General features: G+C 42.0%; 2 protein-coding genes across 4 annotated transcripts; one reads left to right on the top strand and one right to left on the bottom strand.

The window, feature by feature from the left end:
* Positions 1-11468: 11468 nt before the first annotated feature.
* On the bottom strand, positions 11469-14185 carry mibp2 (muscle-specific beta 1 integrin binding protein 2). Of its 2 annotated transcripts, XM_052063680.1 has the most exons (8): positions 13904-14185; positions 13305-13395; positions 13073-13118; positions 12729-12912; positions 12571-12642; positions 12006-12112; positions 11811-11910; positions 11469-11733 (listed from the first exon to the last, which is right to left on the bottom strand). In XM_052063680.1, the coding sequence occupies exons 1-7, from the start codon at positions 13927-13929 to the stop codon at positions 11825-11827; spliced, it is 612 nt and encodes a 203-aa protein (XP_051919640.1). In that variant the 5' UTR covers positions 13930-14185; the 3' UTR covers positions 11469-11733; positions 11811-11824. The 2 variants fall into 2 exon arrangements, with proteins under 2 accessions (XP_051919640.1, XP_051919641.1); XM_052063681.1 differs by lacking the exons at positions 13073-13118; positions 13904-14185.
* Positions 14186-23417: 9232 nt separating this feature from the next.
* On the top strand, positions 23418-112461 carry plekha7b (pleckstrin homology domain containing, family A member 7b). 2 transcript variants are annotated; one of them, XM_052063587.1, is made up of 31 exons: positions 23418-23908; positions 24014-24090; positions 24184-24241; positions 59227-59310; positions 65386-65482; positions 66684-66788; positions 67889-67961; positions 68718-68818; positions 74837-75015; positions 77090-77494; positions 81618-82149; positions 85713-85796; positions 86201-86356; positions 87573-87626; positions 88767-88847; positions 90315-90383; positions 91353-91433; positions 92948-93097; positions 93356-93457; positions 93972-94083; positions 94331-94533; positions 95903-96088; positions 96213-96239; positions 96840-96957; positions 97037-97128; positions 97247-97465; positions 106851-107075; positions 107523-107656; positions 108007-108158; positions 110418-110584; positions 111868-112461. In XM_052063587.1, the coding sequence occupies exons 1-30, from the start codon at positions 23826-23828 to the stop codon at positions 110564-110566; spliced, it is 4188 nt and encodes a 1395-aa protein (XP_051919547.1). In that variant the 5' UTR covers positions 23418-23825; the 3' UTR covers positions 110567-110584; positions 111868-112461. The 2 variants fall into 2 exon arrangements, with proteins under 2 accessions (XP_051919547.1, XP_051919548.1); XM_052063588.1 differs by lacking the exon at positions 110418-110584.
* Positions 112462-114641: the final 2180 nt, after the last annotated feature.

Below are 114641 nucleotides of genomic sequence, written 5' to 3'. Positions count from 1 at the left end.
AATCGTCTCAATAACTCATGTGGCCTTGAGCATCAATTACAGCTTGACAACAACGTCTCATGCTGTTCACAAGTCAACCTATTGTCTGCTGAGGCATACCATCCCATCTTCTTGAAGGGCGGGCCTCAGGTCAGTGAGGTTCTGGGGTGCAGAGTTTCGAGCCTCTACAAGGCGACTCAGCTGATCCCAAAGGTTTTCATTTGGGTCATGCGGTTTCTCAGAGCATTGTTGACAATGTAGCGTTCAGCAGCATGGGATGTGACCAACGGACGTCCACTTCTATATCTTTCTGTGACTCTACCAGTCTCTATCTCTGTTGCAACCTGCTGATTGATGACAGTCTGTGACACTCTGAGCTCTGTGGCCACTTCCATCAGAGAAGGTACTGTTGATCCATTATTAGGTGTCATCTTGGTCTCACGGTGTCAAAATGTGAATAGCATGATGAGATTGACTGTTTAAACACCAGCTCTAATTGAACCAGGACATTTATTGGTCAGTTCCAGGATTGCCATTAACCTCCGCTTGAAAGAACAGCAACTTGTGCAAAAAGTACTGAAGCATTTCTCTTCAGTGCAGTGCAGTTCTACACTGCAGTCATCGAATCAATCCTGTGTTCTTCCATCACGGTTTGGTTTGGGGCCGCCACAAAAAAGGACAAAATCCGACTTCAACGGACAGTTAGGACGGCAGAAAAAATCGTTGGCACCGCCCTACCCACTCTTGAGGACTTGCACACTGCAAGAATCAAGACACGGGCACGGAAAATCCTCCTGGATCCCCCGCACCCTGCCCACCACCTTTTTCAGCCACTCCCCTCAGGCAGACGCTACAGATCCATGCGCACCAAATCCAGTAGACACTTGAACAGCTTCTTCCCTCTAGCCATTAACTCCTTAAACAGTCACTGACAGTCACTCTTCTTGCACCACAAAATGGTACAGTACTTCAAAACTAGTGGTTACTCTAAAATGGTTCAATGATTTTGTTGTTTACGATGATACTAGTGCAGCGTGTTACACCGGAGACAAATTCCTTGTGTGTTCTACATACTTGGCCAATAAAGATGATTCTGATTCTGATTCTGATTTAACAGTTGAACATATGCATTCAAAAGCTTCGAGAAGGTCACATGAAGTTCACCTGAAAAGGTTTGAAAGCGTTTTATTCTCGTCCTGAAATTTCACCTGAAAGCCAAATATCACTAACTTTTTGTGAGTAGCGTTTACATTCCCTTATTTCTTGTTTCATTCAGGCAGATAATGTGAGGCAAGCAGCATTTGACAGTTGAGGCGTTGCAAGTTTTGTTTACAGGTTGATCCATTGGTTAATTCTCCCATCTAGTTGAACATTTTATTGTTCGGCAGAAAAAAATTAAAGATTGTGTACAGTACATTTGTAGTAAATAGTATTTTTCGGCCAATAGGGGTGAAAAAAATACGCTGCAATTTCCCGTGAGACACCTGATGATCTTTGACGGCACGGTGTTTCGTAATCACAGTTGTAAAATAATAGAACACACGGGCCTTACCTAACGTAACCTTTTGCAAATTTCCCATCCGTAGCCCAGATGTCCGCTAAATCCAATTCCAATCTAATGCGAACATGGGAGTGTGTTTTGAAGGAAGAGTGGTTTTCAATATACTGTAAATCTCGGTAGCCGTTAACGTTACTCAAAAATACCAAACATTGAATTAAAATCCAAACTTGCTCTAACAAAGTTGACGGAGGTGGTAGCCAATCTCTGACCAACACGATACATCAATCATCTACAGATTTCAATCAATTTTCTACGTACGTGAGTGTGTGTATAGTGTATGACATTCATTTGGTCGTTTAATCCAATCGCAAAAGTCTGTTCTTTATGGATGTACACGAGTGCTGTTGGATGCAACGACAATGTCAGGACAGAAGATGTCAGCATGGGCATTTAAGAGTTCCTCAACGGCAGCTCAGGTCTGAGCGCTGATGTACGGTAATTTCTTCTACCGCGTTGGTTATTTTTTTTTTCGGGTAGAACGCTTGCTCATTAAAGGCCTGATTTCACACAACTTCACTGATACAGTCAGCTCAAGTGCTGATAAGTATGTGCTCCTTTTAGCCTTATAGCCTTGCCCTTTTCACCTGATCAGTGGCATGCTTGGTATTGTTTTCTGTTGCAGTGGTGGGAAGTAACGGATTTTATTTTTTATTTTGTTTTTAGAAACGTACATATTTAGATTTTCAGGTATCTGAACTTAAAGTATTTCGTTTTCTGACAACTTTTGTACTCATTATTTTGGAAAACACATCCATCCGTATGACCTAGTTCTTACTTTGTCAAACTAGGCACCTTACTTTTGTCAACATCCTGAACATGACATAATAATACATAGCGAGGTCCATATGACCTTGTTAACAAAAGAGAAAAACTATGCCTAGCAGTGTAATTTTCACAAAACCAATATTATGATTGAGGGTAAAAAATTAAATTCAGTCTATAATTTTTCCTTTTCTGTCAGTACAAGAATTGAATTTGCTTTGACCTTTCATTGCAGAAAGTGTCTGTATTTCTACTACTTAAGTACGGAGCTTAAGTAGCCCCCCCATATCAAAGACAGCGGTTTTCAAAATGGTCAACTAATTTCTGCCACCATTGCTTTGTACTGGCTCAAAAAATGTTTTTCTTCTGTTGACAAAAAAGTACCGTAGGTTACATTCCTATGCATCCCAACATAACCACGTGTCTACTGGAGCTCTGCCAATTCACATAAAGCTCAAATTTTCTACCCCACTGCTATTGCGAGAAACCAATACTGCATGGTTCAACCCCGCCCCACCTTGCATAGAGCTAAAAGTTCCCCACAGAGTGGTCATAGAGGGGGTTCAGACTAGGGATGTATCAGCCTTAACTCTGTGCCAGTGAATGCAAGATGCTGAAGTGAAAACTGTCCTTTCAATGTGGCCACTTATCAAAACACGTCTTTGTTTGTGTGTTTTTAAATGCACTTTCTTGGCATATGGATACCAGAAAGCTGACCAGCTGGACAGGAGCTATTGCATTTGTGAAACTGTGTCAGGAGAATATGAAGATTCATTTTAAATGTAGGACAGACATTCCGTTTCACATCCAGATCACACACAAGCAACATTGTCATGCAATTCCAGAAATGGAATCACCTTTTTAGAAGCTTTAACATAAATTTAAAAAAGCAATTGGGTTGCAGGGTAGCTACTGAAAAAGTAGCGCGTTACCTCAACACAAAAAAAAATTAATCGATACAACGCATTTTCACTGCTGATGCAGTTTGGCAAATAGTGTTCACATCTCAACAAAAAGAGCTAACACTCCTTGCTTCAAGTGGTTTATTTGCCACTCCAGTAAAATAGCATTTTGTGCATGTTATTTTTATATTAATCAGTTTTAAAAAGGTCCATGTGCTTCCTTTTCATATGCTTCCTTTTCATTTTTGTGCATCTGCTCCTCAAGGGTCTGCGCTCACTCTTGGCATCGGTGCCATAACCCTTTAAGCTATTTGAACATAAACAGGGAGCAACAAAAGTCGATGGAAAATATAACAATACTCACAAGCCTATTCTTTATCCTCTATGAAGAATGACTACTATCATTATGGCTTATTGATCAATTGGTACTGTCTCCTTTATGTATGTCTGCATTATCTATTGCTGCCTCTATGTGGCTACGGTAATAATTTGGCCAAAAACTTGAATTCTTTACATTCCATTTAATTATGTCATTACTGTTTGTTTTCAAAAATAGGTTCAATATATAAGGGTGTGTTTTTTTTTTTTCAAATACAAAAACCACATTACAAATATGTTTTTGGCGGGGAGTGAAGGCTGGAACAGATTAATGACATTTCCTTTCGTGTCATTGTGGAAACATGATTTGAGAGTCTTTTGAGTTATTAGCATGGTCACGGAACATAATTTACAGTAAAAGACGGACAATCGGTGTCATGGTATGTGTACTATTCCGAAAGGTTGTTTTTTTTCTCCCACATATAAAAACACCACTGTCTAGAATTAGTCAATTAGACGCTCTGAACCCGTCTATGCTTTTAGAAAGTTGGCTGTCAGAAAAAAAAAATCACAAGCCCCCTCGTTTCACGAAGCCACAGACATGGAGCAGGAGGAGATGATGAAGTTGTAAGCGGCAAGGGCTTCCTGTCTCTGTAAACAGTGATTCAGACAAACGGCTGAGGAGTGGGAGGCTGTGGTCTGCTTCAGACTGGCAGCACCAAGCCTCTCCCAGAGCCACCATAACAGGATATGCTCCTCGGGCCCACACTGATGACGGCTGAGTGGTGTAATTATTTCCCTCAGGTTTTTACCATTCGGTCGGTGCGGCGGAATTTGCGCACGCTGTTGTTTGGCCTTGTGTAGAGTTTAACCGATGTCTCTGGAAAACATATCGCTTTATGGTGTTTTTGACCGACATGACAGCGAATTAGGTTACTTACCCTCTCTCTTCCTCACCGCACCTTATATAACTTCATACGCACGTCTGGCTTAGAGGACAGGGAGAACATTAGTAATTCAGTGTCCGTGACTCAACAGATGCTTCAAAAATAGCTTTTTCATCAAAACAGTTTGCTAAGTAACCAATGGGATTTTTCAAAACAGTATAAATAATCCATAATCAAAAACACTGCACCTGTAGTGCAGTAAAAATAATAATTATTTTTTTGGGTGGACCGCAATTAGCATTTATATCTAAATTACACGTTTAATACCCTATTTAATTATACCCTTGTTAGGTTTTCATAGCGCATAAAGCACTTTTTTTACTGTCTTCAAATGCATTTTTAAAGTACAGTAACACAAAGACATTTAACAACATCATATATTGAGAAACAGCAAAAGCAATGGATAAGACAAAGCTTTACAGTGTACCGGTCCCTCTATGTTTACAGTGAATATTCTGTTTTCACAAACAAAGAACTTTACCATCTCACAATATACATGAATAAGTAGGCCCAAAGATGTAAGTTACATAACACACCTACAACCATCTCTTTGCTCAGGTGTAAAACAGGACCACAGATAATTTAACAATGAATAATCTTCCCTAAAAATTATGTTAATCTTGAAAAAAGCTGTTTTTACTCTTCTTTCAAATGGTAATGTATAAATCAACAGTGGAATCACATCCCAAATAAACTGCAGGCAGAACAAAACATTGTTATAAAACTGGACACAAAAAAAAAAAAATCTGCGAAATTACAAGATGTGATCCTGGAAACCACGATGGAGGGGGGCTTACGGTAATCAAATATCATAAAATACAGTTTTTCTGACTGCGTCAATTGAAAGCCGACTGCTACTGGTGCACACTTTTGCTTCCTTTTAATTAATTAAAAAATATATACACTCTGTATGTGTGTGTGTGTGTGTGTGTGTGTATATATATATATATGTGTGTGTTTGTATATGTGTGTGTATATGTATGTAAAATAAAAGGTCTAACCTTGATACATTGATGTCGATGGTTAAGATGGACAAATCAAATGACTTGAAAACATAAAATATGATCAAGTAAATGTCCCCATTTCAAATACTTTGGTGCCCAAATTGTTCTGCAATCCAGGAATGACCCATAAACATTGCATAGAATAATAATGGCGAAATCAATCGGATTTAGTCTGGTGTTATTTCACATAGTTTAAAGGGCTGAAGAATGTATCTAGAAAGCGTGTTTGGATGTCTGAACCACTGCCTTGTGTCGGTATAGTTGCCTATTTTCTCCCAAAGGCAGACAAATTCAGTGTAAACACAGACATTTGTGGTCAACCACGGGAGGTGAAGAGTTGTTTTTCCCCACCAATCCCACAGGTGCAGCACTCAGTGCCTCAAAAGCACGGCGGCCTTACCACGGTCCATGTTTTCAAAACAAGCCTGTGCAACAACTCCGGTCGTGGCTCAAGTTTTTACTGCGCAAATCAGTGGTTTTGTCAGCTTCTCATGGACTCTAGTAAAAGACAAATATAGAAGCTAAGCAACTAAGTAAGCTGTGTGGATTAATCAAACACATATGTCTTGTACACTTTGAGGTTACGGCGGTCATCTTGCTTGAAGTCTGGTGCTATTTCTGAATTGCAGCCTCTCTTTCAACAGTCACGTTATTATACAGACAACAGAAAAGATTTTGTTACACAACTGAAATCAGAGAACAGCACACAGGTTTATTTCGATACAGTAAAAGCATGACTTACGAATTGAATTATTTCTGTGACCGAGCTCATAAAACTAGCGATATTCATCAATGAACTCAACGGAAATGACATTAATCCATTCCAGCCCTCCCCACCACAAAGTTTTTGATCTGTATTTTTCAACAATAGCGTTCTGTTATATTTAAAAAAAAAAGGCATCATGATGAGACTCAAGAGAAATAAGATAAGATAAGATATCCTTTATTCGTCCCACACTGGGGAAATTTACAATAAAATAAATATAAAATAAAAATAAAGTGGTTTCATAAACTTTTGGGAAAGTTATTGGAAGTGAATATAGAAATATATAATACAAAATCATGACATCACAGCTATGGTGCTGTATGGGTGCCTTTAAGGGGCATGGCCTAGTACATGAAAGAAACAAGGCCGTTTCAAGAGTTTTGGCCTACTGTAACTGCAAGAAAGTGTTTAGAGTTTGTATTTGTGTGTTTGACTGTTGAAGAAGGCTAACTGAGCGGTTGTGTATGTCGTGTGTGACTTGAGATGTCAGCAAACCTTACTAGATAAAGCTCAGTTCAGCCAGCATTGTATGATTTGCTTTTTCTTTAGCTTGTAGAAGGATCAACATGATACAATTATGCTTCACTCATTAGACACATTGACTGTACACTCTCACCCCCCTCCCCCCCGCCCCTGAGAATCTTATTCCAAAACACGCACAAATTGGAGGGTGACCGTATTCCTGGAGTAAGTTGTGGCCTTTGAGGTTCCACTGTTAACATAGACCTTTTCACCATGTACCTCTGGGTGAAAAAAAGTTCAAGCGTTTGCCGAATAAACAATCCCTTATGTCATTTCACCAAGGCAGAGCAATTAAGAAAGTGGAAAATGGCTTGAACGATCATTTTAGCATTTCTTCATATCATAGAAAGGCAATATGTTATGAGAAGCAAAATAAACAAAGAGAATTCCTGATGTAATTTGCATTTCAACTGGTGAAGTCGTTCAAAAATAGACCTCGTGACAATTCAGACCGTTAATATTTGTAATCGAGGGGCTGACTGATTCATTCACTGCTATGCAATATACATACAGTACATACAAGATAAGCGAAGTAGATGTATGAAGTAGATGGATGTATCCATCGCTGCTTGAGTAATGAGGAAAGAGGACAAAAAAAAAGATGCAACTTCCTGATGTGCCAAGACAAGTCAGTGTTTGCAAAGTCTGACTTGAGGTGAAGATATGAGGTCCGAAGGGAGGATTTATGTTGTTGTTTATATGCTCTATTTGAGTGAGTCCACCACAGCAGACTGTTGCTTTCTCTGCTCCTTGGATCCACTGTGCCGAGCGAGGTATGTAAGACCGAGTGGATAGAACAAGTAGTGCACCCGGAGAAAAACAAAATATCCCTCAAATATCCAAACAAGATCTAGTAAGATCCAGTACTGGAGGTCTTCTAACCTCAGAGTGGCAGTTGCAGTGGTTTGAGGAACTGCAGGCTTTGTTATTGTCCACAGACATCAGCGGTGTCAAAAGACCACAGGTGTCTCAAATGCTCACACTCTACCAAAGTAGATGTTCGGATACTTCTGTAAAACAATACAGAGGTGCCTTGAGATACCCCAAAAACAAGACAAAAATCAGATCCACGCTGGCCACCCCTGTACGTAAAAGTAGTGATTGAACACCTTTACTTAATTAAGTAAAATAAAAAAGACAAAAAATGAGTGTCAGTTATATACAAGACCGTTTTTTGTAACTTGTCGCAACCAATTTTTGGTTTTCTTCTCTCTTTTTTAATTCATGTTTTTCATGAGCAAGCTGGATCAGAATTTTTCGACACCAGGGGCATGTGGCTTCCAGGTTGGCAGAAAACAAAAAAACACCAACACTCATTCGTGGAGCAAACAACAGCAAACAATATTCTTAAATAAGTCAGTGGCTGGGGTTCTTGATTCTTCAAATAGTTTGCATTTTTGCGGTTAAGTCTCCCATAAAAAAGTTGTCAACAAACTAAATGCGTAAGTACAGATACCTGAAAAATGAAGAGTAGTACCAAAGTATTGTACTTTGTTACTTCCCACCACGGCAAAAGACAAAGCCTTCTGTCACCACCGATACGCAAGCATTCACACAATATCCAAGGACAATAAGTTTACAACCGCCCACACTTTTAGTGAACTAGCACAATTCTAAAAATGTGGACTCAAATGACTTCTGTTTGTGGAACTTTTGCTGACTATTGTAACATGTTGTGTCAACTCCCACACAAACACACAAGGAGGTCAGTTATTTAGGATTGGATGGCTACACTGTAGTGCAAATGTGGGACAGTCTGAAGCCTTTTTTTTCTTCTCACAGGGGGCAGCCAACAGCAGCAATGGAGTTATGCAACCACTTATCTCACACACTCAAGTTTACTCTGACCAGCTGGCAAGCTATGTGCACTGTGCACTTACACTAATGTTAAAATAAACTGGCTGGCCTTTGCAAAAAGCTGCAAAATGTTTGTCACAGATGCAAAGCAATAACGGAAGGAAAGTTGTGACATTCAGGGGCAGAGTCAAAAGTAGAATATTCTATTTTGCCAATATAACGGGCTGAACCCTCACACACAGTTTGGGTCCATTTGACCTGTTTAGACAGCAACAAATACACCCTAAATGATTTTATTTCAGCCAGGAATTGGATGACTTTAAAGTCACCCAAAATACACAAGCATGACATTTAGGCTGTTCCATGTCTTCTACAATTAGGTAATGTTTAGAGTTACCACTGTGTGCTAAATGAAAGAAAATGGTGAGATTATTGAAACTGTGAAATTTGTACATGCCATAAATGTTTTTAATGCTACAGGTCACAAGCATGAAGCAGTACCGGGAACTATCTGTGTCTCCATTACATTTACACAGATACATGCACCTGCTGGTTTTTGAAGAGTCACGGGAGAATATTGAAACAGTCAAAGAGACCCGCAAACTGTACATGTAACCACCACATTTTCACAGAAACACGTTCAATTGATTGGGTGTTCATACATAAACAGCACATGTTAGTATTTGATCATTTAAAAAAAAAAATCGAAATCATGAACAATTAATCATCTCTTTGTCAATGTCAGACCACGGCGATAGTTAATGAAAAAGAAAAAAATAAACTAAAATTGAGAAAAAAAATCATTTACATTTTTAGACTGTATGACCTTTTTTTTAAATCTTACATTCTACCACATAAAAACCTACAACTAAAACAAACTAAAATCAACCATTTTCAAAATAAAAACTAACAAATCTACTGTAAATCTAATTCAAATGAACTGAATTTGAAAAAAACATGGCAAAACTAAATAAAAAAAATAAAAAATCCAAAACCATTGAAACACTTTCATTTTCATTTAGTTTTTTACACACTAGTGACCATTTTTTATCTTGCATTCTACCAACACTCCACATAAAAAAATACTAAAACACATTTAAAAACAAACTAAGATCAACCATTTTCAAAATAACGAACAAACCTACTGTAAATCTAATTCAAATGAACTGAATTTGAAAAAAAAGTCAAAACTAAATAAAAATTTAACTACCAATAAATAAATAAATACAATAATCAAAAACCATTGTAACTCTGTGTCAGACACATGATAATCACATTTCGACCTGATCTGTCTTTCATAATTTAGGCAGTTATAAGGATATTCTTGGACCAGGTCAATTGATATACCATGTTCGCATGGAAAATGAACAGTATATAAGCATTAAACTTGGAGAGTACAATAAATGGATGAGAGCAAACATTTGAATGTTTGGTCTGGAGGAAACCAAAGTAGGGTGCAGGACATTCCCCCGATGAATGGCGTTGTAATGTGATCTCTGACTCACTCTCTGCTCCCCCACTCCCAAGTCCAGCTCACGCCAACCTCCATAGAATAACTACAAACCCAGTAAACCCGCCTGTCTATTTTTTTAGCGAACTGAAATGTAAAAATTGTGGACGGCTTTAAAGTTTCCACATGGCCGAGTGCTCCGACAGCAGATAGGCTGTCATGTGCAGTACTACAGAGGAACACAACTGGCAGATTTTTAGGCCCAGTCACGTGACCACATTTGAAGTAAAAGTCAACCTACCAAGAGTTATATAATGCTGCTCAGGATCGAATTTCATTGGCCATAGTGGGAAATTATAGCTTTTCGTGCCATATGTGGGCTTTCTAACACACATTTGTAAAGTATTGACCGACTTTGGTGTCATCCCAAGACCAAAAAGGACGCTTGCACTTCTACATCTAATGTAAACTAATTCTGGAACTGTCTGAAGCATTATTGTTAAATTCACATATTTTTAGTTTTCTATCTAAGCATATCCTTTTCAATAGTTTTTTTTATTTTGCCCAGGAGTGTTGAATGGGGTATGTTATTCAACATAAGGGTAAGAAAAATGAAACACTGTAAGTCACTCCCTCCAAGGCACCTCGGAGGGTTATAACTTTGCATTGCAAGTCCCTGCAGTCATGTTTACAATTTATCAAGTCAAAATGTCTGCTATAACAGATAAGCCTCCACACAGACTCTAATCAATCAATGATGTTGCAATCTACGAGGTACTCCCTGCCCCCACACTCCCCCCAAAAAATTGATATATATTTGTATGACATCAAAGTGATGGTCTGTCGTTGAGACGATGCTTCTTCACTATAAGAATTTGCACAGCTTCATCACCCCATTTCCACCCATTGTAATTTCCCTGCCAAAGCTGTGTATATTGTAACTGGGATTTATCATTCATAAACAACCTGCTCTGGATACAAATGAAGACAGACCGGACCATTTTTTTTGACACTTTTAGTTTCTGCATATAAAAGACAAGATTGAACAGTAATGTTTTTCCATTAGTTGCCAAACCGTTTAGCAATGTCAGGTGCATTTTATTGTCACTAATGTGACAGGTTAACCCCTAAGGGGGAAGCACCATGTCTACTTTCTCCAACTTGCCATTTCAGACGTCATCCTTGTGCAACTGGCATCATCGTGGCGTATTTGGTACTTATTCTGAGAAACCTGGGGACACTGTCTAAATACAGATAAGACACTCACTTCTAATTGGAAGTGAAGAGGGAGGGGCTCAAACTCGTGACGCCACTTATCACTTGCACCAAGAGCAGCGTGGCCACCGATAGTGGGCATCACATGCTCAAGAGTGGTACATAATGGGTAGAATTTTGAGAATGTCTTATGAGATAGTGTCATTTGCATTGACAAGTAACTTTCCACTCATCACAACACAAAGTTGGCTTGAGGATTTTATTGACGTATGCATCCATCCTCTGAATATATTCATCCACTCTCTGGAGTGTAGGCCGTACAAAGCAATAAATACGCATGATATAAAATCATGCCAGCATTTGATGCCGCCAGTTACATATTTGTACAATTTTTTGAAGTTTAGAAATAACAGCAGTCAGCTACATAAGCTGCCAGGTAGAAACTTAGGGCGAGCTGGACTTCAAGCAGGCTGGGTTGAATTCGTGCTCCATTTTAGCTGATCAAGTGACCTGAAGTGCAGAAAAAGAATGCAAATATTGACTTCCAGAAAAACATTGACATAAAGATAGGCAGTCGTTGACGATACCTTTGTTATTATTTTTAAAGAGAATGTTGGATATTATTCAGGATGGTCCCGTAGACAAAGTTGAACAGTTGTTCCTTTGACTTGGTTCCATCTAGCTGCACTGCAGTGACAAACAAAAAATATGCGCCATTTTATTATTTTTTTTCTTTTAACAAATAAATTCAGTTTAAGAGTGACATGAGTGTGAACACTTACAAACATCAACGCCTGTCCTCTCCATGATGTTCTTGTGTTTCAAGTACATGGGCCAGACATGGCCGTCAAAGAGGCCGGGGGGGTCTGGCACCGTGTAGTTCCTTGAGCTGCAGTAAAACAAAACAAACAAAGTATATGTAGGGAAACAAGAAAATGCAATTTCTGTGGAGACATGTTGATGCTGAAAGCGTAACTGAAATGATGTAAAATTGCTTCACTTGTTGAAATTGAGGCTCGGAGACTTTAATTTTGAGTGGTTTGAAATCATTGAAGAAATAAGGAAGGAATTTGGGAGTGGCAATAGTGGTGTCCTGTCTGAGATGAACATTTTGAAGTAAAGTTTGAATCTCTACAAATGTGGAAGGGAGATATAAAGATGTAACTATAGTATGTAAAACATATTTCCATTTCAACTTCTTCCAACATATCCAATTTAGCTGAACATTCTGAAATGGTTTGAATTGGCAGGAAGAGGTCAATATATCTTCATTGTGGAGCCTTACATTTGAAAATTAGGGAATAGGGCCTAACTGACTGACTGGCTTGGATGCGTTCGGACACTTACCACCTCCTCTTTTTGCATTCTTCATAGGGGATGGAAATAAAGAACCGCTGGTTCAGCACGTCGATCAAAGGTCTGCAAAAGAACAAGTCAAATGATTGTCTCTTTCCCCCCAGCAGACGTAACAGGTAAGGAAATGTCATGGAGGAATGCGTCCTTACTGGTAAGTGTAAAGCAGGAAGCCCTCCACAATGAGGATGTGAGTCTCCTCTTTCTGGTCGGACTTGGGAAGAATCTCCGTATCCAGGGTGTTATTGACGCCGTGAGACTTCTCAAACTTCACCGGGTTCTCCAGCCATGCGTAGATGGTACTCATCATGGCGTCCATGTCCAGAGCAGTAATGACTGCAGACAAGATAGGAAAGTCGGAAGGCGAGAGAGAAAGAGGAAGGGGTGGGGGGGGGGGGCAATGCAGCTATGAGAACCTGACATTTATACAAGCAACAAAGCATGCATGTTACAAATGAGAAGACACACAGATCCTTCCATATAAACACAGGCTTACCATCATACTGCTTAAAGCCATCTTCAACTGCAATCTGATCTTGGGGCTGAAACATATCAATAAGATGTACCAAGGTACATACACTAATGCTCCATGCTAGATGGAAGGCTCTAGAATTGGGATTCATTGGCATTACTAGTAATGATATGGTAATAGCCAACCAACCCACCCTAGTAATCCTGATCTTAAGGCCTAACATTTGAAGAAGAAGAAAAACAATTTGGATGCTCACTTTGAAGAAGTCATCCTGGTGTACGACACAGCAGTTGGGAAGGTTCTTGATCAGCCGGTTGGTGAGGGTGGTTTTCCCCCCATTTGTTACGCTGAAATGAGTACAAATAAATGAACAAAGAATCAATAAATACAATATTTTTTGAGGAATTATTAACATGAAAACTATTACACTCTGACAGTAATGCCCTCTATTATACAAATATGAACTATGTTCATCATTACGCTCATTCTCGTTTAAAAAATAGACACAGGATGAGCAACATTTCGCACTCACTATAGTCAATTTAAACAGCATGAATCCTTATTTTCAGTTTCATCTGACTTTGCTGAGCACTATTAGCATTAGCTCGACGTCAGAACGTATAACCAAGGCTCGTTGGCACGCGGGGCCATCACTTCAAACCCGGAAAAGCCCTGTCAAGATAAATGTAATCAAACATGTACACTGAATGAGCAGCGCTTGATCCAGAAGACACGCGAAAAGCGCACATGTCACGACCGCTCCTCCACGTGTCACGGCCTCTTTAATGCCTAGCAGCTCGGCCTACGGCAGCTAGCTTAGCAAACCGCCCCGCTTCATTCATTTGTGTTACTCACCCTCCAATGCCGATGATGTACTTCATGATTTCCGCTGGTGGTTTGCAGGTGGTAAAAAAAGCGTCGCGAAGTCAAAAACGCCAAAAGACAGGTGATATATGATCGGACGGAAGAAAGCTTAAAAAGAGAAGGTTACAGGAAACGTCAACTACTCGACTCATCCATGGTACGTGATTTTTGAGTGTGTAAGGTCAGCGAGATGTCGCGCGTACGCGGTCTTCCACCGAGAGAGGATAGTGAGCTCTTGACACTTCCACACATACGCCACAGAGCCACGCGATTGGCTATTTAAACACTTGCTCCGGCGTGACCGAATGGAGCGCGGCCAATCAGAGGCTACCACCAACCGCAGACCCCCTCCTTCTCTAACCCCGCCTTCATTCACTCGTGTGTTGGTGAAAACCTCGAGTACCAGAAAAAGACTCCGACATTGAAAGCACTAAATGTCATTATTTGAACTCCTCACGGTTAACAACTACATGATAACCAATGCGTTTATTACATTTCGCCCCTTTGTTTGTGTCTTTCCTGGTTAATTTCTCCTGGTACACATTTACTATCCAGCTTGACTTCCTTGTCCTAGTAAGCTAGTTGACCTTATTCATAAGACATTTCAGCACACTCGTAGAACGACTGTGTCTGACTAGAAACGTGTTTCCCCACCATTTTATGGCATTTAAGACAACTATGGTATACAGGCAAAATTGCGCACTTAGATTGTTCTGTGCAGAGCGAGTGGTTGGACATCACAGATATTCAATAAATGCTCTAACAACTTTCCATAAGCTATTAGTTGACTTGTGAATGATGCAAAGCCGCTTGAGCATTTACTGGATACCCTTTTGGCCATTTATTCAAAGTCTTTGGTAACCAGCTTTAATTCAATGTACTGGTACACTCTTTGTCATGCACTTGTAAGACACCGTTGTCTGTGTCTTAGTAGGTCCATGAACTAGTACACTTGACAATCAGTTATGTTGATTTTTTTTTATGATGTGATGAATTGTAAAACAAATATTTGTAAAATGTCCATTCCTTTATTCAGATACAGGTCATTTTATCAAATTAACAATGCAGAAATTGCACCAACATAACATGACTTGATTACTGGTTTGGTCTGTAGCATGTTCATATATTAGCAGACGTTTGCAATTTTCTAATTTGATTTAGCACAAAGATAATAATTCTGCTTTTATGGACAGCTAATGAAATCAGAGAATATTTGCTCTCGAGAGGTGGAAATTCTTTGGTTAAACAATGGCTTGAAATAATTTATCAATGACAAAAATAGATCTAGGTGGCCTGGTGGTCCAGTGGTTAGCGCGTCAACCTCACAGTGTAGAGGTCGTGGGTTAGATCCCAGCTCCGGCTTTCCTGCGTGGAGTTTACATGTTCTCTCCGTGCCTGCACGTGGGTACTCCGGTTTCCTACCACATTCCAAAAACATGCATGGTAGGCTGATTTTACACTCAAAATTGCCCCTAGGTGTGAGCGTGCATGGTTGTTTGTCTCTGTGTGCTCTGCAATTGGCTGGAAACCGGTTCAGGGTGTCCCCTGCCTACTGCCCAAAGACAGCTGGGATAGGCTCCACCACCCCCCACTACCCTTGTGAGGATCAAGCGGTTCAGAAAATGAATGGATGGATGGATTTAAGTTGATAATTGATTCGTTGTCGATTAATCGGTTATTTGTTGCACCTCTACTGGTAACAGTTTTTCCAATAAAACCTATATGGCATTTTATCACACTAGCAGGGACATATTTGATATACTTCTTGGACAACTACATTTTACTAGTGAGGGGGAAAAAAGGGGGCATTTTGGTGCAACGTGTAGGTTCCAAGAGCAAGAGACACCTGCCTGCCTATACTGTACCAGTTGGGCCTATGCGTGCTACAAATCTACAAATGCAGCACAGTAGCTTACTTGCGTCTCAGCAGTGAGGACAGACTGTACTTGGACATGGACCTCAAGCTGTCAAGGATATCGAATTAATCCTCAAACGGCTTTGCATACCGGCCTCTCTCACCTACCATTACAACATTACTCCCAACCATTAAGACTGTCCCTTGAGAAGAAATCACGCCAGTGTGAAAATATGCGTGATGATCTGACACAGCTCATACAATTATTTGGGTGAACTCTCATGCACACAGTAGCCGCCAAAGATTTTTTTGTCACGCTACTGAAAGAGAACATTGCTTATTTTGTTAAATGAAATGGAGAACCACACTCAATATTGTCTTCTTTGTTGTTTTCCTGGAAATATCAGGTCAGTTTACTCATTTCACAACGCTTTGGATGTTTATGTTTGAAGGTTTCATTGCATTGTGCAGTAGTTTAGGTAGAATACGCTAAATGGATTGTGACTTTTTTTTTGGTTTGTTTTTGTTCATAATGAGTGCTCTCCCTTTTGTCGCTCAGGATGGCATTTTTTGTACACTTGATCACTCACCTCAAATGATTTCAGCATTGCACGCACACGATTTTGTTGAAACTTGTGAATTTCAGATACAGCACTGGTGTGTCTACAAAATTCATTCAATATCTTTCAGAATATTTATCTCAACCCCAGTTGTACCAGCAAAAGCAGAAATGGAAACACAAGACTTTTTGGGAAACAAAAATAGGAGTCAGTCAAGGCTGTATTCTGTCTCGCCTTCTGTTCTCAGTGGCAAAAGATTTGGTCATGATGACCGCAATTTACAATAAAAAATTTGGAATCACCTGGACTAAGGAAATCGAATAAACACGTCTTGACTTTGCGGATGACATGACATCACCATTATTCAGTTATATTCTACAATCTGAATAAGGAACAAATTAGTTTCATGTTCACAGTGTTTTATTATCCAGGAAAATATTCCTGACAATATGCAGATGCATTCATAGTATTCGGTAAAGATAAAAAAAGATGGGGGGGAAAAAACTTCCCCATTGCCACCAGCCCACAGCTAACCTCTCGTTGGAAAAGTATGTGTCAAATTCATGACACCATACTTAGAGGTTGAGCTCTCGCCCTCCAGAGCTACGAGCAAAGTCGCCAAGTGCAGCATGCGAGACTTGTACTGGTAGCATGAGTCATTTGCCCATCTGGAGTACAAGAATATGTTGTGGATTTTTGCAGAAAAAAGTGCCTCCAGTTTAAAAGGTTAGATTCGACAAGTGACTTTTTTGACTTTCAGATTTTTTTTCTCATAAAAAATGTCATATAACTGACGGTGATGTGTGAAAGTGACTGAAAGTACAACACTCATCCAATTTGATTTGGATTAAAAAATGTGACCAGACATGTATGTGCTCTTCAAGTCATTTTTTTAATCCCCCCAAAGTACCTTAGCAGTGGTCAATTGAAAAAAATCATCCTTCCATTTTCGATACTGCTTGTCCTCATATTAAGGATCATTTTTAGGGCTGCGATATTCAGAGGCGGCATAGTTAATGTTGACGATTAGAATGAATTTCAGCAGCAGCCGACCATTGTTATCTTGTACATAAACAGTCACACAGTAGTCAAACGTTCCCACTTTCCTCCTTTGCCACATTTTGCCCCTTTTGACACATTGTGACTGTTGACTTCTATTTGCTTTTCATTTACTCATTATAAAAGTGGGCTCCCGCACCCTCCACACATGTAACTCTTACACATTTGAACTTTTCACATTACATGTCATCTATCGCATTGTCCTTTTTTACTTGGGAATTGGGGGGAAGGGAGGGGGACTATCAAGATCTGTGCCTTGTAATGATTTCAAGTGTTGCATCTTACATCACATGTCCCACGTACTTGAGAGATACTACAGGCACTATTAACCCACTTGACAGACTGTACATTGAGTTCACTTATCATTCTGTGCTACTTGGCAGTGGCATTTCGCCCCAGACTACAAGTTTTTCACATCACATAGTCAACCTTCAGCCTTGTTATTTAAATACTCAGTTTGAATGTGTGGTGCAGGTTTGAAGTCTCATGTGCTCTCCAAGCACAGCATTTGACAGATCCATTCATGGTGGTTCTTTGCACATTGACATGTACACGCTGAGAAGTTTGTAAAAATAGCACGGTATCGTGAGGGGCTGTGTGATGTGAGTTGGCCACATCCCATCCAACGCAAACTAGCAAATGGATTGAAGAAACCAATTTAATCAGACACATAGAGTCGATATGTTGACGATTGAACCATCTCTTGTATGGAGGCACACGACTTTACGTTGACAATTCCCAGACCTACCGTGTGCCTTGTTTTATAGAAGTGGCCATTTGATCATCTCAGGTGGATTGAAAAGATATACATTTTACTAAACTGCTCAGTAACATTATGACACCCATACAATGAAGTACAGTACGAAGGACGATTCCACTCATTATTTCTCTGAATGGTTTTCACTGCCACCTAGCGGACATCCAGTAACATAATTTTTTAGGTTGTGTATGCTCCAGTTTCCCACAGCAAAGTACATTGTCTCGCTTGTCAGTACTGTTCTCACGAAGAAACTAAAACTTTCACTTTAATTGCGTGTTTTTTAAACATTCTTGACAGACACAGATTGTCTGAAAAACACCCGCCCCCACACCAAAACATAAGCTATTATTTTAGATGATCTGCCTTTCTGTCACTATCAGATGAAAATATGTACGGTCAAAGGGAATTATCGGAAACAGATTTTTCAATCACCCACCTGTCAAGTATGGAATTAAATGACCAGGTTAAGTGTGGCTCAGTTAAATTGCAAGCCGTGCATCCACACAGACTAAACAGCACATACATTGCTGTTCAACTGGGCAGAGATCCAGAGCCACACTCAAGACATCACCTGTCTCAAACACTTTTAAGTCAAAGCTAAAAGATTAGAAGATCTGCATTTAGTAGGCTGAACAGATTAGTTGTCTAACACAATTAAGCTTCTAATAAACTGCAATATTAGACCGCTCAGTGAAGCTTTTGACATAGTGGGGCTTAGGGAGGATATCTGTGTTTGGCAATATGTCCACTGCATGTGACCCATACACAGTTCTGCACAGTACTTAACAATTGTAGTTCAGGGTTTGGCGATGAAGTGCTGGAAAAGCCAAGCTTTCTTTGAGGGGTCTCGCTTCAGGTTGCTCTTCCTTTTATTTTACCTTCACTTCAGGCTCATTTCGGATGGATCAAAAATAGGTTTAAAATGTTCTGTAAATTTTCAGGTGCAGCACGGTGGTTGATTGGTTAGCAAATCTGTCTCACAGTGCAGAATTCCCTTGTTTGATTCCGGCTCCGGCCTTCCTGTGTGGAATATACATGGTCTCCCTGTGCCTGCATGGGTTTTCTTCAGGCACTCCGTCATCCTCCCACGTTTCAGAAACATGCATGACAGGTTAGCGGAGCACTCTAAATTGTCCCGAGGTGTGAGTGTGAGCGCAGCGCAGATGGTTGATAGTCTCTGTATCTCCTGCAATTGGCTGGCAACCGGTTCAGGGTGCCCCCCAACCCGCCTGCTGTCCAAAGACAGCTGGGATAGGCTCCAGCATACCCCGCGGCCCTCGTGAGGATACGAAGATTAGACAATGGATGGAATGGATATAAATTTTAACCCTTGGGATTTTTTTCAGATATATTACAACACCTGGCAACTGTGTTAAATGGCAAAAAAAAAGGATGCCTCTTGATATTCTTAAGGCTTCGAATGCGAGTTTGCTTCGGCTATTCAGTCTAATTTGTGTTGTATATTCATATCCTCAAGTCCGTTCTTTTAAACGCATCAAACAGTCTATAGATTAATTAAATTAATAGCTTCGCCTTCATGAAAATGTTAGTCGAATTCAATATTTTATTATTTCAAATCAGGACCACTGTTATTTTGTTCCATTGGCCAACTTGGCTATTATTATGCGTGGAAATCAATTTCTCCAGCAGGGGGCCCCCTTGTTTTCTTCTTGAGAAGCTCAGTCTGGCAAGCACGTTAGTTCCAAGAACTAGAAGTTGAATCTCGACTCTGGCCATGTTGTCCCAGTTGAGTACAGGTACGTTTTTTTTTTTTTTTTTTTGCAGACATTACAATTTCATTTCACATTCCAAAAACAAGCATGATTGTTTCATACAACACAACATTTTGATTTTGCGCGACCTGCGTTTGGCCCTAATGAGAACAAGCACTATAAAAAATGGTGCAATGATTTTACTGACAGCATGTATGAAGAGCAGAGTAATTTAAAAAGAATCAGAAAAATTCATTTGTTGTTGTTATCCCATTACACGAATGAATATTGTCCATTTAAAGATAAGGCTTTATCTAAATGTTCCCTTTTATGCATTTTAGAACACGCTGCATGAGGAAGCTTTCGGAGGAAAAGACAGTATCATTGTGTCACCTTGCTGAACCTCTGGCCATCCAGAGGCAGTAATCCAGCAGAGATTATATACTACAGAGCTGCACTTGACTGCACATACATACAGGGGGTGTATTCAGTTATATGGTTAAGTGAGTGTGTGCATGAGTGCTGCTGTTGATGACAAACCATGTCAAGGTCAAAAAATGAAATTGATGAAGATCAGATGGTTTTCCTGTAGCGCGTACAATGTCACAATATTGAGTCTGTTTAAAGGCGGGTTAAAAGAGGGCATAACTGATGAAGACAAACATGAATGAACATCATCTTTATTAATGTTGTATAATTATGCTTGATCTTACACACAACACTGTCTGACTGTTAGGTTAGGTTGCAGAAATATCAGCACATGAGATTGGATGAGTAGCCTGTGAATATCGTGACAACTTTCAGGATTCGACGAGAGAAGCTATCTTGCTTTTCCCTGCACTGAGATGCTCTTATGCACTATTTACTATTTCTCTATACAAAAGATACACCGTAAACGGCGCTCTGTCAGGATATATTGGAGATGCTGTGCTTAACACTTACAAAGCCTAAAGTAAAATGAAGGGACAGCTCTGGTAAATTACACTGTTTGATGCAGTGTAAGCACAAGTCAGGAAAGGCTCTCTCCTCCAAACACTACTACAGAGAAGATGAGGCAGCCAAACGCTTCAGTCACTGTCAGGTACCCACTCATTCTTTTCTTGTTTATGCATATGTTCATTTTTTTAAGTCACTCCGTCGAAAAGGGCGGCCCGGTAGTCCGGTGGTTAGCGCATCGACCTCACAGTTCCGAGGTCGTGGGTTCGATGGCCTTTCTGTGTGGAGTTTTGCATGTTCTCCCCGGGCCTGTGTGGGTTTTCTCCGAGTACTCCGGTTTCCTACCACATTCCAAAAAAATGATTGGCAGGCTGATTGAACACTCTAAACTGTCCCGAGGTGCGGGTGTGAGCATGGTCTATGTGCCCTGTGATTGGCTGGCAACCGGTTCAGGGTTTCCCCCACCTACTGCCCGAAGGCGGCTGGGATGGATTCCAGCACCCCTGCAACCCTTGTGATGATGCAGAGAATCGGAAAATGGATGGATGGACTACGTCGAAAATAAATAAAGTAGAACCTCTAAGGTAGAACATTTCTGTTCTTTTGATTCCAACACACGTTTGGCAAATCAAAGTATTGTGTTTTGGGACAAAACTGCCCTGATCGAAAGATAAAATCTTTCCATCAGAGATTTTATGTCATTCTTAACTGTCCTGTTATACCACCACACGGTCTGCGCTACCGGGCTGCAGTTCCGTTTAAGTGTCCTGGCAATCTTTATAGCAGAGCCCATCTTTCTGTAGAGCAATTATTTTCATTTTTTCAGATCACCCACTCCCAAAAGAGTTCTTCTGGTGACCAGTATGCGTCAGCAAAAATACCAAATTTAACACACTTGCTCAGCTGTTTCCCAAAGGCACCTGCGGCCTAATACAAGTTATGGGTCGCATGACAGGGGGGGGGGGGGTATGACTGATTAGGCCTAAGGTATTTTTACATTTTCACCTGGTATTGGGTTTTCCTCACCACGCGTAGGGTTTCTCCCAAAATCTGTGTGTGTGTCTGTGTGTATATTCTACTTTACAGGCACATTTTATTTTACGATTGGCCACATGCTGGTGTTAAGTGCCAACACAGCATCACATAAATCCACTGCACCCATTCAGAGTTCTATGCTACATCTTTCCTGTGCAGTACTGTACTTCATTGACAATTCAATTGTTAACTGCAGGGCAAAACTTCAGCTGGACGTTACATATCAGCCCCCAGAGGCACATGCTTGAAGGGGTAGCATGTCTTAGTAGTAGGGTTGTCAACCCAGAGGTTGGGGGTTCAATCCCCAGCCATTGCAACCTTGACGAAGTGTCCTTGAGCAAGATACGGAAGCTCCGGTTGCTTCTGATGCTGCGTCGTTAGTAGGTAAATGGGGAAACAATATAAAGTGCTTTGAGTACCAAAGGTAAAATAAACGCTATGTAAGTGACAGCCCATTGTACCATTGAGGGTTCTTTGCAGTAGCTCAGCTGTTCCCAGAATTGTGCTCTTTTCGGCAGAGATTTCATATGTTGCTCCTGGTATCTGCTGGAGCCATCCATCCTGCTCGGGGGTTACTGCCCACAGTGCCTTGATCACGACTGCCATCACAATTGCCTTCACCTGTTACATTTTTCCTGTTTTCACCATGCTCCATGAATGTCTTGCACTTTTTCCAGAATGTCCTGGTTCACAATCACCTGACACCTTGTTGAAGCAGGTGAAGTCTGATCTGGTGTGACTCTCACTTGATTTTATGATCCAATATCTCACGAATGTATTAAGGAGAAAAAAAGCACATCCAAATTGCCTTTAATTATTTGTTTATTTATTTTTAAAGAAAGAAAATCTCATCATGACACCTTTTTATGGAGAGTAAAGCAGTGGTGTAAACCAAGTGAAACGCTTTTTTTATTTTTTGGTGGGGCACATCAGTTTTTCAGATGATATACTGGTGTTAAATAGCTCTATACTTTCTACCATGCAAAGCACTCAATTTGCACACATTGCAAGTCATCGTTGGACTGTTTACACTTTTACATGAAATATTTTCATACTGTAGACATTATCATTGTTACGTGACGCTAGCTTCACCTTAGCTTCCCAGAAAATCAACCAGAACGTTCCTCCCGGCTGTGTTGACTTCCGCTGTTTCCAGCTGTGGTACGGTGGTTAGCATATCCTCACATTACAGAGGTCCAGGATTCGATTCCAGCCTCTGGCCTTCCTGTGTTCAGTTTGCACAATCCTTTTGTGCTTGCGTGGTTTTTTGTTTTCCAGGAATTCCAGTATCCTGTCACATTTCAAAAGCATACATGGTAGGTTAATGAATATACCTGAAACAATATACCTCACAAATGAAATAAATGGATAAATTAAAAAAACAACAATCTTTTCGGTTTCGATTATCTGAAATTACGGATTTGAGATTATTTTTAATCGGGACATCCCTGATTGAAATCCTTTAATTTATTTAGAATCCCCCCCCCCCCCCAAAAAAAAAATACAAAGAAATTGAAGTTCCGCCTAGATTCAACAGCTGTTCGAGATATTCTAGATTTTATCCATGGTTTCAGGGTACTTTTGGTATCGCAAAAATCATGACAAGTACTATTACTCTAAAAGTAGCACTAGTCGTGGAAAAAACGTTACTTTAAGGCACAGTCCGTCTACTAGAGTAAATAATTGTTTTGCCAGAATGGTCAAAGAGCGGACTAAAGCACATGATGGAAGTCAAGGATAAAGAATAATGCTCTTAGGGCTTTCCATAACACACAACAAACGCTGCAGTGGCAGAGCGAGGTCGATGGCGCCTTCGCCTTTCGGCCCCTTTAAAAGTGTGGAGCTTTAGCGGTGGGATTATTGGAGCTTCGTAGTCAAATCGGCGGAGCGAGAAGGGACGAGCAGCTCGAGAGAAAGAGAGAGGGACGGCGAGGGGGAAGGGGTGGGGGGAAGAAGGGGTGGGGGGAAGAAGTCGAACCGGACGACTGGAGGAATCATGGCGGCACCGCTCGGACGGGACACCCTACCTGATCAATGGTCCTACGGAGTTTGTAGGGATGGCCGGGTGTTTTTTATCAAGTGAGCCACTTTTCATGCAGTCACCCGTCGGTACTGGTTGGAATACTCAACGCGAGTTTTTTTTCAAACACCGTCCACAAAGTAACAGGTGTCTTTTTTTTCCAGTGACAAAACTCGCAGTACCACTTGGCTTCACCCGCGAACAGGCGAACCTGTTAATTCTGGACACATGATACGTTCAGGTACGGCGCAGATTGTCCGAATCGCAGAGTGCTCGCTCGGATGTGGCGCATGGCTCGGCGTAGTTTTGATTTGGTGTCCTGCTTCTCTTCCAGATTTGCCGAGAGGATGGGAAGAGGGATTCACGGACGAAGGAGCCAGCTACTTCATCAAGTGAGTGGCTCATCGCTGCATTGTTTGCTGTTTGAAATGCGATACCAGTTGTATTTTAAATGTTTGCCGTGTGTAGTTCAGGCACGTCTGGAATGCCAGACTTGTCTTCAATCGCTGATGCCGCAAACATGTCCAGTTTCAGTTTGAGCTGAGAAACAAATAACACAATAAGGAGTGCCAATGGGTTGGTGACAAAAATAATTGTGCTTGCGGTGTGTGTAAAAGTGGCAGCCTAAGCAAAGCAGAAAGGAGGAAATTAAAATTCTCCTCACATCATGCTCCATGCAGGACCTCTACTCTCCCCATTAGGTAGGCGTGTGTGTGAGTGTGAGTGTGAGTGTGAAAGAGAAAGAGAGAGAGGGAGAGAGGGCTGTGACCTTGTGGTGACAGAGATGTATACCAAGATTGCATTATTGAAACGGGGAGGACATATTTTCCCAAAGTCACAAACTACAGTGTGATTTGTTTCTGTGTTTTTTCAGTCGGTGTTGATAGCTGACAAAATCATCAATAGTGCAATGACATGTACCCTTTTCAGATTTTGGAAGTCAATGATCCTGCTGTACATCTGGTTTTATAACACAACCCCGTTGAGGCCTTCAACTTGAGCAAACTGTGCATTGCTTTACATTAGAACGGTGTTTCCCATTTTATTCAGCCAAAGCATATATTTTATAAGAGAAAACATGTCACAAAAAGGGGATACACAGGTTAAAGTATGTACATCTTACCATCTTATGGAATGGCATTACATTGTTCTGCCCATCACTCTACATTGCTGACATACCTTTTGATACTGTAGTTGAACACATATGCATTCAAAAAAAAAAATCTCGGACGATTAGTTACATGAGTGAAGTTTGATAATTACCCACCGCACACCTGATGATCTTTTAAGGTTAATGTGGCGCATCACAATGGTTGGGAGTTGCTGGATTACAATAATGGACCTTCGCTAAAATTTAACAAAATACTACTCTTAGCGATTCTTTGTCACGCATCAAGCAGTTGAGCATTGCACATATACTGGGCACATTGCAATGGAAGAACCGCGACCCTGTACCTGTATTAGGTTTTGATGCTCTACATGCAACATACTCAACTATATTATATTTTGAATGAATTGCAAAAACATGCTGTGATTGTCAACAAATAATCTGATCGCCATGAGTCAGAGTGGCGCAGAGTAAGTGTGGATATTTTTAGAGGCTATTAGCAATGATTGATCACCTCACTCAATAAGTGATGGTTGCCACTTATGACCGTCACACTGCATGACAGTTCTGTCCGTTTTGGCCGCGTGACCTCAGAGTGGACCTATCATTGTAAATATTGCAAGCCTTTGGTCTTTTTGCCTTTTGTCACCATCATCAATCACTTTTATATCAGTAATTTGCAGTTTACTGTGTCCACTTGCGAGTAAGTCACCATTTTGTTGAGTTTAACCATGACGGCAAAAGATCAGTGTGTCCACCATTATGAATGATTAATATGTTCACCGTGACGTAGGTTCAATCTGTGCATATGTACTGTATTTTTACGTTATGCTCATTCAACATCATGTGATACTGTGGTATCCAGTTAAAAACACTTAATCCATTTCAGCTCTCCAAACACCCACCCCAACAGAAATTAACACTTAACAAAATTTTGTTAAGTGTTTAAAAAAAGCACCCTATTGAACAAAAACCTATAGAAATGGTTTGGCAAAATGTCATTACTGTATGCTGGGTCAAGGCGAGTCTCAACAACAACTGACGTCTTGTATTTGTGCCTTTAAGGAGTGTGGTCGAGAGCAGTGTTTCCCAACCTTTATTGACCCATGGCACATATTTGACATTGGAGAAAAATACAATGGACACTACTTTGCCAAACAATTGACAAAAATTGGGTAATGAGGTGTCAGAGATTTTCTCAGACAAAGTTAAAGAAATGACTCGGCACACAGGAAAATTGTCTTCAATATCGGCGCGAGCGGATCTCTGAGAGCGAACGACGGTGTAGTTGCTCCGCGATCACACTCAGCTCCCTCTCCGCCGGTTCGAACTTTTATTGCAAAATACAAGAAAGACACTGCCCCAGAGATTTGCATACCGCGCCCCCCGGTCCGGCCCCTCGGCAGTGGTCTGATCTAGCCGAATACACAAGTCACAAATTTTGCTGATGACAAATGTCCACCTGGGCGCGACAGCTGTTCCCAAATTGTCTTTTGGTATTCAACAACTCTTTGTTCCCAATTTGTTTATTCCCACTTTGTGATTGAATCTAGCCTTCGCCCCCCTTGCTTTGACGTGATTATCGTACTCAAGAAAAGGCCCTCCGCCCAAACGGCCGACGCCTCTGCGCTGAGTATGTCCAGAAATGCCCATATTAACCGAAACTTTAAACATGATACGATTTTCTTCATAGATTTCTCCATCAAGAGGTTAAAAATGTACATTCTGTCATCTAGTGAGAGAACTTTTGATTGTGGCTGCTTGCAAATGATCTGTCATTTTGTATTTGTGTTTTTGGCTCTTTGCCCCATTCAAGAAGCCCATCACAACTTGCCAGCATTGTGAAACTTATATTCCCCAGCCTCCATAGAGAGACCTAACAGCAAACCTCCTTCCAAGCACTGTCTTGCTTCTTGGTACAAAATCAAACCCGATTTCAGAAAACAAACACAAACAAAAACAAAAAACAAAACGAAACACCTTACTCATGACCCAGCCCAGAACGGAACACATTTTCTGCAGTGCTATCCTCATGAACATCTACCGTACCAGATCATTATGATAAAAGAGTATTGTGAGCTCTGCAGCACATCTTAAACACAATAACCTTATAACCTTTAGGTCCCTAAGCCCCATCCTGACTGACTGTGTTCTACCCCCCCCCCCCCCCCCCCCCATTAATAATTATCACTGCAGACATCACAAAGAAAGATCAGAGTGTCCAGCCCTATACCCTCTCCCATGCGCTGCATCTCGATGAAATTATTTTTATTCTCGAAAAATTACCACTGTGTCTGCAGTGGCAGCAGAGAGCTCACTGCTTTGGGGACCAACGTAGATTCTCTCCTGCTCGGTATGCTGCAGACAGACATGACTGCAGTGAAATCACATGTAGTCAGAGGAAGTCAAAGTACTGAGACCTCGATACTTGTATAAAAAGACTGAAGTAGAGACGTAAGTGCAAACGTAGAAATGAAATTTGACTGTCACTTATAATACAATACCTATGGAAGCCCATTTCAATTAAAAAAGTGTTTATTACTTTCTGCCAGTCTTTTATTTATTTTTTTTTACTCGTGGATGTGGAACTGCATGCTTAGCAAAACCTTAAGAAATTAAAAGGTCTACCCATGTGTAGAGCCAAATCTAGAGTGGTTAGAAGGGGTGAGGGAAAGCTTTGCTGATCTTATTGTCCATTTTGTTATGTTCAAGTACATAATCTTAATACTTTTCATGAAGCCGACTTCCTTTCGAGTGTAGCATCTACATATCACCTATATAACGCCAATAAGTTAATGTTTCAAACGTCGCTTACACTTGAACGTGTTCTGTCGGAAATGCGCCTGTAAAATTTCATTTTTATTTTTGTTGTGGGAAACAGGCTTCACAACCCTTTATTTCTTTTTACTGGAGGAAACGGGCTTCCTGTCCTGTAGAGGTTTTTTCCCCCCGTTAGCTAGCGTCATTGGCGTGAATGCTTCCTGGTTGACATTCCTCCTTTTGACTGCTGTCCCAGATTTTCGACATTGTAACAAAATATCCCAATCGCTTAATCACTTAATCAATCAAGATCAAAAAGCAGTTGATGTTCTCAACTAAACTCAACTGTATTTATAGAGCACTTTCAAACAGCCATCGCTGCATACAAAGTGCTGTACGTGGAGCAACTAAGATATACAACAATAATAATTCTATTGTTCTATTTAAGTTTTTTTTTTGGAAGTCATGTTGTCATTCACAGAGGTAGAAAAAAGTAACAAGCCTATTTTAACGAATGAGTAGAAACTGCAGATATATTTGTTCAAATGTGGGGAGTAAGTGTAAAAATGCACGAACACAGACCCCTGAAAAACCCCCACTAAAGTATAAGAACAGTATTTTTGTATTTTTTACCTCAATACTTCCCATCACTGCTTCTCTGTTATATCTGGGACATTAAATGGTTTTGTGTTTATTGCTAGATTCTCTGGTGACAAACTGATGAAAAAGTAAGTCCGGGCTGTCAGCCGTAGACAATGCTCTGTCACTGCCATCTACGAAATAATGGGATATGCAATCCAGGTACAGTGTACCTTCTAGTCGGACATGCTTTTGAAGGCCGTGTATTTTAAAATTACTTGTTCAAGGTTAGCTTGTTGCATCACCCTTAATCTTGTCATGACCCAGTTTTATATAAACTCAGATGCGTCTGTCTGGTTGTCCGTGGGTGATAAGAGGTTTGGAGTCTGCTGATACGTACTTCACCATACACACCACAAGATACTGTAAGGATGGAATTGCTTGATAACAATTGTATTAGTTGTTGTGAAGACATTCATTGTGTGCAGAATACAGATGCCTTCTGCGCTGCAAAAAGACTGCTGGATTAATAAATGGTAGCTTGAATGTCAAGCCTATCAATTGTGTAGTACACAGATGGATTTGTTTAAGTTTGTTTCTCAGGCTAGATTTACATTGCAGGTGCAAGTGCTAATTCAATGTATTTACTGTATATATATTAAGCGACCATACGTGAGGGTCTACAGTGTTTATTTTTTTTGGTCAGGTCGATGCAGATGTGAATACTGTACATCACAGAGCAACATATTCCAATGATGTTAACCAGACTCAAATTAATCATGGATATCCAATCTGTTATGGATGCTGCAACCACATTGGCAGATATCTTCTACACTTTTATCCGTATCAGGAAAGAGGTCTGATTCTCATATAACAAACATCTTTCATGTTTTTTTCTTCTTTACACTGTTACAAGTGAATACAGTCACACGTCACTACATATTCAATCTGTGCCACTTGGGAACAGAGTAATTAATCACTGACTGGTACAGTACTAGGCTGTCACACATCGAAACGCAAGAGACAATTGGGGTGGGAGGAGCGTACAGCGTCGTGTGAGGGATGGTGCAAACGGCGGCCGTCATGCGTCGAAACGAAATAGATGATGGGGGCGGGGGATGTTGGGGTTCGTACGGTGGACATTCACTATGAAAGTTGATTGGCGACGAGTGGGGGGTAGTGAAGCCATCACGCGCAAATTCCAAATTCCAGTTGACCAGCATGCCCGCATATCTGACCAATGAAATTACCAAACATATAACGGTGAAACAATGAAATGGTCCGAGTCTGCCCTCTTAATGAATATCCATTAGCTATATGAGAGACTGAGAGGTTCTGAAAGATTACTGTGTAACTAGCTGAGTTCTGCATTGTTTAGGAAAAAAAGTCAAACCAATGTTTAAGGTGAATACAAGTTTTTAAAAATTAATCAGTGTTGCTTCCTTCTTTGCAAATATCCCATGTTCTAACACAGTGACCTGCCACTGTTAATACAAAGTAGCCAATATATATAAATTTGTTTTTAATGGTTACAGTTAGATGTTTTCGCGGCTTTTAATCAGATGCCTTTTGTAGTCCGGAAATTACAACAACATAACTGCAGGGTCGCACACCATATTTTTGTTCATCTTTCTGTGATGCCTGGTTTCAAATTTTGCTGACATGTCGCTCTTTCCAATGTGTGCATGTTCGTATCGTAATTAAGGTTGGAGGGAGCTTTCCTTTGTTGTCTATTTACTTACTGGTGAACGACATTGCAAACATGATTAATGAGTTTCTTTTTTGATGAGACATTGGCCAGACCCCAGTGGCGATGTAGCTGCAGTCATAGTGAGCTGAAGCCATGGCAAAGACTTCAGTCGGGTTGTGTTGGACTTCATGACTGCATCACTAAAACAAAAAAGACACGTAAGCTACCTTTAACACTATTGTTTTTTATCAAACAGTTTTCCACCTTCCATATGGGTCGCGAAAAACATCACTATACCGGTACTTTTTTTTTTTTCAATTTATTTTCAAGAGTGTGATAGTTATGGTAACAGGCAAAAGATAAATCAGCTGGGCCAAAGCGGTCAAATAAAAATGTATATGCTTTTGAAAAAAATGTCTTTGTGCTGTGGTTAAAATCAGGGGAGAAACTTTGCTATGTTTAAAGCATTTTAACAGCTACATTCCAAAACATGCACAAAGGAAGAATTTCAGTGTTGTAATTTTGTCTCAGTAATTCAAGGTGTTGGTTACCCGTAAGTGTATTTACCCACTGGCAGGTCTACAGTTTGCACAGTGAATGCATCCAAAGCTTCTGCAATATGAGTCACACACAAGCCCCAGTGTGCATTTAAGCTTTGTAGATTTATTTGCACATTTCACACATGACAGTAAGAGTAAATTACATTTCATTGAGCATGATGAGCAAAAGCGGGAGCCCATACAAAGAGAATTCCAGGAGCCCATGACAACTTCAACACACCACTGACCAGCACTCTCATTCTTTTAGCCACTATTCAAAAGTTGTGACTAGGTGATATGGCTGGAACTTGAATCAACTGCAAATTCAAAAGCTCAGCTTAGGAAATTGAAATGATTTTATCTGCCAACCAACATAAAACCGTGATAGCAACAATTTAAGATGACATTAAAACATTTGATGTTGATTGACCGAGTAGATGTGGAAAACCAGATTTAGTTGTCTTTATTTCATAGGACACTTGAGAAATGTTGATGTGTGTAAGCTGAGTTTGACCTTTAACACTCAACTATTTTTGGGAAGCATTTTCTGTTGATGTGACAACTTATTATTCGCGAGTGGCAAGAGAGTACAGTGCTTCTGGAGTTTAGCTCCTTGATTAACTGTAGATGTGAATGATGCCAGGTTTCTCCATTCGTCCCATGTGTATTTTGGCTAATTAGACATCTGTGTCACTTGATTAAGAGTGCTGTATGTTTTGAACTGCTGCACTTAGCCAATTAAAGTTTACAAGGGAATAATGGTACATTTTTATTACTTTGCTCTTAAAATGTGTGCTTGATTGGACAGCTTAATGATTAAGATCAGTAAACCTTCAAGGTATATTTCATAACATTTGTATCACATGGACACACGATTGGGGGTAGAAGGCCGTCGAAGTGCCGATCCACAGCGGCCAACTTTACATCTGCAAGTTGAGAACTTCTTGCAGTTACTTACAAATGTACTTTGCACGCGGCAATCTCCTGCATCTAGATGCTATGGAAACCGTGTGTCTCTCTTTGCGCTGAATTTAAAATGAATGAGGGGAGCCGCTTCGATTGGCTGTGAGTCGTCTGCGTTCTCCCTCGCAATGACGCACAACAGTGCAAACACCCACTACAACCACATCTTCAATTAATTTTAAAACTGTTTTCATATATAAGGCGCGCACCGCATTATAAGGCGCATAGAGTATAAGCTACAATAGCGGCTGCGGTTGTGTTATACATCCACGAGATGGAGCTACGCTAAAGGAATACAAAACAATACATCTTTATTTATATAGAGATTTCACAACCGCTGCAGCTGTAACTGTCACGTAGCAAGGTGGTGGTGGACCCCAAAAAGCAGGCAGGAGGGAGGAGCGGGGTGTATTTGAAGAATTGTATTTAAGTCAAGTCAAGTCAACAGTATTTATAGAGCACTTTCAAACAGCCATCGCTGCATACAAAGTGCTGTACATGGAGCGATTTAACATACACAATAAACAGTAAGACGAAATGGTAATAAAGGCGGTAGAAAGCACCAAGCAGTAAAATCATGCTGAGTCGAACGCCAAAGAATACAAGTGGATTTTGAGGAGGGCTTTAAAGATGGGCAACGAGGAGGCTTGCCGAATGTTCTGTAGGAGGTCATTCCAGAGAGAGGGACCAGCAACAGAAAAGGCTCGATCCCCTCTGAGCCTCAGTTTAGTTCTTGGTACTTCTAACAAAGACTGTTCCACAGACCTGAGGCGCCGGGCAGGTGTGTAGGGGCGGATGAGCTCAGAGAGGTAAGGTGGCGCGATTATTTATATTATATATTATTATTTAGAGATTTGAAAAGAAAGAGGAGGATCTTGAAAATAACTCTAAAATGAATGGGGAGCCAATGAAGGGATGCCAGAGTAGGAGTTATATGCTCCCTCTTACGAGTACCAGTCAAGAGGCGAGCAGCGGCATTCTGGACCAGCTGAAGGCGCTTTAAAACAGAGAAAACTAAATCCAAAACACACAAAGTCCAAAGTATCAAACAAAAACCATGACTAAATCTAAAACATAACAATGAATTTAACATGACAGAAAACAAGAGCAAACAGCAACACACATGACAGTAGCGAGAAGCAACAATGACCCGACACAGAGTGTTTGGGCTTGAGTCCTTTTATACAACTAATTACCAAATGACCAACAGGTGTGCAGCTGCCGGAGGAGCCCTACAGTGCCACCTGTTTGTCCCTAAACCGAATCATGACAGTAACAAACTGCTCTATAGAACATTTATCATACTATGTCCAAGAAATCAGAATATTGATCCATATATAAGGCGCATCGGATTATAAGGTGCACTGCAGGCTTTTGAGAAAATTGAATGCTTTTAGGTGCGCGTTATAGTGCAGAAAATTTACAGACTCGGGTCTTTTTGAATATAATGCTACAAGTATGGCACACCTGCAGTATGTTTGGCCAGTTTTGCTCATTGCTATTTGCAGCGCCGCTCAGGCAATGTGATATAAATACATTTATATCACAGTGCTCTTTTGTCATCAGCTGCACTATTCGATTGCCTTTCCCATGTAAACATTCATCCATCCATCCATTTTCGAATCCGCTTATCCTCACGAGGGTTGAGGGCATGCAGGAGCCTATCCCCGGCAGTAGGCAGGGGACACCCTGAACTGGTTGCCTGCTGGAGAGCACAGATTGACAAACAACAACTCACACTCACAACCACATCTTGGGACAATTAGTGTTCCATTATATGGTAATGGGTTGTCTAACAAGAATTACCAGGGTGTTTTTCTCTGCAGCCCCAAGGAAGTATCCTTGAGGAAGATACTGAACCCTCAATTGTTCTGTATGTCATTAGGTTGTGAATGAAGCAGTGGGAGCATACATTATCATCATCGTGATTTTGATTTGGACGGCTGACTGAGTTGACGTTGGAAAATTGCACCTTGAAGGGATCGAGTCGCTATATAAATGAAGGCCGTTTACATTATCTCCAGCAGTCAGACCAGACTTCTGTCAAATCTCTGAGAAGTATAAATGACTCCCATTTCATTCCTACATGGATGATATGAGCTTCATAATACTATTCATTAAGTTTAGCGAGAGGAAAGCATCCATCATGAGTTCCAGGTTCACGGTCCTGCTATTTCACAGATTTAATTATTTAATTTTGTCCAATGAATATCGTAACTTATATTTTGATCTCATGCGCCTGTATATTGGTTGCACCGTAATTTTGCTTGTGACTAGGAAATAATGGCACAATGTAAATTTGAAAGAAGAAGAATGAAACAGAAAGTACTGTGTTTTAACGCAGCTTAGTTTTTGTTGAAAGTTATTGAATGTTATCGACTATAGTCCTGCTTTTTACGCCGACATAAAGCAACGGCTGTATATTCCTTTCATAATCAACATCTTTGGGCATGATTATTCTGAGATGATTGATTAATTTGGAAAAACAGGATTTGATACTGTAACACTGTCCAATATTTTTATTATCCAATGATCTTGCGCTCTTTCTCTTAGTTTTTTTTCCTAATGGCTTCAGCACATTTTTTGGGTAACTTTAGGATCATTTTGAAAATCTCTTCACACAAATGAGAAATGTTTTCACCAAAATGGCAAATCATCAAGGTATCTTACAAAAGCAAATAAGTCTTGTTCAATTATTCAAATATTTGTAAAACTTTTATTTTTGTATCAAACGATTAACCCACACCGTCATATTACGAAGCAAAATATGTGCCAAATACACACTGATGAGAAGAATGACAACTGCATTTGGCTTTTGCTTTCTCTGTGCACAAGGTAGGCTATGTAAGCAACATAAGCATTTTTATTCAAGGTGTTTTTCCATGTCAAAACACCTCCCTCAATAATTCCGTTGAGAAATAGAGGGGGGAAAAAATCAATGGTCCATTACATGGTGTACTCTCATAGGTCTGATGTAATCAGTAATTCTATTTCTTACTTTCATCTATTATCTTTCTTCTATCTTCACCTTCTTGTCCATCTCCTTCCCTCCCTCTTGCTTATTCACCTCCACGTCTTCTTCCTCTGCACCCCCTAATTCTCACTCTTCCTGTTCCTTCCGTTGTCCTCCACACTGACAGCTGACCTGTGGTTTATTTATAGTACTCAGGCTGATTGCAAAGTGAACTAATTATCTTAAACAGTTTTCTCATGTGACAATGAGGCCAGACAATTGGCAGAATACAATAGTGTAAATAATAGCCATAAATAGGTATCATTTTGCAATTTTGGAAATTGGATGTAAAGCAGTGGGTTGTGTGTGACATGCTGAGAAATGTATTATGACGCAGTGTGTGTGTGTTTTGACTTTAGCAAACTCTGTAAGTGTTTTTGCGATAGATATTAATAGTTTTAGAAATTGTGCTATAAAGAAATCACAATACCCCATCAGTTGAGACCTACATTATTTTTGGAACAGGCCCCTTCTTATGTGGTCATGGGGGCTACCTGGTGCCCGCGGGCACCACGTTGGCGGCGCCTGCTTTCAAGTCACAAGTTATGCGACTATTCTTTTTGATGAAATATGACACAAAATTGTTCTGTGGGACACAGTTCATTTCGTGGAATGGGCCAACAATGGTGTGAGGCAGTGCAGAAGGAATTTTTTGTTCACCACAATGAAAGCCAAAGGTACCAATGCTCTGTCTATCCATCCATCCATCCATCCATCCATTTTCTAATCCGCTTGTCCTCACGAGGGTTGCGGGTGTGCTGGAGTCTATCCCAGCTAACTTTGGGCAGTGGGCCTCTGTCTAAACCTCATCAAATAATTTATTTTCTCTCCGTAGCATCCCCATAGGCACTTATCTTCATTCCCGTTTAATGAAGCTGTCTCCTCATGCAAACACAGCATTCCATCTATTCCAATCACTCAGCTCAGATAATGTAGTCGTTCACATATGCACCAAATTATTTTTGTCTCTCTTTGAGCTACTTCTGAAACAACTTTAATGTTCCCAATCAAGGGGAAAGAGAATAAGTGACTTTTCAATACAGTATACTGTATATTACATTTGCTTTTGTCTTCATATGAAACACTGTGTGCGGCATTGATAAGGTAGGCCACTGGAAGTTTTTTTTCTTTGGTTAACTGTAGGTTTTTTCTTTCTTCAAATGACTCGGCACAGTTCACACTCAAGTTTGACTTTTAAACTTTTAAAAGAGTAAAACTTGTCAGGATACGATTCCCTTTTTGAAGTTTCTCTCAACTCAAATTCCTTTGCGAACAGGCAGGAAGAAGCCCGATAAAAGATTTCAAACAGAAACTTGAATGGCATGTTAGGGATTGTTGTCAGCAGAAGAAATACACTCACAGTATCACATTATTGTCAGTGTGTCAATGTACTGTCATGCCAAATATTGTAGTGACATTAATCACAAATTATGTTTACGAATGACCACTGTTTGAGTGTCCTAGGGAAAAAAATCAGTGTTGAAAACAAGGCAAAATTGCTGGATATCAATAAGATCCCATTACAGCAGACTGGAGAAGCATCAATGTACTTCCCCTGCAGTGCGAGGCACCCTCTCATGACTAGCACAGCTAATTTCAACTTTAATTATAAAAGCATACATCTTATTTCAGATTAATTTCAGATTATGAATCGCCAAATAGCTTTTAGACCCCAAATATTTGCTAACAAGAAACACGGCACAGCAGTTGGCCACATTTTTGTCATGTTTCATTAAAATGAATAGAGTGCCTGGTTTGATATGGGCAGTGTTTGATGAGAATCAGAACTCTGACAAAATCCCATGTAGTCCCGTGTCTTAGTGTACCAAAACCATGCTGTCGTTTATGTGGAAATGTACCTGCGGATGGAATAATGAGCGGCTTTGTCAACATTTTATGCAAATGAGGCCTTTTGACCATGCAGTTAAGTTGCAATTGAAGTCTAAAGACAAGAACGAAATGGATTATGAGATGAACTATTTCTGACAGGACCATTAAGACATTGCTTCCTAGTTTGAAACTCTCAAGTTGATGCACTACCGGTAGTTGCCAAATTACAATTGCCGCCCAATGTGTTCTGAAGGTGAAACGCATCTTAAGGTCAACACATTTGCATGCTTCCAACATCTTTATTTGCAATGCACAGATACTGTGGAAAAACTCAAATTTCTCACACATAGGTGCATATCCGGCCTTGATGCACGAGTTATTAATCAAATAAGGCTAGAAAGAAGAAAAAATAAATAAAATAATTTCTTTATTGCCTATTTATCTCACCATCCACACCTAAACCACATTCAACTACGTGCTAGTAATGACTACTGTAGCCAAGCAAGAAAGAAGTTCTGCACTTGAATTTATCCTGCTGCCTCTTGACTTTGTGTGTGTGCGTGTGAGTGCGCGCACACGCGCGCTTGCTCCTACCCTCTGATTTAATTCAGATGAAAGTTGCCGCATTCTGTCAGAGCCCAGTGTGAGTGGAGCCACTGCAGAGAGAGAAGGTGCACTCTTGTCTCACCTCACACGTAAGAACAGCAGGGATTAGTTAGCGGCCACAAAAGTGTATTTGTGAGATAATATCTCTGAGAATGGGTGTTATTTAGTTGTACCAAGTGACCATGGAGGTTTTGGCATTGGATTAAAAGAAATGTTTAGGTACATAATTCTGTGGCAATTTACAAAGTACAAATTAGATTATTTTGTGGCAAACGCACAATAACATGCAGTAAGATTTCAACACATATATGTGATATAAATTAAAAAGGTCAGCCAGTAACAAATCAAATGAAGTCCAACTGTCATCTGGCAACTCACTCTTCCATACCTCGGTGAAAGGAGAAGCGAGCGGTAGACTCGAGGGAGTGTTGCCAGCCTATGAGCCAGTCAGACTCGCCAGGTTCTCCAATACAGTCGAAAAGGGCCTTACACAGATGCCTGGAGTATTGACAAGAGAGGACAGTGTTACGTTGCCGCTGCTGCTGAGTTGAGTCCTCCGGAACCATCATTCACCCCGAGTAGAATTGATAAGGGAATCGTTCACATGATCAAGGATGTCAAGGAATTGAAATTCTGGGAATTGGTTCCCAACAAGAACCGGTTTTCAGTTCCTATCCCTATTGTTGTTTGTCCAATCCTGAAAGCATTTGTTGAAATCAAAATAGTCAATTCTTATAAATGGATCCAGATGCAATTTGTTAAGGGCTGCAAGTGCCAGCCTCATTTCTTATTCATGAGCCAACAAATAATCGATGGATGCTTTTGAACTCTTGATCAGCCTCCAATTTGATACAATGCTCTTTATTTCCAAGTCACTGCAGCGCTGGTGTGAATAAGTGTCAAGTGATGATGTAGATCAGTGGCAGATGGGATCTCTCAGAGACCAATAGGTGAGCCGGATGCTTTTCTGCATCCTGCCACTAGAATTTGCTGTCGAGGCTGCAAACATTTTTATTTATCACTTCTTTTGGAGCTTGGTACCTCCGCTATTTTAAAATAGAACACGCTGAAAGTGGTTGTCACTGTAAAATGAAAATTGACCCTGTGGTCCGTTTGATGGATGGAAGCACAACCAGCCTCATCCATGCCCTTACCCATCCGTATGTTTGTGGATTATTGACTTTTGTGGCACGTCGAACCAAATTTGCCACTCTGCTGTAGTCTGTCTGCCATTCCTGTCTCCCTAACCCATTGGTGTCTGACATCCGATAAGGAGAGATCAGGCGCAGACGCAACGTTTTGGTTACAGACTGAGACCATCGTCAGCACTTTACACAGAGGTGAAAGCTTCTCATCTTCAGTGACCAATAAGAATGACGGCGCCTGATTGGACTTGCTCTCCCTTTTATCTTTAAACAGAGGAAGTGGACACTGTTATCGTTTTATTCCACCCTGGAGAGGCTTGAGCGGGCTGTACAATTACAATTAACGTACAGACAGTTTTACTCGCAGAAATCAAGACGAGAGAGAGAGGGAGAGAGTTAGAGGGTGAGAGAGCGAAGAGATCTGAAGCGTCAACTACAGAGGATATTCCCATCTGGCGTTGCTCTTAGTCTTTACTGAGCTTCACACTAAACCAAGACCAGCGCAAACCAGCTTTCAGGACATGATAGGCTTTTACTTGAGTTGGATTGACTTTTTATAACTTTGATTAAAGGTGAGTCGCAAGCGCTACTTATCTTGTTATCACATGCACTTAAGGTATGCAGCCCTTTACTTTTATGCACTTCGGTTTTATGGAAAAAAAAAAAATTGGCTGAGATGGATTTTTACTGAATGTGAACAATACTGTATGGCGTGTTTATTTTGAAGGGGTGTATCAGTCATGAATTTACCTTGGAATTACGACAAGCGTCGTTTTATTATTTTATTCACCTTCATTCATGTCATGCTGAACCTAACAAAAGTTTCCACTATGCTGATAGCCGTGTAACTGTTGTGCAAATTCAACACAATGCTACACAATTGGAGCTGACTCACCTGAATGGAATGCAGCCATCATTATTATCCACAGTTGAATTTTGGACTTGAGCAAGGACCCCGGTATTAAATTCAAGTTACAGTTGTAGTTATACAAAGGTATATTTTGGCTGTATTGTTACAGACTGGGCAAGTAATATTAGCAAAGCCCCTGTTTTCAAGAGAATTTAGAAAGATTCTGGATAAAAGAAATACACACAAATTCATCCAGAATATACATCATTTTAATCATGTTGAATACTGAAAACAATATGTCCCATACGTTTTGAAATACATATGATATTTTGTGCGACAGCATGGTGGGTTATCAAATGTTTTTTTTTCTTTTAAAAAAAGGTTCATCTTTGATTGTCATCACTCATTACTTACTAAGGCAAAAATGTGGATTCAGGGATACAAATCATATTGACAACATGGTGGAGGACGTCTCTCTATGTGCAGCTCTGAATTTTGTCGAAGCTAGTGACCGATACAAGTTTCTGTTTGAAGCTTTTAGCATTGGCTGACTCTGTGTCATCTGCAAATGGATGAGGAGCGCACCACTTTTAAGAAAACAACATCAGAACTTAAATAACCTTTGTACATATTTGTTGGTGTGCAGGGTTTCTTTTATCTTCTATCTTACGTTAATTATTATACAGCATGCATTATCTTCCATTTTGACATATTTTGCTAAGGGCTGTTTTGTTTGCTCTTATGATTTATTCTGTACTGTTTGCATTCTGCAAAGCACTTTATGACCATTGGAGCCACTCCTTCAAGGCGAGGGCTGGAAAAAATGGAGGTTACATCCATCCATCCACCCATTTTCCGAACCGCTTGATCCTCACTAGGGTCGCGGGGGGTGCTGGAGCCTATCCTAGCCGTCTTCGGGCAGTAGGCGGGGGACACCTGAATCAGTTGCCAGCCAATCGCAGGGCACACAGAGACGAACAACACCCACGCCCACACTCACACCTAGGGACAATTTAAAGCGTCCAATCAGCCTGCCATGCATGTTTTTGGAATGTGGGAGGAAACCGGAGCACCCGGAGAAAACCCACGCAGGCCCGGGGAGAACATGCAAACTCCACACAGGGAGGCCGGAGCTGGAATCGAACACGGTACCTCTGCACTGTGAAGCCGACGTACCACTGGACAACCGGGCCGCCCGAGGTTATATACAGTATACATCAATATTATCTTGCACTAGTTACAAAATGGTACTGTTTGGATATCTGGAATGCATGAAAAAAAAAGTGGAACTCTAGAACAGAGTCCATTACAAATTATTGTTTGACCTCTAACTTCTTTGGATGCGCAAAACATTTTTCCCCCCTCTGCTACACATTCTTATCATTCTTAGTGTTACATGTGTATACATAAATTAAAAACAGCTCCTGGTCATGTTTTAATCTGGGTATCAAACTCATTTTTGTCAAGGACCATTCCATGGTTGATTTCTCTCAGAGAGCCACTGAGAGTGTGAAAGTTATCATCCTCTCATCATATTATTAGCACATTCTTTGTCACCAACCCTGGTCCATCATTTGGGGAAAGAAAGCAGAAACGTGGAGGATTCTTTCTGCTCAGTGCTTTCTGAACAGATCTTGAGTGATGTGCACACTTTGAGACGTATTTGAACAACAGATTATGGTTAAATGCTATATTGTCCGACCCAATGTGCATTTGACTTCAGAGTTTACTTGTGCTCTAATGGAGCTTTATTGCCAGAAACTGTATCCTTTCCTGTCACGACTCCGACATCCTCTGTTTTTGGCTAAGAACGTTGTTTCTGGATGACTGCAGAGAGAATGGATCGGAGAGGGTGTCCTGCTCTGGGAACCGTTGTGTTAAGGAGGCACAGTTCTGATGAGATGGGGGTGTGAAAGAATATGGCAGGGAGGGAATGTGAGGCAGTAGAGAGGAAGATTATGGCTTATGCCTAAAAGCTTTGTACCGGTGGTTTTAACTCTACTCTTTGGGGGCCTCTTAAAAGATACCTTGCAGAGGTTGACTGATCTTAACAATACCCATAACAAGTGTAATGTCCTCGCAAGACCGAGCAATTCAGTGATTGCGTGTAATTGTAGCTGCACCTTAGCAGGCTCACACGGGAGCAGTGGGAAGGAGGATGTTTTGAATGAATCAATGCCAGCGCGTTCAGCAGAGGACGTCAGCAGCTGTAGCGGCAGGAGCGGCTGAGTCAGCCGAGCGAGTAGGCGCGCAGCCACCATTGAGGAGAGTGCAGCAAATCACAGACCCGCCGCTAACATGTTGGGCCAACCAGGACGGTCCGCTCAAGTCGGGTATGAGAGGCGGCCGGTGTACCGCGCGGCTTCCAGGTGTGTATCTCACGCCCTCGATTTACATGTAATTTATGGCAATAGCTTTCCAGCTAAATTGCTTTGGACCGCACACCGTGAAAAGGTAGTGTGAGGGCAGGAGTGGGAATTTAACGTGCATGCAAGCTGATGTATCATCTGATTGTGTGGGCGAGAGGACAGCGAGAGGTCCTCCCTGCGCTGACACAGGTCACTGACCGTTTGGCCATGTAAGAAGAACTACAGTATCTTCTCAAGGGATCTAGGCATGGGTGCTTGCTTTTGTGGCTATACGGTGGCATCTCTGCAGGTACAGTGCCCTGCAGTCCTAAACACCCCTAGGGAAAAACAAAATTGAATGTTTACATCCATCCTGAGCACAGACGCTATTAAAGCCCAACCTACAGACCGATATACATTACAGTGATGTATTGTATACACTCAAGGGATTGGCACACAAATACCCAACTCAACAATAGATTTGGAAAATTAAACGTCAACGATGGCCGCGTTCTATGAAGTATTAATGAGTAATGATTGTGTTTCTTTGTTCAAAAGGAAATCTACTGTGAGCAAATTTCCGATTAGAATATTGAATGGCTGGTTTATAATTACTTTAATTTGTCACATTCAAATCAGATGTAACATGGCGTAAATGCAGCATATTGCTTCACGATGAGAAATCAGCTTGCCAACATGAGTGCATACTAGTGGCAGTCAGTCCAGTAGATGAATGAAAATTGGTTCCGTAAGTAGTAGTCATGGTTGATGTTTGAGATAGATCTGCATGACTGCAATATTTATGGTGATGCTCCTTCACTCAACTTTTTGTCATGATTTTGGTTTAGGATTTCATGTTATTTGAATGGCAAGTTCACATTGTTTTTGCCTATTTGAGGGACCTTGACTTGAAACTAGAGTACGCAGTGGTGCCTTGAGCTTCAAGTGATCCGATTTACTAGTTCTGCGAGGTACGAGCTGTGGTTCGGCCCAATTTTTTTTTCTTCTTCTCAACTCACATCACAACAAACAGCAATTTGGCAGATGGTGTAGCAAATATTCTTCACGTTCAGCTGTTTTTTTGTGAACACTTACCAAACTGCACATCAAAGTACTTTCCTGTAATTTGTACTAGACAAGATGTGTCATTCACATAAGTTAATGCTTCATTTTCCTTTATCTTAGTATTTTATAAAGCATAATTCATTTATTAATTTTCCTATTCCCTTTATCCTTACAAGGGTTGTGGGGGGTACTGGAGCCTATCACAGCTGTCTTCGTGCAGTTGGCGGGGGACACCCTGAACTGGTTGCCAGCCAATTGCAGATAAAGCATAATTGATCTGATATCGTTTGTTGTAATCAAGAAAATCACCCTAGAAAAGGACCGTGAAAAAAAAAATCTCCAAATTAAATCGCAATCCCAATTCAGAGGGAAAAAAATCACAACTATGTCATTTTTCATAATCGATCTACTGTAATGTAAGTCAACGGCATAAATTCTTTATACTCTTCTAAAAACGACTAGTATTACTGATGAGGAATTGTGTATTATATCCATCTGCTTCTTAGGTGTACACACCAGAAAGTGCAAACACCAGAATGAGCAGCACAATGTGCATTGAATTAAAGGACCCATTTCAAAAACAGTTTAATTCTTTTTAATGCTGTCGTTACTGTATGTTTTTTAAATTAAGAATTAGATTACAGTGTGCCACTTTTCCCCCATTACAACCCCCCCAAAAAAACAAAAAAACATGACTTGTTTTTTTCTTGTGGGAGGCCACAACAGATTAATGTCATTTCCATTAACTTCAATTGGGAAAAATGATTTGTGATATGAGATTTTGCGTGGTCAATGAACAAACTAAACTCAAATCTCAAGACTGCATTGTATGTGGTCTCACTGGATTTGTTCAAGTAGTGAAATCAATTATGCCTCCTTTGTTAACTCAATCACAATTCAGTGATTTATAGGCTCATACTCTTGATCAAACCAAGCTACTCTTCTAACTAGGTTTGACACCATCTTATCCATGTACAGCAATGGATGCTTCTGCATCATGTTAACATTTGAAATGAGCCAGTACATTCATTCATTCATCTTCCTAACCGCTTGATCCTCAGTAGGGTCGCGGGGGGTACTGGAGCCTATCCCAGCTGTGTCCGGGCAGTAGGCGGGGGACACCCTGAATCGGTTGCCAGCCAATCGCAGGGCACACAGAGACGAACAACCATTCACACTCACACTCACACCTAGGGACAATTTAGAGTGTTCAATCAGCCTGCCATGCACATTTTTGGAATGTGGGAGGAAACCAGGGCACCCGGAGAAAACCCACGCAGGCCCGGGGAGAACATGCAAACTCCACAAAGGGAGGCCGGAGCTGGAATCGAACCCGGTACCTCTGCACTGTGAAGCCGACGTGCTAACCACTGGACTACCGGGCCGCCCTGAGCCAGTACATTTACCGGTAAATTAAAATTGCTGATCATTTAGAAGTTCTCCATCTTGTCCAACTAAACAAACTAAACCTTTTTATGTAAGTCCTCAGTTGGGTCATACTGTCATGTGCAAACCCTTTTGGTCTATTATGGATCAAGGCACGTTTATGATGGATCTCAATGTCATCTGGGCACTGAGGTTTCTGTACCCATTTATAACTCATCTCGCAGTGGCCAGTGGTCAGTGATAAATGTCACCCAAGAGCAGCAGGTAATTCTTTAATAGGGTATCGTATCCATTTCTGTGGTATGTGATTGATGCAACGTGATTGAGTAATATCTGCTTTGATGTTTGGATCTTGTGGCCAGCAGCCACAGTGCCTCATATAGCTGCTACAGGTCATGGCTTTGTTAACTGCAATTTTGAGTGTCCCGACTTGAAAAATGACATTCCTAAAATTGGTTCATGGGACATTACACCCAGAAATAAGGAGGGCATTTCCTGGGAGACACCTTCGAAGAAAAGACATAATGGTGGGTGCTGAGCAGAAGGTTGCGGTATTTTAAAGTGAGGACTTCTCTGCTTATTAAAACTGTGACATTTCAAATTCCCAAGATTGTGAGAAACGCAAATCACCCTCTGTCAAACCAATTCCAAGGGGATTGTTTAGCTAAAATCTAATTTCTGCTAGCAGGTCTATTTTGGAACGGTTCGACTGTAGACCTTCTTCCACTTTAATGACTTAATGAGCCTCAACAGTCTTCCACTCTCAGTATACAGAGATCTAAAAATAACCATTAAATTCAGTTATCCACTCTCAGCCAAGTAAGCCAAACTCCCCCAATGTATTTAATTAATCGATTTGAATTGATTGTGCGATAGCTTGCCAGTGTCTATGAGGAGAGTAAGGCAACGATGTGGCTAAACTGCGGCCAAATGTGTCTTGCTAATATCTGATGATGAGATGCAGACTTGGATTGTAACTATAGTTCACTGCTACATGGGAGACACATCTGCTTCTTTTGTCCAGGAATATGTTCTTAATATTCTATGAAAAACAAATACAATACAATACATACAATACATGCTGATTTATATAGCGCTTTCACAACAGCGGCAGCTGTAACAAAGCGCTTTACAAAACAGTTAACATAAAGTAAAATAATAAATACAACACATAACATAAAACACGGACAGTCGTGCAGTCCTAACCACTTTTCCATCACACGCTTTGTTGTTTGAAGCGGTTTGAGATGAAAGAGGAGAGAATCAAAGTGTCCTTTAACCAGTGGATCAGAGACGTCATGCTCAAGATGTGCACACGTCGGCTACAAGCTAAGTTTCAAAGTCAACAAGAAGCTGTAGCATCCATTGACGAAAAAAGAGATTGGTTCACTAAAGTTTACAGAGCATTTGCAACTGTTTCCATATACATCTGTTATAAGTGTTCTATACTGCCGCCCTGGGGGCGAAGGATTGCACCCTGGATGGATCCATACAATGATGCATGAACTATCTTTTTTGTGCATGAACTATTTGTGTTCGAAGAGATGACAACCAATTCACCTGCATCTTGAACACCTCCAAAGGACTAATGGTATTATCAATCTGCATAATTTATGGTTATGCATGGTGCATTTTTCATCTTAATTTGATCCACCTTGCCACATCCATCTGTCTTTCAATAGCTTCCTATAATTAAAAAAAAACTTGACAGGATTTTATGAGGAGTTATTAGGTTTTTGAAATTGGTGTTCTAACTTTGGGAGTGAGTCTACATCCGTCCCTTTTGTTGAACTAAACAGTGGCAACTGGGTTATATTAACCTATAGCTATACATACAATACAAATACAGTGATCCCTCGCTATTTCGCGGTTCGTTAATTGCGGCTTCAGTGCATCGCAGATTTTTTCAAACTTAACAATTTCTTTTTTTAAAATATACATGGAGTACAGTACTGTATATGTTGCTCTATGTGACTGTTGTTTTGCAGCTTCTTGCGGACCGTTTGCGGATTTAAATTTTTTTTACCTAATTTTTTTTACCTGTATATGTTAATTGGTCACTACTTCGCGGATTTTCGTTTATCGCGGGTGGTTTTGGTCCCCATTAACCGCGATAAACGAAGGATTACTGTATACACTGTACAATAGCTCACTTACTAGTTAACGTAATTCTGTATGCTTGAAAGGACAAAAGTACAGCAGTGTTTTATCTTTGGTTGGTTGTCTCATAATTGTGTAAAGTGCTGCGCTAAGAGCTAATTGCCTTTAATTAATCTGATGTCCAGGCTCAGAGGGGGTGTAATGACGCACTAAAATGAGAAAAGAAGAGGTCGTACGGAACCCAGAGTATTTTGTGTCTGTGTGAGATTTGTTGAGGGATTATGGAGATCAGAGATCAGAAAGATAATCTTACCACGAACATACGCAATTTGTGTGAGCGTGTGTGCCCGTTGACAGGAGTCTGTATGTCAAATAAGAGCTTGTCTCGATTAGTCAAATCAGACGGGGTCATGTTGCAGACGAGTGTGGAGAGGAAAAGGCGAGATGACAGACCTTTACATGAAAGCGGCACTTGCAACCTGCAGGTAAGCCACCTTTGTTTATTTTAGCATATGTGCCTGATCTAAAACATAAAATGCAACCCATTGTGGTGCACACATTTGCAGACAAAATGCAGTGGAATTCAAAGGTTGAGGACTATCTCCAGTGAGAAATGCTTTTGTTAAATGTACTCCATTTTATTTCGTCAAGTGGTTGCTCGAAATAAAAGAAGACTACATTTATTTGGAGACTCTACAGCTACTTCAAAAAAAAAACAGTAAAATTATATTGTAAATAATCCATTACAGGGTCAATTGGAATGTTCTCAATTTCAAAATGGTATGAGACGTATGACCACTCAGAGATGTGGCAGATTATGACTGATTTAGACAATTGTCAACAAATCATATGAAATTCCGAATATAATTAAGCATTATTGTAAACCGCTGGAGAGATATTGTATATAGTCTACTGGCTTGGCTTGGCACCAACTGGCTGCCGTGATCTCCCTTGGTCCCCGGAAACATAATTTTTGTTGTGCGAAATCATGTGATGCAACATGGCATTTTTGATTGGCCATGACATCTGTGACGCGACGCCACCATTCTGCAACAATAGTAGTTGCAGAAACCGTGCACATTGAGTGCACATAACATCTGTGACCTTTCTGTGAGTGTACATTTTTGGTTGATTCAAATGACAGAGCCTTCGTTTCTGCTGCACAGTGGACTGCACGACATTAAAACTCAAACAGCTTGCCTATAAATTCTGTTAAAAGCTTGTTTTCTTTATTCATATCATTTTGATTCCCTGTTTTAATGTCACAACTTCGTCACAATTACGTATGATGCTCGTTGACCATATCATGAAACGTGCTGCAGCGCTCTTTTTCACTGTATTGTTTGTCCAGCTTCATAGTTTCGGTTTGAATTCTGCTGACAGTTCAGTGATTGCTCGCTCTTTAAGCCTCCTACACATGGGTGGAGCTCTCCTGAAAGGACTCAAGGCTGCATAGGTCAAATTCAAGTGAAATTCTGCTTGGGTGTATTGAGGATGTTAACTCGCATGCTTTCCATCATGTCACACCACAAGTTCCCTATTGGTTTGTTGGATATTAAGTGTTTAAAAAAAAAAATATATATATATATATATATATATATATATTTTTTTTTTTAAATAATATATACAGTATATCTATATATATTATATATAGATATATATATTAGAGCTGTCAAACGATTAAAATATTTAATCTAATTAAAAATGCAACTGTCATAATTAACTCAAATGGACTAAAAAATTAATCGCGATTACTCACACATTTTTCATCGTTTCTGAATTTCCTTTTACATTTTTTGTCCTATTTTCCCCCCATTTTAATGCTCTCATCAACATGGAATCATGAATCAATTTTCTATGTGCCAAATGCAAATATTTACTGAAATAACAATTTTGATTTTCAATTTTACATGCACATTTTTCACTTGGAGCAGTTATTGACACATAATCTCTCACACAATATTACTGTCCATCAACAACAGTGAAAACAATATTTTGTCACACAACAGCTGCTTTAACAGCTTTTTTAAATAAAATCAAAACAGAGTAATATAACATTATAAAGTGCACATCTAAGGTAAACTAAGTAAAAGTACTCAGTCTATAGTAGATTTAAACCATGGTTGCATACTTCGTTTTTCTCAAGTTTACTTTGAACACAGCAGTCTGTTTCTGTATGTTTGTTGAAGAATAACGAGACACCGGACACCAGTGTTCATTATGTGCTGCTATATTCGAAACTGCCGGCCTTACAAACAAGCATACGCACTTCCCCCGTGCTCCAGGGGCAAACCATTCTGAAAAGGGGGAGGGAGGTTCACTCCCCCTAACACAGTCAGGCTATGTTGATTGTGTTGGTTCTTCTTGCACGAAGTCTCTCCATGGTTTTGTGTAGACACTTGGTTCGATGACAACACTGGAGACATTTTACTTTCGCTAGGTCGTTACCACTGTAGCGCACTGTCACTGTGAGACGAACACAGAGAAGCTCCACCCGCTCCATTTATATGGACACGGAATACTGTAACCTTCCACACAAAATGGTTCCAAACAAGTAACAATCGCGTTAGTGGCATACATCATATACCTGTATGATACAGAGAGAGAGAGAGAAGAACAGATAACTTTGGTTTTGTCAGTGGAGCAATATGGCAACTTACAAACTCTTTAAGTATCCGTTTTCGGTGTCTCGCGCTGCAGTGGCTGGCAAAACGGACATGGGTGTGGACTTCTGCAGCGTGCTTGTTGTTTTGTTTCTGGTGTATTTATAGAGCAACGTAACATCCGCTTGTGACGTGTGCCGCGTTAATCTCGCGAGAAAAATTTTAATCCCGTTAAAATTCATTTAAATTAATGCCAATAAAAATATACACACACATATAAAGGACGGCGTTGTCACCCTAAGGTATTTTTAATAATAGTATAGTAAGTGTTTTAAGACTCTCATGAAGGATTCCTGACTGAATTGGATTTGTTTACAATGTTTTCACATTTAGTTACAGTACCTCGCCTAACACCCTGCCTTGTCTCTCTTTCTTTACTTGGGCTTAGCTGGTTTTGTTGAAGCCCACTGTTTATTTGCTGCTGCTGGAGATTTTGAGCATTCCCTTTTTTTCCGAGCATCAAGCATCTCCTTCTGTCCTACATTGCACCCCTAAGCGATTAGCTGTGTTTGGCTTTGCAGTGCACTTGGATTGTTTTGTTGCAGCAGATGTTCTGGATCGTATTTTTTCGGCAGACGAAAAGGAAACAGTGTGGAAAGGAAACAATTCTGACTTGTTACCACTGTACACACAGTAACACAAGCAAAGGCATCTTTAACTGCAGAGTGGGATAGTATTTTATCCATTTACAGTATTGTGTCCATTAATGTCTCATTTGCATATGCAGAGAGGTCCCTGAAATCCTTCATCAGGCTTGCTCTTTTTTCCCCTCATCAACCTTGTCTCCCATCAAATAGTCTGCTGTAAGATCCAATTTGTGACCTCATATTTTTCAGTGCCATTCTGATAAAGTCAATATACAGGTGTCTAACTAAGACACGAAAAACTATGCTGCGAAAAAAAAGAAACAATTTATCTGAAACATATTTTAAGTTAGCGACTGAGTGCATTCAATAGACCAGGGGTGCTCAAACCTTTTGGATCGAAGATCTACTTTTCAATCAACTAACCTCCCAGGATCTACCCTTACCGACACACACACACACACACACACACACACACACACACACACACACACACACACACACGCACACACACACGCACGCCCTGATGAGAAACAGCCTGAAACTGAGGCATGCGACGCACTTTTGCAGCCTGTTAACTATCGTAGCTCACACGTACCATTTTAAAGTGCTTCCCTGGGACCTCATATATTCCTATTCTTTGCTCGTGCCCTGGGTGAATTGTACACGAAGCAAACTCTGAATGAGAATAATGACAATGAAAGATAGAGCGCAACAGTTCTGATCACAAGCTGCAATTAGACACTGCTGAGAGCTAACAACTTCCGGTGACGTAATCACGCACCACCGTAAATTCAAGATTTACCTGCTTTATTTCATTTTTAAATATTTTTTGGGTGAAAATTAGACTGATAATATTATTATTATCCTCTGAGAGGAGGGACCCAACCAAGCTACAATGAACTCAATGGAAAAATACCCCCAGGGGTGCCCGAGAGGGGGGGAGGATGAGCACCCCAGTCGGACGGACACAACGGCTACAGACCCAGGCAACGGACAATCGACTTTGAGTAAAACGTGTACATGCGGCAAAGTCTGCAAGAACATCCATGGCTTGAAGATCCACCGAGCGAGGATGAAGTGCCCGTTGGGAGCAGAAACAACACAACGCACAGGTGTTACACCTGGTGAGACGCAGGATTTGCCAGGCCCGGAGTCACCCCACAGTGCCCAGAACCTCCACGTGTTGCAAACTAATCCCTCGAGCATCAAGTCTGAAACGAGGCGGATCAAATGGCCTGCAGCTAGCATGACCTCTCTGTGGAAGCAATTCGACGACGATGTCGACCAAATTCTGGAGGCTATGGCGAAGGGACACGCCGACGGGAAGCTACAAGCTATGACAGCAGTCATTGTCAGCTTCGCAGCAGAAAGGTTTGGCGAGGAGGAGAAGAAAAGCCCGGGAACAACGTACGCAAAGAATCAAAGAGCGGTAAGGATCCACAACATCAGGCAGGAGATGAAAACGCTGAAGTTCCAGTATAAGGCGGCAGGACAAGAGGAACGCACTGGCCTGGCCCAGTTAATGTGCATCCTACGGAAAAAGATTAGAGTTCTCCGCCGTGCAGAGTGGCACCAGAGGCGGCGACGCGAGAGGGCACGGAAGCGTGCTGCTTTCATCGCTAACCCCTTCAAGTTCACGAAGGATTTGCTGGGGCAGAAGCGGAGTGGCAAGCTGGTCTCCTCACAGGAAATCATAAACCAACATCTGAAGCAGACGTACAGCGACCCCGCAAGAGAGCAGGAGCTGGGAGAATGCAACATCCTCATAGACCCCCCTGAACCTGAAGAGCAGTTCGACATGTCGGAGCTGCAGCTAAAGGAAGTCAGGGAGGTTGTCCGCAGAGCAAGGGCGAGCTCTGCTCCAGGACCGAGTGGCACTTCATACAAAGTGTACAAGAACTGTCCCAAACTCCTGCTGCGTCTGTGGACAATCCTGCGAGTCTTCTGGAGAAGGGGAAAGATCCCTGAACAATGGAGAATGGCTGAAGGGGTATGGATCCCGAAGGAGGAAAACTCCACTCAGCTAGACCAGTTCCGCATCATCTCCCTGCTGTGTGTTGAGGCAAAGGTTTTCTTCAGTGCTGTTTCCAAGCGGCTGTGTACCTACCTGGCAAAGAACTCTTACATCGATACATCCGTCCAGAAAGGTGGCATCTCAGGAATTTCAGGATGTTTGGAACATACCGGTGTGGTCACACAGCTTATTCGGGAGGCCAGAGAGAACAAAGGTAACCTATCAGTGCTGTGGCTTGACCTGGCAAATGCATTCGGCTCCATTCCACACAAGCTCGTCCAGCTCACTCTGACAAAGCATCATGTACCCAGCAGATGCAGAGATCTCATCGCTGATTATTACAGCAATTTCAGGATGAGGATCTCTTCAGGAGCAATGACATCCAGTTGGCACAAGGTGGAGATCGGCATCATCACAGGGTGTACTATCTCTGTGACACTGTTCTCGCTAGCCATGAACATGCTCACAAAATCTGCTGAGCCAGAGTGCAGAGGGCCCCTCATGAACTCCGGACAACGGCAACCACCCATCAGGGCATTCATGGATGACCTCACAGTCACGACAGAATCAGCCCCAGGCTGCCGGTGGATTCTGAAGGGTCTTGAAAAGCTGGTGGCGTGGGCCCGGATGCGTTTCAAACCCGCCAAATCAAGATCTATGGTGCTAAGGAAAGGGAAGGTGGAAAACAAGTTCCGGTTCACCATCTCAGGCACAGCCATTCCATCAATCTCAGAGAAGCCGGTCAAGAGCCTAGGGAAGGTTTTCGACTGCTCTCTGAGAGACACAAAATCTATCCAGTCGACATGCACGGAGTTGGATGGCTGGCTGAAATCAGTGGACAAGTCAGGCCTACCGGGGAAGTTTAAAGCCTGGGTATAGAAGAAGAAGAAGAAGAAAACCTTTATTAGTCTCACAATGGAGAAATTCCAGATTCACAGCAGCAAAGTTATGAAAGGAAGAAGTAGAACACCAGCACGGCATTCTTCCCAGGATCCTGTGGCCCCTCCTGGTCTACTCCGTCCCCATCTCGACAGTTGAGACCTTAGAGAGGAAGGTCAGCAGCCACCTCCGGAGATGGCTAGGACTTCCAAAGAGCCTGAGCAGCATCGCTCTCTACGGAAACAGCAACAAACTGCAACTGCCCTTCAAATCCTTGGAGGAGGAATTTAAGGTCACCAGAGCCAGAGAAGTGGTTCAATACAGGGACTCAAGAGATCCGAAGGTGGCTAAGGCTGGGATCCAAGTGAGGACTGGCAGGAAATGGAGGGCAGAGGAAGCGGTTGAAGAGGCAGATGCAAGGCTCCGGCACAGGTGCTTGACTGGAGTGGTCACACGAGGTCGAGCTGGGCTAGGATCCTTTCCATCTCCCCAGCTGAACACCAAGGGGAAGGAGGGGTGACGTCTTGTCCAGGACGAGGTGAGAGCAGCAGTGGAGGACACAAGAACCTGCAAGGCTGTGGGAATGAAACAACAGGGTGCTTGGACAAGATGGGAGAACGCAGTTGAGAGGAAAGTGACCTGGGCAGAGCTTTGGAAAGCAGAGCCTCAACGCATTAAATTCCTCATCCAGGCAGTTTATGATGTGCTCCCAAGCCCGTCAAATCTGCACACATGGGGCATAGCAGAGACACCGGCGTGCCCACTGTGCTCCAAGCGAGGAACCCTGGAACACATCCTCAGTGGCTGCACAAGGGCACTTGGAGATGGACGGTACAGGTGGAGGCATGATCAAGTCCTTAAGACTATCGCGGAAGCCATTACCGCAGGGCTGGCATGGGCTAAACAGTTCCGCCCCTCCAATAAAACCATCGCCTTTGTCAGAGCTGGGGACAAGCCTACCGCGGCCAGCAGAACATCATCTGCAGGCATCCTGACATCTGCAAGAGACTGGCAGTTGTTGGTGGATCTTGAAAAAAAGCTGAAGTTCCCCAGCCATATTGCAGTTACCACCCTACGACCTGACATTGTCCTCGTATCGGAGTCCACCAAACAAGCAGTGCTGCTGGAGCTGACAGTGCCGTGGGAAGATCGCTTGGAAGAAGCCTTTGAGAGGAAGCTCTCCAAGTACGCAGGACTGGTCAGCGACTGCCAGCTGGCTGGTTGGAGAGCAAGGTGTTTCCCTGTGGAGGTTGGTTGCAGAGGATTTGCAGCCCGTTCCTTGGCCAGAGCCTACTGTAGTTTAGGCATCGATGGAGAGAGGAAAAGGAGAGCCATCCGCAATACCACTGAAGCGGCAGAAAGAGCCTCAAGATGGCTGTGGCTCAAAAGAGGAGATCCATGGAGTCATGGTAGCTAGCTAGCTGTCTGGACACAAGCCGGGGCTTGATCAACCCCGGCTGGGTCACCTGGAGGAGGGCGTCTGATAGTTGAAAGACCCGAAACGTCCAGTGAATCCAGGAACATCACTGATGATGTGTCCAGACTAGGCATCAGCAGATGTATGTACACAGTTAGGGTGCAGTGTACATTATTTATTCATTCATTCATCTTCCGAGCCGCTTGATCCTCACTAGGGTCGCGGGGGGTGCTGGAGCCTATCCCAGCTGTCTTCGGGCAGTAGGCGGGGGACACCCTGAATTGGTTGCCAGCCAATCACAGGGCCGGTGTACATTAACACAAAAAATATATTATTAACACGTACAAAGACACACAAATGGTTGTTTGTTTGTTTTTTTCCTCCTCGACACTCCTCGGATCTACTTGGGACCTGTCTTAGATCTACCGGTAGATCAGGATCTACCTAATGGCCACCTCTGCAGTAGACATTATAATTATTATTAACGTAACACTTAATTGCTTTGTTAAAATGAAAAAAGCTGAACACCCCGATTGCTTAATCAATCACCTAATTGGTTGCAATTTGTTTGATGACAAGCAGTTGTTTGTGTCTAATGGATCCTAATTATGTCTTGAAGCAACTGCATGAGTGCTTTACAAAGGTGATAGCTTAACTACTTTATGGAGTCTTAAAGGACAACTATGGAATGTTGAGCTCCATTAATGTTGTCGATCAATGATCCTTAAAGTGTGGTACTAGTACCACTAGTGTTATTCGGGCTCCACTTTCGTGGTGCTTGAAAGAATCACTGCTCCGATAGTTTGTTTGCATTGAACTTTTTTTGGTATTGTTTTCGTGTATTTTGGCACAGTGTTAATATTCAAATTTTGCATAATGGGACAGTGAAATGCAATAATGTTAGTTTCATAAACACTTAGACCAGTTACACCACTGTATTTTAATGTTGGCCCTTGTAATACTTTTTCGGTGGTGCATGTTGTAAAAGGTTTGCGAAAGACTGATGTAGGTTATCTCCTGCAGGCGCTGGTATGGAAAAAAAGCACACCAGAACATCCAAAAATAATATTTTATCCCATTAAACAATAAAAAACACACACCATTAACTGACTGTTCACTCTCCCGTTGGCTTTGGTTGAAATTTACTCATGTGGCCATTCCTGTGACACTTAATTAAATGTATTTAAAATATTTGTAGTAGTGTTTGCATACTTCTATCTGTTCTGGCAGTATTGAAAACAGGACGAGAAGAGATGACAAATGTTTTCTGTCTCTAATGTTCGGTTTATCCACCTTTAGTGGACCAAAAAACAGTCATGCATTGCAATCACTGTGTTTTTGTCATTGTGAAATGTAAAATGGAATTCAGATACAAAACAGAACATCCGTTGTTACTGTTGCCCTGTTAACTTTCAACGAGATGATGTACAAAGGCTTTACCCTTTGTTCTCATTGAAGTGCCATCAATTGAAATGAGTACATCGTGACCTACACTATATCACAGCCGAATGCTTTGCATGCCTGGTGCGGCCCCTTGGAGCAGGGAGGTGGAAAGTCGTGCTGTTACTCTTAATTAACCTGGGATTTCCTGAGGCCAATGGCCCTTTACGTTCGCGGGGGCTCGTCATCTGAGACGTGCCCTGACCTTTATAGGGCCTGACACACTTGCTGCGGTCGTGTGTCGATACAGTATGTTTGTGTTTCAGAGCGGTGCGCCCTTGAACCTCCTTAATATGAATTGCTCATCACAGGAAGGAGGAAGACCGCGGAGGGGGAAGGTCAGCAAGAAGAGGCATTTTGTGTCAGTTCACTATATAGAACAAAGCTTCAAATTTGTGAAAAATTGAGCCTCCTACCTGCTTTCGGAGGCACCTGAAAGCAGCCCTGCCACCCCCTTTCTGTATAGTGAGCACGCACTTAAAGATGACAGACAACAAGGCACTCTCAAGTGACTATGCCAGTGCACAGTCCAGAGGGACGATGTAATTTTGGGACCCAGGCATAGTCAAGCAGCTACTAAGTCAAGTCAAGCAGCTACTAAGCCTGTCTGGGCCGCATTCTCCCCTCTGGGGCTGGTGCTGTACTGCTGGAAAAACGCCCTTAATCTTTTTTTTTTCTTGAAGACTTTTTCAGTTGCACTCTGAAAGTGAAGAGTCATTTGCCAAATGCAATGTTCATCTTCCGTCACAACTAGCATTTTGAATGTTAACGACGTGGTAGCCAGCACCAGTCTTTCAAATTGTGCCAAACTCTCTGACCGACGGTCAGACACTGGCAAGCCTTGGCGTACGTTTTGGCCTCTCCAATTTTCACAGCAGTCCCACTGCTTTGCTGCAAATTCCCTCAAGTGTTTTATACCCCCACCAAGGTTGTCACATTATCATTTTTCATGTGGTATTGATGCCGTCTCAGATTGCATATATTCGCAGAAAGATGACTGTCATCTGTAATGGTAGTAAATGGCTGCTGTATAAACTCTGTAGATGTGCTGCTAATGGTGATAATGATCGTCGTGAGTGACAATGACGAGGACAGGTGGGTCAGTGTTTGATTTGCAGTAGAACTAACCAGTAAGGATGACTGGAAAGGCTTAAATGTAAGGCTGCTGCGAAACCGATAGAGGTCGGTCAGCATGTGCAAATCACGCTGCGGAATGCTTATCTGCTTAATGGCTTGCTGAGAGAACGCGTGCACTATTATTAAGGCTTATTTCATTCAGCTTGCTTGACTGGATGTTGCTACATGACACTTCTGGGTATTTCTCTTGCACACTCCTACACACTCTCTCTGGGTGGTCTGATTGACTAGAACGTTAATGTTGTGTGTGCGTGTGCATGTGCGTTTGTAGTGCAGCCTTGTTTTCTCTTATTTAGTGTTAACATCTGTTTGCTATTTCTGGCAGGACAAAACAAGTGCGCAGCTTCACCGCATTAAAATATCTGCTTTTGGGGACAAACAACATTGATGTCTGATTTGTTTCATTGCAAACTGCAACAATAACAATGTCTTGTTAAGCAACATTGAGCTACATTTATGCATTGATGAAAATTCACGATTAATGAATTTGATGCACCCTCGAAAATGTTTTTTTTTATTTCCATTAGATACCAACAATATAGTGACAAAACCTCTGGCTGTATAAAATTCCTCAACCCCCTTCCACATAGTTCTTTACCACCATCGTGACATAACCAGTTCATACGGGGATTTGGAGGTGTGCTAAACTAAACTAAAAGTTTATTCCTCGGTCACTGGACTGCATAGTCAACTGCATCTTGGGCAGATTTCTGATAATTTAGCCAATTAAAGATCAATGTCTGATTGATTTAAGTGACCCATTCTCTCCCGTTGAGTTCACCTCGTTAATTCTTATTCTGACACTGCTCAAGAAACGTGAGAAACTTTTCCCAACACTATTTTGACAACTGATACAGTACAGAACATTCTCTATGGCTACACTTCACACATCAGCAAAGTCCAGCAGAGCAACTCCAATACTTGTACTTAGAAAAATGGGAGTTTGGACTTGTGCAGGGAAGGAAAACACGGAGAGGGAAGAGGATCTGATAAGCAGCTGAGGTATTCCCTTGAGTGGAGCCGGTTGGATCCATCCCATCCCGAACTACACACTATGAATCTGCACATTTCTCTGATTCATTTGGATGGATGAACTTCTGATACGTATCATAGTTGTTCTGAGAGAATTCCGATGAGCTGTTTCACCATGCCTCTGTGTCCGACATCAGCTCAGAAGGTCTCCAGCGAGTGCATGAGATACTGCATCTGTGCTATTATGTGGTATGATGAACAGATACAGTGCTGTGCTCAAGGCTCACGTCACGTTTGTGGTTGACATCACGACTCTCAATTTGTGTTAATGTACGTTGGATGTGCTCAAACCGCCACTACTTTGGTTCCACCTCTATGCCGCACAGCAATCGCAGTCGTGAAGTCTGATGTGAGATATGGGATGCAAGTCGTATGCAAACAGGAAGTATTTCATCTCAGATTAGTTTTTGCTGAAGCTTATTGAACTTCACATGATTTTGGATCCTTTTTCACCGACATTAAGCTGTCGGTTTATTTTATAATACATATTTTTGGGAAAGATTATTGCTGTTACGCTTTTGCACAATACTTTTATAATCCTTTTGTTCTTGCGCTCTCTGAATATATTGTGTTTGTGTTATCCTAAATGTGTGCTTAAAAACGTTTTAAAATGTAAAGAAATTAATTGGTTTGATAAAGTGTAATGTATCCCAAAGACACACACACACACAGTGTGGTATTCGTGTTTTGACATGTGCCTTTAAGGGACAAGCGTGTAACGTCTGCATCGAGCTCTTGTTGCCCATTTGCTATTGCTATATACAGGTATATATTTGCCATATCCATTGACGCTGTCAGGTCAGTGTAGCACATTCTCCATGCTCCTTATGTGTGTTTTCATTTTGTAATTGCATGTTTGACTGTTTGTTCAGATCACTAAGCAGCTGAAAGTGCCTCAGCGACTCCTTACGCTATCACTCTATATGGGAGGACACATGCCTTTTTTCTTATGTACTGCACAGCCACTGCAGTGCACGGCGCACTTCTGTTGGGTATGCTATCTGCAAGCAGGAATTTATTTGGCATTTCGGGATGACAGTGCCACCAGCACTAATGAAGTTGGCTGCAAACAAATAGATGTACTGTGCTGCAGTGTTGCCGCACTAACTGGGGATGCTGCAAATTCCGTAACAAATAGTTCAGAAGTAATGTGGCTGAAACAAAAGCCTCAAAGAATGCAGTTTTCTAATTAACGGGGGATGTGCTGGTGGTGCAGTGCTCTACAGTGTGTCCGGCGCAGATCAGCCCAAGATGAGTTGGTACCAGGAACAAGCCTGGCCCAGTGCCTGGGCATCTGGGTTTAGAATTGTGTACATAGTATATGGCTGTGGCAACCTTGTACTTGTACTTGTAGTGTTTATGTGTGATGTTGTTTGTATGCGCTGAATCTCTTGACATCAATACTGTTCAATATGTTGTATGAAATTTTCCAGAACGTCAACTCATAAATCTCAACATAGTGAGAAATTATGTTTGAATCGGTTGCTGTTGTTTCAGCCCATCATCGCAACAGGAATACAATCACCCTCAGTGCACCTAAAGCAATGAGTGTGTGAACATGGTTATTGCCGATATTTTGTATGCGGAGCATGTTTTTAGAACATCTGCAGAAGTGTTTGTTCACTCTATTTTTAGTCCAAGGTTATATAATAAAAGTTATGATTGGGAATGAAATATTTCCCTTGGCTGATGGTGATTAAAGATTAAATGGTTGGGGCGCTGAACAGAGCTAACAGAAAGCTGCACTGCTTCAATTTGGTGGCATCAAATTGTGCATACTGAAAAATAGTTTAGTCCTAATCCAAAGCAAAAGAACCTTAAAGGATTTGGTGAGTCAATGAGGGTTGTCATGACCAGCCTGCATGCATCCGTTATCTTCTGTTCTCTCGACCAATTTGAAAGATATACATGTGGGAATTTGGTGTTAGCTTGAATAATAACTTCACTCCATTTCGTGTTGGGCAATACTGCTCTCTGCTATCAACGTAAATTAACGTCGCAACTGATGCTGTTGTGTTTGCGTTGCAAGTATCATGTGACCAAACCAGGGTTAGCGGCCCCTCGTGTATGCTGCGATAACGAGTTTAACTATGGGGTGATGACATGACAATTTTAACAACATTTTACCAGGTTTGGGTTCAAACCATCACATCATATCTGTATGTTGGCTGTGCAAGAACCTGATACTTTCCCTGAAAAACGACTTCTTTTTCTGTTCTCCTGCAGCCATAACGTGAGGTGTACATCATTTCGGCACCCTGTTACCGGGCAGATTTCACCAGAAAACACGGAATACACCCTACAGGACAAGTGAGTTCGCCTTACATTTTTCTTCAGTTCAAGGTCAGGAAATAGGAGTTCCAAATGATACTGAGAGAGTGCCTAGTCAAAGTTTAATCATGCGGAACTAGCGCAGGAGAAGCTTTCAATTAAGACTTAATGAGAAAATGAGTTCAGCCACAGAACACTTACAGCAGTGGTTGTCAAACTTTTAATAAAATACATTTAAATGTAGGAAATATTAAATACATAACGTAAATATTGATCCACTTGTAATGTATTGCGTTACGTCAGTCTCATAGTATGGAGGTGCGGGGTTCAATTCAGGGCTCTGCCCTTCTTCTGTGCAGTTTGCATGCTCTCCCGGTGCCTGTGTGGTTTTTCTCTGGGTACTCTGGTTTCCTCCGACATTCCAAAAACATGCACGGTAGGTTAATTGAACACTCTACATTGTCCCTAGGTGTTATTGTGAGTGTGAATGGGTGTTCATCTATGTGTCCGCTTCGATTGGCCGGCAACCAGTTTCGGGTGTAGCCCACATACTGCCCGAAGTCAGCTGGGATCGGCTCCAGCAGGCTCGCAACTCTCGTGAGGATACGCGGCTCTGATGATGGATGCATGGATGGATACATGTGACATTTTATTTAAAAAAATACTTAAATTACACTTTAAAAAGCAGAGTTCATAAAGATTAAATGTAAATGTGCTGTACTCAAGCAGCGGCAAACTGGAGGGAGCCCACATGCCTCTGGATCCTACACTGTGTATAAAATGACCAACTTGGAAGGCATCTTACATATATATACGGTATATATTGCGCGTCGTCCCGCACGCGGTCTGTCCTTCCGTCTGTCCCTTTTCAAAACGTACCTACTTCACCGCGCCGCCACTGCGCCGCTCAGGCAGTGGCTCACTACGATCGCGCGGGCATCTTGGCGAAAAAATTTTGTCTACCCACAAGCATTGCAATGAAATTGTTAGTTATTTAGTAGAGCTAAACATCTCTTTATTTTCGCGATAAGCAATGAAGATGAACAAAAAGTTGAACCAAGCAACAACACTTTTGTGGGCCGAAGGCCCACCTTACCAGCCTTCCGCAGGAACTAGCTGATGAGCCGCCCGGAGGGCGGCGAACCAGCTAGTACAGTATAATTGCTCAAAGATGGGTTGTGTTCATAATCTGAATGACATTTAAAGTTGACAACATATCAATCACAGAGTATTTTTACGATGATGCCTGAATACAATCTCCACTCAGATACAAGATGTACTCAAATACATTTTCGCCTTTGTTCGTGTCACGTCTCACTAAAACTCATCATTCTGCTTTTATAGTATATTTCCTCCTAGGCTATTTATTTCAATGTCAGTAAAGTCATACAGCAAATGCAATAAAACATTGTGGTTTTTGTTGCCTGACTCAGTACCGCAACAGAGTAACGATCCTTGATGAGTAGTGTTGTTGTTGTTTTTTAACTTTTCCTTTACCTCAGTACGGAACATCGTGTTGTGTGACAGCTGGCTTTACCGCCTTTCATTTTATGACATTGCCAACACATCGTGCTTGCAAACCCGTCAAAGCCGCTTGATGGCTTTACAGCATAATTAAAGCCATTTTTTGTGCGATTATGTTCCAGCCGGCAGGTGGCGCATGACACGTTTGCAAGATGATCAAATATTGTCTGCTTGGAGCAGCACAAAAGTGACGTTGATTTATTTGCATTCTCCAGTTTGTAACTAAGAATAGTGTCAGGCGAATGCCCCTCGTGGATAAGTAAGTGGGAAGTTTCGGAGAGAATTTTCAGCAAGTCTACAGTAAGTGCAGAATAAATTTCCACCCTTCCAATTCAACTCACAACTCCCCACACATATTTCGCCACGTGTTTGGGAGATTTTGTTTGAGAGATTTGCAGACGCAACCCTGCTCTTGACCAGAAGAACATGATATTTATCCAGTCAAGCATGGTTGTTGGCAGCAGCAAACTTTGAGGCTGTTTTTCTTTCTCTACACCGGGGCCTCGGTAAGGACGAAAGGAATGATGAACCGGGCCAAATAGCAATCAGTTTTCACACAAAACCTTCAGGTGTCAGCTAGAGAGCAAAAAATGCCACCAGAACATCTAACAGAGGCACTTTAAATGCGGGCATGACTGTGCTGACTCCCATTTAACATGAGTTTGAATTTGAATAGTTTGTTTTGAGGCTATACATATGCAACCATATTATTTCAGTTGGTTATTTTTTCCTCCCGGGCGGCAAGGTGACCGACTGATGAACAGGTCCGGCTCACAGTACAGAGGTCCAGCATTCCAATCTGGGCTCTGGCATTCCCGTGTCGCGTTTGCATGTTCTCCCCGTGGCTGTGTGAGTTATTTCCAGGTACTTTGATTTTCTCCCACATTTCAAAAACATGCACAGTAGGTTGACAGAATACTCTAAATAGTCCCTAGGTGTAATTGTGATTGTGAATGGTTGTTGAAGATAGGCTCCAGTGACCCTCATGATGAGAAGCGGTTCAGGTAATGAATGAAGGGATGCATTTTTTTTTCTATTAAGTTGTACGGGGTATTGGCAACATTTAGGGTGGATAAAGTTTTGGTCAACATTTTTTTACATCACAAACCCCATTTTTCATTGAAAGGCCTTATTGACGCTATATTCCCGCTTCTTCAAAAGTTTATTTGGGTTAAAAAAATGTCCCAGTCTCCTTATTCCCAGGAGTCCTTGCCCCCAAAAAATTATAATGAAAGAAGTTATTATTTAAGACTAATTGTCCAGAGGTGTGAACATGAGTGTGAAGGGTTGTTTGTTCATTTACTGTATGCCCTGCAATTGACTGACAAGCAGTTAAAGGCATATGCCCTCCTCTTTCACAATAGCACTGTCTTTCTTGAGAATCCCACAGGAACCTGGCAGTTCTTAATACTACTGAGTTGAAAGTGGCTTTCTCCAGGGATTAAATGACTTTGTGTCATAGGAAAAAAAAAGGTTTCCCACGAGAACAGGTATTGTCTTGTGTACCAGTCTATATTTTGGCCTTTTAAAATTGGACTCCCATATTAATCATTACCCAGATAATCAGCTTCTCAGCTAAACACTCTATCCATCCAGTCTCTGAACCGTTTGTCCTCATAAGGTTCTTATGGCGCAGAAAGTACAGACATTTAACCTGATCCAATTCCCATTATTGTCGTAAGAAAGCCAGCCTTGACACTCTCACAAATGTGAAATATCACCCCTCCTCAGCGCACATACCGCAACAAATCTCCTGGGAAACTACTGCAATGACTGTCATGGTAAACACGAGTGAGTGTCACATAAAACAGCCCCCTTGATATGACAAGAAACATCCTGGAAGAGATGACTGCTGCAGTGCGCATTTTTCAGCAAAGAAGAGTTATGTCGACTTTGTTATCTTGTTTTCTCCACTCATTCACTCGTACTTCTCCAGCTCAATCGTAGTGCTGCACACCCGGGCAGGAAGAGGAGAGAGTTTATTTTCCCCTCCCTGTGAAAAAATGCAGGAGCGGCAGTGGCCGAAATGTCACGGAAACGGGTCGCACATTGTTTTCTATCATGAGCCCAGTCAGATTGGGAAGTAGATTTCGAAGCACCGGACCGTTGCATGTCAGCAGTGTTGAAAGTATTAAGTACACATTTTTTTGCTACTGTACTTAAGCACTGTATATTTTTCAGTAAGCATATTTCATTTGCGTATTCATTTTGATGATGACGTTTTCCATTTACTCCTGCATTTGTTAGCTGTACTTCTCCATGCTTTGTCAAATTAGGTTTGGCACTTTTTTCAACCTCCGCGGCTGATGTCACGACATTAAAAATACGTAAATTGAGACCGGTCTAAGTCAACCGTATTTGCAATCTGGATTGATTGAAATCTTGAATTTGAGTAAAGCATGATAGTTGCTACATTTTCACACTTTTTTTTTGTCTTCATCAGGGCATCTTTGACAAGGAGGAGGGAATTATGAACAGTTTAAAGAAGGGTTAGGGTTAACAAAAGCTTTAGCGTTTTGTAGTAATTGCTTTACAAATGTTAGCAAAAGCCTGCGAGGACAGATGAATCAGAGGTATTTTCAAGTTTGAATGTGATTGGCTCAGTCGGAACACAGCACAATCCCCAGTTATGAGGGTGTGCACAGTTGTGCAATCACAATATTTCAGTAATTTAAAGTTTTTTAATACTTGAAGAATTTAGACGTTTAGGTTATACAGTATGTTACATTCGTGGTACAAAAAAAAGTTTTGAAATGACCCATTGATCTTTTTTATATCACAAAAGCCCTGCATTTGAAAGAAGACAAGTTATATCCATGGTACACATACTGTTCTCTTGACAGCAAACTAACTTGAGACTTGCAGAACCTTCAAGGTTACATTTGCTGATTGCAGCCAAGCGTTACACTCTATTCAGCCTTAATCTCACTCAGGTCAAATGAATCCAAAATCAGTTTCACACAATCAATCAATTCCCAAGACTTCATCAAGTAGCCTGCCCTTCTCTAGTATCGACACTGTGAGATACCATATGATACATTTCCATGTTGATATTTCTCATTTCATATTGATTTGATATCTATGTATTTTTATTGAGTAAATGTGGCCCGCAGTTGCATGTCAGTCACAACTGTGACGTTCTCGTTCAAAAACACTGATGCAGTATTATGTGACAGCTTCAACTCCTAAGTATCTATTTAATCTTAACACGAGTGTGTTTGTGTCAAAATACATTGGCATTTGCACAATCAATGCGCATGATAAGACCACTGTTGTAAGAAATCAATAAGGCATGGGACAATGTCATGCAAACACCACAAATCAATAATATGTCCGCAAAATGCAAAATAGGGACCGGTATTTGAAAATGCTGTATAACGGCTCAATCTGAATATCGGATTAAAAAAAAAAACTGCTTCTCTTGTGAGGAGATACTTTGAATTCTAACACAATGTATGATATATTTTCTTTCTGAAGACTGTTCTGTTTGTCTCCTGACCTTATCTTGCTGCATGTCCATTGTCCTCTCTGGACTCTGTGTGCCAGCACCAGTGTCACTGGTGTCGGGACAGACGGTGTTACTAATTCCAGAAAATAGCCACATCTGTCTTGACCAGAAATCTGTGTTTCGGTTCACTCGGTCAGAGGAAATGAGCAGAGATGGCAAAACTCCTTGCAGTCTGTGCTTAAGTGGAGGGACAGATCCTTAAAAAAGAATTCTGGTAAAAGTACAAATTTACCTCAGGTACTTAGGTAATGAAAAATACTTGTAATGTAATCTAATCAGTATATAGCTTGACACAGTGTAAATTTACTGTCACTTCAAACACTCAACATAGAGGGCCCTATTTTCATGTTCAGCGCAAGGCTACCACAATGCGCAGTCTAAATGAGCGCATGGCTCAAGTTGTCTTTCTTTCAATATAGCGAGTCTTTTGCACAGCCATTCACAATTGGAGCGTCTCCTTTGTCAAGTCAAGTCAAGTCAACAGTATTTATAGAGCACTTTCAAACAGCCATCGCTGCATACAAAGTGCTGTACATGGAGCGATCTAACATACACAACAAACAGTAAGACGGATCGGCAATAACGGCGGTAGAAAGCACCAAGTAGTAAAATCAAGAACAAATCCAAGTTATGCTGAGTCGAACGGCAAAGAATACAAGTGAGTTTTGAGGAGGGCTTTAAAGATGGGCAGCGAGGAGGCTTGCCGAATGCACTCTCAATCGTGCGTGCGCCCGTGTGGTTCAAGACATTGATATACAAGATGTGCACTGACTGCATTATAGCAAAGTGTGATTTCTTCTGCGTTGTCCAATGGCAAGATATTGTAAACTATTTACAAAGGGGGTCAACGCCCTTTTGTGACTCTTTCCAATAGCTCAGTATTTAAATAGAAAGTAAAGCTGTTTTCACCACATGGAGGGAGTAGAGTCAAAATAAATAAGAAAAAAAATGTAAGTAAAGTACAGATCATGCAATAACATACCGTACTTAAGTCCAGTAATAGTATTATATTTGTACCGCTGGAAGTGAGAATGAACATCAGAGTGCAGCTGTGCTCACATGCTGACTTTTGTCTACCGTAGGATCGCGTCCCGCATGTCCAATCACCGATCACCCAGGATGGTCACAGAGTCCTCCAAGAATGTGACCACAGCAGCAATGGACACTTTGGCGTCAAAGGTGAGAAGATTTGTCCCAAAAAGTAACTCTTTACCATTTGCTGCTTTTTAATTATTTTCTCGACTCTGTTTGGCAAGAAACACTAATGTTGATGAAGTGGTTTAATCAGCTCGAGATGACACTGTCTTCATTCTGATTAATGACCACAGTGTGCAATAACGTAGTCAATATTTTTATGTTAAAACTGGATTGCAACTTAGTAAAATGCAAAACTTGTAGATTTTTTTTATTAAGAATGCAGGAAGAGTATGTGTTCAAGTTGTCCTTCACTTTTTGCGGTCTCGCTGCAGTGCAGATGTGTAAAATTTTGCTGTTGTCATTTTTGTCACATAGACAAATGTTACTGCAGGCTTCCGCAGCAATAACTGCCAGCCAGGAGGACAGACTGCATAAAAGACATAAAATGCCCAAAGTTTGGCATCATTTCACACTTAGAACAAGAAGACTAATGTGTCCACTGAATAGAACTCTCGAACACAACTGCCCATCTGAGGTTAAAAAAAAAAAAAAAACATCTCTACCTAATTAAATATAGGACAAATTGTAATCCCTCCACAGATGGTCAAGGTCAGACACATCAGCCGGTACACTTGCAATCGCTTTATAATCGCTTTCAAATAGTAACAGAATAAACGTACAACAAACACCATACACTAACTGCATAGCCACAAATGACGGCCAAGTGTTTAACACGCAGTGACTAACAGGTTAGCCAGTTAACAGCAAGCCAACACTCTTTCGCTTACTCCCACGGCACTCACCAGGCCAGGCCCCGCCTTTTAAAGGCACACACATTGCTATTGACATAGTTGACATTTTTTTCATTCAGATTTATTTGTAAATCAGTTCAAGGTTGTGTGACTTCAATACATATCAATTTTTCAACACGTACAAAAACTGTCTCCTTTTAGTGAGCCTTTCAAGTGGACAGCAGGTATATCTGCAGAAAGAGTACTTGTGAAAAATAGTTACACAGTATTGCACACTCGAGAATGACCTCGTATATTTCTAACATTATTAAAAACATCCTTGGTTGGTTCTGTATTTTCACATCTTGTCGTAAGGCCATGGCCTTTTTTTTTTACCATGGTTTTGACTATTTGAAGGTCAATACATCTCTCCAACAGGTAAGCACACTCTTGGTTTTTTTTTTGGTTTTAATGTAGGCAAAACAACTTAGTTCACCCTTGTGTCCTTGCAGGGATCGAGAGGTTCGAGTAAATGTCACAGTTTTGGCAAGAGGGATCAAGCCATTAAACGAAACCTCAACATCCCGGTGGTGGTGAGGGGCTGGCTCTATAAACAGGTAACTAATCATGTTTGTAGCAACAGTTTTGGTTTTTAATAAGTGTGAACATGATCATTTGTGACTAAATTAAAGTCAACCTGGTGAATTTTGGTAGGATCAACCTCAGAATTCTCAACAGTATGTACAAATGTTGCATCTACATTAACAAAATGTTTGCAATATTAAATACTAAAGCTAATTCGGTGGAACAGTGGTTCTAAAACCTTTGACACCCAAAGTACCTCCCCAAAAACCACCTCTCCAAGTAAACAATATGACCAACATTATGTAGTGTAGTAGCATGGTAGGCCCAAGTGTTCGTCAAAAATGAGGATGAGGTTTCATGCCTAAAACATGCATCGATTCCATTGCAGGACACTTTCACTTTAAACACAGTTTGAACACAAACACCTGTGCTTGAAAATAGGCAGACAAAAAAACCCCCAAAACAGTACTTTAATAATTCAGTTAAAATGTACTGCACATAAAAGCGAAATAAAAAACATCCTTAAATATTTTTAAAACTAACAGCTATTACAGTAAATGCAAATGCATTTTGTTTAAAATTTACTTTCAGATACTTTCAGGTATGTATTCCATTTGCAGCAGAAAAAAAGTGTTTCTCAGAAAATGTTTTGCTGAGAATTAATTCGATCATTTCATTATTTTTCATGTGTAGTTCATAAATTCAAAAACTATTTTAAAAATAATATAGCAAGACACGTAGAAACAACCGCCGCATGTGTGTAAACCTTGGACGAGACTGCATAATGATATACATGCACGGCTACACCAAATGGATAAGATTAATCCTGAAAGAGTGAAGCCATATAATTTCCAGCCAGCGTGGGTTCGGTTCCCCAATTAGTGATGGTGTGGATTTTAATGTGTGTGGTTGTTTGTCTCTATGTGTGATCCGTGACTGGCTGGTTACCAGTTCAGTATGTAGTCTTCCCCCCCGAAGTCTGCTGAGATAGGCTCCAGCATGTGTCCGCGACCTTGCTCAAGATAAGCGGTGTCGCAAATGACATGACGCGACGTTTCATCGTTTGAATGTCAATCAAACTGTTATTTTATTGTATTCCTAACCACACGTGCATTTTACTATGAACTTTCAGGACAGCTCTGGAATGCGACTCTGGAAACGAAAGTGGTTTGTTTTGTCCGACTTCTGCTTGTTTTACTACAAAGGTGAGCGTGAGTGATGCAATTGTCCAAGGTTACAAAATACATCAAAACGATTTGTGATGTAAAGAGTACGTCTGTTTGTAACGTCTGTTTTTTTCTATATAATGAAACCTCAGTTTTTCAATGACCTGATTTACAGACAACTCGGTTACACACTATTTTCAGTTTCCGAATACTCTTAGCATGGCTCTTTCTCACGCAGAATAAACATTCATTGGCTGACCATACTTGACCAATCCTGTCTAACTTTGCGTCCTTCATGGTGTCGTAAGAAGGGGTAATATTGTTTGTCACCTGTTTTTATTGTATCCTGTCAAGAGTTTTATTTGATGTCTGTGTTTTTCTCTTATCTTCTTGTTGTTCAACCGAGGTTCATTTGATTATGTTGGAATCTAGAATCCGAATAACTTGATTTCTTTGAAAACACATTTATGAGTTAAAACATTTATTTAAAAGCCAAAGAATTACCGGTAAGCAAGGATAGAAAAAAAAGACACCATTTAACTCAATTGTTCCCTCATTGAGATTGCGTGGAGATTATCATGGTGTGGTGCACCATTCCTCTATTAATAGATAAATCAAAGGCCTCCGAGTACCACCTGGCCTCGCTCATACAGTTGTCACCCGCAAATTATTACACACTTCCCCGTGACTCTGAACTATCAAATGTCTTGTAAACATCATAAAACATCTTGGCAGGACTCAGTGTTTTGGGTGCAATTACATGCTTGTGTTTATTTGTTATTGTCGTTGCTTTAGACAGCCGCGAAGAGACGGTCCTTGGTAGCATTCCTCTGCCCAGCTATCTCATCGCACCAGTTGCACCTGAGGACCATGTCAACCGCAAATATGCTTTCAAGGTAGCAATATTCCTTAATTGGTGACAAGATGATGAACACACATAATTAGTTTCGGGCCCATGATACAGCCTTTCATCATCTGTTGTTCGCGCTACAAAAGTAATCGAGCCATTTAATTTGGATTCCTTGCTAAAACGTAATTCATGTATAGTAAGGTACTGAGAAGCTAGAGGCTAACAAATATAGAAAGCCGTTTGAGCAGCGATATCGTTGAGCATTCAATCAGAATGCTTGACATTCAACTTTAGATAGATATATCAAATGGCTTTCAAGACCAGCCCACATCAATGAGTCAACAAGGTGGGAAACTGGCAATCAGCTGTATGTTAAGTCAAAGTTATCTTATAATGGCAAGCCCGACTCATCCCAAATGTACTACGCAGTTTAAAAAAATATATTTTTGGAGAGATTTGAAGTCAAATGCCCCGGGATAGCTGAATAATAAATCTTAACATTACACAGTACTATACAGCATTATTGAACAGTACACCTGATAGAGGTGAACCGACAACATCTAATACTAAAAAGTGTAATAGGGAGTCCTCAATATTTGCTAAGGTTGGGGACCATAAATCCTATTAAAACAGAGCGTCATTGCTTTCGATGGTGCTGAATGTCAAAAAAGAAATGATCAAACAGTCAACCCTTTCTACTAACAACAGTATGTTTACGTTCTGCAAGAAGAATTATTTTGCCAGCACAACAGAGAACGAGCTCTGAGGAGTTCTTCCAGATGGCCGAGGTCTGGTTGTTAACCTTTTTTTAATAACCCCCAGTGATGGCGGCCTCTGCTGCAGTGAATCTTTTACGTATTCCAGGCACGATTCCTGCATGAATTGGTATATGTACAGTCCGTCAAGCATGACAGACTTTTCTATGATCTGATTTATAGACTGATGGTTGGCGTGGGGAGTGACCAAAAACTTTTGGGTTTCATTTTCATTCATTGTACTAAAAATATAACAATGCAATTATTGTGAACGTCAGCAAAATCCCTCTGATTTTGCAACGATCCCACTGGCTACATAAGTGTAACTAGCAGTAATATTACAGCAAACAGTGGTCAAGTTTGAACAGGTGACTCCAAAGGATAACATTTAAATGTATATTTCCTTCTGTGAATTCTCCCAGAGGGCGGGAAATGCATTCATTTATTTCCGCCCCAGTGACAATGTTCTATACTGTAGTCCGCCATCTGTGGAAATATGGTGCTTGAATATTTTATGGAGCGCTGCAGCTGATGGGAATTCTGTTGCAATCACCCAGGACCCTAGAATCTGCTTGTACTTCCTGTTTTTGGATTTACATGTACATTATATGCCCGTAAACGTCTGAAGGAGTCATACTGCAATGTAAGATAATTGTGCAGCTGGGAATATAAATGATGGACTGTCCTTGCAGCTTGCAAGTAACTGTGGCATATATCCACAGAGGGGTGAAAAGAGCTTCTTAACTTGTTTTCACACCTGTGAGATATTGTCCGTTTCATGTGGTATAGAATTCATGAGCTGACAACAACTCACCTGTACATGCCTGTGTTGTACTGCAATAACTTGGATAGTAAATGTTGAATGGAGACAATAACTAGAAGTAATGTCTGCACATTGCAATCATCTTTGTTAAGACCGTTCATCCACCTTGTGATTTTGTCACATAACTGGGTAAAAGTTTACGAAGTTCACATATTCATATTTGGTATGTTTTGTGTGTGAGAAGGGGCTGATGAAAGTGTAATTTACCAGGATGTCCAAAATGTTTAGCAACTGCAGTGGACCCCCTGAAGGTGACCACATATTGTTTCATAAAGCTGTTTGACCATTTATTTGTCAAGTTTTTTTTAACACAAACAATAGCTGAAATATTAATTCAATTTATTTCCAAGTAAATTTATAGTGTGGTCAATGTCATGAAAATGCAAAAATAAGTAACATGATGTCGTTAAAAATTGTGTAGAAAAAATGTTTTATGTCGGTTGTTTTGGTGTTTTCGCCATTTTGTTTTAAAATCAGTCTAAACCGAGGAAAAAAAATAACTGAGGGAATTTCTGGCAGAGCTACACTAAACAACACTTTTGTCAGGTTTTTTTTTTTTTTCAGTTCAGGGGTCGTCAAACCCTTTCCTGTCCCCTGAAAGTATCATGGTGGCTATTATTTACAAATATGAAATGGTCAACACCAGGGTTTTGAGGCTTTATTTTTGTAACTGAGAGCTACTTCTTGAGTACTGATTAATGTGAAGGGTTACCAGTTTGATTAGCGCTTCAGAAGTAATAAATGTGCTCAAATTATTTCAGGGGAAGTCATCATCTCCAAATTAGCTATTTTTAGAATACTCTCGCGGGCTACTCAAGTGGACCACATTGGTGACACCCGGTCGATACAGACTTGAAAACAAACGTAAAAACTGCTTTGCACATCCACGCTCTCTGAAATTGAACATCAACTCGCTTGTGTTCTAAAGGGCAAACTTGCTTTCATCCACTTGGGTTACTGGATTGCATGAGGAAATAAAAAAAAAGGTCATCAACAACCATGTACTGTATTTCTAGTATTACTTTCTGATATTATGGTAACTTTTTTTTTTGGATGACATCGGTAAACATATACTGACTGAACATGTTCCCTGTAATGACCTGTCAAGGCAAGTTTACAGTCCGAGCCATTTGTTGTTCTTCATGTCTTCTGCTCTGATCTTCTTCTTGTTCTTTTTTTTAACTTTTTTTTTAACCCATCTCAATATGTCTCTCTCATTTCCTGTTGGTCAATTGCCTTCCATTGTGACCGGGTGTGTGTGCTCGGGCGGCGTGAGTACTGTTCTCTCTGCAAGCGGCCGTCCTGACTCGCACAAGCTTCCTGTCTTGCATGAATACTTGTAGGTATTTGATTTCACTTCCATTATCACCAGTGATCATCATCGTCAATGTCACCTCACTCTTCCTGGTGTACAATGTGCATTCCTAAATGTGCATTGGTACCGTGTTTTCATTCATGAACCAGCAACATATGGTGGATCGATACCAGAGCCCTTTGAGGTGCTCTTCATTTTAACAAATTGTTTTTGCCTTATTTGGATGGTGACACATTTGATATTGGAGCTGCACTTAGGGAAATTGAATCAGCAGGAAACTGCAGTGTCAGCACCGGAGTGACATGCACAGTGTTTGCACGGTTGACCAAATATGCTAATGAGTCGATGTCAAAATCGGTTCATGCTTGCAATCCTGGTTTTGTTACCATTCATAGCAACCAATGTCGAATTGGTTTGGTAAGCCAACACCAACAAATAGTACTCCCATTGGCTCTGGTATTTGTCCTGTCATGTTTTTTTTCAGCCATCATGATGTCATTGTCCTCATGAAAAAGACCAGTGGTGGGAAGTACAAATATTTTGTCACTGTCCTAAACTCTGTTAGTACCAGCAATTTTAACAATGGCGCCAGCCATTTTTGTATATTTTAACTGATGTTTCAAGATCCACAGAAGATTATGTTCTATCCTCAGTTACACATTGAACCTACCAAATGAAAGAATAAGCTGTCTTCTTTCCAAAGGGAAAAACGATTGTGGATTCTACAGGTTATCTTCTAACACAGCTAAATTTTACGAAACTGAGCAGCTCATATAATCCGGGGAAAAAGAACAACTTTTTGAGTCAACAAATATATAAAGCAGAACAGAGGCTTTGATGCAAGTATTTTTTTTCTTTTGTGACACCAAAAACAGTGGTTCCATTCTACAAAGCAGGTAAACATTTAGGAATTGTTTTCAAGAGCAAAACATGACCAAAAACAAAACAAACAACCCCCCCCCTCCACCCCCACTAAAAATGACATTTGAAGTCTAGCCTTAAAGTTAGTTAAAAATGTGAAGGTAGGCAGAGTGAGTAGGGACGGTGTCAGAAAAAAGTGTCGTTACTAGTGATACATTCAGCGCTTTGTTACAGCTGCCGCTGTTGTGAAAGCGCTATATAAATCAGCATGTATTGTATTGTATTTGATTACATACTTTCAAACCTTTCGATACAAATAAACCATGTATATTTTAAAACTCTTAAGTGAATAAATATAATTCAATTTTACAGGCAAAAATCGTTTCTTCCGCTATGTGCTCTCTGGCTGATTTATGAAGCCATCACATCATTAATGATCCTCAAGTAACTGAAAAATGGTCACACAGCTAGGAAACGATTTTACGTCTAAAATGGCGCATTACTAACCTCTACTGGCAATTTTGGCTCATTACCATTCCTCGAGTGCTTGGATTTCAATGGGGAGCACAATCCAAAACCCCTTCTCTGCGCCTCCGATTAAAAATAAATATATGGCAATGAATGTTTTGATTGTAATGAACGACTTAATTCATTCTTGCCATTCAGGGAGTTACTCTAAATAGGTCATTTACTTGTGACTTTAGTGTATTCATTTTTCTTCTTTACACTTTACTCTCAATATTTCCATCCCAAATTCAGTTGTTTTACTTTTACCAAAGTCGTTTTTATTTTTATTTTTACAGAAGTATCTTTACTTGTATGCACTTTTAAATAGAATGTGAGTACATTTGTCACCTCTGGAAAAGACGCAGTTCACATTCTATACACCCCCCCCCCCCCACATGCAATACTTGTCTCCATGAATAGCTTGTAGTCTGTAGTCTGAATGAGCTTCAGGATATAGCACCTAGTCAGTGCATTTTATTGCACTGTATCTCTCACATTATAACTCAGAGCTGTTTTTATAACAGAATTGTGAAATTGCCTCATTGGGGTTTATGTGTATTTTCAAATGCAAAACGATATTAAGACAATACGGGGTTCATTCTACCAGTCAAAAGCTTTACAGCCTTTACACTGATGGTTGAACTTGATCGTACAGTCGAACCTCGTTAGAACATACAGTAGCTCAAAGGCCTTTTCACTATTTTGTGGGAAAAATTTGGTGGTCATAATGAAGTTTATGATATAGAGGGGGTTCGTTGAAAGCAAAATCAGCAAATAGAAAATGAATTAGGTGAAATCAAGACTTTGAAATGTGAATATTGTAGGGGTGAAAACATTTTAAATGGGCTATGATGAAACAAGGTTTGACTGTATATCTGTTTTTGTGGGTGCAGATGATCCAACTCAGAATTCTATTGCAAAAATTTGCATCGAATTTTCTCAATCATTTCCCGATTTCTTAAGATTAAAATGCATAAATGACGATGACAATAATTTGATGCTCTGATCATATGGAGATTTTTTCTTGAAAATGTCAGCAGATGTCTTTTTATTTTTGATGGATGCAAATGACCTGGTGTCATTTTGTGATAAATCAACATCATTAAATGTTTTTCATACACAAGTAACACCACAGAAATACTTAACTCTCCATTCCCTACGATCACGACCAACATTGAAGAAGATTGAAGTGATATTGCTAAGAAATATATTTAATAATATGGTAAGTCACGATGACAGAACGCTAATTTGAACATTAACACTGTGTTTAAATACAGGGGAAAACTGTACTGAAATAATGATTCAATTAAAATGATATATTGTACTTCAAATTATTTCGCAGACAAGTGGAACAAAAAATATTTAAATATTTTACCCTAGATCAATTTAAAAACAAACAGTTCATTTTGAGTACAAGTGTATTCTAAGTTGAATAGAATGGAACTTCACTTAGGCAGTGATTCTTTGGTTTTTACCATTAGTTGTATGGATAGGATGGGTAAAATTAGGACATGAATTGTTTTAGTATGGACAGTTATGCAGATTTATTTCTCTTGATTATAATGAAAAACTACAAGACTATCCAGTATTGACAGCAGTAATTTGCAAATAAACCATAACTAATTGTATCTTGCATTGTGTGATTGGTAGCTAGTTGTCATAAACCAAATAAAGCTTTTGTTTATAATGCACCACTCCCCCCGTAAAATTGTATTCTTTAGTTGACATCTGTCACTGTTTCCCAACATTACTGTTGGTCGTTTTAGTGCTCACATCTACATTCACTTTGTCTCCCTCTGACAGGCGAGCCACACCGGAATGCGCTCCTACATCTACAATAAGAACTCTGTGATTGGCTCACAGGCGGAACACTGTGGGATGCGGACGTATTTCTTCAGCGCAGACACACAGGAGGACATGAACGGCTGGATACGGGCCATGAACCAGGCGGCACTGATGCAGCAGACTCATACCATTAAGAGGTTGGTTTCGTCTCAAGGGATAGGTCTCTCCCCACCCATTGGATGGGCTTCCATCCGTATAAGTCCTGCCCCTTTCATAAAGCATGGCAATATGTGTGAAATGAACTGGTGTCGTTTAAAAAAAAAAAAGTGGATGCACCATTTTGACCCAAGTTTTACTTACATTTGCATGATTAAAGCTGGATCTATCGTCAGCTTGCCTTCTGAGGCTTCATTTTAGTAGGTCAGACTCTGGCCATCTGTTCAGGGCCATGATCATTTCTGAGGTACATCTAAATAAGGACTGAAGACCTTTGCCAGCTGGACATAATCCCCAGTGAAGACAGGTGCTTCTGTCGTTGGTCTTCTTGCACCTCAAAACAATGTCAACTGTTCCTGTATGTATTAATCCATCAGTCAAATTTCATTTGTACAGCACTTTTCACACATCACTTTTCATACATAGAAATCTAAAGTGCTGTGTTATAAAATAATCCAAAATTCAACATAAGAAGACCTTCCCCCTCCATCGTAACATATCGTAAATATCATATATTTGTGTACAGTAATAATAGTATATCCCCATAAGCATGCTATGTGCTCGCGCGCACGTGCGCGCGCCCACACACACACACACACACACACACACAACCTGATAACCAGTTAAAAAAACGTGGCAAGGTACAGAGAAACCATATGAGGAAAAAGCACCGAAGGGGAGCTCATTCACGCTGAGAGGAATGACGGCCCAAGGCCACAGGGAGCGACATGACGACAGAGAGTCCCCCATGATGAAACACTGGAGCTAGAAGATACAAAAAAAAAAAAGAATAAGCAAGATAAAAACGTAAAGAAAAACCAAAGGTAAAAGACAAAACAATATAAGAAGCTGAGAACTAAACTCAGCAAGATTAGATAAAAATGGACGAAATTAAAAGAGCAAAAGAAATAGTTTAAAAGCCAAACAAAGATAAGATGAGAAAACTTTGTCTCACAATGGAGAAATTCCCAATTTACAGCAGTAAAATTATGAAAGCGAGAACTAGAAGAACAAAAAGTACTGGCATATAAAAAAATATAAAATATCAATATAAGCATATTAAATATGAGTGAGTGGGGGTGCGTCCAGGTTTTCAGGCCCGTCATTTCAATAGCCTGACAGCAGCTGGCAGTAACGAGCAGCGGTACCTCTCCTTCTTGCAGCACGGGTGTGTCAGTCTCTGGCTGAAGGAGCTGCCCAATGCTGTCAGGGTGGCCTGGAGGGGGTGGTAGGGTCTGTCCATCATAGCTTTTAGCTTGGCTAGCATCTTCCTGTTGGCCACCATCCTCCAGTGTCCAGGAAGCAGACCAGGACAGAGCTGGCTGTCGGTCCAATCTCTCTCTGTCCCGGGCTGAGATGCTGCCTGTCCAGCAGACTATGCCATAAGATGGCATCTCATGAGTCTCTTAAAAATGAACAGTCTCTGACCTGATTTCCTCTGGTAGGCTATAACATCACTGGGGATCAAAATGGCTGAAACGCAGCCCCACTGTTTGTTTGTGTTCTCACCCTAGGAATAATTCAAAGGCAGGCACCAGAGGACCTCAGGAACGTGATGACATTCAAGAATTAATAAGTGCCTTAAAATCAACCCTGAAAACCACATAGAGCCAATGCAACAATTTTAAAACTGGTGTAATGTGCTTAAATGATACAAAATCAATTATTACATGATTGTATTGACCAAAACAAGCTACTCGATAAAAAGGAGTCATTTTGATCATGTGTTTTATTTTCATAATTACATTACCTTGCATATTTTACTCGGGTCCCTGAAATGGCTGTTTTGTGTTTCCTCAATGAGGATGAAATAAAGTAGTGCTTCGTAGCAAAATAAATAGTTACACTTATATAACATAACTTCCGTCATATTATATGTCTACATTTGGATGTTGGATGGACGCTGAGCAGCACTGTCGTTGTGAAATATCAAACCAAAAAAGAAAACATCTTTTTGTGTCAACTTCAGGATAAGTGCGCTTGAAAATGAATGCATGTGTATTCAGCCAAAGTACATTCTTATTCTCGAATGACAATTTATGCACCTCCTTTCAGAGAAATAGAGAAGCCAGAGAAAAGCAAACAGCAGGCGCTTCCTCAGACCAACCATGTCAAGCAGACCACACCTCAGTCAGAAACATTTCCAAGAACGGACAGAGAGCACCCCAGGAGTGATGGTGTACGACTGGGTCTCGGAGAAGAGGGGAGGTACACGTTGGAGGTCCAAGGAAGGCCCAGGTTGTCGGATCCAAGGGAGAGACTCTCTCCAAACTCCGTGGACGGTGGCCTATTAAGGAATGGCCACCTGAGTGTCCAGCCAGGGTCTTTGTCATCGGAACAGCACAATGGAAACCTCTTGTATCAGCGAGGGGCTTACACAGAGAAACATGCACAAAGGAAGAGTACGCAAGCTCAAGTGGAGCACTGGGTTAAAGTTCAGAAGGGCGATCCGCCGAGGAGGTCAGTGGCAGTCTTCATAGTTAATTTGAATCAAAGTTGATTCCACTTAGTCAGCAGCAGGACTGAATAGCTAAATAATGCCCTCTAGTGGCCGACATGACATCCAGACAGTGTTTTGTAAGTTTACAACCCTGAACAGGTAAACACACGGTCTTTCATATTAATTCATGATTCATTTGTCTTTATTTTAGCATACGACTACCCTAGAAGGCCACAACATTTATCTCCATCCATCCATCCATCCATCCATCTTCTACCGCTTATCCGGGGCCGGGTCGCGGGGGCAACAGCTTTAGCAGGGAAGCCCAGACTTCCCTCTCCCTAGCTACTTCTTCCAGCTCTCCCCGGGGGATCCCGAGGCGTTCCCAGGCCAGCTGGGTGACATAGTCTCTCCAGCGTGTCCTGGGTCTTCCTCGGGGTCTCCTCCCGGTGGGACATGCCTGGAACACCTCACCAGGGAGGCGTTCAGGAGGCATCCGAATCAGATGCCCAAGCCACCTCATCTGGCTCCTCTCGATGTGGAGGAGAAGCGGCTCGACTCGGAGCCCCTCCCGGATGACCGAGCTTCTCACCTTATCTCTAAGGGAGAGCCCGGACACCCTGCGGAGAAAACTCATTTCGGCCGCTTGTATCCGGGATCTCGTTCTTTCGGTCACGACCCATAGCTCGTGACCATAGATGTGGGTTGGAACGTAGATCGACCGGTAAATTGAGAGCTTCGTCCTTTGGCTCAGCTCCTTCTTCACCACGACAGACCGATACAACGTCCGCATCACAGCAGACGCTGCACCGATCCGCCTGTCGATCTCTCGCTCCCTCCTGCCCTCACTCGTGAACAAGACCCCAAGATACTTAAACTCCTCCACTTGGGGCAAGATCTCCCCCCCGACCTGGAGGGGGCACTCCACCCTTTTCCGACTGAGGACCATGGTTTCAGATTTGGAGGTGCTGATTTTCATCCCAACCGCTTCACACTCGGCTGCGAAACGCTCCAGTGAGAGTTGGAGAGCCGTGTTTGAAGGAGCCAACAGCACCACATCATCTGCAAAAAGCAAGGATGCAATACTGAGGCCACCAAAACGGACCCCTTCAACGCTTCGGCTGCGCCTAGAGATTCTGTCCATGAAGGTTATGAACAGAATCGGTGACAAAGGGCAGCCTTGGCGGAGTCCTACCCTCACTGGAAACGATTCCGACTTACTGCCGGCAATGCGGACCAAACTCTGACATCGGTGGTATAGTGACCGAACAGCCCGTATCAGGGGGTTCGGTACTCCATACCCACGAAGCACCCCCCACAGAACTCCCCGAGGGACACGGTCAAACGCCTTCTCCAAGTCCACAAAACACATGTAGACTGGTTGGGCGAATTCCCACATACCCTCGAGAACCCTGCTAAGGGTGTAGAGCTGGTCCACTGTTCCACGGCCGGGACGAAAACCACACTGCTCCTCCTCAATCTGAGGCTCGACTTCCTGACGGACCCTCCTCTCCAGCACCCCTGAATAGACCTTACCAGGGAGGCTGAGGAGTGTGATCCCTCTGTAGTTGGAACACACCCTCCGGTCCCCCTTTTTAAAAAGAGGGACTACCACCCCGGTCTGCCAATCCAGAGGCACTCTCCCCGTTGACCACGCGATGTTGCAGAGGCGTGTCAACCAGGACAGCCCCACAACATCCAGAACCTTGAGGAACTCTGGGCGGATCTCATCCACCCCTGGGGCCTTGCCACCGAGGAGCTTTTTAACCACATCGGTGACTTCAACCACAGAGATAGGAGAGCCCACCTCAGAGTCCCCCGGCTCTGCTTCCTCCAAGGAAGGCATGTTGGTGGAGTTGAGGAGGTCTTCGAAGTACTCTGCCCACCGGTTCACAACGTCCCGAGTCGAAGTCAGCAGCGCCCCATCCCCACTGTACACAGTGTTCGTGGTGCACTGTTTCCCCCTCCTGAGACGTCGAATGGTGGACCAGAATTTCCTCGAAGCCGTCCGGAAGTCGGCTTCCATGGCCTCACCGAACTCTTCCCATGCTCGGGTTTTTGCCTCGGCGACCACCGAAGCTGCGTTCCGCTTGGCCAGTCGGTACCCGTCAGCCGCCTCTGGGGTCCCACAGGCCATAAAGGCTCGATAAGACTCCTTCTTCAGCTTGACGGCATCCCTTACTGCTGGTGTCCACCAGCGAGTACGAGGGTTGCCGCCACGACAGGCACCAACCACCTTACGGCCACAACTCAGATTGGCCGCCTCAACAATAGAGGCACGGAACATGGTCCACTCGGACTCAATGTCCCCCGTGTCCCCCGGAACATGGGAAAAGCTCTGTCGGAGGTGGGAGTTGAAACTCCTTCTGACAGGGGATTCCGCCAGACGCTCCCAACAAACCCTCACAATACGTTTGGGTCTGCCAGGACGGACCGGCATCTTCCCCCACCATCGGAGCCTACTCACCACCAGGTGGTGATCAGTTGACAGCTCCGCCCCTCGCTTCACCCGAGTGTCCAGAACATGCGGCCGCAAATCCGATGACACGACCACAAGGTCGATCATCGAACTACGGCCTAGGGTGTCCTGGTGCCAAGTGCACACGTGGACACCCTTATGTTTGAACAAGGTGTTCGTTATGGACAGTCCGTGACGAGCACAGAAGTCCAATAACAAAACACCACTCGAGTTCTGATCGGGGGGGCTGTTCCTCCCAATCACGCCCCTCCAGGTCTCACCACCCGTGGGAGGGGTCAAAGGGGTCGGGTGCAATGCGAGCTGGGCGGCAGCCAAAGGCGGGGACCCTGGCGGTCCGATCCTCGGCTGCAGAAGCTAGCTCTTGGGACATGGAATGTCACCTCTCTGGCAGGGAAGGAGCCCGAACTGGTGTGTGAGGCAAAGAAGTTCCGACTGGATATAGTCGGACTTGCCTCCACACACAGCCTGGGTTCTGGTACCAGTCCTCTCGAGAGGGGTTGGACTCTCTTTCACAACATTTATCTAAATAAATAAAATAAATAAAGTATAATGCATTGCAGAGGAAGAGGACCTTGAAAAAAAAAATGCAAATCGCAATTCCAATAATTACGATGGGGAAATAAATCACTATTGGTAAACAAGCTGTCTCTGACAGCACTTTTCTACCTTGGGTTCTGAAAGCGCTTTACACTTTTAACCTCGTTCACCTACTGTTGACGCAGCATCAGGAGCAACTGGGGATTTAGTATCTTGCTCAAGGACACTTGGACATGAACCACCAACCTATGGGTTGGGAAACAACCGTGCTACATATTAGTTTGCCACAGTTGTCCGACTTGTGTGCAGAAATGTGATGCTCTAGTGGAAAAGAATCTTACTCGTATTACAGTCATTCTACTAGTGCGTGGGTCAGCAACACGCGGCTCCAGAGTCGCATGCGGCTCTTTAGCGCCATCTAGTGGCTCCCTGGAGCTTTATAAAAATGTTTGAAAATAGAAAAAGATTTTGATAGTAGGCTAATATAGCTCAAATTGATATAGATACATGTTGCAGCTCTGAAAAAGGAGAGCTGTGGTGCTGGCTTTTAAAAATGTACACTTTATTTATGCTTTTAACAATCTCGGCAAACACAGACACGTCTGCGTCCGACTCGGTGCCTTCTCTCTCCTCGTTCGACTCAAGAGGTGTTCAAAGACAGCCTCCGAAAAACGGAAATTAATGATCAGTTCACTGACACTAAGAAAAGCGAAAATAATACACCAGAACAAAAAATGAAGCGAGGAAATCACAAAACAATTTCTCTGGGGGTGTTTGTGAACACACAATAAAGGAATGAATAACATAATCAATTATGAGACAGTCGAGTCTCCTACATACATACAGCATGTATTTCCTGCATTGTAAGTTTTATAGAAGGCTTCTATTTTTTTGCGGCTCCAGACATACTTGTTTTTTGTTTGTTTTTTTTTTATGTTATATATGGCTCCTTCAACATTTCTGGTTGCCGACACCTGTACTAGTGCATCGAATTGTCTTTCTAGTGAGGACGAAGAGTGAACGAGTACATGGACCTTAGGCTAGCTATCAAGGATGACGAATAAATGCTGAAGCGGCCTGCCCTTGAGCTGTAGTTGAATTAATTGTTTGTCATTTGTTTGTGTCAGCGTTGCCTCTGCCGAGCACAACCTCCCTCGGCGAACTCCCCTCTTACAGCCCAAAGTCAGCACAGCAGACACGTCCTGCCAGTTACTGCCAAAGTCTCCTCACCTCCCGTCCGGCAGCAACTCTCCCTCCAACTTGCCTAGCGACTACAAGTACGCCCACGACCGACTGAGCCATTTCCGCATGTCCACAGACGAGCGCATGGCCACAAAGGAGGGGATGGTGTGGCAGCTGTATGAGTGGCAGCAAAGGCAACAGTTCCGACACGGCAGTCCCACGGCACCCGTGTACACTGGGCCCAACTTCACCGACTCCTCATCTTTCACGGTCACTGTGGAGATGCCCCGCTCCATCTCTGTGCCGCCGTCCCCCTGTGAGGTCCCGCCATCCATCTCACCCCCCTTCAAGCCGCTGTCCCCCCGTAGGCCACACACACCTTCGGGCAGACGGACAGTCATGCCGCTTGATGATTTGTCAAGTGTGGACAACACTGGAGCAACCTCCCCGGGCCACATCTTTACTCGCCTCTCACAGGTTTGTTGAGCTTTTTATTTGGGGGTGGAGGGAGGGGTGAGGATGGAGTGTTCGTGTGCCCAAGCCCCACCGTGTATTAAGAAAATCCATAAGTAGCTGACACGACTTTGAAAAGATTTGCTATTGCCTCTAAATTCCACAAGCTGGTGGCAAATACATTTTATCCAAACGAAACTCCCCAACTCACTTCAACATAGTTCCTTGGAAGCCGAATCACACAAGGTTATAACGCAGGGGTGCTCAAACTTTTTGGATCGAAGATCTACTTTTCGATAAACTAACCTCCCGGGATCTACCCTTACCGGCACGCGCGCGCGCACGCACACGCACACATGCACGCCCTGATGAGAAACAGCCTGAAACTGAGGCATGCGACGCACTTTTGCAGCCTGTTAACTATCGTAGCTCACACGTACCATTTTAAAGTGCTTCCCTAGGCCCTCCTAGATTCCTCTTCTTTGCTCGTGCCCTCCGTGAATTGTACACGAAACAAACTCTAAATGAGAATAATGACGATTAAAGATAGAGCGCAACAGTTCTGATCACAAGCTGCAATTGCAGACTGCTGAGAGCTAATAACTTCCGGTGACATAATCACGTGCCACCATAGATTCAAGTTTTAGCTGCTTTATTTTATTTTTAAATATTTTTTGGGTGAAAATTAGACAGATAAGATGGTTAGGGTGCAGTGTACATTAACACAAAAAAATATATTATTAACATGTACAAAGACACACAAATGGTTGTTTGTTTGTTTTTTTTTCTCCTCGACACTCCTCGGATCTACTTGGGACCTGTCTTAGATCTACCGGTAGATCAGGATCTCCCTAATGAGCACCCCTGTTATAACGAATCACTCACTTTTGTCAACACAAAGCTCCACAAATGAATTCAACACAGTTCTTTTCAATTGTCTTTTTTAAATGCAACAATTTTTTAAATATAACTCCCTTCAACAGTCCCTTGGCAGCAAAATGCCACAATATGGTTTCTAAGCACTACATTTCTCACCACAATGCCACAAGATGGTGACAAAGTAATACTTTTTTGAATAGCTCACGTCAGTAGTTCCTTGTCACCAAAGTGCACCAAAGTGGCAGCTGCTTCACCCAATGCCTTGGAAATACACCAAATTTGGGTTAACACCACATATACTGCCATTGAGACCTGTTTTTAGATTTTGGAAAATGCTGTGTACTTTTTCTCACCAAATTGGCAAATGTGCTAATGGAACACCGAGCGACATGCAGTGCGATCTACCAAATTTACAAGCATGCTAAACTAAACTTGCCCCACCTGAAAATATAGATACTGTACGTCTATTTCTACGCCGAGCACAGTCTACATTCTGTCTGAATTTGTCAGTTACATCGTGGGCAAAGCAGCACCGAGTGCCGTGAGGTGCAATGTGGTCCCAAACACAATTAAAGAGACTCGCCCCGGCAACAAAATGAAATTTCGTGCAGGTGCCTGTCTACCAAAACATGACCCCTCGACTCAATGCAACAAATACCCTTAGCATAAAATGCAGTAAGAGGGTGACAAAGCATGACTTTTGACGAGATGAAGCTCTTCAGCTCACTTTAACATCGTTCCTTGGTATCAAGATATCACAATATGGCATAGGTGTCAAACTCTGGTCCTGGCGGGCCGCTGTCGTGCATGTTTTCCCAAGTCTCCCTGTTATAACACACCTGATTCAAATGATCAGATCATCAGCAAGCTCTGCGGAAGCCTGACATTGAACCTGTTCATTTGAATCAGGTGGGTTGCAGCAGGGAGACTTGGAAAACATGCAGGACAGCGGCCCGCCAGGACCTCAGTTTGACACCTATGCAATATGGCATCAAAGAGCACCATTTGTCCAAATGAGGCCTCACTTAATAAATGTAATTCATTGGGACAAGGGTGGAAGCAAAGCACTACTTTTATCTACATGAAGTTACTCATTTCATCTCATCTCATCTCATCTTCCGTACCGCTTGATCCTCACTAGGGTCGCGGGGGGTGCTGCAGCCCATCCCAGCCGTCTCCGGGCTGTAGGCGGGGGACACCCTGAATCGGTTGCCAGCCAATCGCAGGGCACACATAGACGAACAACCATCCACGCTCACACTCACACCTAGGGACAATTTAGAGTGTTCAATCAGCCTGCCATGCATATTTTTGGAATGTGGGAGGAAACCGGAGCACCCGGAGAAAACCCACGAAGGCCCGGGGAGAACATGCAAACTCCACACAGGGAGGCCGGAGCTGGAATCGAACCCGGTACCTCTGCACTGTGAAGCCGACGTGCTAACCACTGGACTACCAGGCCGCCCATGAAGTTACTCATATCATTTCAAAATAATTTTATTGATAGTTTGGTTTTTATTTTTTTTTGCAAAACGCATATTCCACAATATAACATAACGTATTAATCAGAATGCTGTGTCTAGACAAGTGGGAATGCATTGGAACATATCCGTCCATCCATCCATTATCCAAACCGCTTGTCCTCAGGATGGTGTAAACATATTTTTTGGCTTGACTCCCCCTTTAAGATGTATTTAGCAAGGATATCAAAGTCGTTATGAACATCAGGACAAACATCAAGAGGCCGACTTGTGCGTTCAAAGTTTTACACCGTCAACTCCACAGGTGGTTTGAGCCTGAGCTCCTCTGTGATTCCAGCCACACATTTCTGCAGTCAAAAGGCGCACCCATCATCCACGCCCTGCAAAAACATCTCCAGCCACGTTGCCTGACACACACAACACACACATGCAGGCACGCACGCATGCCTCACATTTGACCCCTCATTCACACGTGATATGCCTCCGTAGTGTTTGAGACTTAATTATAGGCACATTTTTACAATATGGATGAACGGCAATGTATTTTCAAAACAAAGATGACCACAGTGACCATGCGAGAGAGCGGATGTGTGTGAGAACGGCAAGCAGTTGAACTTAAGTTGTGGTGCACCCGGCATCTTTAAGGCTAAGGAGGCTGCGGTAATCGCGATGTGTTTGCTCCCAGTGGAATATCATGAAGAGAGATGATTTATTAGCATCTAATCCAATGTGCCCAGGGCTCGCGAGCACCCTAGAAACATCTCTACTCTATCTCAAACATCAGCAGCACTCTTTCTTCTCATCCCACATTTAAATAAAAAACCTATTATACAGCAAAAAATAGTGGCTTGGGAATCTCCAAGGGAAAGACTCACAGTGCTTCTCTTGCTGGTAGCAAACAAATGTTATTTTAAGAAAGCAGGTTTGCTGTAATTTATGTGGAGTTAATTAAATCTCTTGTTTGTGTCCTTTTAAGGCTAGATATGGTTGGCCTGCCTGCTTTTCACTAATTCTGTGTGCTAAGCAAAAACGTCACTTTTTTTTCCCCCAAGCCCTCTGGCGTCAGGAACGTCAGGGCTCACCTTGTTTCCAATATGAAGAAAAATAAAAGTGCTGTGTAGTCACATTTGTTTGTGAGCAACGTTTTGAACTTTAATTAGACATTCTGTTTGATTTAACACTATGTGAGCTATGGTTAACACGTGGATGCGTTCACTTCCTTCTCAGACCTCCCAAATGGCGAGACGGTCGATGCCAGCTATGGGCTATATCACGCATACCGTCAGCGCACCCAGCCTTCATGGCAAAACGGTATGCATCCCCTTCCATGACACTTTATTGATCCACTATAAGATAAGGAAATGCTGTGATTAGACACATGGTCCCGAGATGATGTAAATCAGCTTTCTACAGCTGGTGAGCCCTCTGAGATGGAACCTCTGCCACACTCCCTCAGGAACCTTCATCCACACAATGCTTTTTTTTTTTTTTTAATTCACCAATGACAAGTTTAGACTCTGCATTTCTCAACAAGTTGTTCACTTATTGTAGGAGTGGACAAGTTAGGCACCGCTCTGTTCTTTGAGCTGACCCACCGAGCGTTTACATTATCAAGTGTCCCCACCTTTTGGGCCCTTTCAATATCACCGTTGCTCATGTTAAGTCACTAGTAACTGCTGGCTCCCTCTCTGTTGTAAACCCGGGTGTGGCTCCAGCCTGAGGAGCTGACTCTGCTCCTCATTCAGCTGCGGCGGCACCAGGCCAAGATGGCTGGCGCGCAAAGCCCCGCCGCTTCTGCGGCTGGTGGTGGTGGCGCGTTGGCTCATCTGCGACATCAGCAGCACAACGGCCTCCTAGGCCCCAGCTTGCAGGTCAGGGGTCTCGCACTTCCTTAAACCTCCTTAACATCGCAGCCCCCCGGTGGTGCATCGTGACCCCTACATCCCTCTCCCGACCCAGCCGATCCTGAACATTCCTTCCCAGTCATTCATAGACGGTCAGTTGCCTTGGACTTCATTGCACAAAACAGTGCAGATTCGACACACACTAGCTGACATTGAAAGCATGTTGCTTGGCGTTTCCACTTGCATTTATACTAATGGCTGCATAAAGTACAGTCATGCCTGTGTTTCTCATTTTGATTCAGCAATCATTGCGCCGTGTAAGAGAGTGAAGCTGCAGTGGCGCTGCGCAAAGACAACGCCACTCTTGGTCCCGTTCCATGTGACTGCACTGTCCTGCTCATACTTGATGACTTGATTTCAATTTGGCTTAAAAAAAGTGAACTCTAATGGACCTTTTCATTATGATGTCACACATACTGTATTTCCAGATGGCAAACACTCCTGATGGCATCCATTTCAAACAAACCCTGCTAGGCTCATTGAGGTTGAATAACGATGAAAACAGCGAATGGTTTGGACGATGAGATTTTAGCCTTCTTCCAATGGCTACCGTAATTTACCAGTATATTTCAACAGGGTGATTCCAAAATAAATGTTGTGGAAATTCAGACATACCGGTAGTTAACATGGTCATTTAGGGACTGGCTTTTCTGTTGCTCGGATTTATGGCACAGGCTCAACCTTTGATTCTAAAATGGATAGCACACGTACGTCTACTAGAAAACTTGCCATTTCTATTTAGCCAAATTACTTAATGACAATCCATCCAAAGATTTCAAATACAAATTGTGGAAAATGTCTTCTATAAATGTGATGATGGAGGTTTGGTTCCTAGCATGTGCCTTTGAGGTGTCTACTACATTACAAGGCAATCTTGTAATCTTTCCTGCACACTTATTTACAACAACCACATGATTTAGCTTCCTCACCAACAGATTTTTTTGTCAAGAAATGGACACAAACCAAAATCTTTTGGTGTATATTTGGTACCCTGATCCAAAACACAACAAACTTTCACTTCAGGTCAGCAGCAGTCAATCCAGCCAAAAGCACCCAAACATTAAATGCAATGTATTATTATTATTATTATTATGAAAAGGTCCATTGAGAGCAACTCAATTCAAGCTGATAAAGCTTAGCAGCTTCATTTCAAGTGATGTATCTCTTCACTGTTCATTTAAAGGCTGACGATACTTACATACAACTGAAGAAGGACCTGGAGTATCTCGATCTGAAGGTGGGCCCCCCAATGAAATCTAATGTCACCCTCTCCTTTTTTCGTCCTATTTGTCTCCCTTTTGTGTTCTACCATCCCACTCCATCTCTCTTAGAATTCGCGTAGAATTACAAAGCATGCCTTAATGTGTCTTAATTTTTGTCCGTTTCTTAATTCAATGTGTGTTTGTGTGTGATGGCAAAAGTAGAGCAAAGTGACTTCACTGGCTTCCTTATTTTCTATAATGCAATGCTGCATGTTTAGACCCATGCTAAAATAAATAAATAATAATAATTATTATTATTATTACCACTACTACTTCTTCTATTGTTATCGTGACAATTTTTTAAAAAGAGGGCCAGTATGGGATCAGATAAAAAATAATAATAGAGAAATGTTTATTTGCATCCGTGATTTTTAAAATATGTTAACCAATGTTATCGAACCAAGTGTTTTTAACCAAAAATGTGATATCAGGCCTCTGAACTGAAGACATCCGCTGGTCTCAGTTTGCTAGACTTCAGTTTTTAGTAGTTGTTTAAATTTGAATTATGACAGAACGGTCATCACTTTTTTGGTAAAATTATTACATATTTGTAATATTACGACTTCATTGTCCTACTATTTGCAACACTCTTCTTCAAAATATGACTACAATAATCCCTCGGTTTTTGCGGATAATGGAGACTAAAAATTTCCTGCGAAAGGTGAAAACCGCGAGGTAGGATTTTACAACATTCTTCTTAAAACTACAAATTAATTGTCATCATATTACAATTGTATTCTCACAGCATTTCATCTTTATTGATGTGAAAACTGTTACGACAGTGTTCCCAACATGTCATTTCTTGAAAATGACTGTATTCATAGAAATCTACAGCTTTATTTTTATAGCATGATTTTATTTTATAGCATTACAACTTGATTCTGTTCTATTTCATGAAAAGTCCTTTTTTATTTATTTATTTTATTTTATTTTTTTTTGGCTTACTGAGGCATGCTGCATCCAGACGTCTGATTTTGTGAAAACCCGCCGGCATCTCTGAGCACTTTCTACACACTGTACTTGAAATCCACCACAGTGCATCCGGAACTGACGGCAGTTCATGTAACACCAGACGGGCGTTTTTGTCATGTTCTTCATTTCCTGTTTCAATACAGATCCAAAGTCATGAGCCGCTGATTGTTTCAGTTCCGAGCGGCTTTGAAAACGCCACTCTAACTTTTGAATGCTGTTGCAATGTAAGGAAAGTGTTGTTTCAGAAACAAACCATTTTGGAATCAAATTCAGTGGAAATTAGGGTTATGCAACCGGGTTCTTTGAGCCAATCATGCCCTGTCGCAACTTGTCATGATGGGGAGGAGATGATCAAGGCAAAAGGCTACTTTGACTTTTGGGCATGCTCTGAAGCAATGTTTGTTGTTGTATGTACAGTCGCCTTCTGTTTTACTTTTGAAGGAATTGGTGATGGGATGGTGGACCAATCTGTCGATGCATATTTTGGTGGTGAACAGAGTTAACTTTCAATGTGATTGCTTGAGAATTTAAGAGGACATTCTTGATCTGATTCATTTTGTTATTTCGACATCTATTCCTGAGATTCCTGTGATTTTCTCTTAGAAAAAAAAGTTCATGATTAAAAAATATATATTCATGAAATCCTGCCAAATTCTCAAAAAATGTGCACTATACAGTCAGTGGTGGTTTCTGGCATGTGCAACACGTGAGGCCACACACACACACACGCCTGGTATGGTTTTCTCTTGCGCAAAGGCACGGCTAGTGAAAATGGGCATTTTTATGGGGATTTTGCACTTTCTTGGTGAATGTGGATTTTTGGATTGACATAATCGAACAATGTATTGGACGAAACATATTTTGAAACCGATTATGTTGATTCGGTGTATGTGCAAGTGCACTGTGATATTGAACACGGCGGTCACTCAAAAGACCTTACTCACAGTATGAATAGAATGACAACCATACACACGTGTAAGTGAAGCACACACAGATATAACTATCACTGCTACTACAGAGAAAATAACGACATCAACAATAAACATGGAAAGCATAATAGAATGGCGGCTTCAGTCCCTGTGCTATCGTGTCAGACAGTTTGACAATTGGAATCCCAGCATGTCTAGCGGCGCGTGAAACTAGTCATAGCTAATTACGTAATGGTAGTTCAATGCGTGTTCTAGGCACTTGTGCATAATTTTGTTGTCAGTTAAGCTGCTAATTGGAGGGAAGACGGCAGCAATCCAACTATTACAGACATCTTCTCCTGCATCCAAAAGACGAATTGTCTTAAGAAGCGAATAAATTGACAATGCAGTTTTTATCACGAACAAGAATGATGATGGGAATGCAATTGATGCAAGACCACCATTGTATATACTACACATGCCAGACAGCACAATCCTGTTGAGTAGTAGTTCAATGGGGCCTAGTTCCCTCCATGTTTACGCCTCTAATTTCTGCACTAACTTCTGTTTTTTTTTTTTTCCATCTCATGTGCTTTCTGCCTCTATGATTCATTATTTGATCTCCTTTAAATCTATCTGACTTGTCTTGTAGGCACCCTGCTTGTTGTTTGTTAAGATTCTCTGAAATATTTATGCGTTAACTGGGCGCGTGAAAGCAGGAGAAGATCGAACTGTGCGGTCATAATGGTGTTAAATATTCTATTTTGTTTGCGGCCATTTCAGGTTACTGGACGGGAAAGTCTCAGAACAGAAGCACAGAGGCCGGTGAAAATAGCTGAAAGTGATGCTGATGTAAGTGGACCGTGCTGTTTATGTGCTTTTCCTCCACCCACTTCTTCTTAGTCACTGACAAAAGTGTGACTTTTAGTGTGCTTTGTGTGTGTTTATTAAGTTATTTTAAACAGGGGGAATGGAGGCAGGGGAGCGTTAAGTACACTGCAACACAGTGGGGACTCTCAAGCAGACAGCACAGTGAGGGCCTGAGCGTATCGACCACGGCTTTTATTTTCCTTGCTGCAATTTAAAGGGAAAAATACATGTAATGGGACTTTTGGATGTCGAGCTGCTAAATTTTTCAGTTTGATTTGCCTGCCGCCGCTGCGCGCGCTCTTTGTTTCACGCCGAATGGAGGTAAATGGGATGGATGTCATGGCTTTTCATCATTAGCATTGTTCCACTTTAACAATTTATAAGAAATTTGTCTGAATGCTGAATATTTCATGCAATTAAAAACAACAATATACGGCCTCAGCAAAATAAAAACAGCTTAATAATTAATTGAACGGAATGATAAGTAGATGTGAGAAAAATACACAGTGTGAGAGAGACACTGTGAACTTGGCAGGCTTATGTTGTTTTCATAAACACGTAACCCATTTCCGGGAAAACACATCTGTCACTCCCAATAAACACACTTTGGACCTAAAGTGAATTGGAAATTATATGGATTTTTGATTACAATTGCTTATCATGACCGTTGCTGCATTTGGAGATGTCTTTTTCTGCTGCGGTGTGGGGCGAGCGTCTTTCTTGAGATTGAGAAGAGATACTTCTTGACATATTCACACAGAGAAGATTAATTCATTTTATCTTGCCGACAGACAGTGAGCGCAAACGAGTCGACCAACTTAGCTCTCTTTTACTTGTCACTGTTTTACATTAACACTGTTAGATGTGAAAATGACATCACTTTGAGTGTTTTTCCTTTGTTTCTTTTACTATTATTGGTGTTCTTGATGTTCTTTCTTTTTCTGTCTCCAGGTGAAATTAAGCCGACTGTGTGAGCAAGACAAGATTCTACAGGAGCTAGAGGCCAAGATACGCACATTGAAGGAAGATAAGGTTGTGTTCTGAATTTTATATTCTCTCATGAACGAAGTATATTTTTGACACAATAAGCTACATTTGTTTGTTTGTTTGTTTGTTTATTGAACATAAAACGTATACAGTAATAATTTGACAGAAAAATACATGTTTTTTTTAAATAACAGAGATTGTTTTTTTGCTTAACACTTTTCACTGACAATTCAAGACAAAGAAGACAAAGAAGGCAACCTAGCTCCAGTGCCGTGGAGCTAGGTTGAGGTGAATTGAGGAGTTTCATTTAGATAAAGGTAGTGCTTGACTGCCATTTTGCGCCAAACTGCTATTGGGGATCCATTTTGGAGTGAGTTGAGGAGTTTCATTGAGATAAAAGTAGTGCTGTACTGCCATTTTGCGGAATGCTGCTTTTGAGGAACTAGGTTTTGATGAAAGTGGTGCATTGGAACCATCTTATAGCAGCTTGGTGCCGAGGCACTCTGTTAAATGGGAAGTGAAGTCCAAATTAACATGTTCCATGCACCCCCCACTAGTTCAAACACTGTATTCCGATTAATATTGTGTTTGTGGATTATGAATTATGCAGCAAAATCAACCCATTTTTATTAATCTCAGGTGGCGGCCCTTTTGCCACTTGCCATCAACTGAAAATGTTATCACGGTCGCTCAGGGCTCAGACCATCACGGCTCACCTGTCTTATGGGTTTGGTCATGTGATTTTCGAAAGCTGAGTGAGCCCTTAGGCACTGTGATGTCATTTTTAGTGAACAGTTAAGTGGCACAATGGCCGCCCGCTGTGACGGATAAAGATGGCTGGACTTTGCCGCTTCATTCATAATGCACAAACACAATATTAATCAGAATACCATGTCTGGCTTAGTGCAGACACATAGAACATCTTTCACTTCACCTTCCTTTTAAAAGTGAGTTGAAGAGCTTCATTTATACAAAGGTCATACTTTGCCATCATCGTGTAGCATCTTGGCATCAATGAACTATGCTGAAGTACATTGCACTTCCTTTTGACAAAAGTGCTTTAACACCATCCTGTGTCATCTCTAGGCAATTCTTTTTGGTGGCTGTCAATTACTCATGAATTTTCACAATCAGTGTATATAATATTCACTGATTTAATGTATTATATACAGCAAGTAAAATTAACCTGGGAACCCCCCCCCCCCCCCTTCCCCCCCAAAAAACCCTTTGTTGTGTAATTTCACACTTGATGGCTGGGCAGGATCACCAGACGACTCTCAACTACAGTACTTCTACACAAGCAATTAAAAAGTCACTTTTTCCATAATATCTTTCCATTGAAATGTGTATATACTCATTTATTAGCATTAATTCCAACCAATTTCATCAGACAACAGTTTGTTTAGTGCTACCATTTCAGATGCATCACAAGATATGGTGCCCCTTTCTGAAGGACACCCAAAAATGGCAGCTCAATTATCCCTTCGCAACTTCACCCCCCAAAAAAGCAAAAGTGAATCCTTAATTGAATGTGTGTGTGTGTTCCTGTTTCTATCCAGGACAAGCTGGAGTCAGTGTTGGATGTGTCCCACCAGCAGATGGAGCAGTACAGAGATCAGCCAGCCCACATAGAGAAAATTGCCTACCAGCAGAAACTACTGCAGGAGGATGTGGTGCACATCAGGGCGGAAATATCCAAAGTGTCCACAGTAAGTCACACATTTGTCGCAAGTCCGAAGGAATGGAAGAAAATGATTAAACATAAATGACTGGACCTTTGTCTAGGCTTGATCTGGATGAGCACCAAAATGTACGCTATCATTGCTACTTCCTTTACGCTTTCAAAGTTGTCAGTTTCAGGCCTTTTTACTCAAGGTCAATGGCAGAAAGTGCTCCGGTATTAAAAAAAAAAAGAAGAAGTTTAGACTTTGAGGTGTACGAAGTTGGACCCCTCTTTTGTTGTGCAGGAGATGGAGAATGCATGGAAAGAGTACATCCGGCTGGAGAAAGATGTAGACTGGCTCAGAGCAGCTCTGCAAGGACACATGACTCGCACTGACCTCTCTCAGGTATGCAGTGTCTCTTTTATAGACGCATGAGGGATAGTTAATTCTGAATGTCATATGGTCAATTTCATAATTTTTCACAATATTATTGGTGTGTCATTATTAACCAATTTAAAGTGCAGAAAAGCTTAAAAAGAAATCCATGAACCTTTACTCTGCCATGCAGGATTATGTTGTCTCAAGTGTGGAAATCTGGATGTTTGTTTGTTTATTTTTAAACATTTTTTTTGAAAAGTGAACATTGGAAGGTTTGATGCATTTGAGTAGACCTGCCTTGGTGCACAACAAACTGTTTAGCCACAAAGTTAAAAAAAAAAGTGCAGATTCATTTTCACCTATTTAAACTGCTTCCTCGGCTCATCGTTTCATTTACGGCATTGCTCATGTCTCTTTGACAAAGAGTTTTGACAACATAAATCATTCATGGCATTGCAACTGAGATGCTTTTTTTATCTGGTTACGCCACCTATTTGCCAGCTAGGCGGATGTAAATGTGCATTTGTTTGTCTATGAGCAGCAAGAGAAAGTCCAGATGAGGAAAGAGCTTTGGAGAATTGAGGATGTTATCGCAGGCCTCAGCAGCAGTAAAGACAACTACAAAGTCACTATTTCCTCTGTGACCAACCCGGGTGAGAAAAGCACTGAAACCCGCACCCTATGTATGTGTACACGATTCACAAAAATGTTAGGTACAAATGTATGTTTCATGTGAAATTAGTAAAAGCTCAAAACAGTATTCCCAACTTTTTGTAAATATAGTGAAATGCTGTGTTCCCAAAAAGCCTGTCGTGTTGTCATCAGTGTAAATGCATTGAATGCACCCGGTGGAAAAGACACACTCATTTGTGGACTCATTTCACATCCAACCCTTCCCAGAGAGGAAATTTGTGCCTTCCGTGCCGACGTCGTCAGTGCCTTCGATGTCTGGAAGCCCGCCTTCTATGGAGATGAGATTGTCTCAGCCGCAGCACAGCCCCCACCTCAGTCCTATTAACCACAATGCACCAACCCTCACGCTATCCTCCAGCCACCGCCAACAGCCGCTTCAGTCCACAACCAACACTACTGGGCATACGTGGGTAAGTGACGTGCAGATGTATGGAAACCCGTTTGAGGATTAATTCCTTATCCTTCATATCCAGCGTTCAGGTCCATGAACTACGAGTATAATGTCCTCACAAGTAGAACGACGGTGTCTTACTATTCTCATTTCAACACTCGTGCCACTTTTGGCTTTTGTTGTTGGTTAAGAACGGGGCTAATTAGAAAATCAAAAGGGCTGTCCTCGATTTATAAACATAAGTAACAAAAATAAAAATCGTTTTTGAGAAGTAAGTCAGCAGGTTCAGCACTTGAAGAAGACGGAAAATGCCTTACCTTCGTCTGTACATTGGACCGTCAAACTTTCTTGCACTCCCTGTGTACATGCCTTTTGAGAGTCAAAGAACATGCAGCTTTCATTGTTGATTGGCCGTTACCCACCTGCACGAACAACTAATCAGATGATGTTAAGGGAGCGTCAATGCTGGACAGAAGTCACCGCATCTAGAGACGTGTGCTGCAAGCATCAGAGACAAAATAACCCAGTTTTGAATTTATTGGCCGTCAAATTATGCCAATAATTGCTAAAATGGCAAATATTGGCCAATGATCGGTCCATCATGAGTTTAAACTGGAAGCATAACACAATCTCTTAATCCAAAACAGTTGAAAACAATTTCAAACTGATATTTAACGGCGGCCCGGTGATCAAGTGGTTAGCGCGTCGACCTCACAGTGCAGAGGAACCGGGTTCGATTCCGGCTCCGGCCTTCCTGTGTGGCGTTTGCATGTTCTTCCCGGGCCTGCGTGGGTTTTCTCTGGGTACTCCGGTTTCCTCCTACAGTCCAAAAACATGGCAGGCTAATTGAACATTCAAAATTGTCCCTTGCTGTGAGTGTGAGCGCGGATGGTTGTTCATCTCTTTGTCCCTTGTGTGGCAACCGGTTCACTACTGCCTACTACCCGAAGACAGCTGGGATAGGCGCCAGCACGCCCCACGACCCTTGTGAGGATAAGGAGGATCAGAAAATGGATGGATGGATTATTTTAACCTTAAAGATAAATGGCTTCCCAATTATTTCATTTTGAAAAATTACCCCCGAAGTGCGTGGACTCGCCTAAAGTCTCTCTAACTTCCATTAACAACCCAGGCTAAACTTAACTCCTCCTTCTTGACATACAATGTTTTATAATCTTTTACACTCCCTTGACATCAGTGACTATATTCCTATTACCAAGTGCATTGTGACATCGTAGGACATTACAGAAAGAGCGCAAAAACACGAATAGCTGACGATAGGTTGCAAAGAGTAAAATACGGACAGGTGACGTGTCTAATTGAGAATGGGCAGAATTTCATTGCATAGAAGATCATACAGTTTGAAGTAATCAGATGTGTGTGTGCAGGACGAAGAAGACGTGCCTCCCAGACCGCCTCTACCTCAAGTCTACAGTCCTGATGAGCAGCCCCCCGCCGTGCCCCCTTTGCCCAGGGAGACGACAGTCATCAGGCACACTTCAGTACGCGGACTCAAACGACAGTCTGATGAACGAAAGCGAGATCGAGAGATAGGCCAAAATGGAGACCTTAAGGTACAGTAGGCTTACGTCATGTACGGTAGTATTCTGCGTGTGTATCCTGCGATATCGGCTCATCGTTGGCACCCTCGCAACATTGCAATTTTTTAAGTAATCATATTTACTGGGGGGTTTTCAGTATCCAGGCAAGTCTGAATATGTAAATGTGAGTACTGTATTGTTTTATGGTTCATTTAAGTCAAAATAGCTGTTTAAAGATTTAGAATTATCATAACATCTACGTTAATTTACATTGACCCACATTTCACATTCATATCGTAGCATTAAGCTCGGCAAGTTTCGTTGGCCAAAAGTAGATGCTAGGTTTAACTTTGTATTTTGGTGTTTGAAGATACAATTCTTAATTCTCTTTTGTTTTGTGTCAGGGTTATAGTCTTCAAATACTTCAAATGGGAGTATTAAATTAAACGGCGCACTTTGCCTCTTGGACAACTGTACGAGCGAGACTTCTTTTCATTTCCTCAAAGTGATATCGCATCTTCCATCTCCTGATCATGAGCGAGTGAAAACTGCCTCTAAGTACTTAATACTTTAAAAATTGTGTTCAGCTAAGTCCAGTGTTTCTAATAAGTTTTCAGTGATAGAGTCCTCTGGAGGGGTCAAACAATATACGGGGGGGGGGGGGGGGGGGGGGGGGGGGGTTCACTGTACTACAAACAGACTTCCATAATGACATGAAGGCCAGTACAAGAGCTGCCTTTGACGTGCCTGCTTCATATACCGAACGACTTTGCGGTTGTGTCAGGTGGAGCTCAGGCCTTTCCTGAGCGATCCTGAGCTTCTGGGTGTGGGAGATGGCTCTAGCGTCACCGGCATGACCTCATCAGGACACAACGCAGGTTATCAGACTTTACCTAGCAGAGGTACGATCATGTTGACGTCATACAACACGCCTACTGAGACCCAAGCTATAATGTTTGAGAGTTTTTTATTTCCTCTCAGGAATAGCTGGCTCCACCCTCAGACTGAATCACTCCTCAAGCATCTCATCTTACGTGACCTTACGGAGAGCGACATCAGCTCCCGGTGTGAAGGTGGGGCTCCCTAATTACGGACCATCTCAGTCATACCGATGGAGTGTTAATGATCACTTCCTTTCTCTTCCCTCCCCTGTGCACGTTTTGCTTCGTCTTTCCCCTGTCTTCATCTCAGGAGCGATCAAAAAGTGCCTTGGAGCGTCTCTACTCGGCGGAGGCGGCGCCTCAGCGCGGGAGGATGAGCGCCGACGAGCAGCTGGAGAGGATGAAGAGGCACCAGAAGGCTCTGGTGCGACAGCGCAAGCGCACCTTGAGCCACGGGGACCGCCACACCTCCACATCGTCACGCTCCTCCTCATCATCCTCGCGCCCTCTCTCGGCTGACTTTGGATCTGTATGTTTGTAATCTAGAACATCACTACTCCTCACATTCTCATGCATGGCGGCGGGCAAACAGAGAGTGGCCCAGTGAACATTCCCCTCACATGTCAAAACATTTGCGATGCATGCTAAAGTACTTTTGCAATGCATGTTGTTTGCAAAATTACACATGTACATTCATTTCTGCTCACTCACTGACTTTCAGCTCCAAAGTTGAGATGACATTTCATTCTAGGTAAAGTTAAAGTATGTTTGATTTCTCTAGACGTCTTGAAATTGCGAATGCCAGTGATTTGACATTAACTGGAATCATTCATACGTTACATTTGCGTATCCCTCTCAAAACACGCCTGCCATCTTTCTAACTCATCCTGTCCTTGTCTTCTATCCCTTTTTCTAACAAATGTCTGTTTGCACATAATCAGCTGCCATAGAATAACATTGAGCTACGGTGTAGTGTTAAAATACAGAATGATTTGACAGTTACTACCAAGTGTTTAAGAAAAAAAAACTACAGTGAACCAAAAAAAATCCAGGATAAGTAATTGACGCACTCTGAAATAGACACAGGTCACACTCATGCCACCAAAGCAATACACAAACTAAACACACACACACACACACACACACACGCACACACGCACACACACTCACACACGAATGCTGAACTTAGCATTTGTGCGGCTTGACTCTATAGTGATGATACCGTGGTGCCTTGAGATAGAAGTTTAATTTGTACTGTGACCACATGCTGTAACTCGCAGAACACTCACCTCTCAAATTATATTTCCCGTCTAAAATAAATGTAAATTCCATTTATCCATTGCTGCCTATTAAAAAAATGGGGTCATACTTCTTAAGACAACTAGCACCCTGTGGATATTGTCTAATCATACTGCATGCAGCATGATCAGACAATATCCAAATCAAGTGGCTAGTTTACACTGTAACTCAATATCACTTGTTCTGCGTCAAACCCATAGTTTGGTGAAACATTTTGCACTTTATAAGCAGTGAAAATAAAATCTATTATTATTATTATTATTATTTAATAAATAGGCCCTAGAAGGACAGAGAATAATTCTGCATTCTTTGCATTAAGCTATCAGACTTGCCTAAGCAAAAAAAAACGATGTGGTTGTTTTCAAGACACAACACGTAATTCTTGTTTTAAATTTACTTTGAAAGTCAACTCCAACTCATAGTGGCAATAAACAGCTTGAATTCTCTTTATTTGAAGAATTGTGTCTCAAGGTAGCACTGTATTCACTTTTGAGTGAGTTGAGCACCACCACATGTTTATAGGTTGTAGTGTCCGACTAAAACCGTTTCTATTTAATGGGCGAATCGTGAGTATGCAGGCCTTCAATGTACAATGCTTCTGTGTTGTTGCATGTACCGGTAATCGTCATCTCCTTTCCCATCGAAATCATCCGTCCATTTTGCTGCTGATAGTCACTAATGTTGCCTTCTGAAAGACATTTCCTCTTTCATCAGTCACTTCTTCAGGTCACCCAGACTTGAACAGGAAGCCACATCGTTTCTTCTTGTTTCAAGTAGTGAGACCTCTTTGGCTGAACCTAATACTGGGGTCCCCCCTGTCCCTGAAACATGACATAGATGGACTGGTTTGCATGGGGCATGAGAATGTTATCACGTGGCACAGAAAGGCACCCTCGGTTAACATACTTTGAGGTTTTCCATTTAATTGTTTTATATTCATGGCCCAGAAAGGCCCATTCATCCACATCCTGCATTGGAACTGTAATTAGCACTTTACTAGGATGTCATGGTATGTTGAGCTGTGTTCTGACTTAAGTACAAATTTGGTCATGTAGTCGCTTTAAGTATAGATTTTCTGTCCTCAACTAAGCAACCCTGTATGTTCCAAAACTCCAAATTTAAGAGCATTTTAAAACGATTTTGCTTATAGCAAATAATAGAGATGTAACAACACTGAGCAATTAAAATCCCCCAGATGGCAGCACAGCAATTTAGACTGTATGCTCTTCTCTCAAGACCACTGGGGAACCTCGAAGGTCGAAGCAGATGAACTGCTGCAAAATGGATTTCCGTGATTTGAAATAGAAATTGTGTGAGGGGCTGAGCCTTGTCGTGAATAGTGAAAAAATGCAACTGTCTTGACGATGCCAAAGAGTTATGCTTTGATGTGTGAGGTGCATTATGTTGCAATCTTGCGCGACATGATGCCTGATGACAGTTGAAACTCCAAAGTTTTATGTGTAACTTAAGAGGCTTTCCTCCGAACTTTCGTGCAGTTGTGGCCAAATCACATGGCCAAATCACAAGTATTTAGCTGTTTAGCATTGGCACACATTGAGTCTCATCGATTTATTTAAACTTTGATAGTTTCCAAGTAACTTCTGTAATTTACACCTTAGTAGCTGTCAAATTAGGCTCCATGAGCTGGAGTCCGCAAAATAATTTGCAATTAATTATGTTAAATAAGAATAATCAACACCTTGCACAACGTGGTAGCAAAGAACTACTTTTGTCTGAGTGAAGCTCTTCAAATCACTCCAAATTGTTTCCTTGACACCAAGATTCCACCAGATGGTGTACAAAAACAGCAATTAGTTGAGTATGTCTTCCACAATGAAAATCAGTGAATTTGGGAATGTTGATCCATAAAAATCTTAAATATAACATTTCAACTTTTTATGCGAATTAAATCAATCTGAAATTAGTTTTTGTAAATTGATCATTTTCTGATCCACTTTATGCTCACAAGGCTCGTGGGAATATATTTTTTGTCTGAAGAAAATGGGAATTCAGTATTATAATTTTATTATTATTCCACCTTTTTTCGACAATAGACAAATGCTTAATTCCCACATCATTTTGTGGTACTCATGGTGGTATTATTTAATGGACGGAAGGATTATCAGGGGTGGGTCACTGGGAAAAAAATATCTCCTTGGAAACAGAAGCTTGCAAACCAATCCATCCATCCATTCTCTGAACGGATTATCCTCACAGGAACGCCTTGTTTATAAAACTGCATTCTGTCAACTGCATGTTTTCATCAATAATGAGACCACCACCTTTTCTTTTTTTGTTGTTGCTGCCAGTAGAAAATATTTAGAAATTATGATGCTTTCATCATCTCATTTTCGTGGTGTGTGTGTGTGTGTGCGTGAGAGAGGGAGAGAGAGAAATATACTCGGAGCTATGCAGATCTCCGTCGTCTTTTCACGTAACACCATCATAACAATTTTACTCGATTTTTAGTCCGATAAAGCCCGCCATTGTTGATCTCGTCTTTGATAGATGAATAGTTAAGCGCTTTACAGAACTATCAAAGCTGGCAATACGCACTCTGACTGGCGACGACAACATGGGCTTCATCCAAAATGCATGCCTTTAAAACAGGGGTGGGCAAACTACGGCCCGCGGGCCAAATCCGGCACATTAGTCTTTTTAATCCGGCTCGCCGAAGGTTGGTACACAATTAAGGTTTGATGTCAATGACTGCATTCATTTCATTTGGACTTGTAATGACAGGCATTTCAATGCCAGGTGGCACAGTTACTTGAAGTTGCAGAGCATTGGGAGGAAGGGGGAGACGATACGGAAGCCCGTAGTAGCGCCAAGTCAAGCAAATCCCGTTCGACACGACGGAATAATGTACTCTTAAAGTCTGAAAAGCCAAAAAATGCAAAATACTGCTTTTTAAATAAAGAAATTCAATTAATATAATGTCGAATTTGGTTTACCCTTTTGATCCGGCCCTCCATAATATTTTCTGGATCTCATGTGGCCCTATGCCAAAAATAAGTGCCCACCCCTGCTTTAAAAGATAATGCGGATCTTACTCGCCTGTTCAGGTGTACTTAACACAAAGTGAATGATTTTGTCTACAAAATAACAATGGAAATAAAACATTGGCCGCATTTTCTCATTGTTTTCTTTCAGATTGTTGGGTGCTTTCATATGAATAAACATGTATGAACTCACAATGTCATGTTTTCGTTTTTCTTTCTTTTTGTTAAGTTTTTTTTAAGCACTGGCCTTGTGTGTAGCACATTAGTAGCATGTTGTGTTTACGATGCATGTTAGCATGCATGCTACAGCTTGTTTCCCCATTTTCCCACCCGCACGTCCTTAACCACGCACGCACGCACAGTACAACCTTCACTTTTTCCAGTGGTGTCAAGGCACAAGTGACATATTTCCAGGCAAGAAAACTAACTTGTAGTTCACTGTGGAAAGCATTTGATGTCCTTGAGGATACCATGTTAAGGTTCCTGGAGTAACCACTTTATCCTCTAATAAGACGATCGAGTGCACTCGAAGAATGAATATAGCACAAAAGAAGAATGTTTGTTCCCCATTTTCCCACCCGCACGTCCTTAGCCACGCACGCACAGTACAACCTTCACTTTTTCCAGTGGTGTCAAGGCACAAGTGACATATTTCCAGGCAAGAAAACTAAATTGGAGTTCACTGTGGAAAGCATTTGATGTCCTTGAGGATACCATGTTAAGGTTCATGGAGTAAGCACTTTATCCTCTCTAATAAGACGATCGAGTGCACTCGAAGAATGAATATGGCACAAAGGAAGAATGACTGTCTTCCCCCCCCCCTCTTTTTTTATCTTTTTCAGCCTTCCACTACTGTATGACGACTGTTATTGCACAGGTGTCAAACTCAAGGCCCAGGGGCCAGATCCAGCCCGTGAAATAATTTTATGTGGCTCGTGAAGTCAAATCATGTGTGTTGACTTCATGTTTCTTGCAAATTGTCTTTGCTATTAACGACACTGAGATATGACAGATTGCAAGGTTTTATGGTGACTATTCCGCCTTTAAAATGAATACCAAAAAAATAATTTACTGGCATTTCAAAAATAGTTACCCATCAATTTGTTGTGTATATGTGAGAGTATAAAGCGATGATACATTTATAGGAGTTCACAGTCATGATAGTCCTCCAAGGAAAACCATTAGTACAATGTGGAATGCACTGGGCAGCTTTGGCATACGAGTGCTACACATAATATTAAGAAGGCAAAAGTGTGCACGTTGACATTAATGCGCTAATAGTACTGGAGTATCAAGAAGATGAACGATATGGTGAAGCCGATTTCCATAAAGCTGTTCGGGCATTTATCCCTAGACGTTCAGTTTACGGTCAATGTACTACTACACATTTTGTCCTAACTAGAAACTGTTCTAAAACGCTTAATGTTAAAAAAACAACAACAACAAGAAACATCACTGGGAAATACAAAAATATTACAACCAATCGTCATCAACATTTTATAATCATCAACATCTTCCTCTCCATAGGTGCTCACTCCATCTTAATGGCGAAAACACTTAAAGCCCATAAAATCTGAGATATTGGGGTGTGTATTTTGAGCTTTTCAGAGACTGATGTGGACATGGGTTTGGATGTGCACGTGAACTTTGGTGTGACGATTGGTCATAGTTTTCTTACATTAACCAAAAATTTTTTTCTCTAAAGCAAATGTTTCTGGGAGGCCAAATGCCTATAAAATCCAAGGTATTGTGGTGAATGAGTTGTGGATGTGAATTTTGGTGACAGTTTTCTGGTATTAAGCAACATTAGACACATTTTACCCCTCCGTGAGTCGTCACCTTACCGTGGTGGAGGGGTTTGTGTGTCCCAATGATCCTAGGAGCTAATTTGTCTGGGGCTTTATGGCAAACAGGTTCTAGGTGAGGGGCCAGACAAAGCAGGGCTCAAAGACCTCTTATGATGAGCAAAATGTATGGACCAAGGTTTCCCTTGCCCGGACGCGAGTCACCGGGGCCCCCCTCTGGAGCCAGGCCTGGAGGTGGGGCTCGTTGGCAAGCGCCTGGTGGCCGGGCCTACACCCATGGGGCCCGGCCGAGCACAGCCCGAAGAGGCAACGTGGGTCCCTCTTCCCATGGGCTCACCACCCATGAGAGGGGCCAAAGGGGTCGGGTGCAATGTGAGCTGGGCGGCAGCCAAAGGCGGGGAACCTGGCGGTCCGATCCTCGGCTGCAGAAGCTAGCTCTTGGGACATGGAATGTCACCTCTCTGGCAGGGAAGAAGCCCGAGCTGGTGTGTGAGGCAGAGAATTTCCGACTGAATATGGTCTGACTTGCCTCCACACACAGCCTGGGTTCTGGTATCAGTTCTCTCGAGAGGGGTTGTACTCTCTTCCACTCTGGAGTTGCTCACGGTGAGAGGCGCAGAGCAGGTGTGAGCATACTCATTGCCCCCCGACTCAGTGCCTGTACATTGGGGTTCACACCGGTAGACGAGAGCTGTCAACTGATCACCACCTGGTGGTGAGTAGGCTCCAATGGTGGGGGAAGATGCCGGTCCGTCCTGGCAGACCCAAACGTATTGTGAGGGTTTGTTGGGAGCGTCTGGCGGAATCCCCTGTCAGAAGGAGTTTCAACTCCCACCTCCGACAGAGCTTTTCCCATGTTCCGGGGGAGGCGGGGGACAATGAGCCCGAGTGGACCATGTTCCGTGCCTCTATTGTTGAGGAGGCCAATCTGAGTTGTGGCCGTAAGGCGGTTGGTGCCTGTCGTGGCGGCAACCCCCATACTCGCTGGTGGACACCAGCAGTAAGGGATGCCGTCAAGATGAAGAAGGAGTCCTATCGAGCCTTTATGGCCTGTGGGACCCCAGAGGCAGCTTACGGGTATCGACTGGCCAAGCGGAACGCAGTTTCAGTGGTCGCCGAGGCAAAAACCCGAGCGTGGGAAGAGTTTGGTGAGGACATGGAACCCGACTGCCGGACGGCTTCGAGGAAATTCTGGTCCACCATCCGACGTCTCAGGAGGGGGAGGCAGTGCACCATTAACTCTGTGTACAGTGGGGATGGGGCGCTGCTGACTTCGACTCGGGACGTTGTGAACCGGTGGGCAGAGTACTTCGAAGACCTCCTCAACTCCACCAACACGTCTTCCTTGGAGGAAGCAGAGCCTGGGGACTCTGAGGTGGGCTCTCCTATCTCTGTGGCTGACGTCACCAATGTGGTTAAAAAGCTCCTCGGTTAGAAAGGCACCAGGGTTGGATGAGATCTGCCCGGAGTTCCTCAAGGCTCTGGATGTTGTGGGGCTGTCCTGGTTGACACGCCTCTGCAACTTCGCGTGGTAGTCCTTCTTTTTAAAAAGGGGGACCGGAGGGTGTGTTCCAACCACAGAGGGATCACACTCCTCAACCTCCCCTGGTAAGGTCTATTCAGGGGTGCTAGAGAGGAGGGTCCGTCAGGAAGTCGAGCCTCAGATTGAGGAGGAGCAGTGTGGTTTTTGTCCCGGCCGTGGAACAGTGGACCAGCTCTACACCCGCAGCAGGGTCCTCGAGGGTATGTGGGAATTCGCCCAACCAGTCTACATCTGTTTTGTGGACTTGGAGAAGGCGTTTGACCGTGTCCCTCGGGGAGTTCTGTGGGGGGTGCTTCGAGGGTATGGGGTACTGAACCCCCTGATACGGGCTGTTCGGTCACTATACCACCGATGTCAGAGTTTGGTTCGCATTGCCGGCAGTAAGTCGGAATCGTTTCCAGTGGGGGTAGGACTCCGCCAAGGCTGCCCTTTGTTGCCGATTCTGTTCATAACCTTTATGGACAGAATTTCTAGGCGCAGCCGAAGCGTTGAGGGGATCCGTTTTGGGGGCCTCAGTATTGCATCCCTGCTTTTTGCAGATGATGTGGTGCTGTTGGCTCCTTCAAACAGGGCTCTCCAACTCTCACTGGAGCGTTTTGCAGCCGAGTGTGAAGCGGTTGGGATGAAGATCAGCACCTCCAAATCTGAAACCATGGTCCTCAGTCGATGAAGGGTGGAGTAGCCCCACCTCTGGGTCGGGGAAGAGATCTTGCCCCAAGTGGAGGAGTTCAAGTATCTTGGGGTCTTGTTCACGAGTGGGGGCAGAAGGGAGCGAGAGATCGACAGACGGATCGGTGCAGCGTCTGCTGTGATGCGGACGTTGTATCGGTCTGTCGTGGTGAAGAAGGAGCTGAGCCAAAGGGCTAAGCTCTCAATTTACCGGTCGATCTACGTCCCAACCCTCATCTATGGTCACGAGCTATGGGTCGTGACCGAAAGAACGAGATCCCGGTTACAAGCGGCCGAATTGAGTTTTCTCCGCAGGGTGTCCGGGCTCTCCCTTAGAGATAAGGTGAGAAGCTCGGTCATCCGGGAGGGGCTCAGAGTCGAGCCGCTTCTCCTCCACATCGAGAGGAGCCAGATTAGGTGGCTTGGGCATCTGATTCGGATGCCTCCTGAGCGCCTCCCCGGTGAGGTGTTCCGGTCATGTCCCACCGGGAGGAGACCCAGAGGAAGACCCAGGACACGCTGGAGAGACTATGTCACCCAGCTTGCCTTGGAATGACTCGGGATCCCCTGGGGAGAGCTGGAAGAAGTAGCTAGGGAGAGGGAAGTCTGGGCTTCCCTGCTAAAGCTGTTGCCCCCGCGACCCGGCCCCGGATAAGCGGTAGATGATGGATGGATGGATGGATAGACACATTTTAGACTGTCTCAAATTCCAGCGCACTCAAAGAATGAATATCGTGCTTGTGATGTTTTTTTTTTCCGACTGCAGTATGACATTACTGCATCTTTGCTACCCATATTAAGGCCCGTGTACTAGAAAGGTTTTCTCATCATTAGTCTGACAAAATCAGGAGATTTGTCAGACAAATATTTCTAAGCAAAGCTACTGAGTATTTTGTTGATGATTCAGTTTACGTTCTTTGTCAGTTTATGTTCTTTGTCCTCAGTAGCGGGACAGCTTTGTCTACTTATAGGACAACTACGACTAGGGCACATTTGTATAGCGACTGTCTTTCAAGCAATGTGTTTTCCACTATTGCATAACAATTTTAGCATACTAGTGGGCCATTTTAAAAGTGAGGCAAAAACTACTAGTGGACATTTTGATGCTACTAGTTGGTTTCCAGGAGTTTACTGGTATGTGACACATGCCTACTAGTCAGGTATTTGTGTTGTTCATAATGTAGCACAGTTGTTTACTAGTAAAGTGTACTAGTAGGCTGAAAGTGGCACTACCATTGAAAAAAAAAACTCCATTAAGTGCATGAGCCATTTTACTGAAATACTGCATTTTCTTACTATACCCTTGAAACTGCTGGGTTGAAAATGACCCTTCTTGAAAACCTGTACTGGGTTGCGACTATTTTTAAATAAGCAATATTGGGTTATATATATATTTTTAATCACCCAATATGGGTTATTATTAACATAGCAACTTTACGGGTGCAGTGTGGACAAAAGTGTGTTAGTACGTAAACTGGATCTAAAGTACAGTATATGAAATAATTGTCTTGGTATTTTTCCATCAAGTCTTGACTTTCTGCCGGTCACCGGTGACACAACTCGTCCTGGCGTTGTGTGTTTGTGTATGTCATACAGTGGAGGAGGGAGCAGGAGTTTGACCTGCAGTTGCTGGAAAGGGCCGTGCAGGGCGAGGAGGCTCAGGTCGTGAGGAGCGTCCAGGGGGAGGAGAGACCCCCAGAGCACAAAGAGAGACCCCGTTCACACTCCGACGATTGGCTGAGCTTCAGCTCTGCAACCGGGACTCCTCAGAACCAGGACGGCCTGGAAACATCAGATTATGATGCAGATTTAATCAAAGAGGTACAGGAAGTGCTTTTGTGCAGATACCCAAATGCAGTGTTAGCCCACATCTTCACGGTTGACTAAACACTTTTTAAAAATGACAAAGCCCTGTCTAATAAATAGAATAAAAGTACTGCTTTGGCATCATCCTGTGCCATCGAAGGAGCTTCATCACCAATTTCCTCGGCTTGTCTCTTTCCACGGCAAATGCTTTTTGCTACAAACTCTAGAAATCAGGTGCAACAATTAATTGATGACTAGACATTGACAATCAAATGAATCGACAACTATTTTGAGAATTGATTATTCTGTGAGAGAGTTTAACTTAAAATTGTCAGAAATGTGAACCTCTCAACGGTAAATATTCTCATATTTCTGTCGTCCTCTGTGAAAGCTTTTATTATTTCTATTTCCTGACCTTCATTGATTGTTATTTGAAAAGCTTCCCCTGATTTCTTTGCACAGCTTTCAAAGCCTCAGAAAGTTTTGATTCCCGAGCGATATGTGGATTTAGAGCCAGAAGAGCCTCTGAGTCCTCAGGAGATGGAGGACCGTCATCGCAAAGTGGAACGTATCAAGAGCATCTTGGCAAAATCCAGGTTCGCAATTTGAAATCAATGAAACAAAAATAAAGACTGTGAAAATGTGCATTTTGAAAGTGAAAAATGAAGGACATATTGTATGTTGACATTGACATTTTTTTAGGGTTGGCACTATTTCTCAAGTGTAAGTGCCATTTGGTTTGGTATTTTTTTGGGGGGGGGTATTTTGTGGTGGTACATTCATAACAATACACAAATAATTAAACATTATTATTATACATCATTTTAGCACTATTAAAACCATAAACTGAATCATAGACTTTTGCAAATTAGTTTTTTTTTCTTTTTTGACTAGACAGTTCACCAGTTTTACAGCATCCTTTTAATTTCCTGTGTGTCTGTTTCAGCGTTCAAAAGCTGGCTCCAGCAGTATGTGCAACAGACAAGTCTGAGGTGAGCCCGCTGGGGCTGGACTCGGTTCTCCAGGAGCAGGAAAGGATCATCACCATGTCCTACATGCTGGCCTCAGAGGCCTCCCTCAAGTGCAAACGAGTCACAGGTAGATCAAGTGCCAGAAAGTGACACTTGTTTACAAGTCAAATAATAAGGGGAGTGATAGGGATATTTGGTTTACAAATTGCTTGAACAATGCAATACAAAGTAAAAAAGGAAATGGGAAAATAGTCCTGCCTGCCCTAATCGAGGCACGGAATGGGCTGCCTCTCTCACATACTAACGACAATGATGAACTGTGTGCTGCAGGTGATCACGAAGGTAACCTCACACACCCATTGGCATATTTACAGGAACGCTTCTCGTACACTGATGAGGTGCCTCTTAAAGCAAGGTAAAGCAACAGCAGTATTGCTGTTGTTGTAGTTCAATTAACTACTCCCTGTGCAACCTGAAGAAAGTTGGTTAAATTAAGTTATATTAATCCAGTGAAGTCAAAATGTCAATGTTCGTAAAGTTCTCATGAGCTTGTTTCGGCTTATGATTAAAGTGATGATGGTCAGGCTAACGTGTGCGAGCTAACTTCACAAGCTAAATCAGCCACGGTGCAGATCTTTAACTATGACAACATTCAAATATCGAAAAAAAATCAAAATTCTAAATGTCTCCTTTTTGTTTTTAAGAAAATACTTTTACTTCCACTACTTTAGTATTTTAGCCCAGAAAATTACTTTTGATACCCAAGTAGAGAAAATGTCAGATACTTAAATCCGAAAGTGACTTTTAGTTCTTGCTGAAAGTTGCCAGCAATATAAATAGCAAAGAGGAGTGCAGATGTGAAAATTCTACTTAAGCACAGTAATGAACTCTAGATCTTTTATTTTACTGGAATGCGATATTTGACCTACAATTGCTCTTTCAGTATAAGAATAGCGAATTTAGCCTTTTAAAAAAAAATAAAATTGGCTTGATGGTTTGAAGATGATGAGGGCGGAGAAGAAAACGGCGTAGGGTGTCGAGTCAAGCAGGGCTTTTCATTCCTTAATAACTTCACATTATTCCGTGTCAGGAGCTCACATGGCGCCTAATTGCAGTCCGTGTGGAATGTTTGAAACGGGGGAGGACTTGCTGGATGAGGCCATTTTGTGTGCTGATCAATGACCCAGTCAAACGCTGCATGGCATTAACACTTCTTTGAAGGCACGGCACCTCTCTGAAGCCGCATGAAAGACACCGCACTCCATATTTCATCTTTCTCGTGCTCTACAGCAGCCAGGCAGCAAGAGTTGACGCTACGCACACACACGTTCGCATGCGTACACGTATACACGCACACACGCACACACACACACACACAAACACACACACACACACACACACACACACACACACCTGTCACACGCAGCAGCACTCAAGCTGTCGAGCTGTGTGGAGGCTTCATCAGCACGCTGAGGCAAAGTCAACAATTATAACATTATTTCCAGTGTGGAGAAATGTCAGAGAATATAACTGCTGGCATGTTGTCAAAGAAAAAGGGGAAAGAAACTAGTCATGCTCTTCAATTCAAGTTCAAATCTTTCCTTCTTTTTCCATATTGTTGTTTTGCATGACAGCCTTCCTCCAGCAGGACTATATGTAACATTGAAATATAAATATTGTAACATTTTATAGTGCAAAGAAAATACACATTTTTAGTTACAATTGCAAATGAGTGTGAATTTTACAATAGAATGAAAGAAAAGCTGTGATTTTATTTTTACTCGTATGACATTATCATAAATTCTGATGTGCGGCATGGTGGTCGACTGGTGAGCACCTCTGCTTCACATTGCAGAGGTGCAGGGTTTGATTCCGGCTCCGTCCTTGCTGTGTGTAGTCCATTTTCTGATCCGCTTCTCCTCACAAGGCTCGTGGGGCGTGCTGGAGCCAATCCCAGCTGTCTTTGGGAAGTAGGGGTGGCGGGGGGGGGGCACCTTGAACCGGTTGCCAACCAATTGCAGGGCACACATAGGGCACGACCATCCGCGCTCACACTCACACCTAGGGACAATTTGGAGTGTTCCATTAACCTGCCATGTATATTTTTGGAATGTGGGAGGAAACCGGAGTACCCAGAAAAAACCCACACAGGTACGGGGAGAATATGCAAACGCTACACAGGAAGGCCGGAGCCGGATTCAAACCCTGCACCTCTGCACTATGAGGCGGACCAGTCGATCACCGGGCCGGCCATACTGATGTAAATAATTTTGAAAAGTCAATGACACACCTTCTTCACAACTACTGTAAATGCTCGTGTACAGTTGTATAGCAGCTGATATCATTCCCTCCTTGTCTCTTTTCCTTCTATGTCTCTCATATTTAGTTCCATCACAGGCTAACAGTCCCTTCCCACCTGCTCCGCCTCCCCCTCCACCTCTTCCTCCTCCCCCTCCTCCTCTTCCTCCCGTATCCGTGGCGCCTTCCTCCTCCTCCTCTCCTCTAAGCAACGGAATTCACTACACGTTTGTATAACACAAGGGGGGAAAAAACGTAAGGCCAATCTGCATGTTTTCTTGCATGCATCAAGTACGCTGTCTGATGAAGCGCGCGTGCGCTAATTGAACGATATGTATCTGCTCCCAGTATAGTCTCCATCTGCTTTTCCCACGGTGATAACAGTGTGCAGATTGCGCTCGGGCTCAGAACATTTGTGAATGGTTGACAAAAGAAACTGCATTCCAATTAGCTCCATGTCTTTACTGGTGAGGAAAACAGCACAATCACTGTCCTGATTGACGCAAACGCTACACTGTTATCTATTATTGCTAAATTGTGGTTCATTATTCGCGATACCACGTTTTTTCTTAAGTGATTGTTTTTTTAACGGTTTCTATTACAACCCAACCGATGAATTGGCCGGCCATTTTAAACGGCCTATGTTGACGTGTTCTTATATAATCTTAAAAATCAGCTGGCTTATTATTGATGGGGTTTTTTTCATATTAAAGTATTAAGATAAGATAAGATAAGATAACCTTTATTTGTCCCACACTGGGGAAATTTGCAGTCTACAGCAGCAAAATTGGGGGCGGGGGGCGGGTGGGGGGGTAAATAAAGTGTTTCATTGCAGTTCAATATAAATAATAATTTAAATTAATTAAAATAATATAAATTACAGCATGACACAATGACATTTTTCTCTCTGTTGTAAAGGTAAACAAATACTAAAACATAAAGTAATTTCATAATAAAGCAGTCAGTCTGCCCGTAATCCATATCTTACAAGTGTTGAGAAATCTTGATTAATTGTTTAATTAATTAGTTATCAAAATTTTATCCTGCCAAATATTGGAATCGGCCTAGGAAAAATCTATCGTCCAGACTCTAGTTTTTACGACACACAGTACCTTAATTTATGAGTGCTTAAGGTATGAAGTATGATGTGCAAGTATAGATTAATTTGTGAGCTTCAGATCTGTACAAAATGAAAAGTATTACAAGGAGCATGGAGGAGAGGCTAGCATTGCTAACCGTGCCATAAACAACGATTTTGTCTCATTAGGTTTTATTAGGATTTGGTACGTATATTTTACAAATAAAGTCGATACACTCGTAACACTGCAGTGGAAATCACTTGGTTTTGGGGTTGGTTCTGTGTCAGGCAAATGAGCGAGGTGATCAGTAAGTCTAAGTTGTCCCTTGCTCAAGCATTTGCAGAAATGAAGGCCTATATTTGAATAGACCACCCGTCTTCAAATAAACACAGGTCCCTCTCTGCAGTTTAATATTGAATCAGCAACCCTCTTTCATTGCTATTGTCTTGTCTTTTTCAGCACAAGCAATTTCTGGACACTGAGATTCCTCTCTGACAATGGCAACAAACGGCAGGATTGTCCAAGAGAAGAAGCTTTTAAGTGATCCTCAATATATTTAGGCACCTCACGATATGAATGTAGAATGCATTTCACCTTCTCATGCAACATCAACAACCTCCGAATGGATTTTTGTTTTTTGTTTCGAAAAGGAATCTGCAGCACTCTACTCTTGAAAAAAATATATATATTTTCTATATACGCTATTGCACTTTAAGCTGTATGCTGTAAAGAGAACTGAAATATTTTTAGCTGGCTACCTTTCTTGTTTGTCCATGTACATAATGTAAAAAAAAAAAACCAAACAAGTGGGACTGAATCTGACATAATTGTAGATTTTTATCACGAAGAAAGATGATTTTATTTTGGGGGGCAGGGGGTGATTTTCAAACAATACCATGTAGATATATGCCACATAACACTGATTGTCCTCTGTTAGCTTTTATTTTTGCCTACATCCAGATGGAATAACATTTCACATATTTTGCGTGGGACTGTGAAGGTCGCACAAGTGTCGGTCATTCAAATGTGAAGATTAAATGCCATCGACAAAAACTTTAGTTAGTCCTCGGTGTGGCTCACGAGCACGAATGGACAAAATGGAACATCAAACAAAGTTGATACTGAATGTGTGTGTGCGTGAAATGAACATCGACATGTAAAGACAGATACATCTGGACATAATATCAGAGGTCTAAGACATGACGACCAATGGTGGGAGTGTTCCAGTTTTGAGAGTTGTCATGGAACAAACACATTTTCTAAGTCAAGGCACCGCTGCATTGATCAGGTTTCAGTTATCAGCCGCATCCTTTCACGCACACACACACACACACACACACACACGGTTCTCCGCCCCTTGCACTTTTATCTTTAATTGGCAACTATTGACATAGTGCGGTCTGCAGCGCGGTGCGCTTTGAAAGCACCTGAGAGGGAGGATGCACCTCCCTCAGCTCCACAGTGGGTTCAGCCACATCTTCCCTCCTCCTTCCCTGCCTGCCTGCGTCTCTCCTGCAGGATAGAGGCCCCACAGCGCACACTGGCCCTGGTGGCAAGAAAGGCCCCGCGCCGCCTCCGTTCTGCTTATTCTGCAAGAAAAATGTTTTTCCCCTCCTTGTGCAGAAATATATTCAAGGCCTCCCACGAGCTTTGTGGCACATCCATGTATTGACGTTTGGCCGCTGGTTCGTATACATTTGTTATTCTGTGCTCTGGACTTCAAAGGGAATGGAAGAGGGGCCAATTATGCTAATTGGGTCATGTTCTGTTAAACACAATCAAGGCCTCCCACCATAATGCCTGACTAAATACTTTCTGGCTTCAGAAATGCTCTCACATAAAAATCCAAGACACATGATGCTCCCTCTCCTGTCACGCGCTTTCTTTTAAGCTGGAGACACGTTTTTGTAGAAATGGAAATGAAGGTGATAAATAAATAAGATAGTATAGCAGAAGCGAGTCGTGCGAGTGTTTATAGAGCACTTGACATTCGGTTGAAAGCTTTTTATTCTCTGCTACGGAGGCCACGTGGAGAATTTTGCGACCTTGCTCTCGCGTACAAATTGTTCACTGCACCGGTGTTAACGCGGCACGTTTTCCCCACAGAGAAACAGAAGCGTTTAATTGCCAGCCAGCCCTTTTTCCTCGGCATAAATACAATTGTTACTCACCGTCATCGTTTTGGGGGTTAGGAAACGCAGTCGGTGCTTCCCTTGCACGCGGCAGGGATCCTCATTGTGGTCCGGTTGGACAAAACCCAAAACCAAGGAGGCCGAGGCATTAGGTGCTTTGATTTTGAAACAGTACATTATGCTCTTTTATCATTTTCAAGCTTCACATAGTGTACATTTTTTAATATGTAAGAAAGGGAATAGTGATTTGCTGAATAATTAAAGAGCTCGGAATCCCTGAATATTCTTTGCGCCCGCTTGGAAAAAGAATAGAGGAGAGCTGGATTGTAGTCGAGCTCAACGCCGACTTTTGGCGAAAAGTAAAACAATATCATTTTTAAAACATCTTCCGACAAAGGCGAGCGTCGAGGCGTATCGCCCTCGAGGAATAATACAACAGTATTAATTATGAAGTAATGCACTGAAGAGGCAACCCCTCAGACAGACATCGATAAGTGCGTATTGAAAAGCTGCTGCGTTACATTAAACAATGAATTCATCTTGCGCTCCTTAAACGGCAGGCTTTTACAATACCTACAGTGAATGGGGCTTTTTCCACATAAAAGTGATTGCTTTGTCAATGAAGCAAACCCCCCAGGGCCTCCTCTTTAATCAGCTGCACACACACACACACACACACACACGAATACGCACACACAAGCTGAGCCAAGTGATATTTACTTCATTTAGCGACTCGCTTGAAAAGACAATAAATGCGGCTCGGGATCTACAGCACAGCATCGAGGCAACACATCAGTCTTTATAACAGCGGGAAAAAAATACTCAGATAAAATCCCATTAAGCCTTCGAAATACACTTGGGCAGCCGCAGAACAATTCAGTTTGTTCTTGACTATCATTTCGCAGCCGAAATGTTGGTTTCAGTTAAAGCTCGGTCGAACGCATTCGGTATTTTTGCACAGACAGAAAAGGATCCATAACACACTAAGGAGGTCATTTGGATGCAGTGTGATGGAGGTCGTGACAAAAACAGCAGAAGACACTTGGGGAGTGAGTCGCTTCGCATTATTCGGATCTTATTACTGTAGAACTGATTATCCTA

Source organism: Hippocampus zosterae, chromosome 4, assembly GCF_025434085.1.
Source record: "Hippocampus zosterae strain Florida chromosome 4, ASM2543408v3, whole genome shotgun sequence".
NCBI lineage: Eukaryota > Metazoa > Chordata > Actinopteri > Syngnathiformes > Syngnathidae > Hippocampus > Hippocampus zosterae.
The sequence above is the reverse complement of the archived record's forward strand: the minus strand, read 5'-3'. Positions and strand labels throughout refer to the sequence as shown.

Excerpts from the sequence above, each read along its gene's own strand:
- mibp2 (XM_052063680.1), bottom strand. The coding sequence starts at position 13,929 with ATGAAGTACATCATCGGCATTGGAGG. Across the intron at positions 13,396-13,903 it reads TACATCATCGGCATTGGAGG|CGTAACAAATGGGGGGAAAA; the intron begins GTGAGTAACACA and ends TACTCATTTCAG. Across the intron at positions 12,643-12,728 it reads TTCCTGCTTTACACTTACCA|ACCTTTGATCGACGTGCTGA; the intron begins GTAAGGACGCAT and ends GTTCTTTTGCAG.
- plekha7b (XM_052063587.1), top strand. The coding sequence starts at position 23,826 with ATGGCGGCACCGCTCGGACGGGACACCCTACCTGATCAATGGTCCTAC. Across the intron at positions 75,016-77,089 it reads CAGACTCATACCATTAAGAG|AGAAATAGAGAAGCCAGAGA; the intron begins GTTGGTTTCGTC and ends ACCTCCTTTCAG. Across the intron at positions 94,534-95,902 it reads ACACTACTGGGCATACGTGG|GACGAAGAAGACGTGCCTCC; the intron begins GTAAGTGACGTG and ends GTGTGTGTGCAG.